This window comes from Perca flavescens, chromosome 7, assembly GCF_004354835.1.
Source record: "Perca flavescens isolate YP-PL-M2 chromosome 7, PFLA_1.0, whole genome shotgun sequence".
Lineage (NCBI taxonomy): Eukaryota > Metazoa > Chordata > Actinopteri > Perciformes > Percidae > Perca > Perca flavescens.
The window spans coordinates 6,950,518-7,094,696 of record NC_041337.1 but is presented as its reverse complement, the minus strand read 5'-3'; the positions used below and the strand labels follow the sequence as shown (position 1 = coordinate 7,094,696).

The window sequence follows — 144,179 nt, the reverse complement described above, 5'->3', positions numbered from 1 at the left end:
TGGACAACTTTTGTGTGTCCTCATCGGTCCAGAAATGGGTCTTCTTGGGTGAAGTTCTCCGTGGGTTTAAAGGTTTAAAGCTTGTGTTGTTGTTGTTGTTTTTGCTGCTGTTGCTTTCAATGGCTCTCTTCTATTTCCGCGTCAAAAACCACTACGGAGCATGCGCAGACGTGTAACCTGAGCTTACCCTGGTCGTGATATTACGAATCCCACTATGACCACGCCAAGACCCGCGCTTCAATAGCATTTATTGGCCAGGCGTCCATGCTTACGCAAGGTAACGTAACCCCATTTGTTGAGGTCCTATGCCCTGACCAGTCGGCTATCCTAACCTTAACTACTCGAGGTCAAATGCCTGACCCCAACCAATCGAGCTGCTTCGTAGGGCGGTTCTTGGCATGCCATAGTGGGATTTGTAATTTTGCACCCCGGTTAAGGTGTATAGTTACTAAGGAAGTTAGCCGGGAAATGAAAACTCCCATTTTACCCGGGGAAAGGTGTTTCATGGCATTTGAATAAACCGGGGTATTGCCTGAACCCTAATATAATCATTTTGTTAAACTGCAAACGCACCGAGTGAAATGTCTGCATAACTATTGGTTGGATTGCCATGAAACATCATGTTCCCTTGCTACGGCATGAATTGTATACATTTTGTGATTTCCTAACTTTGTTTCCAGTACCATCATCAATAAAATTTTTGATTCCTCCAATATTTGCTATACAAATGACATTCCCATCCGCCTCAGCCTTACTTTGTGGGCCTAAATGTTAGCTTGCTAACATGCTAGACCAGGGGTCAACAACCTTAGCTCAACCAAAGGCACTGCCTCAGGGGGCTGGGTAGATGATGTCAGGCTTAAAGCTGATATGGCACACTAATTTTAAAATGGCACTTCATAATAAAAAGGTTGCTGACCCCACTAGACTAACAAAGTGAACATGGTAAGCATTATATCCATAGATTGAATATAAAGATATATTATACCTGCTAACATCAACATCTTAGCATTATCATTGTCAACATGTTAGCATACTGATGTGAGCATGTAGCGCAACGTCCTCCTCACAGAGCTGCTATAGCATGGCTGTAGACTCTTAGTGTCGACCATCTGTGAGCCGTGCTGTTGTACCAACTGAAAGACAATGCCTTGGAAGGGAGGAGAGGGCCACAAAGGTTACAAAAGAATACTAAAAGAAACAATGGAGAACATGATCATCATGTCATCATTTTCAAACTTTAAAATTAACAATTTATGGCGAAACTACTCTTTGATGGTTTAGTGATCAACATTTGAACTCTTGCTCAGCAGCGATGAAACTCCAGAACAACCTTTCCCCCGTTAGTCAGTTTTGGAGCGCAGCCTTTCCACAAGCGCTGCTGGTAATATCACATCAATAATGAACTCTTTACATATGAGTTTGGATTCTGGCCAATAATGTTTGCCCCTGCTGGGAAAAGGTGGAGACTGTTTGGAGACCTTTGCCCCATATTTCTGGCTTCTTTTGCCTGAATAGACAGTCTGTCTCTTGGATTTCTCCAAGTCAACAATGTCTTGGTTTGTGCGTGTGTGTGTGTGTGTGTGTGTGTGTGTGTGTGTGTGTGTGTGTGTGTTTTAATGTTAAAGCTTAAAGAAAAAGAAGTGTACAAATCTAAAGGAATTCCACACGATAAATTCTGGGTATTGCTGTCATTTAAAAGCTGAATCTTAGAGTGATATAATCTGTATCCCCACCCCCACACACACATACACTTTTTAATTAGGTTTTGCAGGGACATACAATTGGCATTGAAAGTGATATATGATCAGTTTTTTTTTTATTTAATTTTATATTATTAAAATTTAGGCTCTGCCTGTTGTTTCCATGTTAGCAAATGCTGGTGACCCAAGGCCAGGGCTTACAGTAAACTGCAAGACAGGGAAAACTGAATATGACCTAATATGGCTATAAGGCAACCACATTTCAAAACATTGGTGAGGATTTCAGCTTCTGATCCAGATTCATATGTTGTGATTAAAGCTGAAACTTTCAGTTTGAACTGGGTTACATGACATGTTATGTATGTGCTGGCTGACTGTAATTTACATGAACTGGTAATCCTGGCTGAGCCATAAGGGTCGATATGCCATCTAATCTACTGAAGAAGTACAGCCTGGTAATTGGTTTGGAGGTCAGTTCAAAAAGGGACACAATGTTCACAAGGTCACAGAATCAGGAAAAGGTATTATTTTTTTAGCAAAAAGTTGTTGCAATAGCTGCAGGATAAAATAGATATATTAAAGATAATAAATAAAACAAATAAAATGATAACGAGCAGATGGATTAGTAATAATAATTGAATTGCTTCATGACTCAACATGAACATTAAACACATTACAGTTTTACTTTCTTTCTTAGAGGACATTTGTTTTTGTCTGTGCTTTCAGTATGTGCTGTTATTTCTTTCTACTTCACTCGCTTCTTTTAATTCAGAGCCAATGTGCAGCTACTATACTGTACATTTTCTTGCCGTAAGCAAAAGAATATTCAACAAATATGAAAATGTACAATATTCAATATACTTCCAACTCTGCAGTCTTGGGGATTCCTTTGCATGGCAAATCTCCAAAAATAGAGCTTACAAAAAGAAAAACCTCAGTCCAAAGGTTCATCAGCCAGGGACATGACCACGTTTTAGTGGGGATAAAAAAAAAAAAATTTTGATGATTTTTTCATTTATCTTTCAAAGTATTTGCATGCGTAATGATACATGTAAGTCCATGCACATTTGCAACTTTTTATAATTATTCCATTTTATGTATTAATTATATATTATTCAATGGTTTGTGTGGAGTCACAGGAAAGAGAGAATCAGGACAAATAAAATGGTGGAAAAATGCTTTATTAATGAGCATACAAGGATCCTATCATAACACATGGACTGGATCAACATCTGTTGAATGTATCAACTTTCTGCAACATACAGCTGGAGAGAAACAAACAGACTGCAGCATGAACCACTTACAGTAAGATCAGAAACATCGATTACAGTGAATATAAATGACAGTTTATATTCTAGCAACTTGATGGCATCTGAGAGCTAGGAGTTGGCAAGTTATGAATATACTTGTGACATTTACACTGGTAATGACTTATCAGTTTAAACATATACTATGTTGTTTTTTTTACTTATAGCTTTTTTTTATCATTATCATTTAATAAAAAAGAAGAAGAAAATACTTTAGAAAAAAATCCGAGCAACAAACAAACATATCAGAATAGATTATACCAGTATGGCTTATTTGAACCAGTAAGCATGCAGGTTTTCCATACATTTCATTGTGTTTATGGAGGTTTGCTAAAGAATAATATTATAATATAAATTATAAAGAATAACACATGAAGTACAATAATTTGCCTTATTGCATTGTGTGTATTTTCTTAAACATGTAACCACAGTCCTAATAAACCTGGACACTAAGTGTGCGCTGATGAATCAAACTCTCCCTGATAAAAAAAAAAAATTAAAAAAACTGGAAGCGTGATAATTATAAAAGCCTTGATGACATCAGAGGGCCGGGGGGGCTGCTTCTCACTGAACTAGCTGGACATTCAGCAGCAGCAATACTGGCTCATGTAGCCTGTTTCACTCAAGTCTACCCTGTGCATCTGAGTTAAAGTGAGTCTTGCATCTGAAAGTTGTGCATGCGTGTGTACGTGTGCGCTCGCGCTTCTGTGTGTGTGTGCTTCTGTGTGGTGGTCGGGAAGCTTTATAGGCACTCTTTCCAAAAAAAATAAAAATTAAAGTCCCACTGACTGTATGGACCTCGCAGACCATCTGGGCCCGTCAGAGGATCAACCACTTGTCATTCCCAGTACCGGGGGGGGAGGAGGTGGGAGTGTGGGGGAGGGCCTGCCGACACAAAACAGCTCCACGCTGAGTCAGCACAGCAACACTGACCTGCAGAGGGCAGAAATACACTCAGGGTGAGACACGAGCTGAAACTACACAGAACATGCACAGCACCTTTCCAGTCAAACATATACAGCATATGGACACCGTCAAACAGCATGTCATTAAATGGCCCTGCGCACGCACACACAAACTTATTTGGGACATATTTGACATCACCAAACGTGTCAGAGTACAAACAAGCAGAGGTGTAAATAATACAATTACGACTTAGAGCCCCTGGTGATACTTCGAGCAAAACTTCATGTAGTGTCGAGCCTTCTTAGTGTTTTAAAAATCGCTATTTTGAGGCTAGCATAAAAGCGCCCCTGGCACTCCCATTCAAAAGGCCATTTGACCGAAAAACGAGAATACGGTAAATCTTAAAAGTGACGCTTCCGTCCTAAATATGCTTTTAAACGAAAGTTTGACTCGGGTACATTCACAAAAACACCCTAGGTTGCATTTTGGCGAGAGTTACGCTTTAATTAATGTCTGTTTAGTAATTCATATTTTATCCTTTATTTTCTTTCCAGAAGCCATATTTGAGCACACATCTACATACATGTAGATTCCTCTAAATGTTAAGGGGAAGATTCAAAAAGAGAAAGTGGATCTGTGAAATTCTCACAGAAACACAATTAAATTCATATATTGCTACTCAGTCAGAATCTTATTAACCTGGAGTCCCAGTCTCTGTCACAATAATCATATATGTGATGTTTTAGGCCTATTGGCAGACACCCATTTAAAATAGGCAATGGCATAAAAAGAGCCTTTTTTCCATGCCCACTGAAGTTTCTCAGCTTGGACTCTAACATTTGTGTGGTCCAGGTAGCTTTGCATTAAAAAAATTGTCATTCGCAAGGCTACTTTTACTTTTATACTTAAAGTAAATTTCCAAGCCTGTACTTTGTTACTTTTACTTGAGTAAAGAAGTTAAATCAGTACTATAGAGTATTTTTTGACACAAGTCAGATATTTCTACTTGAGTACGAGAAGTGAGTACTTTTGCCATCTCTGGACTTATTTTCACAAAGACGAGTTCCAAGAAGCTCTCCAGTTCTTTGTTTGATTTAAAAAATTTATGTGGAGACACTTAAAATCCCCCATATTAGCATTTATTTAATAAATGGGTTATAACACACTGTAATGTAGTTGTGCACAGCTATAAGAGCTTATTCTAAGTGTTTATTAACATACAGTATTTATCAACAATTAAAGCTTCTCTATGAAGACGTATTTTATATTTTTACAACTGTAATTTTACTAGATTGTCCTTTGTTATCTGCTTATACAGCAGCCTCCATGTATGGGTGCCCACAGGAGGAGTTATAGTTGTTGATTATTACATTCATAAACACATATATCTGCTTAAAGATTCATTATAGTGTGTTATAAACCAATTATTAACTGTTTAAATAGTGCTTATACATGCTTCTAAACAGCTATAATGTAAACATTTGTCTCTGTATTTATTGTTTATTTCATATTAATGTTTAATAAATTTCTTGTTAGTGTTACTTCATTGGCAATAAATCATTTTTCTGATTCTACTAACTAGAGCTGGGTGATATGGAGAAAATCAAATATCACGCTATTTTTAAGCAAATACATTGATGCTGATATTGCGGCGATATTGTAGGGTTGACTATTGGTGCTTTCACAAAATATTAACACAAAGAGATTTGTTTTTATAAATAATCAACAATAATGTGACAAAAAACAGCTGGTAAGTCTGGTGAGTTCAGAACATTACATCACTTTACTGTAACGCAGCCTTTAAAACCAGGAAAAGACAACACATGTCATATCACGATATTACGATATCCATATCCAGCCCTACTAGCCTGATGTGGTCATACTCATATTCTAGTCAGAATCTGAGTCTGATGCTGCTCCATTGGGCAGTGATTATGGGGCGTGTTTCAACCGAACCAGGAAAGAAAATGCCTCTGCGCTCAATTGGATAGACCTACGACCAATCAGAGCGCCCCATCTTCTTAGCAACCATGGGGGCCAGCTGATAAATTAACCTTTTGCCAATTCCCATAGGAAGGACGGCAAAAACATCTTTCCGATCAACAAATGCCTCGATCGCGGTTCTCTGTTCGTCTTTTAGAATGAATGCACCGTCGATAGCTTCTATAACAGATGCAAAGGCGGAATCTACACATCTCAATTCTCCAGTGGCAGCCATCTTTGTTGTAAACAAATTCAACCCAAGCGCTCTTTGGTGACGTGGTTGATTACGTTATGGTTGATCATCTGTCCATCATCGTATAAAGCCCGCCCTGACAATTTGATTGGTCCGAACAGCTCTGGTTCGAGCATAGCTGCTCCACAACGGATCAAGTCCAGACCGAACTTCCCGACCTCAAAATGTTGTGGGGGCGGGGCTAAGTTCGGTTGGCATCCAGCCCTACTACTAACTAGGGGAACTTAAGGTGCTGTCATATCAAATTTCAAATGTGGATTATATTTTGGCAAAATTAAACTTTAATAGTGATGTCATTCAAATACAATTATAACATGTACTACAAGGTATTTGTATGACATGCTAATGTGTTACTTGAACCTACCAAGTAAAACGCTTCCACGTAAACTTCCTGAAGCCTTCACATGACTGAGCACACTCTGGTCTGTACAGCCTTGCTGTTACAGGTTTTACCAAACCTGAAAGAATAAGAGAAAAGGGTCAGCATGCCTCAGTCCTGCTGTGATATCCCAAAGTGAACATTCACACCATCACATGAAAGTGTTACCAACCCGTTGAGGTTGGCGGGCTCTGAGTGGTAGATGTTCTTGCCCTGCTCAGCCATAGAGGGGGCGTGATGCGGGACGGCCTGACTCTGAGTGGTCTTCAGTGTGTGATAATGGCTCTTTGCGTCCACGGGACTCGCGGGCAGGGACATGTGATGCGTCCCGTTTACTGTGCCGTTGATCCCCGGCAGCTTGGGGTCCAGTTTGTCGGGATCGAGACGTGTGTGGCTTTTCTTCGGGGAGGACAAGTCGACCACCTTGATGTCTGGGATACTGGGCTGCCTCGCGGCCAGCTGCAGCTTCTTCATGTGGCTGATGGCTACTGCAGCGTTATAGGCCTGCTGTGAAGAGAACAGAGAACCCAGACCAGAGGTTTTAAAAAGAGATCTGAGAGCCACACAGACTACACAAAGCTTCGCTTTACAGGGACTGCATGATGATGTGTGGAGGATGGAGACTGACGCTCTGCAATCCCAAATCCAGAGGTGGAATGTCATTAAGTACATTTACTCAAGTACTTTACTCAAGTACAAATTTAAGGTACTTGAGTCTTTTCTTTTGATGCCACTTTCTACTTCTAGTCTGCTAGATTTCAGAGAGAAATATTGTACTTTTTACTCCACTACATTCACCTGACAGCTTTAGTTACTAGTTGCTTAACAAATTGAAGTGCTCATATTATGCTTTTTGCCTTTTTCCCTTTCCTTTATTGTGTTATTTATCTTTTTTGTGCACGTTATAGGTTTACAAAGTGAAAAAGCCCAAAGTCCCCCCCAAAGGGACTTACCATCTCCAACAGAAAACACTGTTCCCACACTGCTCCAAACAGCTCTATTGTAGTCCAGCCTTTACTTCAGAGACAAACGAGGTCACTTTGTAACACACGTTATAATGCTCGCCTAGCTGCTAGCATGGCACGCCCTCATACTCTGCTTCTGACTGGCTAGTAGTCCTTACCTAGCTACTGTGCATGTGCGACTCCCAACAAAGATGGAACAGATGCCTCAATCTGTAGCTAAAACAGAGAGCTCAACACACAGGGTGAAAAGAAGAGCTGCAGCAATGTGCAGCACAACAAATATATGGTGTTGTCTGAAAATTAAACCATGTAAAGCTATTCTGATATAACCTCTAAATACAATTATGAATCTGAAAATGAGCATAATATGGGCACTTTAAGATTTTTGCATACAAAACACAGTTGATCAAATCTGATGTTTTATCATAAATTAAACTACCCAACAATATAACGGCCTAGAAGTGCAGCTGAAATGGTTAAACCATTAAACACATAACTGTTTGGATCCTTTACACTTTCTAAAATGTGAGGATTTTTCTGCATTGAGTACTTTTAAAACTTTAAGTACATTTTCCTGATGATACTGACATACTTTTACTTAAGTAAAGCAACCTGAGCATACACTAGATTTTCCGGACGTTAGACTCATATTTTAGAGCCTTTTTGGTCTGCTAAATAATCAAGTGCACTTTGGTTCCCCTGACAGTAAAAGCCCAACATCAGCCATCAGTGATTACAGAATAATATTTAATTAAACTGTCCTTAATCAGGAAGGATTTAGGTAGGCTCCTGCAGGTCCTCAATGAGCTTACCACATCAGAGCCAAGAAATCAGGACTGACCTTCCACTTGGACTTGGCAAAGTTCTTTTGGATCTGAACGCTGACGGAATAGTAGATGTCCTGACTCCGGGCCGTCTCTCCGATAATCCTGGAAAACAGATGATGTAACAGGACATTTAAATATATTTTGAGGTAGGCGTTAGTCCTGAAGCCCCCTGTGTGGCCTGACACACTCCTGCACATCGTACCTATTTCTTTAGTGTGTAGTGCCACTAAAATGTTCACACATTTTCTTTAACTGTTCCTTGTAGGAAAGATATAACTGCTGTCTGGGATTAGAGCTGCACAATAAAATACAATACGAACTCACTATGAAATATTTTAGGTTTCTATAACTTTCAAGAAATAAAAAGTATTGTTAAAAAATAAGTGTTACATGTTGTTTTAACTATGGTACAGTAGCCTACAGACACTTACTGTGAAAAGAACAGCCTGCCTTACTTTCCACCTCTGATCATAACCAATATTTATTCATATTTGTATCAGAACCCTCCCAGGCTGATGACTGACACTCACCAGGGATGTCTGAGCGCCAGGTCAGTGGAGTAGCGCATGCTGGGATTCTTCTGCATCATGTTACGGATGAAATCTTTAGCTGCAGATCAAAAGGATGGAAACACACACACAGAAATAATTTCCATCAACAATATTATTGTCTCTTTCAGTCAAATTTAAAAGAATGTATTTATTTATTACTTTTCCAAACAAATTTAAGTTTTGAATGAAGTCCAGGATACATCTTTTGGTTACATCACGTCATATATGTGACCCAGATATTGTAATACCAAAGGAAGTAAACCACGCCTCTTTATTATCATAAAACATTGTATTTTTTTTCTAAAATTAAAGATATGAAATTGACAATATTATAGTATTATATAGTTTTCCAGACCTTAGCTAATGTCAGCAATTAATTCCAGTTAAATAAACCAATTATGTAAAAAAATAAAATTGCAATAAGACAATTATGTTATACTGTAATTGTTACAGGCCTAGCTGAGGCTGTATGGAGGAATAAAGCAGCTGCAGCAGCAGGCTACACACGATGTCTGTGCTAAATGCTCAGTGTAATTACCAGATTCAGAAATGTCATCCCAGAAGGGCGAGTCAAACTCGTACTGCGCCTTCATGATCTTCGAGAACAGTCTTGTTTCACTTTCTTCGTAAAAAGGGGGATATCCACAGAGTCTGAAACACGAACATTAATTATTGTAGGAGAAAGAAATGTTCCACGCATGTTTATGTACAGAACTAATGTGTGCAGGCAAAAAAGCATGTATAGCAGATGCTCACTAGGTGGTGCTATGGCTCGATCACTGCAGCGTTATTCTGCATTTAGGTATCTGTGTCATGCTTAACATGCATGACCAGCAGTGGCTTTTAATCTGAAAATCTTGCCACTTAAGAAAAAAGCCTTGGGCCGATTTACAATCTTAGTTGTCTAATTTTTGCTTTCCTCAGTAACTCAGTCTACTAATGTGTGCATGGCTTTATTCTTACAAGATGTAGGTGATAACTCCAATAGACCAACAGTCCACTGCCTTGCTGTAGGGCTTCTGTGCCAAAACCTCAGGGGCTGAAAGTGAGAAGACAAAAAAAGGTCAAAGCTATGGCAATGATTTCTCTAATCAAGCCTGTATGTGGCTATACATATTGCATATTGTCTGTGCTGTGTGTCTTATATTTCTCATAAGCGTCCATACATCATTTTATTACAGAGACACAGATGGTCCCCTTACCTACGTATCCCGGGGTGCCACAGGCGGTCGACATGATGTCGCTCTCCACTATCTTGGAGAGCCCAAAATCACTGATCATGATCTTGGAGTTCTCATCCTGGCTGAAGTACAGGATGTTCTCTGGCTGCACAGACAGACAGGAGAGCTGTACACACACTGATGTTCCCCATGAGCAACTTCTCAAAGTGTAGTATTTCACTTTCTGTAAAAATAGCACTGCTATAAATGAAGCTTTACCACTAAAAGTCTTGCAGTCTTATGTTTTTTTGGGAAATACGCGCATTCATATTTAATAACCCCTGCGCCACTGGAAAGGACAATCGGGTATAGATGATTGATGGATGGATTTGGTGCTTTGTAGTCTGGATTAACGCAAGTACATTTCCAGGATAATTGCCTGACATCAGATGTCCCTCACCTCGTCAACTACACGCTGAAAACGGCAAGTTTTGAAGAAAATGTGGACGGTGCAACAGGGCAGGCCTGCTTGGTTCTTTCGGTGAATGATTGTAAAGATTTACAAAGAATATGTTTACGGCATTTCCTCTCTAACTGAGAGGTTTTTGGACCGATTGGTGGGATTGCTGTGGACGAAGTACATACGACAATACAATGTATGAACAAATGAGGTTTAACCACATATCCAGCTAATTTAAATAACTAATGTTACTGTGTTGTGTGAACAGTTAACTTCATTTAACATTGTATGTGGCATTTTCTTTTGCGGGGTGCAAATGTTCCACCGAAACAAGTTCCTTCCCGAGGCTATTTAGCAGAGCCAAGATAATTGTGATTGGTTTAAAGAAATGCACACAACCCACAGCGTTTTTTTACTCCGATCCCAGAATGAATCTTTGGTGTAGCCAGACCTTACTCCATAGCGCAGTGGAGATAGGTCTGGCAATGCGGGACTAGGTGGTTTGTAGGTGGTAAAGCTATGAAGTAGCTTATTAGAAGGTTATTAAAACCTTGCATAAGAATGCATAAACCCTTTCTATATTTAGTACAATATTCTTACAAAGCAGCAACGTAAGCATACTATTTCAGATAGATACAAAGTAATAAAATGACATGTAATAGAGATAATAAATACATGGTCCTAATGTGTTTTTGTCCCAAAAGTGTACAAGGAGTAAAAACACTTTCAATCTTCTTACTATGATTCATACCTTGAGGTCACGGTGCACTATGCCGTTTTCATGCAGATAGCTAACGGCCTGAAGCACCTGCTGGATCACGCTGCTGGCATCCTTCTCCGAGTACACCCCCCGGTCCAATATACGGTCAAAGAGCTCACCGCCGGCAACTCTGGGAAGAAGACACCACCACCATCACAATGTGATCTTACATCCCAGTTCAATTAGCTCATCTGCTCATTTAAAGCTATAGGGCCTTATTTTAACGATCTGAAACGCAAGTATGAAACGCAAAACGCAAGTGGCTTTGTGGGCGGATCTCGGGCGCTGTTGCTATTATACCGGCGGGATAAATGAGTCTTGCGCCCGACGCAAATCTAAAATGGGTTGGTCTCAAGTAGCTAGGTGTGGTTTGGGCGTAACGTGCAATAAACCAATCAGAGCGTCAGCTCACATTCCCTTCAAGAGCAGGCGCAAAGTAATAAATGCCCGTCTTGGCCGGGTGCCGATGTTGCTGCGGCCTCTCGGGCACATCTCCTCAAATCAGGAGAGGATTACTGCAGCCATGGAGGCTCCAAACGCACCACCTGCTCCTGTTGTGCCCCTTCCTCTTCCCCCCACACCATCTCCGTCCACCCGCTCAGCAGCACATCGCGCATTACATCGCGCATTAATCCCGGACCAGATCCCGCCGTAGTTCAACATCACGTCTCCTTAAATCCTCTAAAATTGTACTCATTTATGTCATCAACACATCCATGATTCATGGAAATGTTGTGTAAATCACAACAAGCCACAAAGAATGCTGCGACTTTTTGAGGACTGTACTGTAAAGTGCCTCCTGACCTGATCTAAACACCTGAAGAATTTTCAGTAATATTTTTCCTTGTAATTATGTATGGTTTGCAAAAATGGGAATTGCTGCGTCCGTTTAGATGAGAGAAGTGTATGCGCATTGTGCACACGCTACATTATGGCCAAGCATGCGCCCCTAAAATAGCATCTGAATAATGCCTACGGACTTTAGACTAGCGCCACTGACTTTAGACTAGCGCCACTGACTTTAGACCAGGTTTTTCTTGGTCAGTGGCGGAATTGTTTTCTGAAACTGCAAAATAGCACCAATAACGTTTGCGCCAGAACACACCTCCTGTTTTCGCTGAACCGCCCCCGGGAGCGCAAATACATTCCCTAATTTACCGACGTGCGTCCGCTGTGCGTCTGGTGCAAAATAGGAATGATACATGCGTCGGTGTACAAAGGCAATTGCGCTGGGTGCAAGATAGGGCCCATAGTGTGCAGTTTCCCCATGATGAGGAATCAAGGACAAAAACACTGTCCGTGCATCCACACGACTCAAGCCTTCCGTCATCGCACATGGCAATGGCTTGAATGTAACGGACGTTCATTCATATTAAATAGTTGCACACTATAGCTTTAAATTCTAATGTAAAAATGTAAAAGAAAACTCACAGCTCCATGAGGAGATAGTAATGGGTCGAACTTTCATATAAATCCTCCAGCCCCACCACATTGTCGTGTTTGATTCTGTTCAGAAAAACAAGGTGCTTTCATTATGACATGTCATAATCCCACAGCAGAGTTCACACATTTGCAACATAAACAACAGTGAAAAGAGAAAGCTGATCAACGTGGTCCCTTCCCGCACTTGACTATTGAGAGAATATGAAATGAAAGCTGAAGGCTCAGAATGCTAATTACCGTCTCAACACGGCGATCTCATTCTCCAGATTGAGGTCTCGTTTCTGTTTCTTCTTCACGCACTTCATGGCAAACATCTTTCCCGTCTTCTTCTCCTTCACCATGTACACCTCGGAGAACGCCCCCCTGTTCATTAACACAGCAACACAGTGAGCACGAGTTATTGACGATGCAGTCACTGATTGTATTCCAACATCACAGAAAGAGTCTTCCCTTTTATTAGAATCAAGGAATTGTTAATAAAATATGGGGACCTGAACCGCACAGAGTATTGGTGCCAGGGTGGTGCACATTTGGACCCAAAGTGCAGAGAGGAAACGAGGAGGCGGCAGAGAGTGGGAATGATTTTAATTAACAAAACTAACTTACAATCCAAGTTGCATGCCAGGCCAAAAAAATCTGAGGAAACCAGAAAACACTAAGAAAGCAGAGCACAAGGCACCGGCAGAACGACATAAAATGAAACGATGGCAGACTAAGTGAGCACACAGACTGCATACGCAAGGCAACAAGGGTGTAACGAGACAGGAGACATGAGGGCAGAGGAACAGGCGAAACACATCAGGGATCTGATCTGACTCACCAGGCAACAAAGCTAGACAGGAGCTGTGTTCGAAACCGTTCCCTATCACAGAAATAGTGTACTATATAGTGTGTTCGCCATTTTGAAGTGGCGTTCGAATTCCATTCACTGTATAGTTCACTATTAAATAGACACAATGCGCAGCTAATTTGAGTGTGCATATGATGTACCCTACATTTTACCCCCGTATACAACAATGCAGCGCGGTTGTATTTTCCCAGAGGAGAAAAAGGAGCGGAAAGCCTGAAATGGAAAAATGGAGCGGGCTTTCGTTTCTAAACAGTTAAATGTAACATGCAACATATACTGTATAACCTCCTTTGTTTCAGGAACGTATTAGAAGTATTTTTTAATTCGGTTTGTTTACATGATACTGGGCGCGCCCTCCTTCGTCCCACCGCCGGGCTTTAAATACACAGTTTTTTTGATTTATAATGTGGTAGTGTCAGTCCCATTTGTCTGTACATGGGTAATAGTTAAACTAATAATTTGACATCTTAGGAAATACACTTGTTGCTGACAGGTAGATGAAAATGTCGAGACATTAGCTTAGCTTAGCATAAAGACTGGAAAAAGCTAGCCTAGATCTGTACAAAAACCAAAAGTGTCATCCGAGAATTAATGCGAGACTTGTCATCTTCAGACAGAACCAAGCTAGCAACATTTAATCCACTCTTAAAAAGTGTGAACAAAATGCCACCTGTTTTGTTTTTATGCATTTTATAGTTGCATCATGTTATTTTTCTTTGCCTACTTAGAAACAACCTCAATTTCTGACACACGTCAGAAATAGCGATATCAAGGGGTTCAATTGAGAATATCTCCGTGGCTTAACTATTCACATGTCAGCAGCTTATTTTTGTGCTCTGTGTCCATGCTATCTTCAGCGTTGTCTGGGACTAGGTGTTCTACCCAGTGGATTAGACGCTTTATCCCTGACGTAATAGAACCACAGGCTGAGAGCTCTAGGTGCTAAGGTCAGAAACTGAGCATGTCTTGCAGGGATCCTTGGGAACAACAAGCTCCTACTGTTCTGCCTAGAAGGTGATGGCACTGACCCTGAAGGATTGCACTAACGAGGATTGGAGCTGCACAATGTATCGTTTTTTTTTTTTTTTATCATCATCATTATATAAACTGGCACAATAAACACATTGCGAAAGCCTGCGACATATAAAGATACTTTGAGTTTTTTTTTGTGTTAGTTGAACGCCTTTTACTGGATCTGAGTATTCATTCAACAGCACAGTGTGAGTCATAACTGTTGTCAGTTTCATTTCCCATTTTGGGTGTTTTCTAATAAGTGTATTGCATCAAATGTTACCACACACACACACACATTCATACATGCTGCCCTACGGTGGCTCAGGAAGGCAGACCGGAACAAGCTGCCCCCACAGCATCATCACAGCACTTCACATCCCATCGCCCAACTGATTTCTCCTTGGTTACCACAGCTCATTTACATCCTCGGATCTCCTCGACACTCATTGGGACTCTCAAGAGAAATCATCAATCAAGCCCTGAACACGAACGCCAGATAGCATCTTTATTTTTTTAACAAAAAGACAAAAGGGCAATCAGAAATCTCTGGCGTGCTAACTCGAGTTTGTACATTTGGGAGCGACAACTTCAAAAAATGTTGAAGAGAATGAAATTGCTCTGTGCCTTTTGAGAGTTGCAATTTAGCCGTGGAGAGACTGCGTCCTGATTGCCAGGAAACAACGAGGATGTTGTTTACACTACTAGTGTGATGAGGCCCAATGGGAAAGGCTGTATTTAGTGTTGGATGCAATCTCCTGTCTCTTCTGGATTCTCTTCCTTTTATTGTGACGGGGGGACAGGAAGACGAATAACCGTATAACTGAGAACGGGCTAAAACAGCAAGGAGAGTTCACTCTGTCACACCTCCAACAGAGACGAAAACAGTCCGGCCAAATCCTCCGGCAGCTCAGACAGTAACAGTAATCTGCTTCTAGTTGTAGTGCACCTGACTCGTGGAAAAATATACACTTTCTTAAAATCAACTCACTTGTTCCTTTTGGACATTACATTGTTGTATCTTCCTTATCTGTTTATCAAATAATTTTTCCAATTGGGGAAAACTAGTGGCTTTTTACATTCTTATGATGGCGTTGCTTTCTCTCCTGTGTTGTTTTTCCTTTCGGTGTCTTTGTAACTGTCTCGATGCAATGCCATTGTAAACGAGGGCCGCCCCCGTAATGATCTCTCGAGTATATAAATAAAGGTTGAATGAATGAATGAAAAATAAAGCATCATTCTCTCTTGAAATTGATTGTATTTTTTGATTATCACAAGTAAGAACTGTTTACACATCTTTGCCCACCTTTTCCATAAAACCCTTGCAGTTGTTTAACAAAGTGTTTGGTGAACTACAAGTAATTATATATTATTATATCCTGTAATGCACTCAAGAGGCCCCCAGTACAGATCCCCTCTGTTTTCCAGAAACACGCAGACGTCACACAGGCAGCCTTTATTTACTGTTGGCCTGTGATCTGCTTTTCAGCCAGATTGCCAGAAGACCAGCTGCTGATTATCAGTCTTGATACTATTAAAAATGTCTTTGTCGGGGTCTGCTTTTAAAAAGAGACTAAGGCCACACGTACCAAAACAATCTCCTCCCCCGTCTTCCCTGGCATCGTTTCAAGAATATTTGCGTCCAAACAGATCCATTTGTTAATGACTCAACACGCTACTTCATATTCCAAGCCTATAGGTGGCGCTGTTTCTGCTACAGAAATTCACCAAAAACGTAGAGAAGAAGGGGTGGAGCATGCGCATAAAGCTTGCGCTGTATACAATGTATACCAAAGGAGATGCTATCAAATATCTTTGTTTTTGGCGACCAGCTGTCAAAAAAAACAACCAAAGATTGTTTAGTTCATCATCACATTGGGATCGCAATGAAAGGGGGAGAGAGAGGGAGAAGACACGCAGGAGATCGTCCCAGGTCGGACTCGAACCCTGGACCTTCTGCATCGAGGAATGAACCTCTGTATATGTGCACCTGCGCTACCGATTGAGCTATCCTGGCCACGATGTTTGGCATTTTGACCTAAATGATTATTAGGTTACCAAAATAGGTGTTGATTATTTTTCTGTCAATCAACTATTTGATTAAATAATCTGTTCACAGCTCTTTTTTTATTTTTTACATTTTCTTCCCTTTTTTGTGAGCAGAGTATCACAATTCAACGTGAACATAACTGAAAGTGGACCAAATACTTGTTAGTTATGTGTTTTTGTGTGAAGGAACTGCTTATGCTGAGTAACAGCCAGGCACCATCAGGCTGACTAACCCGCGCTGAGCGTCTTGTTGTCTAAGACCTCAGTTAAAGTAAGCCTCCTCATGTCCAATCCAATCAAACCAGGGATCCCACTCAAACAGCACATGGAGGGTCAAAAACCAGTTTACTGTAGTGTCCCTTAATATCACTCAAATAAAACCTCCAGCAACGCTTCATATTCCCAGAGGTACCAAGAACTACAGGAAGAAATTCTACAGTATGAAACTGAACAAGAACTCTTAAATGAATAGGACTGCTCCAATATGTCAAAAAATGATTTGGGTCAATATTGAAACCGCGATTATTTGATTACTCATTGACTTTTGGAAAGATGTTGCATTTATTGAACCAAAAAAACAAAACAAATCAACAGCAAAACACCTTGAACGGTGAAATTTCCCTTTACACTTTTCCCGTTGAAGAGATCACTTGCAAAACATAATGTGCAAAATAATCGTTTTTCTCGATTACATTGTCATTGTTAGGAGCCAAAATGGAAATCGCCCACTTTTCGCCCAAATTGCCCAGCGCTACTTTGGGTTACACTTTACTTGAAGGTAGCTACAGAAGAGTGACATGACACTGTCATGAACGTGTCATAAACATTATAAACAAGTCATAAACGTTTAGGACTTAACGCTTCTTTTAGTAAGTGTCATTTGGTTTTTGTCATGACAAGTTATGGTTAGAGTTAGGGTTCATGTGTCATGACTGTTTCATGACTATGTCATGTGTTCATGACAGTGTCACGTCACTCTTATGTAGATACCTTCAAGTAAAGTGTTACCCTACTTTGTATGTAAATAAATGAAGCTGATTTACATTGAATAGAATGTACTTACGATCCCAACTCCTCCATGAAGTCGAAAACCTCGTGGATGTTTTCAGTGACCTTCTTCCACACGTGGTCGCCCTCTTGACGACCCATGTCTGCAGGCGCTTCCACAGGGATGTCTTTCACAATTAGGGAGAAAGAAAAGAATCGACGTCAACACTGAGGTCTTATTACATTCTTATAAGGCTCATTGTCAGTGTTGGAAGAAGTTTTCAGATCCTTTACTTAAGTAAAAGTACTAATACCACTCTGGAAAAATACTCTTCTTCCAAGATAAAGTCCTGCATTGAAAATGTAACTTAAGTAAAAGTATGTATGCATTGTCAGTAAAATGTACTTAAAGTATTAAAAGTATTCAATGCAGAAAAATCCTCGCATTTTAGAAAGTGTAAAGGATCCAAACAGTTGTGTGTTTAATGGTCTAATCATTTCAGCTGCACTTGTAGGCCCTTATATTGTTGGCTAGTTTATTTATAATAAAACATCAGATATCATAATCTACATGTGTTTTATATGCAAAAATCTTAATGTGTAAAGTAACTAAAAGCTGTCAGATGAATGTAGTGGAGTAAAAAGTACAATATTTATTTCTGAAATGTAGCGGAGTAGAAGTACAAAGTGGCATGAAAAGAAAAGACTAAAGAAAAGTACCCCAACATGTGTACTTAAGTACAGTACTTGAGTAAATGTACTTAGTTAGTGCAGGCTCCTTCTAATCATAATCATAAGAAGAGGTCCTTTGGAGACATCCGGCCCACCAAAAGGTCCAATCTGGCCCACTGGATGACTTTGCAAAGTGTGAAAATTGCAGAGAAGTAATGAATTCCAAATCCAAATTGACCACTTTAATCTCAGCGAATATCCGAGTTCTTTTTCTGTAAATTTACTTTAATCTTAGAAATTCCGATTTCTTTTTCTCTAAATATTACCCAGCTCTCCCGGGTCTGTAACATTATTATTTATTTTTTTCTATAATGGCCTTAGAACCCTGTTGTGGAAGAAGCAACTTGAGTTTGCCAACATCAAGCTGACAAGACACTGTGGCAGATCAAGTTTCGGATCTTTCTGGAGAGGTTATGACTAAGTGGGTAAAGGCAAATAATAGAGCAGCTAGTTAAGTCTGGTAAGTTTAAAACATTACATCACTTCACTGTAATGCAGCCTTTAAAACCAGAAAAATCACGATATTACGAAATACAAAATTGAAGACGATATCTAGCCTCATAATATTTCGATGTCAATATAATATCGATATGGTGCTGCCCAGCCCTAACCAGGGCCAAATGATGCTGTACTGCAGTGTGTGGATAAATAATCTGTCAGAGATGTCAAACAAGGAGAAAAGTAAGAGACATCTGTTGCCTCGATTCTTTTTCTGCAGGTGAAAAATGTGTATTTGAGAATAAAATAATGCTCAAAAGCTGTTGCCAAATGATGACACAACTCTGATGAACATTTTCAGCTTTTATGTTGAGCAAAAATATTTGTCTTGGCTCAAATAATGAACTTTTTCTCAGGATTAAGAGGAATGACTTATCCAATCAAACTGTATGTACTGAGAAGGATTAGCAGCAGTTTAAATGAGCAGGTTACCCAGTTTGCTTTCCTGTCCTACTTTCTCTTATATAAGGGATTAGTACCTCTTGATCTGAAGAAGGGACATTGTCACAGGTATAGGCTATAAATACCGGATAGCCTTGAACAAATAACTTCAAATGCAGAATAAATGTCTCGACAACCACAGGAAATATGCACGTTGAACATAAACTATGGCCATATGTGAAAAAATGTATTTGAGTTCTGAGTTTTAAGTCAGAATTTGGAATTTATAGTCAGAATTCTGAGTTTAAAGCATAGGATTAAAGTCAGATTTTGAGGGGAAAACAACAACTCAGAACTCAAATACATTTTTCACATGTGGCCCTAATCCTGTTGTCCAGTCCATACACATCTACATTAACCGAAATGTTTTAATATGTTGCAGCCTAATGCATTTAAGACGTGACATTTGCACTCTAATGTAACTCTGAAAGTGTCCCCCCACATTGATTCAAACAATACACACACACACACACACACACACACACACACACACACACACACACACACACACACACACACACACACACACACACACACACACACACACACAGTTAGCTCTGGGGGTCTGGGCTCTTGCACTTCTCCTCCCCCTGTTGTTTAGTGTGGCTTCCTCCGAAGGAAGGGTTCCTTTCACCGCGGCGTTGGGTTGTTATTTAGCAAAGAGAGCCGAACACTCAGCTGTATCTGACAAAACACACACACACACACACACACACACACACACACACTGTAACGCAGAGAAACACGCACTGCATGCTGGAGAATTTGCTCAAAACCAGAAGCAGCGATGCAAAACTCATTTGCAGTCAAACCCTGCAGCATGTGATCCACATCACATGCGGTTACTGTGTTGTTGTTGTTGGTGGTGGTGGTGGTTTTTAAATTGTGCAAAAATATTTCCACATTATCTTTATTCTGCAGATGAGTTTTTTTTTTACCCTGACGCGTCAATGCCAGCAGGATAATAATAACGCACAAAGCAAAGAGACTGTCTTTCTGATGTAGCAGCGGGCAGTGGATGGTGTTCTGCAGCCCCCTCGTCTCTACTCTACCGACAACAACCAAGTTGGCTGCGGTATCCGCGGAAAGATCACTCTGCGGCAAAAAATAAAAAAATAAAAAAAAGGCGACTGATCAGATATTCACATCAGGCTTGAACCAAACAGCTCTCACGTCTGAGCGATAGTGAAACATAGGCAAGTTTGGACTCATCCAAATGACACATGATGTTCAATGTTAACGCAGAAGACTCCAAATTACGCACGGAATACAAATGACTATAACCCTAAACCCTTAACACCAGCTGGCCCTCTACCTGATTCTGGGCTGAAAAACTGCAGCTGTCTACATGAAACAACAGATGCGAGAGATGGACTGATAAAAGTAGAGAAGGGGTTGAGACTTACCCAGAGACTCTGCGCTGTGGGAGCTCCGCTCTGACTCTCCTGCCAAAGGCTCACCCAGGTCTGGAGAGATTACTTTGTCTGAGATCTCACAAGTACCTGTTGGCAAATCAGAGATTACATCCATGGGGAGAGGCGAGGGGAGGGCCTGTTGCCAGTGTCACAGGCGCTCATTGAGACAGGAGTTCAGGCTGCTGCTGCTGCAGTACTCATTGCTGCACGCAGCTACAGGTTCACATAGAAAACGACGCGTCTTTTGCGCAGCTTTTCCCAAAAAACCGCACGATTCATTCAAAACATGTGCACGCGCGTGCGCACGTACGCACAGTTACGGTCAGTTTGGAAGGCTTGACAGAAGTGACTGCCATTTTGAAATGCATGGTGATCAGTAGTATTGATTATTATTTGACAGCAGGATGCCGCTTTGTAATAAGGCCCCCCCTTTATAAAGGCTTTGGAGATCACTAATGGCTTATTAGTCTCGCATCGCCAGACCTCTCTCCGCAGCGTTGTGAAGTAAGGTCTGGCTACAACTCACATGCATTCTGGGATAGGAGAAAAAAAACGCTCTGGGTTGTTTGCATTTCTTTAAACCAATCACAATCGTCTTGGGCGGAGCTAAGCTCCAGACACAGCAACGGTGCCTCTGCAAAATAGACTCGGGAAGGAACTTGTTTTGGTGGAACGTGTGCGTTCAAAAGTTGTTTTAGTCGTGCAACAGAAAACTCAGATTGGACAGATAGTCTAGCTAGCTGTCTGGATTTACCCTGCAGAGATCTGAGGGGCAGTTAACCATAGTCCTCAGAAATCCACCGGGGCGCCAACACAAAGGAAGAGGAAGGTGCCGGACATCCGGCCGAAATGAGGGACAGTCACCTGAACAATCCCGGAAGTGGAACGTCGTCGATATAGACTAGCACACAAGTGACACCACACAAGCCTGTTCGTGCCATGCAGAATCAGTGTTTCCCACACATAGACTAATGTGTGGCGGTGCGCCGCACTATCTACACCGGCCGCCGCACGTTGCATTTCTTTATTATTTATTTTTTTAAACGCTATTTAAAACCCGTTCATTCAGCAGCATTTCCTTTCTCTACTCTCTGTCACTTGTGTCTCGCTCACGCTCACACACACACACACACACACACACACACACACACACACACACACACACACACACACACAATTTATTGTTAATGGTAATGTTACAGTTAATAGCTAACGAGTCAGGAGCCGACATTTGAATTTACAGTGAGTGCAGTGATGATAACGTTACGTTCGTACGAGGCAAAACTCCGCAACATCTCAAACATGTCACTGACGTTACCACTTAACGTTACTTACTTACTCCTCTTCATCCTCCTGTGGGACATAAGGCTGCAAAGAGATGTCTCCATCACATTTATTCCTTATGCTGTGCATCTATCTGTGACAGGTGCATCTTGTCTAGCAGCTCCTCCAACTTTTAGAAACACCAGCTAGCAGGGCCGTTTGTAGCCCAAAAACTTCTTTTTAGGAAGGACAACACTGTTGTTGCCAATTTGGCCTTTGTTTGTGGTGTGACTGATTCACCTCTTTTCAGATGAATTTAAATAAAAAGTTAGATGATTGATCATATAATCATTTTCAAAACACTTAAAACTGTTACTGTTAATTCAGTTTTAAAAGGCAGCAATACATAACACATACAAATCTAGTGTTCATGTGATTTCATACAGTAGTAAAATTAATTAATACATTATAATCCTGATAATCGTGAAACTGTGATTATCTTTCAGACTACTTTGCATCCCTACTAACAAGTTGAAGCCTATTTTAATGAAAACTTTCACATTGCTTTCCAGTTTTTGGACATTGCATAAATGAAATAGTCAAAATGTGCTTATTAGTACTTTGTCTGGCTTTCAAAAAAAATACAAAACTACGATTTAAAATTATTTATTACTGAACCTTTTTTAAACATTCCAGCAAACATACAAAAAAGCACTATATAACTTAAAGTGCTCATATTATATTTGGCTTTTTCCCCTTTCCTTTATCATGTCATATATCTTTTATGTGCATGTTATAGGTTGACAAAGTGAAATAGTCCAAAGTCCACCCCAAAGGGACTTACCGTCTCCAACAGAAAATACTGTTCACAAACTGCTCCAAACAGCGCTTGGCACGCCCTCATACTGTGCTTCTGCCTGGGTTGTTTTCCTTACCTACAGTGCCTCGCAAAAGTATTCACCCCCCTTGGCTTTTTACCTATTTTGTTACATTACAGCCTTTAGTTCAATGTTTTTTTTTTAAAAGATTATTTTTTGGGGGCTTTTCCCTTTATTTGATAGTGACAGTAGATAGACAGGAAAGGGGGGAGAGAAAGAGAGAGGATGACACGCAGCAAAGGGCCGCAGGTCAGATTCGAACCCGGGCTGCCTCAAAACAACTCTCAATTTACCGGAAAACAATGATTTTTCAGCTTTTCAAGAAAACTATGACACATCAAGAGCTGTGGTTCATCTTAACTTCCTTTATTTGGAAGACTTAGCATATAGTTATCACATCATGAAACCTAGATCACAGCACAGATATACAGCAAAACTATTAGGCAAAGAAAGCAACTCATAAGAAAATGACTGATTACATTGTAATCAATGAGAGGTGTGAATCTTCACTGATCTCCTGATTCGATTATGATTATCATATCAGCGATTTGATTCCTCGATGCATCACGATGTGTCAAATACATTTTTACTATTAAAGCCATATAAGATATTTAATTCATAGATTTTCAAGCTTCAAAAACAAAACATTCTGCAGTAAATAAATTGGATACATAAAACTACAGCACTGAGAACATGGCACTTCCTGAATGTGCAAAACATAATATGTAAACAGAAATGTTATTATTATTAAATTGTAAACAGAAATTATTGATTATGGCCCGGCCGATTATCGATTCAGCATCGTCCATGTCCACGATTCGATGCATCGATTATTTGATTAATTTCAACACTTCTATAATCAATTCACATTACTAGTTGTGATGATAGCTATAGATTTATTACTATAACAGTTCATGTTAAAATCCTAACTCTTGTTGAACTTCATCTGCAGTTTGAGCCACAGGCACAGAGCTGGAGTTTGACAGAAACAACCGGCTGGACATCCGACGAGCTTGCTGGAGCAGCTGTCTGAGCTGAGCAGGAATATCTTCATTTCCATGGAGGTAAACCAGAGGGTTGAGAGCACTGTTCAGACACACAAGGCCACGACTTATCTGATGAGCAATGTAGACTCCATTAGACCATTCAGGGCATATCTTCTGTTTTTGCAGAACTCTGGACCAGAGGTTGAGGTTCTTCAGTACATGATAGGGGATGTAACAAACAGAGAAGAGAAGAATCACGATGAACAACAACTTCAAGCTTCTCTGCTTCAGTACCATGTGAGTGGTATTTGTGCGGCAGAGAACGACAATCACATGTGCATAGCAGCCCAGTGTGATGAGCAATGGGATACAAAACCCAGTGAATGTCCATCCAAGACTGTATTTAATGTAATCATCCACATATATCTTATGGGTAGTATCATAACATTTCCCAGGCTTGTTTCCAAATGTTTTGCTGTAGAACATGTCTGGAAGACTTTGAACGCTCACCAAGAACCAAACCATGACTGAGATCCCCACAGAGTGAGTGACAGTTATTCTTCCCATCACTCTCACTGGATGGACAATAACCAGGTACCTGTACATGCTTATACATGTAAGGAACCCAATGCTGCCATATAAATTCAGGTTGAAGCAGAATCGTGTTATCTTGCAGAATGTGTCTCCAAAGATCCACTTGCTCTTCATAAAGTAGTACACCACCAAAAAGGGGAGTGTGAGCAGGTAAAGAATATCAGCAAGTCCGAGGTTGAGAACAAACACATTAACGATACCCAGTTTCTTCCAATTCTGCAGCAAAGACTTCAATCCCCATCCATTAGCTAGCAGACCGATGATGAAGACTAAGATGAAGACAGGAGGCAAGAATCTGTGTTCAAAGTCAAAGCTGACGCGAGTACAGGAGGATTTATTCATTCTGTCTTCTGAAAAGAAATGAGTTCCTCTGTGGGTGATCTGGCTTATGAGATGTGAAAGATAATGGGAACTACTATTTGTTCAAAAAAAGACTTCCGCTTTCAAGCCTTGTGGTGAGATCACAGAGCTGCAGACGATGGCAGCTGGTGATACATATACAAAACAACCAGCACTACTTTATTTAAACAATTATGTATTTAAGAAGAGCGAGACAATACGATCCAAGATTCAAGTTACAAACATAAGAAGATAGTGACTCTGACTGAGTTCTTTTTAACTCTATCCTCCCAGCCACTACCAAAAAGCACGTTAACTACTTGAACATACATTTTGCTCTCCTTTCCTTCTGGCCAGCAAATTTCTCAGTAACAAGTCTCTTTTCCATGGACAGCATGGCCAGTGCATTCAGCTTCTCCTGGGTCATGGTGTTGCTGAGAAAAGTTTTTATTCTTTTCAAGGTTGAGAAGGACCTCTCAGCTTTAGCCGTGGTCATGGGTGTGGTTATGACAACTTTCATGAGAGTGACAGTTTTGGAAAAGACCTTCAAGATTATTTTCCATAAACAGCTGGAATAGCTCCACAGCACCACGGAGGGCTTTGAACTCTTCCTTGCTGTAGATGAGACTGAGCTCTGTCTTCACTTCACTTGTCTGGACTTGGTTGATTATTATACAGACAACATACAGGCCAGAAGCTCGTTCTGTATAGTTTTTAACATTCCCTTACATACAGTGGCACTGTCAAGGTGCATCAAGAGAGGGAACAAAATCCACCAACCCGCGGGTTATCTGAGCTCTATCTATCTATCTTTCGCATAACAAGAGCGGTGAAGCCCATGGTGAAGCCCCGGGTGTAGCTTCGTCCTCGGTCATTGGCCTGCTGCTGGATTTGTAAATCGGGTTGGTCCGGTCCTGTATCCTCTTAACGTCTTGTAAAAGTTAGTTTTTTTTGTAAATCAGTGACAAAATTTGGTTTAACTGCTGCCATTATTTCTACGAAAGTGATTTGTGTGATTGTCTCTGGTTTAGATCAGGGAGGCCGTTCCTCCCAATCACGCCTCTCCATGTGTCTCCATCATTGCCCACGTGCGTGTTGAAGTCCCCCAGCAGAACTATGGAGTCCCCCACTGGAGCCCCATGCAGGACTCCACTCAAGGTCTCCAAGAAGGCTGAATACTCCAAACTCTTGTTTGGTGCATATGCACAAACAACAGTCAGTCAGTTTAAAATAAAATTCAGCTCCTCTGGCACCACCTACAGCCTGTAGTGCGATTTGCAAAGATCCACAGCTCCCTGTTCAGAGGCACCAATCAGGGCCAGGGGGAGATGTCTAACGAGCCTACGGGCGCGTCACGTAGTGGTCCAGCACCTTGCATGGCCCGCAGGCTCACCGCTGCTCCTCAGTCAGAAGTGACTGTGGCGGCCGCAAGAGAGAAAGACCTCACGCTCCAGAGTTTTATACATAAAGGCTCTATAACTGTTGTTAGTGCTTTTTTGAAGGAAAAAAAAAGTTGCTAAGGGGTCTGAAAAGTTTCGAAATCTAGTGCCAAAGTGGCTGCCCCGCCCCCGCTGCTGTACAGGCTCGTACAAAAAAGTGTGACATCTTTTGCGAATGCGGGATCTTTGAAAGACACACACATGCACAGAGGTTCCTTGATATACAGTATACTGTAGTTCGATTTTTTGACCTAAACTTATTTTTAAAAGGGTTAAGGGTTACACTTATATGTAAACCTAATTCTTTAACATTTATATTACTTTATTCATACTCCCTATCGACGAATGTTTGGGTACGGGATAGTTCCGGCACTGCCAGAAGTTCCCCCGATGTCCCTCACTTTCTGCTTTCTTTGTGTTAATTTTAAACTCTGGTTGCATCGAAAAACATTAACCGGAACCTCTGAGCAACGTTACAGACTGAAAATGGAAAGTTTTAATGAAAATATATACTAATATATATTGTGAGCTGAACTGGGTAACGTTATCACTGTCATTGTGTCATGAAAAGAAACTGCTGTATTCTCTCTCTCTCTCTCTCTCTCTCTCTCTCTCTCTCTCTCCCAACAGACCCGACTGAATAACTTCTCCGTGCAGATTAATTAATGCAATTTTATTCGACACACTCCAATACAGTAATGTAGGTGGCAGTATGAGCCTTAAACTTGGTTTGTGATCTGCTAATTAACACAGAGAAGAAGAAGTTGCTTTTTCCCACATATATCTTTTTCCCCACGGAGAAGACGGCTGGAGTCCATCTGGAGTGCAGGCGCTAATGGATCCACGTTTGTATCTCGTAAAGTACCCCACTAATAATGCCCGGAATGATACCAAACGTCTACAGTAGTACTGTTGAACGAGAGTATGTGAAAATCCAAAAAACAAAACAATTAAAACTTATTTTCTTGCTTTTTGAAATGTATTTGTATTAATCCAAAAGACAGCTAAAACTATACTTCTGCTTTTGAAATGTATCAGCTCAAGAACAGTGGAGACTGTGCTTCTGCTTTTGACATGAGTTAACCCAAAAACAGCTAAAATATATTTCTGCTCTTGAGACTATAATATTGCCTTTGATTTTGGTTTATGAGTGCTAATGTGCCTTTAGAAATATAATCGTGCTAAGTTTTTGTGTTACTGATATTACTATAAACATGCTTAGAGAATTTTTAGTGTGAGTTGCGGTGTGAAGCTGCCCATTTGACCCTGCAGTCGGAAAGAGGAAGTGTCTGCAAGAGGCTTCAGATGCATAAGTTGCTTTGCGTAACTGTCTGTCTGAACCTGCACAGCTGGAAAGAGGAAGTGCTGTTGGGGCCCTGTGTACAGGGGTTAGGCTCTGGGTGCACATAAGAGGTGAAAAGGTTACGGCTCTGACCTATTGATCAATGCAGTCGAACTGAGCCGTTAGATTCTATGTTAGATAGCAAAATGCATATGTATAAAGGAAATATCGTCATATGAGATGGTTTTTACGTATATCCAACCTGATGCTTGCTTTAAGACTGTATTACCATGTAAGGTGAAACAAATGCGATAAAACACACCTTGCTGTGATGGGGGGTTGAACCCCAAGAAATGTACATATAAAATTGGGTGCTTTGCTGAAAAGCACCCCGGGCTCTCTCTCTCGCTCTCGCTCTCTCCCTTGGGCTCGTTTTCGTGTCTTAGAGCATTTTTTGAGTGATTGAACTCTGTTCATTTTTCCATTTATTTTGTTTGCTTGTTAACTTTTTGCTTTTTAAAAAAAAAATAATAATAAAACCACCTGTGTTCGTCTTGAGCAAGGTGACCCAAAAACCCTTGTGAGTCTTTTTTCGCTTTTTTAGAAGACTTTCTTTCCTTTTTTCTTCTTTTTTGCCACTTGCCTGCGTGAGCGGGGAACCCCCCAAAGGAGAAGTGGTGGCCTCCTCTTTAACCGTGCGGTTTGCAGCAACCCCGGGGACCGACCTGACCAGCAGACCTTTGATTCTCCCGCTGAGCGGAAACCTCTGTGACCACGGCAGAGGCAGCTGTCCGAGTGTGAGTAATCAATTGTAATTGTGTGGTTATAAAGATCTTCTGTGTGCTGTGTATTTCACATACGGGAGACATCTAGGTTGTCAATCAAAAGCCTCTTGTCTCGTCATCGGGTTTCCACTGTAGCGAGAACCCGCCAGTGCGGGGGTGTGTGTGTCTCTTTAAAAATAATCTAAGAACCATAGGGAAGTATCTCAATTAATTCATCTGAACCTATTAATAGTTATAATACAATATTTATTATATTTGAACCGTAATATTTTAATACCTACAGTATTAAATATAGGGAAGTATCCAAAACAACTCCTCTAATATAGACTTAACCATCCGCCCCGCTGACAGTATCTGTAATGGCTGTACGGCAAAAGCGGGCTTAGAGGGCGAGGGTTATCGGGGGGAAAAAGGGGGGTTGGCTTTAAAAGAAAAAGCGATACTATGCCTCGATAACTGTCACATCGTTCCACAGTACAAATAGTTTCTGTACTTATAAAACGAGGAATTAGAAAAATGTTAACTACACCAGAAGTATATTTAAATAACACTTGCCTGATGGATACTCCTCTTGGTTGCTACCGCGCGAGATCACACACAGAGCACAACATCTATTGCCGGAAAAGACTACTGAAGAAGAAGATCCAAGAAGCGAGTGAACAGCAGAAGCAGCTACTGCAGCGTGAGGTGATAGGACAAGATGCCAAACAGTTGGATATATCCCGGCTGCAGTTTAAAAGCAATAGATGATGTGCTCTGTGCAGGATCTTGCGCAGTAGCAGCCAAGAGGAGTATCCATCAGGCAAGTGTTATTTAAATAAACTTCTGGTGTGGTTACAAACTTTTTAATGCCTCGTTTTATAAGTACAGAAACTATTTGTACTACTGTAGACGTTTGGTATCATTCCGGGCATTATTAGTGGGGTACTTTAGCGTCGTGCTGAACCCTGCTGCTTCCTGCAACGTCCATCCCTGTTCTGCTGGGCCGCGCTACATCCTGTAACGCCCTGCAGCACCCTGATATGACATGAACTACTACGACTACCATTTGAAGTCACTGTTCCATTATTAATGTGACTATTATCGCCACTGTTCATCACATCCCCAACCGTCCCGTCAGACACCGCCTACCAAGAGCCTGGGTCTGTCCCAGGTTTCTTCCTAATAGGGAGTTTTTCCTCGCCACTGTCGCACTGCTTGCTCTTGGGGGAATTATTAGAATTGTTGGGGCTTTGTAAATTATAGAGTGTGGTCTAGACCTACTCTATCTGTAAAGTGTCTCGAGATAACTCTTGTTATGATTTGATACTATAAATAAAATTGAACTGAATTGAACTTTACGAGATACAAACGTGGATCCATTAGCGGCTGCATCAAGCTAACCATCTGATAACGCTAACTCGACCTATGTTAAAACACGGGAAAAAAAGCTTATGCGGGGTTGTTTGGCTCGAGGTCAAGGTGCAAAGCAGCCTAGGGTGAAATTACTCTGAACCATCACTTTAACCAGGGCTGGGCACCGAACGTTGATACTTTTATGGCACGCAAAAATACCTGGAGCCTATGAGTATCGAAAAATTATTTATCTTTCGGTGCCAAATTTCGGTTCCAAAAGCATCTGAGCGCGTAAGCACAAGTTTATCTGTCCTCTCTGCATATTGATACAGAGCGGCGCTCCGACCGACACGCACGCACACGCGTGCAAAAGTGCGGACCGAGTAAACTACGTCGGCTCTTCAGTTCTGTTGAAGTCACAGTGAGTCACGGCAATGCCGATAAAGTGGTTTCAAGAGTGGTTACAGTTTTTCAAAACTTCACTCAGACAGCGTTTGCTGCGATATTATATTATTGGCGAGCCGAAAGTGGTCGCGTGCTGTTGTTTTACACTTCCTCTGAGACAAGCAGGCTCAACAGTGGTTTCTGTGCCCTGATGAGGCAAGGCAACTTTACTTCTACACCACCTTTCAGCAACAAGGCAATTCAATGACAATCCTTTGCACTTACGTTAGTTCTCCATTAGTTAAATGTTGACAACAGGGCAGTCACCAAGTTTATTGTTAAAGGTTTGTGTCATTATGCAGTTGTGTCATTTGTTTTTTTTACATTCCTTAGCATTTTAGTTAGTTCAATATTAGCCTGTACACAATGTAATTTGTTTATTTATTTATTATTTATAATATGTTCATGTTGTGGCAAAAAGGTTTCTCTTTTTTTGTTAATTTTTAAAGTTTGGATTGATACCAATCCTGAGTATCTGACTGAACGATGCCCAGCCCTAACGTTAACATTACCTGCTAGTCAATATCGACTAGGGTAATTGGGTGAGTTGCAAACATTTTATTTTCAATTTAGTTCAATTTAGTTCAAGTGTTCAACAAGTTAACAACATATACAGGAACATTTACGTTTATTTTTTTGTTTGTTGAAAGATTACATTGTGTGCTGTAACTGGCCCTGCACCCTTATAGCCTTGATGATGGGACTGTGGGCAGATTGTCCATTTCAGCTGTTATACAAAGTTGCCAAAAATATTTGCAATACAATTAATATAAGAATTCTGCACCTCTTTCCACATGTGGACCCCCCGAACCCCCGGGTCAGCTACCACCGCAAATCTAATTCTGAATCTAATTCTGTGGGAAACACTGAGAATACATTATCCTGGCATATTTCTAATTAAAAGGAGCATACAGCGACACAGGCATTTTTACAAATAAAACTGTGCTGTGATCATGTTTTTTTTTCTCCCATCATCATCACGGTTGATCCAGTGTGATGAGTTTTAAAGCTTAAAATGCAGCCTACCTGAGTTTTAGGTAAGTGCTGAAAATAGAGAGACAGATTACTGAGAGCTGGACCGGCTCGTCATGGTACCATGGATACCGCATGGTGAATAGTCAGCAACATGCACACCAATTGCTTGGCCTCCTCTGTGGTGAGGGGAAGTAAATCCCCCGATGATCAGTTTAAAAAAGCACACTTTTCACCTCTGCTTTTGATTTTACTTGTTGACGTCCCTGGGGCCGAAAAGTCCACCAATTAAACCAAATGCAGTGGTTAAAAGTGTGTATGCATGGGCCAGGATGAATATTAACGTGCACAAAAGCAGAGCAGTCGCTGGGTCACATGTTTCACACAGGCTGCAATTAGAGAGCGTTTGAGCAGCACTAAAGGACAGTTACAAAGACCAGGGATTAGCTGCTCAGAGAAATGCACTTAGTTTGCATGATAGCACAGATCATCAAAACTATTCCAAAATATGAAATCCAAATACATTAAATTTTCCCTGAGATCAAAAATATAAAATCATATTCATGTATGATGTAGTAATATAATGAACACAAGACTGACTACTGTACCGTATATACTAACATGTCGTTGTCTACTTCTCTGGAGTCCCTCATGTCCATCTAACTCACTGTTTTTACTTTAAATTGACAAACTTAAACAGATTTGACGTACAACTACTTAATTTGAACTTTTTAAAATCTGCATTGTTCTACATTAGCAGGATTTTAACACCTGAAAGGTAAAATGTTTTGTAGAATTATAGCAGGCTTAATTTAAAATCACATTTGGTGCTTTAAAAGCTCCAAAGAGCGGACATGTGGATAACATCTTCTGTGACTTTAAATCCAGACAGCAGTAAATATTGTGTTATTGTACAATTTCTGGATACTCAATTATGAGACTGCTTGTGGATAAAATAACCAGATATAAATATCTATTTTTGGCTAATCCAGCAAATTAAACACCCAAATAATTAAAGTCCTGCATCCTATTGATGCAAAAAATGATATTAAAACGCCAATATCTCCATGAAGCTGTCAAAAGATTAACATCATTGCCCACAATGTCCTCACACCCCCAGAGATGCTACACTCAGTAATTCAGTACGGAGGTGTTTTCAGAAGTGGATCCAAAATGTCAGTGTGATTAAAATATATTACAGCGGAGTCACAGTCCTGCTGCCAGATGATTACGGCATAATTACAGGATATTACGTCCTCTGGTTGACAAGCACTGTAGACTTCCCTAATAGAGTCAAATACTTACTGTATGAGGTGTACTTGTACTTGAGTATTTCCATTTTCTACTCTTTGTGCCTCCGATCCATTGCATTTCAGAGAGCAATTTTACTCCACTTTTCTGACAGCTATTAGATTCTACATACAAAAACAGAATGGCCTTTAAAAATATGATACAATTTAAAACAATAATTTTAGTCAGTAACTGATTCTTTAAAAGACTTATTTTCTTAAAAACAAAAAAATATGCTAACGCTTTAAAGGTCCAGTGTGTAATGTGTTTAGTTGTTCATTATCAAAATCTGTGTTGCCCGTTCACAAACTTGTCCTTTTTCATGAATATTTACCACCACCATCAATTCCAAGTACTCCTATTGGCTTGAAATGTTAAATTTGCATTTGCATGAACTGGGGTAGACGCTCCATATTCATGCGCCATCTTGAAATACGTTAGCCGGTAAGGGACATACAGGACAAACTGCTCCGCCTTGTATCGTAGCTTCCCGGGCCCGGCAAGTTTGAAGAAGGAAACATGGAGGACCACGCGTATTCATAATCCAAATTTCAGTAACAGGAGTCTTCTTCTTGGCCCAGAAAACAAAAAAGGATATTGAAAAGAGCAAGAGACCGGCTTTTTGAAGCGTGAAGGCTACCGTAGCTGTAATACGTACTTTGAACTGCGTGGCATGAGACAATCGATTGCGATATATGATCTCAACGCTAGATGGGAGAAGAGAGGTGGGGGGAAGAGATAATGCAGAAGAGCTAAATAAAGTTGTTAGCAGTGCCTGAAATGGGCCAGAACTCACCAACACTGAGTACCGGCACTTCTGATTTTTATCCACATGAGTACCCTTACTTCTAATTGTTATTAAAAGTATTATTAATAGGTTTTTACTGAATATTTATACCAAAGTAGGCAATATATCATGATTCATAGGGAAAAAAAGCAAGCAATTCAATAAAAAAAATTAGACAGACATTCAGAGCACTGCAGCGACTATACTGTGATTGGTAGTTGAATCAGGCTCTTTAGATTGAATTGTTGAATAGTCGACTATTCAGGGTCACCCCTACAAGATACTGTACATCGATAGATATATGAACAAATACAAAGATATTTAGGACACATGCAATATTCATGTCATGAAACTGCTGAATTTGGGTACCGGCACCTTTTTTGGTCCAATTCAGGCACTGGTTGTTAGGACTCATGTTTGGAGAGGAATGCCTATAAGATTGCTGATAAAGCTGCTAAACAGTATATAAAGCAATAACAATGATCCACCTCAACCAACTAGAACAGTACAATTCTACTTTGACATTAATGCATCAGTAATAATGCATGAGTACTTACTTTTGATAATTTGAAACCATTTTGCTAATACTACTTGAGTCAACGTTTGAATGCAGGACTTTTACACTATTTTTCCACTGTAGTACTGAAGCTTTTACTGGACCTGCTACTTCTTCTGTGTAATGTCTGTACAGTGACAACAGGCTTTACTTAGTTTTAGCATCACCAACAAGCTTAAAAGAGAACAGGATCTTTTTAAACTCCGTGCTGGGGAGATTAACCACCACTCCAACCGGGCAGCGGGAGCTCCAACCGTGGGGGACTGGGCTTGCCAGGGTCACGTCCAGCTCAGACCAAGAAACAGTGTGGACTGGCAGCTAGAGAGGTGCCAGTTCCCCTCCTGGGCACTGCAGAGGTGCCGCTGAGCAAGGCACTGAACACCTAACTGCTCAGGGGGAACCCTGTCTAAGGCTGAGTTCCAAACCGCATACTTTTCTATTTACTTTCAGTATGTACTGCAGCTGCCCTTACAAAGTACTGTATGTACTGTTGCATGCATACAATTGGGACATCCTACTTCTTGATAACTTGAACTTTGACTCTCTTGCTCATATACCGTATGCTGCGCAAAGGATTGTGGGTCAGAATAGCTAGAAAAACATGTTGGCTTGCATTCTGCAAGAACAGACATTGTCGGACATCCTGGTATTTTTTTGGCATACTGCATTTGAGATACGATGTACTGGGAAATACTTAATCTTTTACTTGCATACTAAATAGTATTTCTCCAAATGATTTGTAAATGCGACCAAACCAATAACAACTTTTCTATATGGCTGCTTTGATAGTGTCCACACTCAACTCTTACATTTTTTTCCCCTCAAATTTAAGTGATTCACTTGTTTGTTATAGACACATCTGCAAAATAATTCAAAGTAACTAGTTATTTAGCATGTTATTCATAAAATAATTATGTGCTATTGAAAATAAGGATTTCTTCCGTAAATGTACATCTTGGACTCCGACTCTTGATTTATTATTCCGCGTCAAGAGACCATTTTCACAGCAGACATGTTGACATGTCATAGTAGGAAAAGCACAGGTGTATTCAAAACCTTTAATGATGGGTGCATTCCACTTAGAAGAGGCCCTGGTATTGTGCATGCTGACTCACTGAAATAGCTTACTGGGACACTTGATGGAATTGAGCAGTCATTAAGGTTATCAATGTCAGCTGTGCTTTTCCTACTATGACAAGTCAAAATGTCTGCTGTGAAAAAGGTCCATTGTGGATTGAGAACAATGTGCGATAAAGAGCAGACTGAGAAGTTGCTTGACAGGCTGACATCAGTATGTTAGCTCCTCTGAACAGTCAAGTAGCATCTTGTACCGGTTATCTTTTTGAAAGATACTTTTTTTTTTATTACAGCATTTATTGTTTCATAAAATATATTTATTTTCAATATTATTGACTGTATGAAAAACATCAATCAAATTTGTCGGGTATAAGTATTAGTGGTGGAATGTAACTTCATTCAAGTATTTCCATTTTATGCTACTTGTACTGCACTTTATTTCAGATGGAAATATTGTACTTCTTACTCCACTGCATCTGACAGTAATTTTGCAGGTTAAGATTTCCCATTAAAACATATCTTATTAAATATAAGATGTTTTAATAGATTAAACTACCAAACAGTATGTAAAAATAGTCAAAATTAGCTCCACCTCAACAACATTAAAATGCTGCTTGCACATTCATGCAATATACGACATAACACTGAACGGGGTCGTTCTGCTTTTGATACTAGACTACAGTTTCTAAAGTACATTTTGCTGACAATACTTCTGTACTTTGACATTTTGAAAGTGGGACTTTCAGTGGAGTATTTCGACATTGTGGTGTTGCAATTGGTAAGTTTTAATTAAAGAATCTGAAAACCCCTTCCATCTCTGATGAGCTTGCTGTCTTATTAAGTTTACCGGCAATGTAGAGGGACAAGTGCGCACCCTAGAGGTAAGAAGTTTGAACAGCACAGCAGGCAAACCCTCTATAGCCTCTTTCTGACCAAGTAGTTACAGGAACGTAGCTATAGGAACAGTCCACTTCTAAACAGCTCTACTATCTACTCTCCCCCAAAACCATTTGCATTCGCACTGGCCAAGTGGCCATAGGAACTGGTAGGAGGGGTAAGGGAGTGACGCAAGCACGGCAACGGTCTTTATAGCGTCGTCACTTGACTTTAGTGCCACATACAACAACAAACCAGCATGGAGGAGGCCATGGGAATGTTCCTGTTGTGCCATCCTCATAACGGAGTTCGAACGGCGGCGTATAAAAGACTAGGTTGAACACAGAAGACGAAGGCTCCAGCGTAAAATGATCCTAATTAATATGATGGAAGAAGATAGAAGAGCAGAGCGCAACAGGCAAACGAAACGACGGGTAAGTTTAACTAGCATTAACATTTTGCTGGTTGAATGCGTGACTTTTGTCTTATGATTTAGCATACATAGGCGAATTGCAACAGACAGTGAAGAATATGTACTGTTTGTGTTTCAAACGTTGCTAGGTCACTAAGGGTTCCTATGCGGAAAAGGAAAAAGACCCTGCCCTGAAGTAGTAGCTGAAAGAGTTACAGGAACTGCGGTCAGAGGAACTTAATAATCCCCAAATTGGTCCAGTCGGAACATGAGAAAAAATGGGTTCTAGGAACGTTATGTTCTAGGAACTGCAAAAATTCCTCCGGCTCCTCCGGCCGGAAAGGGACTTCTATTACTACAGTATTAAAGTACTGTAGTTATTTAAAGAGCCAAGGTTATGGCAATATGTCAGTAACAAACAAAACACCTGACAGGACTGGACATGAATTACACCACCGAAAAACCTGCAGTATATTCTCAAAAACACGGAAACTAAAACCTCAAAGTGCATGATCTTTATTTGATATACTGTGAAGTGCCGTCCACGCGGCATAAAATGGCAGCAGAACAATGACTGTGTAAGGCTCCTTTTCACAACAACAAACTGGTCTTTGTCTCGATTTTGGCTATTCTGGCAGCACATGAATAGGAACACCTGCAAATGATAAAAGATAGCATTTATAAATAGATTAACCAGTCCTTTAAGTCTATTTTTCAGTCAACCCCAAATCCCTGTGTTCATATAATACACCTCCACTTAAAGAGCAGCCGACCATCGAAGGCCATCGGTGAAAACCCAAACTCTGAACCACCAACCCCTGAGATGAACTATCAAACGTGCTATCGGGAAACGGACATGGTAAACAGCAGGGAGTGCTACTAAATCCATAAATAAAAAGGAAACTAGATAATAAAAAATGAATCATGAATAATTACAGAATTTAATAATACTAATATTGTAACTACCTCTTTTTTCATCATATTTCTATAATTTATTCAGTATACAAATACTAAACAGAATTATATGTATATTATGTCATTGTGAGCACTTTGATGTTATAAGTAAAATCAACATCAAAGTACGTTTAAAAACCCATCCATCCTGTGCTTTCAACCTCCATCTATCTCTAAGTTACTGCAGGTTCCATACCGCTGTAATTTAATGCTACTTAGTCTCTACACCAAAACCAGGCCAAGTCCCAGGCTGGGTTATGATTATTCGCTGTGTGGTGGTTGCTCAAAAGTGCAGCAAACATTACGGGTCCTTTTTAATATGTTTTCCATTGCTGTGACCTCACGATCGTGGCAGGCAGGGCTTAGGTGGGGAGTTATTGGAAGCATCAACTCAAAGCCTCAGATCCCCAGGCTTAGGTGTCCCTCTAGGGGGCGGATTGAAACTGATTTTCACTCTGGCCCATAAGCCTCGACTCCTAGTTGTATAAAGAGGCACAGTTTGTGGTGCGTTACCCTCCGCAACAATTCCGTATCATCTTTGGCTTTGCAAAAGTTAAGTCTCAAGTCCAAAAGTCTCACATACAGTAGATGTGGGGGCATCTGCTGCACATTACATACAGATTGTTCATGCTGAGGATGTGTGTGTGTTAAAGCCTTAGGCCCAGTGAACCTGAGATCCTGCCTTGGAGTGGCGTTTAGCCTCCATGATGGAGAAGGCCTCTTGCTCCTCGCTTATCTCCTTCAGCCTCTTCTCCTCCAGAAACGACACCAGCGAGTCCCTCATGTCCACCACTTCGATCATCTGTTGAAGGACCCGGTCTTCTTCGGTCTGCTGCTCTGCTGTCTTGTCTGTCAGACAAACACACATGCACACTTTAAAACGGCTATAATCAATAATTTTTTTATAATAATGTGTCAACAGCAATGTGAAAACCATGTGAAAGGGGTCGCTCCTAGTGATCCTGATCCTACAGAGAATTAACCTGCAGCTCTTCCTTAGCTTTGTGGAGCTTTATAGTGAGTTTAAGCTCATGGTTTAGCGGTTTGGCACAAACTTTACTGTTTTGGTTCTTTGGTTGTCCTTTTATAGTCAGCTGCAAATATGGCTTGACCCAAAAATAAAAAAAATAAAAAGATCTTTCAGTGGTTTACAGTAGTATCAGATGTACTTAAAAACATAGTAAAAGTTTACCAAAGTTTGACTTCAAGAAAGGCCCCATTTTCAAAATGGCGGCCGCCAGGTCCTTAAAAAGACCATTACTCCTTTGTATTCCTATTTCACCATGAATACTGGTAGCTTATACATGTTTTAGCCATGTAATATTCTAATTAGCATATTTGTATGATAAATAAGTGATTACAAGCACAATTATATATATTAAAGCAATTGGTTACAAGCATATTAATGCAAAAAATAAGGGCAAATACAATTACAATTTAATAATAAAATTTCCCTTAAGTAATTGCATATTTCTCATATTGTTTTGCCTAGTGTTGGTGGTTTCTGTCCATCAGCTCCCTTCTGATGAACCTCTACCACATCAGAGCCATCTCTTAAGTTTTTACAGCAAATGGGGCAAGTTTCTCGGTTTACAACAATATGACTCATGGTCAAAATTGCATTTGGAGTGTACTTTTTCCTCAAGCTAATCCAACAATATCATCTTCTCTTAATACACTCACATCGCCTTTGTCATGTGTTAGACATCTTTCTAATGTTCTTTTGATACCCCCATAAAATGACACTGAGCATGTGTCTGAGAATAAGACATTTGTTCTGTAATATACACCACCGGTCAAAGGTTTTAGAACACCCCAATCGAACTGTTGAACTGCCTGAGGTTAAAAAAAAGTAAGGTTACCCAAAACTGAAAAATAATGTACATTTCAGAATTTTACAAAAAGGCCTTTTTCAGGGAACAAGAAATGGGTAAACAATGTAAAGCTGTTCTGCAGCAATGGAGGTTGATCAAGCTTTGAAATGCTTGATTGGTGCTACCAATTCCCACAAGTGTTCCAACTGGTCTGGGTTACTTACAAACCCCCTCTGTTTGCATAAAAGTATTGTTGGAACACACTATGGTACCGTACCCTCGTGAGCATTATTTGAACAGTATTGTACTGCAGAAAGTAGTGTGTTGCTATAAAAATGGCGGGAAAAAGGCAATTAACAATGGAAGAGAGACAGACCATCATAACACTTAAGAATGTTGGTCTTTCCTACAGAGAAATTGGTGTCAGTGTCAACAGGTGTCAGTGAGTACAGTATTCTTCACCATCAAAAGGCACTTAGAAACTGGAGTTCACTCTGACACGAAGAGGTCTGGCAGACCCAAAGCCACAACAGAATCAGAAGACAAGTTTCTGAGAGTCAACAGCTTGCATGATAGGCGGCTCACAGGACAACAGCTTCAAGCACAGCTTAATAGTGGTCGTAATAAGCAAGTCTCAGTTTCATCTGGAAAGAGAAGACTTGGAGCTGCAGGTTTGATAGGTCGGGTTGCAGCAAGAAAGCCATTGCTAAAACGTCAGAATAAGAAAAAGAGGCTTGCCTGGGCCAAGAAACATTGTCAATGGACTATTGAAGACTGGAAGAAGGTGTTATGGACTGATGAATCAAAATTTGAAATCTTCGGTTCATCACACAGGATTTTTGTACGCTGTCGAGTAGGCGAAAGGATGGTTCCTCAGTGTGTGACATCAATTGTCAAACATGGAGGAGGAAGAGTGATGGTCTAGGGCTGTTTTGCTGGATCCAGGGTCAGTGATTTGTACAGAGTGAAAGGCACCCTGAACCAAAATGGCTACCACAGCATTTTGCAGCACCATGCAGTACCCTCTGGTATGGGTCTAGTTGGTCAGCGGTTCATCCTACAGCAAGATAATGACCCAAAACATAAGTCCAAGCTATGCCAGAACTACCTTAGGAAAAAAGAACAAGATGGTAAGCTTAAAAACAGTGGCCAGCACAGTCACCAGACTTAAACCCCATTGAGCTGGTTTGGGATGAACTGGACAGAAAAGTGCCACACATTTATGGGAACTTCTGCAACAGAGTTGGGAAGAACTTTCTGAAGAACATTGGATTTCCACTGTAGAAAGAATGCCATGAGTTTGTTCAGCGGTTATATCGGCCAAAGGGGGCTACTTTGATGAGTCAAAAATGTAGAATACATTTTGGTTTATAAATTGATTCCATGATTTCTCTTTTAACTAAAATTGTTCATTTTTTCTATTCTTTCATTTCAAAGTACAATAAGACATTGAACTGCATGAATTTCAATAAAAACCTGGAAAAATTGGAGTGTTCTAAAACTTTTGACCGGTAGTGTATATTCTTTTCTTCTTCTTTTTTTTGTTTTTAAAAACAAGGAGTTCTTAAGGTTCAGTTACCATGGAGAAAGGGGGCTGCACCTGTTGCCAGACTGAGGGAAAATAACTGTTCCCAGTGAGGAGGGGTGTGGTTAGGGCTGGGCAATATATCTATTATATTGATATCATGATATGATACTAGGGCTGGGAAAAAAATCGATTCGATTTAAAAATCGAGTTGGTAGGTCAAATCGATTCATATTTTCAAAAAAATCGATTTTTTCGATTTTTTTTAATCCAAATACATTCTAAATAATTTGGATGTTTAACAATCTTTGTTGCACACTGCACAGGTGACTTTTCACTTAGAGAAAGGGTTTGCCTTTGCAATTTTGTTTATGTTGATGCACTTTAAATACAATAAATATATATTTTTAAAATATATTTACAGTTCGCAGTTATTTTGTTTTAAATGGAAGGGGGAATCAAATCAAATCAGAATCGAAGTTTTTTTAAAAAAAAATCACAGATTTTTTTAGGGAAACAAATCGCCCAGCTCTATATGAGACTGGATATTGTCTTAGATTTTGGATATCGTAATATGGCATAAGTGTTGTCTTTTCCTGGTTAGGCTGCATTACGGTAAAGTGATGTCATTTTCTGAACTTACCAGACTGTTGTAGCTGTTCTATTATTTGCCTTTTCCCCACTTAGACATTATGTCTAATTACTAATGATATTTATCTAAAATCTAAGTGTGAAGATATTTTGTTAAAGCACCAATTGTCGACCCTAGAATATCGCCTCAATATCGATATCGAGGTATTTGGTCAAGAATATCATGATAGCTGATTTTCTTCATATTGCCCAGCCCTAGGTGTGGTGGTGATAAAAGAAATTTAAGTTACTTTTGGGTGGAATAACTTTTACGTTGAATGTTAAGTCTGTGTTTTAGCAAAGAAAGGGTATGTGTTCAAAAACGCGTACTGAATAGGAGTTACATGACATGGTTCACCCCAAAAAAGATAAAACCTTACAGTAATCTCACAAAATGTATTCCATAAGTATGTCATCATGTCAGTTCAATTTAGACAAGTCCAATGGATTCATAGACCCAGAAAACATGTGGTTTGACACCAAGATTACTTGGCTAGGTCAAGTAGTCGTTAGGATATTTTGAGGGCTTCCTGCATGGCTTCCTGCCAATCTTGGACGCCATAGTGGTCAAACTTTGGTAAACTTTTGGTATATTATTAAGGACACCTTTTTTTTTCATATATGCAGCCGCCTATTAAGCCACAGCACAACCCACTGCAGACTACTGCTCAGCACCAAACAAAAAAGACACAGAGACTAGCTGGTGAACATAGTGAAGCATTTAGCAGCTAAAGATAATATTTATATATTATATTGATATTTTTCTTAGGAGTTAGAATGGACCACAACCAAGAGCTAAGAGAGTGAATATTGGACTAAGCAGCTGTTTGCTTACTCATATAGCCATATCAATTTACAGGTGATAATATGTCAGTGTTGTGTTCAAATCTTGTTTCTGCTGCCCCAAGTGGCCCAAACAATATGTTATTGCAAGTTTGAATTAATACATTTTCACCCAGTAATCTCTATGAACAGATATCTGCATATAAATCTTGGCCTGGTTATCCGCTGGCTACACCGGAATCTCCAACATTTCAGCCATCGCCCCCAGAGGCTAGACCGTCGCCAGACTGATAGTCGATGGATTCTGAGATTGATCACCCACTAAGACAACACAAATGTACATTAAACACAGACACACCCGTATTTAGTCAAAATTTCATCTGTGAGCCAATTCTGATCTGCCTCTCCTTAAAGAGGGAAGAGGTCTAACATGAGGAAGGATGTGTAATATCGTATTGGTCAGAATATAAGAGAATATATTATAAGATGACCCCACCTTTTTTGTTGTTGTTGCCAGAAGTCTTTTTGAAAATACAAAGCATCTTCAGACTACTCCTGTCGGGAAAGTTTCCTAGAGCTTTTTTTTTTTTTACCTCTTAGGAATTTATTCTTTCTGTGGCAGCAATACTCAGCCAAAAGCTAATAATAGCTTAAAATAACAAAGCCAATATGAGTCTGCATCAGCAGTCTGAGTTAATCAAATCAACTCACCCCCAAAGTTACAGTTTATAAAAAAACATAATTTGTTCTTGGAAAATCTCCAATTGATGTCACTAACTCAGACTGCTGGGCCTCACATTAGCTTTAGTTTAGTCTATATGCTAGAGTGCTGTTACATTTCGTAGACAATTGTGATTGGTTTAAAGAAATGCCAATAAACCAGAGCATGTATTTCTTCCATCCCAGAATGCAGTGTGGTGTAGCCAGACCTTCCTGGAGGAAGATCTGGCAATGCGAGACTACACAAAATGCAACCAGCAGATCTGCCGTGCTGGCCTTCAGATGGCTGTAAAGTGACCAGTGCAAAAGAAAGGCCTTCAATATAAGAGTGAGACTAGCTTCAGCTGAACTTTAAAGTGTATGTTTGCACAGGACAGGGACTGTGTGTTTTGTCGCCCATCTCTTTCAATTAATTAGCTTTAGAGAGGGATCTCTTTTACAATGATACTTTCAATGTACTTATGGGCATGTGAGTATTGTTTTCAGACGGATTTAACAAAAGTCTGTACCTGACTACAATAACCCTAAGAGACACAAAATAAACGGACTTGAAGAAACTTGCTAGCCTAGCACCATGAAGGGTAAAGGCCTTTTTATAGTTGTGCGTCAAATCGACGGCGCAGGGTCCGGCGTAGACGCAGACCCCTCTGCGTCTACGCCGGACCCTACGTGCCTGACGTGCACCTCTCGAAAAATGTAACTACACGTTGCGGCGACGCACGTAGCTCGGCCGTGGCTTGGTAGCGTTCCATTTCTCCCGTCTCATTTCCTGGTTCTGCTTCTCCATAAACAACATGAAATCAAGGAGAGGGTTAACTTTTCCTGCTACATATTTCCCACTGTGGTCAGAAAACACAGAGGAGACACTTTGTTTCTCTACTATGACTATAGTAATCTCACTCTCTCACTTCTCTCTACCACACACTCCCCACACACACGCGGCTCGACGCACACACCAGCGCACAAGTATAAACATCAGGCCACTTTTTAAGGCTACGGCGAGAGCTCTGCATGGAGCAGACTATAAAAAGGCCTTAAGACAAACCCATAATGCAACTGGTATTATCTGCCTTCCAATCAGGCTCCCAGGAAGTGTGCTGGGCTTTGAAGCAAATTGAACAAAGCGGTCAAGAGGAAATTGCAACTCCTGGGGCGTCACGTGATGCCCTCTTGGCCAACAACACTTTTCCCCACAGACCTACATGGTTAAAAAGATGTCAGTAAATCAGTGGATACATTATTTTGAACATCTCAAACACCCGCAAGATGGCTCGTTTCACAATCAGAATTTGATCCATTCAGTCTGATGACACTTGGAAAGCAAGAGCCGCACGATTAAATCATTTAATCCTGATTCAAATTAGCGGGGTGCTTTACCGGAAGTAGCCTGCTCAGCCAGTACCGGTCTCTAGTGCACCTGATCTATGGGCCGCACAGTGCACAGTGCACAGTAATGCCGATCATCCGGGTAATTTTTGTCTCCCATGAAAGCTTCATGCACCACTGAGCAACTCTCATAGGAATGAACGGGCCACTGTCTTATTATACATCCATGCTTCCAATAGAATATCTGATGTTGGGAATACATAAATGTCTAGTCTTCGAATATAATACACTGTTTCTAATTTAATTTCCATAAACAAATATCGTCTTCTATTTGGGCCAATATATTACAAAATGCACTGATTGTTTGCAGGATTGGGTGAACAGGACCGTGGTGCCAAAGCACTGATGTTCTAATTAGAATAGGAAACATGCAATGACTATCTCAACAGACTTGGCTTAACACAACTGGCGCTTGTTCCTAAATTGGCTTGCTCTCTTCCAACTGCTGTAAAATCAATAGGCCTATTTAAGAAGCTTCGGTTACAAATGTGTTTATGTGTGCACACCAAAGTACACACCTTCCAGCTCCATGTATTTCCTGAGCTCCAACTCCAACATGCTCTGCTTGTCTTCGAGCTCCAGCTGCCGAGACCTGAGAGAAAAACAAACATCAGCTGAGTCGTGCTTTGGCTGCAGGTCATCATAGGGCCACATGACACATAGAGTCTGACTATAAAGAAGATTGGTTGCTACCAAACAGCAACCACAGTGTTTTGATGTGGATGCCTGCGGTTATGTGGCTACTGTGTCACTTGTATTCTGCACAAAAGCTGTGTTGTGTTCACAGCATGACTACACAGGCGTTTACTGTGCAGCACTGTTTGAATTTACAAAGTGTGCACTCACGCCACCATGAGGTCAGATTCCTCAGACACCAGCGCGTTCTTCTCGTGGACAAGTTGGATCCAATCCTCAATCATTTCAGGCGGGCCGCTGCTGTCTGGAGGTGAAAAAAACAGTGTTTTGGGTAGGAGGAAGACAGGTTTTCATGTAAATACTAGATACAGCGGTGTGCGGTGTGTGAGACACAAGATCCATGTGAGTGAGTTTGTTTACAGAGAAACTAGGAGCCCTTAGGCTAACATGCATCTCTTGTTTCTGTAAGCTGTTCCAAGTGAATTCAGCTGACTTATACAATTTAAAGTTAAACTGTTTTCATTGTCGGTTAATATGTCCATTATTTTCTGGATTAATCGATAAATAGTTTGGTCTCTAAAATGTCAGAAAATGAAAAAAATTTAATAAAAAGTGGATCAGCGTTTCCCAAAGCCCAAGATGACATCCTCATATTGAGCGTGCTGTCACAGAGGAGTGAAGAAACTAGAAAATATTCATTTAAGAAGCTGGAATCAGAGAATTTGTACTTCAAAACATTACTCTAAACGACTAATCAATTATCAAAATAGTTGGCGATTAATTGAAACTAATAATAAACTAATTGATTAATCAATTAATCTTTACAGCTCTAATTTTAACACTATCAATATGTATACATACATGTATCTTTAGCACAGTATGTTTATTGCTCATTATACTCACCCCTGGTGATAATTTTAAGTGTATTTACCATTTTCCTAGCAGCCACTCTAGTTTTGTTTTGCACTCTTTTAACAGCTCATTTGTGTTTTCTCTCCACTTTCTGTTACTAGACGAGACATAAACTTAATTGACTGCAGACTACAAAAGTCAGCAACTTCTTCCAGCTTAAAACAACACCTTTTTGTTACATGGGAATACATACAATCTGTAAAATCATTTTGAACAGTCTTCAAAACATGAAGCCTGCTGTTAACATCTGGATCTTACCAGCCTCTCCCCGCAGAGTTCTCTCCAGCAGTACACCCTTATCCTCCAACTCCTTGAAGGTTACCTCAATCTCCTCCAGTCTCCTCTGGATGGACTGTGAACCGCAGAAACAGGAAAGAGTAAGAAGGATGCTTGAGCAAATTTAGACGTTACAGCTGTGGTGCGTATTTTCTGTCTTCCCCATGAGGAATTCTAAGTAATGACAACAACACTGTCGGCGCATCATCCACATGACGCAAGCATTCGGTGATCGCAAAAAAAGAGTCGGGCAACCTGGGCTGTTGGTAGCAAAAAAACATTTTTGTTGCACATTGCTGCGGCTCCTCTTTCCCCCTGTGTGTTGAGCACTCCGTTTTAGCTACCGAGTGAGGCCCATCTTTGTTGGGAGTCGCACATGCCTAGTCGCACAGTACCTAGTAAAGGACCACTAGCAGTAGTCAGAAGCAGCCGGTAACCTATGGCTCGAAACAGAGTCTGATCCCAAAAACACAGGCAGAACAACCCGAACCAGCTTCACAACCTAGACTGGAGCAAAAATGTTAACAAACCTAACGTCTTTCAAACGTAACGTTTAATTCGGTCTCCTGGACATGGCAATACAAATATCTGAACTCCTCGGCCCTCCGCTCAAACTAGCTTGGTTTGAGAACGTGCCACGCTAGCAGCTATGCGAGCATTATAACGTGTGTTACAAAGTGACACACGTTTGTCACGGAAATAAAGGCTGGACTACAACAGAGCTGTTTGGAGCAGTTTGTGAACAGTGTTTTTTTGTGGGAGATGCTAACTCCCTTAGGGTTGGACTTTCATTTTGTAAACCTATTATATGCACATAAAAAGATATATAACAAAATAAAAGGAAAGGAAAAAAGCAAAAAAGCAGCATATGAACACTTTATAGAAGTGCAACACTTAATTTCCTGCATTCTGGTGAATTTTCATGCACATATTTCTACCTTTTTCTGCATCAATTTATGCTGGAAATGTCTATGTAAAGGAAAGCACAGGGGACAATTGGAAATCTAAAAACATAACGGAAGGCTCTCAGGCATTCCGTATTTCTTTTCAAATATTTATTCTCCTGTAGATCAACTTTTGTCATTTAATGTTATCTTTGCTGAGTCAACACACATGTAGGCCTAAGTCTGATTTACTCCTCCCTGCTCTTTTGCGTCTTTTGTTTGGGGAAGTAACCTATTTAAATGTGCATGTGGCACTTATTAATGTGAATGATAGGCTACATGAATTCATTTCAATTAATAAACCCCTGGATTTAATAGCGCAGATGTGTTTTGGCAAGATTTCTGCTCATGTTCAAAATTTTGTGCACATTCAAAATGTAATTTATCCCATCTTGTTTTGAGAAAAAAAAAAAGTCATAATATTAAGAGAATAAAGTCACAATATTTAAATAAAAAAATCCACCTGCCCTATGCTGTGCATTACGTTGTTGCTCTGCTTATATGGCAGAGACAACGACACCTTTTTATAAACATAGCCATACTGAGAAATAAAGAGAGAGTTGATAGGCCTAATTAGCTTTGTATCAACTCATTTGGCAATGGCTTGAACTTATTTGTCACAGTGAACAACAAATCTGAGTCTGTGTCTACCAAACAAGACCTGATCATTGTCAGCGTTTATCAGTTTTAAATATTTGTAGGGAGTAATGTAATGAGAAGGAGTAGACACAGAGAGCTTTTAGATAAAGAGTTGCAGCCGACAAAGGAACCAACTGCTTTTACTGTGCCCTGCTGTTGTGTGGAAAACTACTTGCAGAGTGTGCAGCATTAAATCAAATCATGGTTGCTAATGACATGATGGAAAAACACAGATTATTCTGAGTTTGTTTGTTTGCGCCGTAGACATTAACAGCTGGGGCCGTGTGTCCAAATCCACTTCTGCTAGTTTGATGGCGGAAAAAAGGGTCTGTGCGCCATGCGCACGGTTCAAAAAGGTTGTACTTAGTGTCTTAACTAATCATAGGTGTGTACTTTGTACTTTGGCGCCTTGCTATTATGATTATGATGGCAGATTTGTTAAGCAGGAAGGAGAGATTTTCAGGAGAAGAAACCGATCTGCTCGTGCGTTTAAGTGAAAGCACGCAAGCAGATCATATCATAATACTATTTCACATTGTAATATTTTTGTTTTTAATCTTTTGCGTGTTTGTGTGCTGCTGCGCGTCCCTGTGTGTGCGCCTAGGCTCGCCCTATTCACAAGTCTTGGTGCATTTTAATAATGTGCTGTTAAAATAACAATGAAATGCTGCGTTATTGACTTTAGACCAGTTAGTTTTTGTTGGTCAATGGCGCGATCACTTCCCGCTGCCTCAAGATAGCAATACGCCCCAGGGGTTCTTCTGTTGCATTTCTGACAGAGTAGCTGCTTATGGAGAGTTTGCTGCACCCAGAATGCCGAGGCCTGTCGTATTAAACCACACTTGCTGTTACCAGCAGTAACCACAGGTGTCATCAAATCAACCAGGAATGAAATATTGAGGATTACAACTTAAACATATAACAAATATTCTGAAAACAGAAAAAATTGTGGACACATTTATGAGCTATAAAAACTGTATATTCATATATAAGCTGATTGCTTCATTGAGTGAAGTTGGAGAAGCCAGTGACCAATAAAACATAGATGAGCTAGGAGTATTGTAAACACTGTGAGAGACACTGACCTGGGCTTTGCGCAATCGCTGTAATTCACTCATCTTGGCTCGCCGCTCCAGTGTCCTCATCTTCATCAGCTCCATCTTCTCGGCCTCAACAGGGTCTGACGGCATTGTCTGAAACTAGAGGCAAAGTGTGTCAGTATTGGAAGTGTACTGCTGGTTAAAATGTAGCAGCTCACTATCATGTAAAATGAAAACATCAGCTCCGTTCCTCTCCTTACTTTCTCATCAAATAAGTCAATATCATCTCGTTGAAACATCTCATCCTCGTCGTCATCGTCATCCTCGTCATCATCTCCGTCGACACCCTCTTCTGAGGTGCTGTTAGCATGTCTCAATGTTGTTTCTGTGGCAGGAAAGATGTTTTAACAAGTGTTACACGGCAATGTTTTTTTCCCCCCTGCAAACATTTCTCTCCGCCAAAGATCAAAGAGTAGAAGAGTCCTTACTCACCCACTCTCTCTGGATGATTAATGAGGACACTGAGCCGGGTGTCTCTGCTGATCCTCGGGGAAGACAGATTCCACGGGGAAAACTTGGATCGTACCCTGACCTGCCCGCCTGGCAACTCTTTTCTCTTGAAGCAGCGTCGATTCCTCCTCTCCCGCATGTGACTCGCCGTGCTCCCGCTCCAGTAGCCCTCCTCTTCTTGCCCGTCCAGGCCCTCTGGTTTAGCGGTGCTTGGGCCTCCTGCAGTTGCAGAGGAAGAGGAGCAGGAGGAGGATCCACCAGGGGTCTCGGAGTCAGAGTCCGCGCTGAGGCTCTGAAGATTCACTAGTTGGCTTTTCTCCTCATCGGTCAGCTGAAGCTTTCGGAGTAATTGCTTCGGACGGGAGTCTGGCGCTGCCTGGGAGATCTCTTTTGTAGGGGCTGGAGATGGATGTCCTTCTGGAGTCGAGGGGTTAAGAATGTGGACCGTGCGAGGTTTGGCTATTGGCGGAGAGGGCTGAGGGCTGGCCGTGGTCTGCCGAGAGTGGCGGGGCTTGGGGACAGGATAGGGCACTGTCTCCTCCTCAGTGGGTGCTGCTTCCTCAGTTTTAGATAGAGGATCGGTGGGAGTTTTTGATGTATGTGGTTTTTCGGACTCTTTGAATTCGCATATATGGTGGTCCTGTCCTTCAGGTTTATGCAACTGCGAGTGAGCAGAGGGACCGCAGTCCAGACTGTGCTCATACTCCTCATCGGATGGAGATGGTGTATAATCATCACTGGAAAGCCTTTCCCTTTCATTTGTTCCTTTGGGATTTCCTTCGTTATCCTGAACACAGAAATTGAATTGAAAAAAAGCCCAAGAGTGAGCACATATCCCTGTTAAATATGTTTTGGTCCTTAAGACTACGTATGCTTTAACACAAACATTAGTCGTGCGTAACTGCTGCGAGCCCTGCAGGCTGAGGACATTGGACCAGACAGCAGAAGGAGGATATATCATGCAGCAGAAGATTGTGCAACACGGGCATAATGAACACGAGGATTCACGGTTTACATCTGCTCTGTTCAGTGACCCACCTTACAAGATGTTTCAGCCCCATTTTCCAGCTCCAGTTCTTCTGAGTGCAGCTCGCAGGAAAATCTCCCTGAGGGGACATCACACACAAAAACAATGAACGGAGTCGAAAAGTCAGAGACTAGTGTATGTTGATTTGCTAAAAAAGAAAAAAACTGCTGTTTTTATAAATGATTAATGTCCTTTCAGTCTAAAAGTCCTTCAAAAAAAAGGGCCCCAGTGCAAATTATTAATTACATAAATAAATTAATAAGTAGGGCTTCACTTATTGTAGCAAAACCTTATCCTGGCTTTGAAAGAACAAATTATACCACAGGTGCGATAGCTGTTGAAATGAGAAATACAAGTGCTTTATACTCAACAAACAGCATAAAGTGCTGAAAAGGACTAAGTTAACAAGAGGCTGCTAAAAAGGGATAGAAAAGAGCAGAGATTACACCAAACATGGCCAGATACGTTGGAAACCAAGAATAACATAAATATTTTTGAATGGGTGTTTGTGTCCGACTATTAACTAGGGCTGGGTGCCAAATTCAATACTATTTAGGCACCAAACAAATCGCCTCCTTAGTATCGAGTATCGAAAAATCATTCAATACCAAACTTCAACACCTTAGGAGTAAATCTCATCAGCGTCAGTGAGCCAATCAGCATGCAGCATGCTTCTACCAAGATCTAATGTTTGTGATTGGGTGTCTAACATTACACGTCGTAGAGATACGCAGGACGTTACACAGAGAAGGGGCTCAGGTAGCAGGAGCTGAAACATAAATAAAAAGATCTGTGCCGTAATGTGTAATGTTGTAATTTGTTTTTTCTTAAAACGGATTTTATAAAAGGTGATATAGAAAAAAGTATCGATCCGGAACAGGTATCGAAGTCATGGTATTGGTACATTTTTTTGGTCTTCCTTTTCTTCTTTTGACAAAGGGGGACAGTAAGTACTCACCTGTAGTCTGGTCAAAGGTGTATCCTCCTAGTCGGAGTGTGATGCTGCACCGATGGCAGGTGAAGCAGCTCCGATGGAAGAACTTGCCCTCAGCACTGATGCGCTCCAGCACATAGACCATCCGACCGCAGAAGTAACACTCCTCGCTGTTTGTCATCGGCACACCAGTACCAGGTTCAAGCTCAGGCTCAAGAGCAGCGTAGAGCGGTGTAGGACTTGGCTCAGGGGACAGAGGAGGCGCCATCGTCTGCGGGAAAAAGGCATTGAGTTAAATTCAGTAAAGCAATATTGGCAGAAATACTCAGAACAGAGAGCTTCCAACACAACTCACACTGTCCTCATCTCCCGTCATTGTTTCCCTTTCTCTTTTCTCACTTGCCAGCTTTTCCTGCAGAGAAAATAAGACAAACTATTAACTATCATATGACCCGATTATGAGAACATTCAAACTATTTCATTGACTAACTGGAAACCACTTCCCTTGAAATAGCATCTAACAATTTGTCTCAAAATAACAGACAGAGATAACAGTCATAGACAGCACAAGAACACAGACTGAAGGCCCAGACGTGAACTCCAGCCAACAAGCCAGCGTGTTCTATCCTTATCAAACATTTCTCTGTGCTGTGTAAACAGTGAACTCGCAGTCACAGTGGGCGTACCTTGCGTCTTTGCAGAGAGTTGTGCTTCAGCCTGTTCAGGAAAAAGACGGCTGACTGTGTCTGGGAGAGAGTCAGAGGCTTGGACGACGGCAGGAAGGCTGCAGAGTCTGTGGCCAACAGAAAATGAGAAAGAAAAAATGTCAGACAGGGACACACACCAAATTCAGTTCGTCCTATTATTACACTAGGCTGCAAACCTGAAGACACCTGGGCGTTATTGTAAGCCTACTTGCAGCTCTGCATACATCTGCTTAAAATATTCTGATTGTGCCTTTTTTAATGTCTTCAAGGTCCATCCTGTTATGTTGGATACTCTATCAGAAATACAGATAATCTCTTACTTGTATTTTCTGTAGCGCCACAGCAGCAGCTGAATTTAACTTGTCATGAATCCACATAAAAACTCTTCAGCTGCTGCTCCGTCTACCACTCCCATCATTTCAACATTCAGATAAGGTTACCGGAGAATGACAGCTCCCTCCTGTCGGCACATCAGTCGGGGGATCCCAAGCGGAGCAGCAGAGCATCACACACACTGAGAGCGTATATCACACCCACTTCGGCTCTTTCAGTGCCTCGAAACGTTGGGCTCACAAACTCCACATGCTACAAAGAACGTAAAAATACCTCTGCTACAAATAGCTGGAAGAAAATCCTCCCTTCAGCGCAGGAATCGTAGAACCCCCGTCAAGAGACCCTAGTCCCATCAGACCCCGATAAGCCAGGTCCACACGGTGACTGTTTGCTCTGTCTGCTGCTGCTGCTGCAGCAGCTGCTGCTGGGGTGGCTTAGTGCAGGAGAGCAGCACAACCAGTAGAGGCTGGCTCTGAGCACAGCACTAGCCACTTAAGCCAAATGAATTCTGGGTAACAGGCTCTTAAAGAGACAGCAGTGATTTGATCACTTCGCAACACCAAACACATTTCAGTGGGAAGGCACCTGATCCTTTTAGGGTGATGCTAATGCCTGTGCAGTGTCTAAGCAACCGAGTTATGTAAGATTAATGCTGCTGCCACTAATAGCTATCTTCAGAAATATATCAGAACATAAATAACATTAAATCCAACATAAAGAATGAAACATAAATAATTGCAACGGTTTTTTTCTGGCTTTTCAATTATGCCTTGACATTCTTGTTACCTTTGCAAATAACACACACTCAAAACGTTTACCTTTTGCTGGCACCGTAAAGGCACTTTGGACCTGGGTGAGGTAGAGGACCATGGACAAATTGTCAATCTGACCACTGTTGGCTAAGTCACTGGCAGACATGACAGGTGGGATACCCAGCTCCTTCTCCAAGATGCCGAAGGCCAGTTGGTTGTTGTGAACAGCACTGGACTCATCCATGGAGGACATGTCACTGTGGAGGAATTAGAAGGAAGGGATTACTCTGCAGCATAGTTACTCAAAGTGCAGGCTGCTGCGGGCCAATGGCGGCCATTAGAAACATTTTGCACAGCCCCTGCCCAAACGTGACATGAAATACATGCATTATATTTGAATCATCCGCGGTTCATCTCAATACTTTCACTTTCAATAGCCTTCGTTTAATATACTACTGCGTCAAACTGTGCCCCCCCAAACAAGCGTCTGTCAGGTTAGGAATGATGACATAACTAGTGGCAACATGTGAGTGTTGCATGAATTGTTTCGTCATCAATGCCAGTGTTTTTAGCTAAACTTAGCTATTCTGGTGGACATCTTGGCAGTTTAATGTGGATGTGAGATATGTGCATTTTCCCCTTCAATCATATGCTGCCTCCACTCAGTCATCACAACTTTGATTACTACAGTAATAACGATAGAGGGTCTTTTCACAGGAAAAGATGAATTTGACATATGTGTTCAATGTAAATACCTGATGCAAATTTCTTTAAAAAAAACAACTGTCAAATTAACACAATTAAAACAAATACATAATAAGTTGGTCAATGTCTGCAGCACAATACTGGCACTGTAAAGGAAACTCTGCATGATCTCTTTATAACAGTTATATAAGAAAACAGAATTCATCTGATTGTTACTATTTTTTTTACATTAGCTGTTTCTCTTTCTGCCATCTGGTACTCTCCTCAGACATCCACTAGCCAAAACCAGTACATTCAAACACTCCCTTATACCCTCTGCCATCTCCCTCATAAACTATTGGAGGAATAGGTACTTAAGTGCATAATGTTTGTTATAATTGTTTTTCCCCCCTGTGTATTTATTGTATTTTGGTCTTAGTATAGTATTTATGTGCCCTGTGTTTTATGTGTGCTAAATGTATGCATCCCACTGCTGCATAACCAATTGCCCCACTGGGGACAAATAAAGTTATGGTTTGATTGATAAATAAATATACAACATCTTACAAATCAGATGAAAACCAAGCTAATGCCAGGAGAGCGACTCACATGAGCTGAGGTCTGAAGTGGTGGATCAGAGCACACAGAGCCAGCCCGGACCTCCAGGATTGGGAAAAATCTTCTACATTCACATTCTCATAACCCGAAGTGTGTTTCTGGCACCATTTCAACAACTCTTCAAAACCACTGACTGAATCTGAGGGCAACAAACAAACACAATTCATCAGACAATGCTCCACAGCGGTGTGGTTTCACAGCCATACAAAAACCATTCCTCTGGGATATGTTAATATGGTGTGAGTGAATGGTTAGTATTTTTAATGATGTGTCAATGTTGATCACAAAGTGCTCTTCCCATTGATTCCATATAGCTGAATATAACCGTCACGCAGGCCTTTAGTGCCTGCACGACGGGGAGAAGCTGACCTTGACGCATGTGAGACAACCGGTTCTTCTGTTTCTTGTTTGATGGGGTTGATTTATCAACATCATACAGGTGCTGCACCTGAATAAAGTGACAGGTAGATTAGTCAAAACACTGACTAAAGTAACCAGTTTTAATACAAATCCATAAATCACCTAATCCTGAAGACAACCGTTTATAATTAGAGCAGTTTCACATTAAACTCAGGTCAATACTTAGAATACCATTGCTTTCTTGAGACTGTGTGTACTAGACCGTAATCTGCAACCTTGATTAACCTCCATGATGATCACAGTGACCTCGGATTCAAATCTCTGTTGAGTAAATAAAGGATAACAGTCCTGACCTGGTTGGGCTGGATGGAAGAGAAGTCGACTCTCTTGTAGCGCGTTTTGGGGTCGATGCTGTAACCAGCATAGTTTTTGCTGGTGTTTTCTGGTGTGGTCTGGGACAGGAGCTGGTAGATACTCTCTCTGTACATTTGGGAAGAAAGAAAAAAAACAAAACATTTAGGAGTCATTTAGAGCCAAGCACAGCCTCCAAATCAACTAACGGATGGGAACACAGAGATGCATTGAGATTGTAACAGGAACAAGGAACTACTGTTAACACTGATAAAGGGAAGAGTGTGATGATGTAACTGGCTGAGTTCAGAGATCACTTAACCGTACACGTTTGACTATGCGCTAGATGACCAGAAACAAAACTCTTCAAAAAATAACCATAAGTGAAAAATGACCATTGTTTGTAGTTGAAAATAACCAGGGTTGTTCTCGACACTTTATTCTGTATTCTCATCATCACAACCGATTGCGTTTTCAGATTTCGTAACTTTAAAGTCTTAGAATTGGCACATGTAATGGGCAAACAAGCCTTCTGTCAAACACAGGAAGGCTTATTGTTTTATTCTTGTCACATCAAGGAACCATGCTAAAATCATTTTTATACCTCTGCAATAAAAAAAAAAATCCTTAATATCGTACTAATAGTAGATTTAAATTAAATTTGCAAACAGAAAAATATGGCATGTAGTGAAGAAACAGGAAGTAGCAGCATCATTACTAAGGAAGTAAAGATCAAATGTGATTGTCTGTATTGTGTGCTGCTTAGCAGTTTTATGAAATCGGCTCACCGCTCAGCCAGGACCTTGAGATGTGGGACCCCCATGCCCCAGCTTCTTACCATCCACGCCGTGTCAAAAGAAGCTAGAAAACCACGGGCAATACCTGTACCCAGAGGCCAGAAAGGCTGCAGAGAACAGAGCACAACAACTCATTGTAGCACATTAACGTCATCTTTCTATTGAGGGCATGTCACTTATTAAAACTTATGGGACTGAAAAAGAAACAGTCGCCAGCTTTTTTAATGCAAACTTTACAGAAGAGCTTATTAAACTTCCAAACATTCATCATCTTTATGTAAACAATACCAAGGGTCACAGCCAGTAGTTAGATGCAGTGGTGCTTTAAGGAAAACGCTAAGATCAGAATACAGACATGTTTACAATGACTTACATGCTGATGTTCAGCAAATATAATGTTTACCATGTTCACCATCTTAGTTTAGGATAACAGCATGCTAACATCTGCTAATTAGCACTAAAAGTACAGCTGAGGCTGATGGGAATGGCATTAGATTTGCAGGTCATAAACCAAAGTATTGGACAAATTAAAATCTTCGCGTAATAATAGCGGCAATCAAAAACGCTATTACAATGTATCCTGAGGGGGACATGAATGGCTGTTACAATTACCAAATTTCATGGCAATCTACTAAAAAGCTGTCAAGATATTTGACTCAAAACCTCAAATGTGAACCTCATGGTCGTGCAAGAAAAGTTAGTGAATCACCCAATTTAATACATTGCCATCATGAATGTTTTTGCAACATTTTCTGCCAGTTTATCATGTAGATGTTGAGATATTTCACTGGATGAAAAGTCAGGGATTCATCCTCTGGGGACCATGAATGTACAGTATATGTATTCAAAGTGATGGACTGATCAACCAATATCACCATCCCTTTAGCCATGACGCTAGGGTGGCCTAAAAATGTGAACTAGGGGACATTTGCTCCAGATTACAGAAAACATTGCCCCCTACCTCCACAAGGCAATCTCCAACCAGACACATCAACAATTTCTTCCCTCTCCTCTCCCTGACCAGAGAGGCATGCTCAGCGCGTTGCATGCAGGTGAAGTCGAACATGGCCACGTCTGGCCGGCCCGCATGGTTCTGAGCAAACTGCAGGTCAGGCAGTTTGCCACCGGTTGAGAAGTAGGCAGCATCGTGGGCATAGCGGTACAACGCCTCGTGATCAACATTTGCAGGAGCCAGCAGCTCCTCTGCATCGCTGTAGTCCTGCAAAAGAGAGGGATGAGTCATGGCACCTTTTTTTCTGATTCTGAGTGACATCTCTCTTATACTTGGTTTACTGCTTTAGCTAATGGGGAAGGGCTGCAGAGAAAGAGTAGATAATTGGCAGTTTATCTCTTCACACTGAAGCACCTGCATGGCCGTTTCATCCATCTGGTTTGTTTCTTTTTCTTTACTGGCCAGAGATGCAGCCGGTGCCAATACAAGTCACACTTTTTCTTGGTAATGGATGCGTTGTTCTCACCTGTTTAATGACCCCCTTCTTCAGCAAGCTCTTCTTCTTGGCAGTCATGACAAAGTAGTGGGTGTCGTCTTTGTAGTAGACAATGTTCTCCAGATCAATATCTGGAATGGAAAATGGAGAGAGAGAGCATTGTGGGCTTCGAGAGAAAGAGAGACCGGTGTAAGAGAACAAGAGAATCCGGAGGGTTGACTTAACAAACATTTGTTCACATCATTAGCTGGCTAACTTGTGTTTTTCTGCTGGTTTTACTAGAATGCGGGGGAGCAAATGGAGACACAGGGAGGTCAGAGTGAATAAAAAAAAAAGCAATACAACTGGGTGCAATCAGGGTTTTAAAGGTGACGCACATAATTCCTGCAAGGTTTGCTCAAAATCGAGGTGCAGAGTAGTTCAGAAAGGAAGGGTGGATTTCATCACGGTTTACGCTGTCACAGCAAATTAACTGAAGATTGGAACGCAGATCAACAGCCTCACAACCTTTTTCACACTTCACATTGAACCCGACCTGACAGTGTGAACGTTCATTTCATGCCTGAGGGTTGTGGACAGGAAAACAAAATGAAAATAAAAGGGCTGATATGCGTATTAGAAAGGTTATGGGTTAGTGACTATGTTCTCACTTGGTGCATGCCGTGGTATAAAATAAAATTAACCCAAAGCATCTGATTTCCTCCTTTCTTGCCAAAATATTTTAAACAGTTAGTTAAAATAGAGCACACGGTTGTTTCATTGAGAGATGTCCTCTTCCATTTAGCCGAATAGGATTGTATGGATTCCTACCCGTCTCAGTAAGCAGCTCTTGGAAGAACTTCTGGTTGTAGATGCGGGCCACGCCGCTGATCTCTGCTACTTGGGCCTCCGCAGCCGTGTGTCTGTTGATGAAGTTGGTCGTGATGCCGATAGCCAGCTTGCCTCTTAGTTCCTTATGTTTAAAACCTAAAAGTTTGGAAAAGAGGAAACCCTGAACGGCTGATGAAAGCTCACTTGTTGAATGTGGCTGCCAGAGGAAGGAATGTCTAACTACAGTTGTTCAATCCCGAATGCAACAGTAGGAACAGAAGGGGTTCAAGAGTGGGTACATGTGTGTTTGTCTCACCATCAGGGACAAACCTGCCTCCTCCAGCAGAGATGAAGACGTCAAACTGGAAGGTTGTAGCAGGATGAGACCCAGGATGCAGCTTGGCCATCCAACCTGTCACAAACACATCAAACTTTGATAATAACTGCACTGCTTTACATACTGCTGGTTCATTTAACAATGGATGATGGCGTACTGGGCAAAACTAGCAGGGAAGAGTGGTAGCTGATTGGCAAATGTTAAGTACCGTTATCTCCTGTGGGCTCAATCAAGCCCTGAAACTCCACTCCGGTGTGCACCTCCACCCCGAGGAGAAGTGACACTTTCAATAGAATCAACTGCAGCTGACGGATGCCTGAAAACACACATGTATATTTAATTGGAAATGTGTGTGTGAGATATTCAAGATATTTAACATATAGTCATGCAAACAGAAAGTGAATGAGAGCTAAGGCTGCCAAACTAATGATTATTTTCAATACTGATTTATTAAATAAACAACCAACAATTGAATTATCAGTGTCAGAAAACAACAAAAGTGAATCTCAGATTTGAGAAGCCATTTTAGTTGACGATCGACAAAGTATTAATCAATTATCACAAATAATGTTGATTTTGGCAAAGTTAATAGATTTGATACAAATCCAAAAGAGTACTACTACTCCTACTACTAATAATGCATCTCCCTCAGGAGCTACAAAAGGCTTTATACGACTTTTTTCACATGCAGTAGTCTTGTGTTGATGTGTAAAACTGGTGAAGTTCCCCTTCAAGTGTGTCACAATTAATACAATTAATAAAAACTATTGATTCAAAAAGTACAGGAACTTTATGAGATGTAGTAGATCACATAGATCCCTGTAATTACCCTGTTAATGCCATAAGGTTATTCAGCACATTTCATACTATTTACTTACATGCTAAATATTATTTCATTACCGTTCTACTTTCCAATAACACTGCTTTGTCACACCCTTCAGCATCTGATACAGATGCACAAGACACCTATAGGAGACCTCTGCTGTGTGCTGGTGGTCGTGTGTCTGTTTAACTGACAAGTGTGGGTTTGTTCATTTGTGCTTTTGAACGTAATCATACCTAACGTACCCTTTCATAAGATAATCATTTCAGCACTAATGGGAGCATTGCAAAACAGCAGCAGACCTGGGCCACAGTACAGGACAGTCCATTCGGTCATTAGTCACTCACAGATGTGATCCAGAGACCCAGTGCAGAATCTGCCGTAGAACTTCTTGGCTCCGAGCCCGCAGAGGTCACAAATGGTGAAGGGCCACAGGTGGAGTACATTGTTCCTGGAGAAAGAATCTCTCTTCTCCAACACCACCACCTGAGCCCCCAGCAGGGACAGTTCGATGGCCGTTCTCAGCCCGCATGGCCCAGCTCCCAACACAAGACACTTAGGGAGAGACAGACAGCCAGCATGGATGATATAATGCCAATCTTAGAATGAGGAAGTACTGTTTGTATGCCTCTGCAGGGCAGTCCGTGCAAAGTTAAAAATGATGATCGGGTTTCATTAAAGGTCCCATGACATGGTGCTTTTTGGATGCTTTTATATAGACCTTAGTGGTCCCCTAATACTGTATGTGAAGTCGCTTTCCCGAAATTCAGCCTGGGTGCAGAATTACAGCCACTATAGCCAGTTCTACAATGAGTTTTCCTTAGTATGTGCCATTCTGTGTCTGTAGCTTTAAATGCTATTGAGGAGGTGGAGGGTGGTGGTGTGGCTTGACCAACTGCCATGCTTTGCTTGTTTGCAAGCCATGACGTCTCTCTCTCTCTTTCTTATCGGCGGGCCAAATTCTCTAGGCGGGCAAAGCAGAGAAAGGTGAGGTAACCTTTAACCTTAAGATTCCAGATCGGCCCATCTGAGCTTTCATTTTCTTAAAGGCAGAGCAGGATACCCAGGGTTTGGTTTACACCTATCGCCATTTCTAGCCACTGGGGGACCATAGGAGGGCTGGGGGAACGCATATTAATGTTAAAAATCCTCATAAAGTGAAATGTTCATGCCATGGGACCTTTAAAGTCCCCTGTTTTGATTGGTTTTAAACTTCACGCTAAAACACTGTGTGTATCACAGCACACAAATGATGTAGCCCCCTTGATGAGCCAATCTGTATGATTTTAAAATAGCTTGAAAGGACCATTGACAAGGTTGGTCAAGTCTTGCATTGCCAGACCTTCCTCCATATTTAAATCAGATAATTATCTAATATACAGTAAGAGGTTTTCAGTGTTTCACCAGAATTCAGAAAGCATTAAAAAAAGAGCACTCAGATCATGAGTCAAAAGTCACCATTTTAGTGGTGGGTGAAATTCCATGTAGGCTATGTAGTACATTCAAGAAATGAATTCATTTACACAACGGCACAATACAAAATACAACACTGAACCTAATTCAAAGCCAGTGTAGTGTATGTCTAATAAAACAAATTCTCAAAGTAAAATATGCATATACAAGAAAAAAAAAAAAGCCAGCTACATCCACATCCAAAATACAGCAAAAAAAAAAAAAGAGTCACTGGTTGCCACTACCTTGTTTTTAATGCAGGCTTTTCCTTGCTTGTAATCTGGGTGAGATGCCCTTTTGTCCAGCTTCGTCCACAGGGCTTTGGCCTTCCAGTAGTTCAGTCTTTCCTTTAATGTGACGTAGAAGCTCCTGAAATCCTTAGGATTGATGTCCAGTTGCCTGCAGAGCGCAGCAAAGTGGTGCTTCACATCCTTACAAGTCTGGGCTTGGACGAAGAGATTGAATGTAGCATGTGAAGGATTGACAGGCTCCTGGCTCGCCATGGTGGCGGATGATGGCTGACCCGGTCCTTTGGTCACTGGGTTTCTGGTCAACTGTGAAAGAGTGGGGTTGTACAATGGTTTTAGAACTTCCTACCAGGAAATAACTGTGCCATAAGGGGATAGGTTTACTGTTAATGATCAAAGGGGTTACAAAGTCTTGTTGTTAACATTAGGTGGTCCAGTCTTCTTGCTTCTGTGCTAGGGGAAGTCTCCTCTTAATACTCTGCTAATTATAGTCCAGATGTCAATGCGTAGGACTTCTTTATCGCCTTGTTTGCTTAGTCATTACTAACTTCCTCATTGTGGTTTCTGTGGCTTAATTTATCTTTACGAGTGATGTGAACAGAACCCAGAGCAGATGCGTCATTCTCACACACTGCCTCAAGATGCGTTTAGTGCGTTAGTTTCAGTACACAGTTTAAATGAAGCCTATGGCTAAAACACATAGTGAGAATGTAACTTTTTCCATATGTCTGGACTGGAATAACTGTTTCACATCAACCAAACAAGAGGTTACCTCGGGCTGGGTGATACGGTTGAAATGAATATTGCACGATGGCAAGTGTCTGCAGTTCAGAGTAATGAAGCGTCATGTATTATTTAGACAAAGCTAACACAAGTAGGGCAGCCGGCAACTGAGGATTATTTTCAGAGATTCGGTTTGGCCTATAAAACTAGGGCTGCTGGATTATGGAAGAAAAAAAAAAAAAAAAAAAAAAATCACAATTATTTTGGTCAATGTTCAAATTGCGATTAGTTAACACGGTGACTCATTGACTTTTGGAATGATGTTGCATTTATTAAAACTTAAAAAAACAGTCAAACAAATCAGTGAAAACACCTTGAACTGTGAAAATTCCCTTAATACGTTTCCAGTTGAACCTTGTGAATTTCCATTTAAATAAATAACGTGAAAAATATATTCAGATGTTGGTTAGTGAGTTTAGCCGCCGGGAGAGGCGAACGTGTGCGTGTCATTCAGCACGCAAGACAAAATAAGAGTTTACTTGCCAAACGGATGTGCAAAATATTCTGGAGCAACAGAATTTTGTAAACCCTAATGCTACATGCAGTTATGTTGTTAGTACAGTAGAATTCTAGACACAACCTTAGAAAGACATAAAGCATGAATGTTCTCAAGGTATTACATTTGAACTTTCTCATTATTAGAAACATTTGGTGTGCAACATTTACTTTAGGTGGGTTATTTTCAGGAACTAGTGGCACCTCAGGCAGCATGCTAATCTTTTTACGTAAATATCATACTAAAACAATAAAAGCACGGTTTATCCCTTGTGTTGACTTTGGGTCACATTGACCCGTTTTCAATTTTTGTTTTATGTCAGAAAATATGGGACGTAGAAATAAGTGCTGAAAATGTGTAGAAGAAAAATTGAACAATTTAAAACGTTGGAAAAAGCAAAAACAAACTGTGAAAAAAAGGCGTCAAAAACGTTGAGAAAAAAAGGTTGACGGGAAGACAACACAAGGGTCCTACAGCACACATCCACCGAATCTTAACACTTTTCTAGCAGCAGCATGAAATGCTGAAACATGCACGCAGTACAGTGTGTGTTAAGTTTGTTGTGGCTGACATTTCCTGTAACTAACAGTCACACACACATCACTTCCTGGTGATAACATCCACCTCACATCATTACCCTCTGCTGCTACAGTAAATCTGCAGCCTCTGCCCTCCACCTGAGAAACAGTCTATAATTACAGACACAGGCCACTGTAACATGTGTGTGCATGACTGTGCTTGTAAAACAAGATGGTACCTGCATTTAAGATGCTATTAAGACCAACATTCCTCCCCCACATAGTTTTAAACTGCTGAGTGTCTGTAGTAGACATATTCACTGTAAAAGAACACCATGATGAAACAGCTTTTGAACAAACCTCACACAAAGATTAAAATAGTCTGTCTTCCTGATTGCATTACCGCCTTTCACTTTGCTGCGTATGGTTCCAATTACTCAAACAAGTTATTATCTACAATAAATCGAAGACAAGCAATGCTTTGTGGAGACCCAAATGATACTATGCCAACACAGAGGCTTCAACATGAAACTATAGCTCAGGTAAACATAATCCAGCATCCAGAGGCATTTAAAATGTTAAGTTTTTTGGGGGGGCATTTCTAAGGCCTTTATTTTTATAGGACAGCTGAAGACATGAAAGGGGAGAGAGAGATGGAATGCAGCAAAGGGTCGCAGGTCGGAGTCGAACCCACGGCTGCTGCGTCGAGGAGTAAACTAGAGATATAGTAAATAATATATATATATATATATATATATATATATATATATATATATATATATATATATATATATATATATATATGCACATGCTCTACCAGGTGAGCTACCCAGGTCCCCAAATGTTAATCATCAAACATCCGATCTTCGGTTTCTCTTTTCATTCATTGTAATGTGGGCACTCTAAGTAAATAATCTTCCTGTCGTGTACAGTGTATTACCTTTGGTCTGAAATGATTAATCAATGTTGAATCAAGGTGAAAGTCTACTAGCAGGCTGCTTATAGAGCCTGTGTTCTGCCAGAGCAAGAACATTTTAAAGCAAGAATTAAATGGCCTGTGAAGACAAGACAACCTGTCAAAACTAAAAATAACTCGGAAAATCATCTTTTATCTAATTCTCAAGGAGGCTGCTGCTGTATTTATAATCTGTTCTGATGCTAGTGCACACTTTTCAAGCTGGTTAGAAACAGAAGATATAGCACAAACACAGAAGCACAAATTAGCGTGGTTAAAGTCACCTTTTGTGACACTGCTAAATATAGTGGATGTGGATGGTGGTCATGCTGAGTGAAGTGTCATCTGTGGCAAAGCTAGACACACACACATGCGCACACACATACACACAGTCATCATCATCATCTGACTTGTGTTAAGCAATTCCTACGAAAGAGACAAGTTTTAGCAGGAATGCTGTAGACAAGATGAGACAGAATAAACCAGGATTTAAAAGGTGAACTGACCTATTTGTCCTCGTAGCCATGGAATTGGATTATATTGGATTGACCCACCTTATTAGGCTACATGTGTAAGCTCTGCACACTGTGTCTGGCAACGCTGTGTGTTATCAGGATGTTGGATCAAACACAGATCTCCATCCTGCCAGGATTGGGAAAGGAAAAAACAAAACAGAAGGGAGGATGAGAGGAATGGATAGAGATAGAGAGACAGAGAGAGAGAGAGAGAGAGAGAGAAAGAAAGGAAACAAAATAAAAAAAAACATATAATTTCCTGCATTTATCTGGTTACAACAGACGTCCACGGTTTGTAGAGTGACATTGAAACATAACCTTTCAAATGTAAGACCTCACAATGATAGGAAGCTCATAAATGAACAGCAAGGTATGGCACTGAATGTGACTTGCTATGCAAGAGCAGGTTCCAGTCACAGCACGTTACCAAGTGGCTAGCAGCCAGATTTAAAGCTACGAGAGCGTTGACACAGAACATATGGTTTACATAGAGCTATATCAACACCATTCATTCATTCGTGTATTTTGTAGTGGGAGTGAGCCACAAAAGTTACACTAAATATCACCAAAAAGCATCAGCACATCGTTAGGTTTACCGAAACCCGACGGTAAACTTTTTGAAATTACAAGACAACTTAAGTATTACAAGTAACACAAAAAAAGTCACCCCATACAATGAAAGAAAATGAACGATACAAAAAAATATATATATTCCAAGTCAAATGAGCAGCGTCGAATCATAAAAAGCGTCGCAAAAAAGTTACATTACCAGCTTTAAAGTCGCGTCCGTGGAACTGCGTCGCCTGGGTAGTTACCATGTTTGTTTTCTTTGTTTACAGGTAGCTCGCTCACCTGCGACTCGCGCTCATGCTGCACGAGTGGAGCCTCTTCCGGGACCTTCTGGTACGGCTCCAGACCAAACTGCCACGGCGCGAGCACCAGCGCACGTCACGACTAGGTGGGGTGTATATAATAAAAATGATGTGGCGGTCCTGAGGGCATTATAACGTATGAGTCAGTGATACACATGAATGATATCTATTCTTCAATTATATAATAATAACAATAATAATAATTTTTTTTTCTTTTTTACACAATTGTAAAAAGTATTTCAGTACACCCTTTTGTTTGGTTGACTGTGGCATAATTACTGCACACAGATCACAACTGCTTTATGTGGAAAAGACAATAATAATATATAATAATAACAATACATTGTACATCGCATACTCTTTTTATTGATTACTGTGAACCTTTGCACATCCCTTGGAATATATCCCTGCACATCCTGCCTATATGTACTGTACATATTTTCATTTTATACATTTTTAAAATTTATATTGTATTTTTTTCCTTCTTCTAGTCTATAATGATGTTTCTTGTCTATGCACCTATGCACCAATACACCAAAGTGAATTTATTGTATATGTAAACCTACTTGGAAATAAACAACAACAATAATAATATCAATACGAAAACCCATTGTATTCAACCATGTTTAACAGATGAGGTCTCGGAGACCCCAAACTAAACTAATGCGTAATTTATTGTATCTGACTTCCGAAACATTTCATCAGCTCAAAATCATATCTATGAGCAATTCTCATGGGAAAAGTCCTGAGGTAAAGATGGGATGAAACCCAAACAGCAATAGGATTAAACAGTTCTGAGGTACTTGTACATTACCTGACTATTCCCGTTTTATGCTACTTTGTACTTCTACTCCACATTTCAGAGGTACATATTGTATTTTTTACTTTATGTGACAGCTATGCTTAGAGTTTACTCTGCAGATGGAGATTTTACATACAAAACATGTAATCAGAGAAAAACAGAAAACCAACGAAAAGCCTACAGATTAAACTACCCAAATTATACAAAGTAGTTGAAATTAGCTCCATGAAAAAGCTGTTAACGCATAATGTTAATGCATCAATAATAATAATCAATTCATATAATGTAATAATATAACACAGACATGTGTCTGCCTCACAAGTAGTTGTACATTTTGCTGATATACTTTGTGGTATTGCTACTTCTACTTGGGTAAAAATATTTGAGTACTTCCAGGACAGTGTTACAATCTGATTTGCAAACATGAGTACATATAAATACAATATTTCATGTAATGTATGTAAAATAAGAATGTTCTATGAGCTGTGGACACAATCACGGGCAGTGTCTCAATACTACACAGTTGATAAAAAATGACTACAATTTTTTCATGGATTTTTTTCCGATGTTCATATCACTATAAACACATTGACTTTCTGCATTTAAAAACAACATAGTATTCCTACTTAAATGGAGTTATGCTGTAATAATTGCAAAGCCACTTTCAACAAATTGTGTTCACAATATTCACGATCACAATCACCTTTATTGAGGCAACGGACAACTGAAAGTAAAAAGCAGGTCAATTATTGGTTATGACCTTTGATCACAGACTTCTGATTCACTTCAAATACAAACTCAGTCAGCTGTTCCTGATTATGGAGACCAAATTGATTCAAACACCATAGGATACGGTCTGAAATATACAAATTTTATTCAAACGTTCATACTTTCAAATTTGAACAAGATTCAGTAGGATTTAACAAAGAGCTATGAATCTGAAAATCCCCATTGGAAACAGTAGAAAAGAGTATATATATATATATATATATATATATATATATATATATATAGGAATATCACAGATTTAAAAAAATATCTGCATAGCCAGAAAGAATACCCACAGAACCCGAAAGGAAATGTCCTTGGCTTGTGAGCAAGGCTGCATCCAATATGATCTTTTTCGTGCACTTTTTGCTCATGGAGGATCCAATGAGACAAAGAAGGGGACAATGCCAGACAGCCCGACTACACCCATGCAGGTTAAATGCATTAATTGTGACATAACCCATGTCCACAGGACACAGTGGATTTTACACGGAGATCAAACGTGGTGGCACGCACACCCCTCTTCTGTATGGAGTTATGTAATCATAATGAGTAGTGCTTCATGAACAACAAGCTGGAGACATCAATCAAACCAACACACACACACACACACACACACACACACACACACACACACACACACACACACACACACACACACACACACACACACACACACACACACACACACACACACACACACAGTTTCACTATCTATGTGGGAACCAGTCATTGACATAATGCATTCCCTAGCCCCTTACCCTAACCTTAACCCTTACTCTCATCCTAAAAATAACCTAATTCTATCCCTAATCCTAAAACCAAGTCTTAAACCTCAAACAGCCCTTTAAAGTTGTGGGGTCCAGCATTTTGGCCCCACAAAGCTGTCGGGACCCCACAAGTATACTGTATTCCTGGTTTTTGGACCCCACAAATATAGTTAAACGAGAACACACACACACGTATACTGTATTCCTGGTTTTTGGACCCCACAAATATAGTTAAACGAGAAAAAAAACACACACACACACAAGTATACTGTATTCCTGGTTTTTGGACCCCACAAATATAGCTAAACGAGAACACACACACACACACACACACACACACACACACACACACACACACACACACACACACACACACACACACACACACACACACACACACACACACACACACACACACACACACACACAGATTGTATTATGGGAAGGAGTAATGCTGCTAGATGATCAGTCAGGGGATACGGAGCAGTTCTCCACACCAATTCAAGTCATACTGAAAATGTACAAAAATACGTGAACAGAAACAACATACTTGTAATGTGAAAGCGTTTCTTTAACATATATTGTTATTGTCAGAGGTTATTCAACCCATAAAAGTACCATAAACGTTAACGTTTGAACAATGGGCAAACTAAACAATTGGGTTATTTTAAAAGGAATAAATTATAAAAGGTGATATATACAATAAGGATATTTACAATTACGATTCAAGATGCCAATTGATTTGCTATGCATGATGTATGCATATGGGAATGGCGTTCTGGTCTGCCTCCTGCAGGCTGAAGGAAGGCATAGCCATACTCTGCACAGGGTCGCTTTGTTGCTCATTTGAGCAGCACAGAAAACGGAATATCTCCAGTGTGCGATTGTGCACAAAGATGCACTAATTGGGGACATACTGAGGTTGATAAAAGATAGAAATTTGCATATTAATGAAGGTTAGAACTGAAAGGAGACAAGAAGATTCCCCCGATTTTAATTTGAATGCTTGAAAACAAATTGGCACCTTGAAACCGGTCTCTGGTGAGCCGGTTGGTACAGTACACAGGCGCGGGATCCCAAAAAACAGTGGATTATCTTTTAAGAAGAAGAACTGCTTACACAACTCAAACTTCATTGTAAGAAAAGTAGAGTAGTAAAATACACGTTTACACAGTAGAAGAGAGTACAAAAGGGACTTTCATTGGCATGAAAATTCCTTGCAGCAGAATTCTAGTCTTCTCCATCTCCATCCTGAGATGACTGTTACTGATCAGTAGCCATTTGTTTGTAAGAAAAGTCAACAATTAGAAAATAGAGACAGACTCTGCATCTTCTCCTCTTTGAGTTGAGCTGTATATATATATTGGTCACAGCAATAAACCAATTTGTCCTATTGGCACGTGAGACTACACACTCCGATGACAATCACGGGCGTTAGTCTCGTACTAAAATCTCACAGTGGTGAAACGCTAGCCGAAATGTTGTACAGGGGAAGCATGACTGTAAAATAAAAATCTTTTTAACTGAACACATTCCAGTTGATCCTGGTCTAATAACGAAAATAAAGCCCGAAATATCCTGGCAAATTATTGTATGTCCCAAATAGTTACTTGTCGAGTGGCAAAATGGAAGACGGGCTCCGAGCATGTGCGCTTCCCAAAGAAAATGTAGTAAAAATAGACATCCTGAAGTGGTGCTTTCAGCAGGGCAACACTTCTATTCTCTGGACTCCCATGTTGGACCCATCTGCAGTAATTTACATAGTCATAGTCTGGGGTCAATTGCAGTGTTGAAAAGTGCATGGGAAATGTGTATCATTAGGGCCCCCTTTACAAACACTACAAAGGTAGAAAACCCGGCTTGGGTGTGTAGGGGGTTGATTTCACTGACAAGACAAAATAACACAGTACTGTATGATAAACCCTAAAATAATACCACAGTTTAGTCTTTTACTTTGACAAATATTGCCTCAGAGCTGCTGACACGTTGGAGAGCATGACAATGACTTTGGAAAGAGGCAGGAACTGAAATTTTGCAGATTGGTCGGATCAGATGTCCCACTGATACTCCTCAGAGTTACTGACTGTACCCAGAATGCAGTCGGCTTTCTGCCCCGTTATACTGTACACACGTAACCCTCACACATACCATGTCCATGCACTCCGTATTAGATGCGCATGCTCAGTTTTGCACATGCATGACGCATGCACATTTCCACGTGCAGCCCAGTTACAGGTTCTCTCCCGGCTGGTACTGAGGCTCCGTGGAGGTGAAGTAATCCTCCAGGAAGCCCTGCAGGTACTCAAAGGTGGGCCTCTCCTCTGGCTCTTTCCTCCAGCAGGTCAGCATCAGCTCATGCATGGATTCAGGGCACTCTGCTGGGCACGGCATCCTGTAGCCCCGCTCCACCTGGTCCAACACCTCCCGGTTCACCATACCTGGGAGAGCAAAGGTATGATGTTAGTCACACATAATCACACTTTCAATCATACGCTTGCGTATGACCACCAGACCCAAATGGAATCTTTTGAATTTTTCAAATCTTTTGAATTTTAAAAAGATTATTAAGATTATTTTTGGGCATTTGTTTTACAGCGCCGCTGTGGTAAGGACTGAGCCTTGGTACATGGGGCGCACACTTAACGAGGTGAGCTACCAGGGCGCCCCAAAATCAGCAGAATTCAGTTTTTCTGCTTGGGTAAAAGATATTTTAACATTCTCGTGGAATATTATGCTAAATTCCGCGTCTGTAGATTCCATAAGGCACTGCTTATGACTAATAGGCCTATGTCATGCAACAATTGAAGACCGGAAGAACGTCTCTGAGTGAGGATACAGCTCTTCCGGTTAGCTTTTTACAATGGCGGAGCCCGATAGATACTGCTGGACCAAGTCTCTTCGCTCGGACATTTTGAAAACGGCAAAAAAAATTGGCAAAAGGTACAAGACCGTGTACAGTTTGCAGTTTTGCGGGCACGGTAAACGTTTCGCTGGCAACAGCGAGTTGGACCAATCAGAGACGTTGCTGTCATGCTAAGGATTGTGGGTAGTGTAGTTTTTCTCCAGAAGATCGCAGATAAAATATGTTTTTCTTAAAACAAGGTTGATTTCATACAGACTTCTGGCTTCTACAGGAGCAGAAACTTTCGTTACACAACCATGTAGCTCGTGGTCAGTCTACCTCGGATGGTTTAGAGATTATGGCTGATAATCTAAAGCCTTATGGAGAAAGGGACTGTTGACCGGAAGTTCTGATTCCCTACTCCGCGTTCCGGAAGCAGGAAGTGTGACATAGGCCTATAGACTCCGAGTCATGAATCTTGATGCTGTTGGACTGGTGGAACATGTAGGTAAAAGCACTATGCACTCGACCTAAAATACACAGGTTGATCTCTCAGACTGAAAAATGTCCAAAACAAACAGGTCCTTGCCTGGATAGGGCACTCGGCCTTTGGTGGCCAGTTCAGTCAGCAGGACCCCGAATGACCAGACGTCTGATTTAATGGTGAAGCGGCCGTACAGAGCAGCCTCAGGAGCCGTCCACTTGATGGGAAACTTAGCTCCTGCAAGAGGACAGGTTCATCAGCAAGTTAATATGAGCTCATGGTAGCACAGACAGACACGTCACATCAGCTGCCTAAATCATAAAGCTTCCTTAAACACTTTTATACTTCCCAACTTGGGTGATGGGACTCAAATCTGAGGGGTCATGAGATGATGGAAGGGACGAGGAAGAAAACCTTATTTTCATTATTGTCTTTGAAATAGTGGATGCTTTAACTTCCTTAGATCTAAACAAAAAAATCTTCAAATAAGACATTCTGAGGGAATAGTCCTTTTTGGTTGGACTGCTCATAACCCACATACACAGCATGATACCCTGTGATCTGGGGTCACAAATAGATATGACTTAGATAAAAAAATAAAAAAAATAATAATAATAATGTTTGGCCTTTATTTGACAGGACAGTTGAAGAGAGGAAAGGGGAGGGAGAGAGCGAGAGAGGGAGGGAGGAAGAGAGGGAATGACATGCAACAAAGGGGGAACGAGAGGGGGAATGACATGCAGCACAGGGCCGCAGGTCGGAACCGAACCCGGGCCACTGCAATAAGGACTGAGCCTCTGGACACGGTGGTACGCTCAACCAGTTGAGCTACCAGGGGCGCCCCGTGACTTCATTTTCAGAGGCAACAATACAGACAGGTGGGGAGCCAATACGCTACTTAAAGAAACAAAGTGTACGAGAAAAGAAAATGCTAAAAGCTAGCAACACCTTCCTGTGGTCTTACCCTGCCTGGCAGTGTATTCATTATCCTCAATGAGGCGAGCCAGACCAAAGTCGGCCACTTTGCAAACCAGGTTATCTCCCACCAGGATGTTGGCGGCTCGCAGGTCTCTGTGCACGTAGTTCATCCTCTCCACGTAAGCCATCCCCGAAGCAATCTGAGAACGACACGTGGCTTTGTAGTTGTCTACACTTAACCCTTGTGTTGTCTTCGGCTCAAATTTGACCGGCTTACTATGTTTTTTTTTTACATCAGAAATGTGGGTTTCTTACAAATAAATTGCCCCCAAAATTACATGGAGGCATGGTACGTTGTACGGAAGCCGGAAAAATTCATGTAAAACTCATTATTCAATGTCATCGCATTTGAACAACAAAATGTTTTTTTTAATGGTTTTAAAAACAGTATCCTGAAACTAAACTTTGACATAAATTAACTTCTTAACTATTAGTCAAAATACTTCATAATTTCCGTTTTCTTTCAATTCAAAAATTTGGTATAATGTCATATACAATTAGTTTTATTGACCATGAAAAAAAAAAAAAAAAAAGCGTGGAACAAAATATTTAAAATGGCGGTAAAAGCATTTTAAAAAATGTCAAAAAACGACAGAAAAGCGCAAAACATTTTGACTCAGAAAGACGAGAAGTCGACAACACAAGGGTTAAGAACAACGCTGGCGAGAGTATTATGAAGTGATTTCAATGACGCAGCAGCAAAATGATTTGTGCTGACCTGTGAGGCCATGTCCACCAGCTGGGGGAGGCGGAGCATCTTGCCCATGTCACCTTTCAGGAAATCCAGTAAGCTACCTGTTGGCAAGGAGACATACCGACGGTTAGTGTAACACTGTTGGAGCTGTTGTGGTCATTTCAGCCTTTATTTAGCATCAAATTCCTCCTGTTATTGCTGTTATAACGCTTCTATCCTTCTATTTTTGTACATACTGTACATAATGAATGAAGCATATTTAATAAAATAACGTTCCATTTTTGTCACAATGCAGTCTGCATGGAGAGAGCTGCTTGGGTGTGTAGAAAGTGTCCCTCTGGTCCCGTTTTATTTATTTTCTCTTTTTATTTTTCAAAACAAAATGGAAGTTTAAAAAGGTTGAAGGAATCTGAGGCACTCGAGAGGGTAACGTTTTAAAAGCCTTTAATATCTTTTTGGGTGAGGCTATTTGCACACCTGGTACAATTAGCAGTGTATGCTATTTGTACCCTGGTGCAATTAGAAGGGCTATTCGTACTGGTGCAATTAGAAGTGCTATTCGTATGCTGGTGCAATTAGAAGTGCTATTCGTACCCTGGTGCAATTAGAAATGATTGCTATTAGTACCCCGCCGGTGCACACAGCAATGTGTTCTATTAATACCCCGTCTGGTACAAATATCAATGTATGCTATTTGCACCCCTGTGCATTTACAGTACCTTGGCATATATTTACACACAGTTATCCATACTACTCATGTATTACACCTTTTTGGAATAGTATCGCCCTGACATTCTTACCCCAACCATAACCAATCCCACTCCTCTTGCCTAAACCTAACCAACCCAACCAGAGCAGGCATATTCATGAGTCTTCCCCTACCACCCTGCAAAAAAAAAGAAAAGAAAAATTCGCGTTCGCAGGTCCTGACTTGCGCAATTGCATGCAAATTATCCAATCCAAATTTAAAAAAATAAGATCACCATACAGGGGAATCGGGGGTTGGGGGGCATGTTTTAACGACTTTAGAGCCAAGAAAATGCTGAAGGCTTTTTAAACTTTAGCCTCCCGAGTGCCTCATAGCTTGTCTTGATTTAGTTTAGGTACATTCACTCAAACGAGGCTACAATTATTTGAAAAACCACAATGAAAGAGCATCATTTGTTTCCCAGAGTTCTACGGTAGAAATGTGTGTTTATGTCGATATAAGTCGATGCTGACCTTGTCCCATGTACTCCGTGACGATGTAGATGGGCTCCTCGGACACCACAGCATAGAGCTGAACCAGCTTTTCATGTCTCAGCTTCTTCATGACCTGAGCTTCCTGGAGGAAGGCCTCAGGGGACATGGTGCCCGTCTTCAGAGTCTTTATCGCCACCCGTGTTGTACCGTTCCATGTTCCTGATGAGCGATGAAGGTCACAGCAGTATTGCTTGTTACAAGGCAATCAATTCTAAGATCCCAGCATAGAGTCACGTTAAAAGAAATGACCAATACCACTGCTAAGGACACAACAATGCCTTTAGCAGTGGTTTACAACCAGTAGGACCTGTACACCATGGGGTAGCCAAAGATTGGGAGTAGCTGTAACACCAGAACACCAAATGTTGCAAATATGAGTATGTGAAAATTAACAGTCATGTGATGGATAAATGGTTGAAATAGCTAAAAACATTGGATAAATGGTTAAAGCATTTAGCTTCTCTAATTTCAAAGTGGTACATGTACGGATGCAAACACCCTTAACATTGAGGGCCCTATTTTAACGACCTGAGCGCACGGCATGAAACGCATGGCGGAGGTGCGTTTAGGGCGTGTCCAAATCCACTTTTGGTAGTTTGACGGCAGAAAAAAGGGTCCGTGCGCCGGGCGCATGGTTCAAGGGTTGTACTTAGTGTCTTCATTAATCCATAGGTGTGTTTCGTGCGTAACATGCAATAAACCAACCAGAGATCATCTCCCATTCCTTTTAAAAGCCAGGCATGTTTGGACCTTGGCGCATTGCTATTATGATGGTGGATTTGCACATTAATCTTATTATTTGTAATCTTTTGCATGTTTGTGTGCTGCTGCGTGACTCCCTTTGTGTATAACAAGCAGAGTGTGCGCGTACTGTGCATGAGCCTAAGCGCATTTTACTAATGCGCTGTTATAATAACAATGAAATTCTGCGTTACTGACTTTAGACCAGGTTTTTGTTGGTCAATGGAACGATCACTTCCCGTTGCTTCAAGATAACAATACGACCAGAATGCACCTGAACACACCTCCCTGTAAGACCAGCACGCCCGTGGGCGCACAGATGGGCGCAGGTGCATTTGCTTTTCAAACGACGCGAGGCTGGACGGAAAATTGACAACTGCGTCGGTCTTAAACTAGCAAAGACACTTTCGTCTGGCTTTGCGCTTCGCCAGGTGCAAGACAGGGCCCATAGAGTTTAATTGTATGAAACTACATTTTGTAAATATCCACTTTCATATCATTAACAGACCCAAACAGAATCTGAAAATCTGCCGAATTTAGCAGACATTTTTTTTTCTGCTTGGAGTGGAGATGTGTTAACATTCTGAGTTCTATTATTATTTTTTTAATTTGTCCCAGATTCCGGGAGGCCCCGATCATTAATAGTCCAATAATATCCAGTTGATTATATTCTAATGAACATTTGGAACGTGGCGGGTGGTGTTAAGCTGATAAGGCTGCGGGGGGTAGAGTATATCTAACAAAAAGGTTGGTACCCACAGGCCTATACAATCTACAGTGTAATGCACATCTAATTACAAGCCTTCATTTATTAAAACATGCTAACAGTGGTATTTATCAATCAAATCCCATATCACAAAAGACAACTGCCAGCTGTACATCTGCTGAGGAACAATATTGATGGACACTTAATCCCTTTGATCATCTGTTAAACTGTCCACAGTATTTCCTTACTGAGCGGGGGAATGGCAGTTATATGCTACAGCAACGACAAAAGCATTAGAGAAGAAAGAAGGAGATCCAATGCGCTTTTTGGGTAAAGATTTGAAATGTAAGTACGGCAGAATTTTACTCTTGGTCTTCACATAGTTTTTTTTTTTTTTTATATTTCACTGGAAGTGTGTAGTGTGCCTTGAAACGTTCCTTTTCAGTGATCAATTAAAAACGCAAAATGCCTCCAAAGAAAGAGCAGCAAACCAGCAGCAGCTTTTGGAGATTTGTTGGAGAAAGCTCGGCTTACCCATCCAGACCTCTCCGAAGCAGCCCTGTCCGAGCTTGAGGTCAAGGCGGAGGGAGTCTCTCGGGATCTCCCAGGCATCCTTGGATAAGCCCTGAGTCTGAGGCTTCAGCACCGGACAGACGTCTGATAGACTGTGACACAGCCCATCAGCATGCTCTGGGGGGGGGAGGGACATATGACACAAGACACGTAATGTGGGAAAAGAAAATCCATCCTAATCACAGAATATTCTTCTCGGTGTGTGACTTAAAAGGGTAATTTCGTTTTTTTTTTTGTTGTTTGGGGCTGCAATGTAACCCTATAGGACAAATGTGTATAGTCCGTTTCTGTCCACTAAAAGTGCTGTTTTTGTCATGGACAGGCTCAGATTATTATTATATCTAAGTGTCTGACAACATTATGGAAAGGATCCCTACAGATATAGACCTTTTTGTTAAAACCAGAAACAGCTCAGAAATCACTATCACCAAACCCACCACACTCCATTTAAATAGAGCCAGCATATTTCCACATCTAAATTAGTAAATGATGTCTTCATTTCATGTATTTGATAGTTTTATTTGGTTTCTGTCGACTGAGTGTATTTTACGATGATAAAATTACGGTTTATTTCCATGGAGTCTGGTGGGTTCGGCGATAGCAATTTCGGGGATGTTTTTATGTTAAAAAAAAAAAGGATCCCACTCTTTAACAGAAAGGTCTATTTCTGTGGCAAAAAACGCACTTTTAGTGGACGTAAATTGAAGGTGCGCAATTGCCCAAAAACATGTAACTTGTTTTGCAGCTGCAGGCTGCAGGGATGTAGCTTAATACTGGACCAATTTCAAAGATTGTTTGTTCCCATCAGTCACTTACACACAAAAACATGGGAAAATAAGGTCCAGGTTGGAAAAAAAAAAGAAAAAAACGAAGTTACCCCTCTAATAAACAAATATGACAACATGAACTGACTGCGATAGTGGTTGACAAGCTGCTGCAGGTTGCTGAACTGCGTGCGGGATGTGATGTAGAAGCCTCCGCTGTCCAGCTTCCTGATCTTGTAGTGCTTGACATTCAGCCCTTTCGTGTTGTCATAGTCCAACACTGACAGACAGTAGGCACCTGGCAAGAAGAAGAGCAAAATGTGATCATGCATGTTGTACTGCAAGGACAAATTATTCTAATAATCTGGACAAAAATATAAAAGCAAAAAAAAAAAAAAAAAATGGGGCTAATTAGGCTGTGAGGTTTTGGTGACAATGTGCTCACTACGCCACCAGAGGGCAGCGTCAGTCGGTGGAAAACAAAACAGAACATTACATTACTGAGCAGCTCAAGGCGATGCCCCCCCCTTCTCTGAATGTTTGAACTGGGTGATCTGGCCTGTGGCTGAACAGTCCTCATCCTCCGCTCCACACTGACCTAATTCTGTCGGGCTCACCCATCCAGTACCTCCCCACTTACTCCTGTTCACTCACTCTACTCATCTCCCCTCCATCCCTCCCCACCTTGTCCCTTTTCTCATTATATGCAGAGCTATATAGCAGGGCTGGGACGATATGCTTTTGTCCCCCCCCCCCCCCCCCCCGATACATGGGTGGTGATTCAATTTGTATTGCGATTCTAGAAGTATTGCGAGTGTTGCAATTTTCTTTTCTTTCTTCCTTTTACAAAAAAACTAAAGTTGTAAAGTATATCATGAGAAATTTCTAAAAACTAATTGTTTTCTAAAAATAAATGCACATGACAGTTAGTCAGTCAGTCAGTCATTTAGTTAATTTGTAAAGCAGTACATTATTTTACACGGATTTTCTGCACTTTCTGCTTTCGGTCTGTTTTGCTGGAAACGGATATGCAGTCGCTGTTGGTGGTACCGTAGTCTCGCATTGCCAGACCTTCCTCCACAGCGCTGCGGAGGAAGGTCTGACTAGTCCACACAGCACTCCGGGATAGGAGAAAAACGTGCTCTGGTTTATTGGCATTTCTTTAAACCAATCGCAATCGTCCTTGGCGGCGCTAAGCTCCGCACGGAGCCACCGTGCCGCTACTAAATAGCCTCGGGAAGGAACTTGTTTTGGTGGAACGTGTGTACGTTCAAAAGTAGTCTGGATTTACCCTGCAGAGATCTGAGGGGCAGTTAACCATAGTCCTCAGAAATCCACCGGAGTTTAGAACGCCAACACAAAGAAAGAGGAAGGAAACGGACATCAGCTGAAAAGACATGCATCTAGCGGAATATTTAGGTGAATCATCAAAAAAAATATCGATCTAGGGAAATTAATTAATTTTAAAAATTGTCCCCAAAAAATAAAATAAAAAAATCAATCACGATACATATGGTTTTTGATTCCCCCCCCACCACCCCTAGGACATAGAAATCCAATAATTACAAACTACAGGATTCCTGTAATGTACATGTGTACACAAATCACACACACAAATCACACACAAATCACACACACACACACACACACACAAATCACACACACACACACACACAAATCACACACACACACGGCTAGTTTAACCCGTGGGGACTGCGTTGCTGCTGCAGCAGCAGCAGCAGAGCAGCTGCCTATCAGAACTCTCTCCGGTCCCACAGGCGTCACATCCAACCGTTCCCCCATCTGCCTGATTGGTCTCTCTTCTGCACCCACACCGCCCCACGACGCAGCGGGGCGCACGCTGAACAGCGGGGTGTCATGTCTTAATCCTAGGCAGAATTTGCTTTCATCTCCTTGGTGCATTTTGGTAAAACAGATCTTAGATGGAGCTAAAGTTCATAAAAAAAAAAAATAAAAAAAAGATCCTACAAAAACACGGCTACATTTGAAAAAAACGGCAGTAATCAATGGTATTAGTCAAAATCCTATTTCCTGGACAAAAATGTTCCCTGGGTAGAATTGTATATCATTAACTAAATAATTAGGTCTACTGCCCAAGGTCCCTAGGTCCCCTTTAGTAAAGTTCTACTGTTTAATAGAGCTGGGTATGTTCAGCGTTTCAGTAAAATATCAAAATTACACAAAAATTATAATCAGAAATAAATGCGGACTTTAACTCAGAATCCTGGCCCACCTATCTACAGCCAGGGTAGACTGTGATAAGCCCTATTTCAACAAACAGTGGCGTATTCCTTTAAACTTTAAACTCCATACTCAAATCAAAATTTCATGTTGCCCCAATCCTCCTTCGTACATCTTAGTTTGGGGAATATTAACACGGTTTTCTACAAAACCCCTTTCTTCATTTCTTTATTTTTAATGCAGGTGATGTCGAGAAGACATTTTGGTCGAGACTTGAGACGTACTGAGGTTTGGTACCCAGCCCTACGGTCTATAGAGGCAGCATTAATGAGGATTCTTTGTGCCGTTTTTTTGGGCTCCCCACACTTACCTTTGGTGGTCTCACTCTCTCGAACCAGGAAAGTCCCTCTCCTGTTCTCTAAACTTAGCAGCAGCCTCTCGGAGTCGCGGCGAGTGATTCTGCCAAAGTACCACCTGGCGAGGTTGAGATAAAAAGAAGATGGGACACACAGGGAACAGGTTGGTGAGGGGTAGAAGATGTATGTGGGTGGAAGGAAGAGAAGGAATGACGAAGCGAGGGTGAGTGGATGCTCATGTTTGTTTAGTTTTTTTTTTTTTAAGAAAGTGCAGTGAAACTCTGTCTTAGCATTCCAGATGCAATGCATACTAATGCCTACAGTGCAACAGCTGCTTACCTGGACTCTAGAGTCAGTCTGAGATGACTGCAGGGGTAGGAGGAAAAGTGAGAAATTGAGTTGTTATAAAAGTATAAAAAAGTAGTTTGTGTGGCTTGACTGTGTAAGCAAGCAGGTTAGCAGGTAAAAGATCCACAGAGCAGGTCTCTCCCAAGAGCAGAAAACAGTAAACGTACCACAGTCATTCAAAGGAATACTTCCGCATTCTGGGAAATACGCTGATCTGCTTTCTTGCTGAGACTTAGATGCGAAGATTGACATCACTCAAATGCCTGTACGATAAATACAACACTACAGCCGGAAGTTAGTTAGTTAGCTTAGCTTAGCTTAGCATAAAGACTGGAAACCGAGGGAAATGGCTAGCCTGGCTCTGTCAAAAGAAATTCGCATACCAGGGGGTAATGAGCTGAAGGGCGCAGTGACTTCCAGGAGTCTTGTCCTAACAAGCTGAGACTCCAGGAAGTTGTCTGTGCCCAGCCAAGAAATAGTCCTACACATACCACCCCACCCCATAAAAAAAAAACAAACACAAAATGACATTTTTACACTTCTGTTTTTTTTTGTACGGAAGGGATAATAGTGCATCAATAGTTTTAAGTAGGCAGATGTCAGTACCTTGGAAAGAGGCCAGGCAAGCAGTGGCCCCCCGTTTTCACTCTCTATGCTAAGCTAAGCTAACTGGCTGCTGGCTGTACCTTCCTATTTACAGAGAGTGGCATCTTGTGTTCACAACTAACTCTTAGAAAGCAATTATGTGTCGAAATATTCCTTTGAATTCATCATTTCAAATTCACATTGAAGATAAAAAGCAATGAAAAGTCTTGAGAATCAAACATGCGAGTGGTATTTCTTTCATGTGCTTGATGAAAGACAGATACAAAGAGAGAGAAAAAAAAAAAAAAAAAAAAAGGTTTACTCTTCTGCCTGGATAGAGTCAGATGGAGCCACATAATTGCTGGGGATATAACCGCTCTCTCCGGTGGTGAGGGAGCGCGCCAGCCACCAGTCGCCTTCTCTGCACAGATGAAAGGATAACACACAGCTTCACCGAGGCTCATCGCACATCCACCACGCAAATAAAACACTCCGTCTGACTTACAGGGCTGGAGTTTATCAAGCATCTCAGAGTATAAATAAATTGTTGCTGATCTCCACCCCCCCCAACAGTAATTGAGCTCTTTGCTCCCGGAGATGCTTGATAAATGCAAGCCCAGGCATCTCTACTGTTAAAATATACATTTTGAGGTTATATAAGTATAAAAAAAAAGAAAAAAACATGCATTCGTGTGGATATGACAACAGGGAGGGATGGTGCTTGTATGCTACTTCATCAGAGAGTGAGTAGCTTTGCAGCACGACATTCACTTCGAGAATCCAAATTAGGGCTGCTCGATTATGGAAGACAAATCACAATTTGCTTTGGAAAGATGTTGCATTTATTGAACTTAAAAAACTGTTAAAATTTCCCTAAATACTTTTGCCGTTGATCTTTTTGAATACCCCTTAAAATACATTTTATAAAAACGTATATTCGAATGTTAAAACAGTATTGAATAATAAAACACATAATAAGATCAACTGTTGCAGTGCCCGTTCACAATCTTTTGAAAACAATAAATAAATAAAATGCAAATAAAAATAAAAACCAAAATGTTTTTCTCTCGATTACATTGTTTTTGTGATCGCCTGGAGCCAAAAATCGCGATTGAAAGTCAATTGATTGCACAGCCCTAATCCAAATTACAGTTTGATTACCTTAATTGCCTCCATTTAACCTGAATTGATTGCAGTGCTGCAAGGCTTTGCACCAACTTCCCGTGACTACAGTGCTGGGGGTGAGGGGGGGGGGCGCTCATGGGGCATTGGGCAGAGTTACGTGGTCGGTCGGTGCCTTCCTAGTGAGGTGGTATTAAAGTGCAAAAGTGCCGCATATGCTTCAGGTGATACAAACACACAGGCAGACAAACGGCACATTCAAATGCAATTCCAGAGAAGCTTCACAAACCTGCAGTTCACCTTCCTCCTGTAAACAATTGTGATGTTTTTTTTTTTTTTTTTTTTTAAAGGAGAAATGGAAGGGAAATGGTGGAGAAGAAAGGGGTTAAAGAAAATACAGAGAGCATGTTATGAGCAGTGGAAGAATAGCAGAGTACACAGAACAGACTTATTACACAACCAATACAGTGCATAAAGCAATGAATGTAAAATATATTGAAACCATTACATAACTTGCAGACGAAAGAGGCACAATGATGAGGCAAAAGGGTGAAAAACATGCACGGGTCGCATTACGCGCTGCATGCAACAGCCCGCACTTCCTGTCTCCTAAACGGGCGTGGCCTCGTTTGAAAGTGTAAACTTCATGGGGATGGATGAAAAGTTAGTGTATAATTAATTCACATTTTCTTTTGCTAAAATTACATATTTACACAGCTAAAAGACATATTTAGCATCACGAAAATTGTTACAGCGTTCACGGGCGTTAGCAGACGTTAGCGTCTCCGTGTTGTCAGATCTTGCTGAGACAGAAACAGGTCCGGAACAAAAGGTAATTTACTCCTGATTCGTCTGAAAAAGAACATTTTAGTGTCAGAATGTTCCGGAGATATGCGACTTGTGAAAAAGAGATCCAATATTTACTTTGGTGACTGCGGGGCAAAAGAATCACTCATAATCTGTGTTCACGTTCGCTTCTCCTATTGGGATCAATACACTCTGGACCTGCCGCCAGTCTCCTAAAGAGGCGTGGCAGTGGAGCAACTAGCGCCCTTTATATAGAGAGTGTGGCCAACTAGGGAATCGAATGTTCTGAGCTATCCGCTATGAGATTGGTTCTGAGGTGGTCACATGTTTCGTGGACTCCATGTTTGATACCAACATTCATCTGATTCCCATTAACATAGTGCAGGGAATAGTGGAAAAATGTAATAATTTCTTTTTTTTTAAATTACATAAATCACTGAAAAAATGCCCAACTGTTGCGCGTTTGGCTGCAATGAAAGACAGGGAAGCGACAAAAGATTTCCCCCGTGAACCAAAAAGGTAAAACGTATGTGGGTGGTTCATTATTGTGTGAGGTAAATGTCAATTTCTCTCTTCGATAAGATAATAAATTACATAGGACAAATATAGTAATACCATCGTTAATGTGTACCATGCTGTCAAAAAAGTTGCTTTAGAACCCTGCTTTAGATATGAATGAAGTAGTTAGCCTTATGCTAGCGTTAGCTTTTTCGTTAACACTCCATGTACCTAAATGCTATGATCTTGCCATAGTCATATGGAGTCCAGGTGTCTTTATTATGTTCATAATAATATTGGAGGGAAAGTGAAACACAGCTTGGATGGGGATGTTGTTTGGCTTTTCACAAGTTTAGACAGCTAGCTAACGCTACGCCAACGTTTGCTAACGTTAGCGCAACAGCGTTAGCCTAGCCTGCTAGGTAAATTTTACGACTGCCTTTGGAGTTTCCTATATCTGCGTCCACATTGTCAACATAAGACCTGTGGCGTTAGTGCTCCTTTTTGTACCATAATTGTATTGAATGAAATATTAAGCTTTGCTCCTCTGAGATGGGTGGGTTTTTGTTACGTTACACACAAAGCTAGCTATAGGTAGCCTGTATGCTAGCGGATATTAGAAAGGTAAACACTGCTCAGAGACTTATTAGGTGACGTGGTCACTCACTACAATGGGCATTTTTTAGAGGCCCATTTACGATATAGAAGGTAAATATACACTGGAATATTTCCATAAGGGCCTTTTACATATTGACAAACGTTGATAATAACATGTATATGCCTGTTAGGTGAAAATAAGCGATTTATTTCAAGATAGCATATTCGCCCCATAGGGTTACACTGTAGAGTCATCGGACGTTGGTATCCAATATGGCACCCATGATTTGAGTTGGCCACACTATCTATATAAAAGGGCGCTAGGAGCAACCTAAGTGACACAGATACAGGAATGTACTCTGAGTTGGGGCGTCTCGGTTCTAAACCGTCTCGGATATTATCATGACAAAAGCCTATCGGGTCACTGTACATGGCTATATCATTTAACTGGACCAATCAGACAGCTAAGACGAACCTGACTGACACCTTATTTGACTGTGATAACCCATTAACTAGTCTTGGAGATTGTTAATGGATTCTGGGTGTACTTGACCCAATAATGACCCAGGTCTTTGGCTTAAGGGGCCAGATGCAGCGATAATCCTCTATTGTCCTCAGCTGCTGCCTTCTAGGTCAGTAGTTTGTTAGCGGGCAAGCAGCACTGAGGGTGCAGCACTATAGTATATGGTTCACTGCACCTATTGATTCATAGAGCAGGCCCATATTTTAGAAAAACAAGCATGACTCCTCTTAAACAGGTTAGATTTGCGTTTGATAACTGGGTCTCACCCTGTGTCTACTTCTCAGAAAAAAACCCAATACAAATAGCCACATCCTTACTGAGGTGGGCTGAGCAGCGAGATGTAGGCAGTTCTTTGTGAATTAAGCAAAAAAATTGTGCAGAAATGTGCCAGTTGACACGTTTCTGCGAGCTCTTTGTGAGGGAAGCCCGTTCCTATGGTTACAGTGGGTCTCAGAGAGACGATAAGTGACATGCATTTCGGGGTGCAAAGCAGCCAGTCAGACAACTGAGCAATAAGTCAGACAGACAATCTGTGGACGTGTCTATATGCAGTTATTCCTCATCATTTACACGGTGTATGTGTATGAAATACGTGTTTTTGGATAAAACTTTTTTGTTTTTTGTGTTTGTGTGTGCATGTGGCAGAGATTGATTAAAATAAATAAATAAATAAATGGGCATGTGGTTGTTTTCTGTATTTTCCTTACGTGTTGTTGACTATCTGGAGGCGTTCACCCTTCCTGAATGACAGGTCTGAGGCCGTTCTAGACTCATAGTCATACAAGGCCACGAAGGTTGTAACACCTCCTAAAAAAAGGAGAGAAAGTTTGGCTTTTACCATAGACATACGGTATAGGGCATACAGTACAGTTTAAACAACCCAATACAACAAACCACTACATCTAAAAGCCGAGGTCCTCACCTGCTAGTGTGATTCGGTTGGGAGAAGTGACAGTATTACTGTCCACACCTCCAAACAGGGCCAGCTCTGGGGTATTGGTCATGGGCTGATTGCCACCCAGACCTCCATCTATATTAGGACTACGATTGGGTGTTAAGGACTGTTGATTGGAGCTGAGGTAATGGCCGCCAGCTCCTCCTCCAGAGCTGAGGTTGCCTTCGAGGCTGCGGGTTCGTTGGCCAACATCCTTGGGTTTACTCTTGGATCCCCCCATGGCCAAGGCCTGTGGTGCATTCAAGAACAGAGATAAAATGTCTATGAGACTGCAGGTTAAAAATAAAAATAAAATGGATTTTCAAGGCACAGTAAAAAGATAAATTACATAATTTTTTGCATCACATAGACTTCCTGTCTTACGTAATTTTGTCAGAATACATTCTCAGGAAAAAAAATCCTCTGACTGCAATAACAGCTGCAGAAATCTTTAATTTTACAACCGACCAGTGCATAGTTTATCTTCAATTTGACAGTCTTCCGATACGTCATTTCGAAATGCTTGTTTGGATTAACGCTAACCAGAGACGGAATGGAGACCGCGGCTCTAAACCCGCTGAGACACAGTGTCATGTAGACCACATGAACCACAACCTCCCAACAGACGGTGGAGCAGCTGCCACTCCTCGGTTTCAACACAGACATGAGATCCACTTCACCCGAGTGCCACCAGCTGAGCCCATACACACGGCAGACATGTCGCGCATGCCTGCATGCACATGTGTCAGACACACATACCCATACAGAGACACCAGCATTTTGGAGACTCATCATAGTCCAGAGTCATCATAGTCCATAGATCAATTCAAATTGATCATTTCCAAGATGAAGTCAGTTTAATTATTAAGTTACATCTCCCACCAAACCCTATTTACATTCACACCACTTTAGTCATTAACAGGAAACTAAAAAGTAGCTACTTTGCTCTTCATCTATGTAGAAGGGTTGTATTAATCAAATGACCAACAAAGAATTGATCACCAGGCCCAAACGGAAGCTGTGGATTTAAAAAAAAATTGGCAAACATTCCATAGCTCTAGCCTCTCAAATGGGAAGATTTGCGGTTTTGCACAGTAAATTGAATAGCTTTGGATATTGGACTGTTGGTCAAATTGGAGACGGCCTCATGAACTCTGACAAACAATTGCCTATTTACACATTCAGCAGACACAAATTAACATCATCATTCATTTGGAGACACATCTCTGGCCACCTGACAAACATAAGTTCAATATTCAACCAAATCCGGCAATATCTGGCTCCTCAGCTGCTACATGCTTAACTATGTTCACCTGCTAGTTGATAACTGTGTTTGGTGTTGGGGAGGTAGCGGACATTGGGTTCATCAGAACTCGTTTGCTGATTGCTACTGCGACTGGAAACAAGTTTACCGGGAGACTTGAGTTGAGAGTGAACCAAAACAGTGACTTTGTGGGCCGTAGAAACCAAAACAATTGCCCGAAAAATGCTAAAAAGCTCTGTAACTTGGAGAAATGTGAGTTGGTAACTGCGGTTTCATCACCACAAGTGAGGGGACATGCTCACATTACGCATAGCTCATTTGATCCATTGTTAATTTAAAATCATTGATTAGTGCAGCTTTAATGGAAACACATAATCAACACATGAATTCATAATGAGTTGCAGCTCCACTGTGCAGCCACCGATCCATTTATAGGTTCTATGTGGATCACAACACTTAAGAGCACTTGAACGTGGCTTTTATTTTTATCATGTTGCTGACCGTTAATCCTGTGAAGTAGTTCCAGATCGATTTAAATCAGTGTGAGCATTAGTGAGTCATCATCAGATGGCAGTGTGGAACATCAGTAATTGACAGAATTTGAGATACTCTACCAAGAGACCAAATGAGAACAAACCAAAAAAGGTCTTTTGGATTTGGATTTGGACTCTGTCTCTTCATTACTAAAGCTTCGCCGTCTACTCGGGCTGATGAAGTGGCACTAATAAAACAGCTTAGTGGTGGGAAATCATTACACTAAGCCAAGGATAATTTAGAGACTCAAGCCTTTGCTATCATGGATAGATATAGCCACGGGGGTCCACTAGGAAATGCTAATTTACAGAAAACACTAAAAAAAGGTGGGGTGGCTTGGGAGCCCTTCTGATAAGCAGAGGAGGGTCAGAGTGCACATGGGTAGTGTCGGGCTGCTCAGCCTTCTGCTGACATCCCCCAACCTGACTGTTGCTATTTAGGAAGCCAAGCATCTGTTGGATCTGACATTGGAGTCAGCTAATGCATGAGCCCACTCTCATTCACAGGCAAACAGTCTAATCCTAAACAAGAGACAAGCTGCAGTACACAGGCTGGCAGGCATGCTCGCAGTCAGAGCAATGCAGTGACATATGGTGGGAAATGTGTGGCACAAAGAAGAGCACAGTTATCTAACCACGCAAGGGATATTAGTGAAGCTGTCACAGGTTCCTGTCGGCCATTTTTGATGCTTCCTCATTGACCCCCCCCCCCCTCCCCCTTTATTTCAGACTTGCAATCTGCTGGGAGAGGTTGCGTCGTTTAGGAGGTTCCTGGATGGATGTACAGTATGACCAAGTGCACATGTGAGCAGTAGTTGGAATCACAGGGTACCTCACGGTACGATAAGCAATACATGCTTCACGAAACTGATAATATCTCTATACAGCAATTCTGCGATAAAAACATATTGCTAGACAATCCTATAATGACACATCACTATACACGCTATGATATAACTATAATTACAAAAATGCCAGTTAAAAAGGTTAAGTGCAGTTTTTTTCCAATTCTGCAGCACAGGTTTTTCAGTCTGTACATTAAAATTACACAGCTATAGAGCAACTACGGGTCCAGAATTTTGACTTATAGGACAACGATGTGTCGCCGTTTTTGATGTTTTGTCCCACCCCTAGTTAGCGGTGACGCACCTCAGAGATAAACATTAAAACACGAAAGCGGCAGGAGAAATGAAAAGGACGAGAAGAGCAAGGAACGGCAAGGGGAACATAACACGGGGGTTCATTTCGGGTTGGCATCATGCGGGGACGAAGTGAAGAGGGGTCAATAGGGCCGGACAGTCGATATCTCCCCCCCTCGGGGCATGTCTGCGTAAAGGGGGTCGCATCACAGCAAGTGTAACATAGCGTGCTGTCACACACACACACACACACACACACACACACACACACACACACACACACACACACACACACACGAAGAGCAGAGCAGCTCAGGGAGCTGCTCTTTGTCTGATGTGTGTTCTCCGCGAGCAGACTGGTTGCGTAGTTAAAAGGTGCTCTAAGTAATGCGACGCATTTTTTAGGCTACAACATTTTTATCATCACCTCCACTATCTGCTAGCTGCCTGTCCCCTGAACACACTGTAAAAAAACGCAGTCTCTGTAGACAGCCCAGACTCCACAAACGCCAACAAAAACAAACCGCGCCAACCTGCACCCACGAACCATAACAAACAGTGTTCCAGCCAATAACCGACAAGAAGGAGCTGGTTGAGCCATCACTGCAGCAGCGTTAGCACGTAGGCTACTTCCACAATGCATATTCATGACTCAACCAGCTCTTTCTTGTCGGTTATTGGCTGGAACACTGTTTGTTATGGTTCGTGGTGCAGGTTGGCGCGGTTTGTTTCTTTTGCCGTTTGTGTCTTGTCTTTAGAGACCGCGTTTTTTGTTAGTTTTTTCTTTTACAGTGTGTCCAGGGGACATGCAGCTAGCGGATAGTGAGGAAATGTTTGCTATATGTGAAGTGTGTAGCCTAAAAAAAACGCGTCACAATCACTTAGAGCACCTTTAATAAGCCATCGGAGGCAGAGCACAGCCGAGACGCCGCCTCTCTCGTCTCCAGTTGTTAGCCATTCCACACAGATGACACTTTCACTTAAGGGATGTCGCCTTAATGGTATAACTCAGATGGGGCTTAAATGGCACTTGCTGACACGCTGAATTTGCTTGTAACGACAGCAGCTGTGCACGTAACATGGCATCTGATGTGGTGAACAAGTGGAGAAAATTTTTTTTTTAAAATAAAGACTCATTTGAGCCACTCACAAATTTCAGGGTTAAATAAAATTTGGTTCCTTTGGCCAACAGCGTCCTGATACTGGGGCCTAGGGCTGGGCGATATGGAGAAAATCAAATATCACGACATTTTTGACCAAATACCTCTATATCGATACCACAACGATACTGTAGTGTAGACTATTGGTGCTTTCACAACATATTTACACAATGAGATTTTTGATAAATAATCATCAGTAATGTGGATATAATGACTAAGTGGGTAAAGGCAAATAAAATATATATATATATATATATAAATATATAATATAACCGTTACAACAGTCTGGTAAGTTCAGAAAATGGCATCACTTTATTGTAATGCAGCCTTTTAAACCAGGAAAAGACAACCCTTAAGCCATACTACAATATTACGATATCCAAAATCTAAGACAATATCTAGTGTCATATAACGACATTGATATAATATCGATATTGTGCCACGCTCTACTGGGACCCAGACAAAAGACAACGAAAAATCACAGAAAGGGAATACCACACTAAGTAAACGCCAAACGGAGCACTAAGAGAGTCCCGGACCTTTACTTCACACTCAGTTTGCAACAGAGCCAACTTTTGTCGGCTCACAGCAGGCGCCACAAACAAGACACAGAAGTGGCCTGCGGCTCGCGGGCTGCCAAGATCTTAGCGTGTTTTAGCTCTCAACAGCCGGCAGGAAATATGGAAATGAAGGAAGTCACGAAGCCAAACAACGCCATGTCTTGCAGGAATCATGTTTGCGTGAGTATCATCAGTAGCTAATGGTAACGAGAGCCTGATTCTGGCCTAATAGAGCTGAGGTACTGTAACAAGCACCCACTGTCTGGGGTAGTGGTGGTGGTGGGGGGCTGGGATTTGCTTAATTATGCATAAGATCTGACAATGAATTCCAAATCCTTCAAGTCTCCTGGGCTTTTGGTAAATGGGAATAGTCTTTAAATATTGCTGCGGGGGTGGTTTTCCCTCTACAGGATGTTGCGTATCCCTCTTTTGCTTGCTTTTTCCATTCGATATGAAAAGAAAACAATTACAAATCTCTCGCCGGTATCCTCTTATTGAAATAAAAGAAAGGAGGTGGTGTCATTCATCTATAAAACAGGCTTCACTGATGGAGTCTTTGTCAGTGAAGGACCATGACACTGGCCCATTTCCCCCACCACCACCACCAACAACACAGGCTTTGTAATGAAGTCTACTGTGCTCTGACTGGCTCGTTACACACACAAAAAAAATCTTTTCATCTTTTGGTAAGGATCAAAAAAGTCATGCACATCAGAACTGAACAAATCTTGCTTCAGATGCTCTGTATGCAGACTTAATGAGAGATTTCCACTACAAAGCTGAAGCAAACAAAGAAATACTGAGAAAGATGGTGAAACTCTGCTATGCGAAGTGGCATGTCACGACTTGTACGTTGCGATGACAGCTACAGTAGACCCCTCGCTTCCAACTAACAGTGCTGATATACGGACTGGGCATGTACTGACAATCTACCTTCACTAAAAAAGACCAGTCTTTGACGCCTCAGGCAGCAGGTTAAAAGGTCACAATTAAGCCTTTTCTGTAGCACTAGAATTACAACAATGAAACTGTTGTCTTAACACTTAACACTTTGTAGGAAAAACAAGTGCTCCTGTATAACGACATTCTTTCACGTGTCCCCGTTCACATATGATGATGGATCGCTCAGGTCAGGCCCAATGGGATTAGTCTAAAACCCTCCGCATTTTTTCCTCTGACGCCACCCGACTAAGATGAAATACATACAGAACAGCCATGAGTTTAAAAAGAAGAAAAAAAAATGTGTTCTAGGTTTAATAATGTCCTTAGAATTATGGTTATTCACATGACATTAACATGTTGTGTATGTCTATTTTTTTACCTTTATGCATTGATGGTCATTTGAAAATAAGGAGTCTAATTCCAGAGTCAGTCGGTTACTCGGCTCTACAAGATTTCAAGGTTATTAGCAAATCAAGTTACTGTGACTAGTTTAACCTTCTGCAGTAGAAATGCCCCGCCAGGGTCTACATTTGTTACACTTTGCTTAACGTGATGTCATTTCTTGGAGTATCTTCAAATGCTTCATATTCCTACAATCAGTACAACCTAAGCTGAAAAGGTTATGCAAGTAAACAAACAATGATTAAAAAAAAAAAGAATTCAAAAATTCTAAAAAAATGTAACATTGGGGGCAGGTCTGTCCGAACAACAACAACAAAAAACAACAAAAGTTTAACTGACACACCTAGGCGCCGATTTATGTGAGCGGCAGCCAATGGGGGGGTGCATTGTGTCGGCAGGATCATTTAAAAAGGAAACCGCAACTACATTGTGCGTTATTTCTGATATTGTGGTGGCAGAAATTTTAAGTTTTTTACCCTCATAGTAGGCCTGCATGATTAATTGTTATAAAAGCAATCTCAATTCACATGCAATTTAACTTTTAAATGACTTAGATTTTTGAAATTATTTTTTTGGGGCATTTTCGGCCTTTATTTTGATTGGACAGCTGAAGACATGAAAGGCAAGCAGTTAAAGTGTGTGCCAAGAAATGATTCTGTTTTTGATAGTGTACTTAAATTGGCAATTGACAAACTCCATTTCTCTAGAGACTGAAGCTGTAGCTGCAGCATGTTGATTGACATGTTTTAATTATGTAAAGACAGGTTCTAGGAGTTCAGGTAGAGCCTGTATCAGGACTGTATTTAGTTCAATATGTTATGTCACTATGTTTGGTAGCCTACTGTACTTAAATGGCCAGTATGTACTTTATTTTCTTTATTTATTGAAGCCTCTATGTTTACAGGCTTGTGGTGATGCACAATGTGCAAAAATAAAATCTATGTTTGGTACTGCCAATTTGTTTTGTTTTGTCATAGTTCATGTGTGCAATAAACTTTACACTTCTTAAAATAAAAAAATAAAAAATCCTGGCAGAGAATCGTGATATCAATTCTAAGCTAAAAAAACTCTACCATGCTCCAGTTTAGAAGTCGCGTACTTCAGCAGACAAAAACAGTGATGATAGTGATTATTACGTTGCAGGCTCAGACGCTGACAGTGATGACCCAAGGTTGATAAAAAAAAAAGAAAAAAAAGAAGCACATTTTGAATTAGAAGATAGATGATAGATGATATGATCCTGAATGAAGCCATTGTGCAGAACATGTACAAATTAACATGTCGTCTCCACAGGCTGAGTGAACAACAGGTGCCGGACTACATGGAGATATCATCCTGTTTTTATTGCATTTGCATAAGGTGAGATCAAACGTTTGTGTGTGTGTGTGTGTGTGTGTGTGTGTGTGTGTGTGTGTGTGTGTGTGTGTGTGTGTGTGTACTATTCATGTGTGCTGGAAACCGTGACCATGAACAAGGATGGACAGTCTGTACTCTATTTGAAAGTGGTACAGTAGGAAAAAAAAATGCATACATGAGTCTTCTTGTTATTTAAAAACGGGAGAGTTCATCCCAAATTCAAAAATACATATTTTTCCTCTTAACGGTGGTGCTATCAGCTTCAGAGAGGTCTGCCTTCTGTCAAATGAATTGGAACTTGATGGTGCTCAAAGCGCCAAATAAATACATTTGAATAAGTCCACATCAAGGTCTCTTTCCAGAAATCACGCCCAGGTTACTCAATATAATTCCCAAACCTGGTATTGAGCGGTTTCACGTAGGAACCATTTTCTTTCTACCGAACTACACCCGCCAACCGTATCACCGCGCAGAAGGAAGCGTACTCATGAATGGGAGGTTCATGTTCGTGACGTGAAGGCTAATTGCATCTTCCTCTGCTGAGCTGTAGCGTCAGCTCAGGTGAGCCAGCAGTATCGGTTGGCTGCAGATCCAGCTCAGCAGAGGAGGTTGGTTGATACGACTGGCGGGTGTAGTTCGGTAGAAAGAACCAGGCCTGTTGATTATCTTGAGTAACCAGGTCATGATTTATGTAAAGAGACATTGATGTTGAGTTGTTCGAGAGGACTTTTTGCCGCTTTGAGCACTACAAGTTGAGAGCAGTCTAGTTTCCTTAAATCGGAGAGAAAGCAGACATCACTTCAGCCAATATCTCCAACACTGGGAAACTCCCACCAAAACCATCTTGATTGATAAATAAAATTGGGCATTGACTTCCAACTTGGAATCGTTTTAATTATTACGATTCCAATGATATAGTTTTATTTTTAAATTGGAATAGTTTCAAAAATTTGGTTTTGAGTCTGATCATCAGTTCCAAATTTAACACGCACAGGTTTTGGTTCGCCTAGTGGCCGCCGTACTCCTACACACTTGTTGTGTTGCAGCCATGGAGCACAGTAAAAAAAAGCCCGGGATAACTCTAAATCACTATTGAATCAAAATACAATTTTCCCCTTATCGTCTTATCTGTGAAATAAGCATGTGACCCGTTTTAACTTCACCCATCAAAGAATCCGAATCGAGAAGAAATGGAATCGAAAGGAAGAATCAGAATTGGAATCAGAATTGTTAAAATCAAAACGATGTCCAACCCTACTGAAAAAAAAAAATGTTTTTATTTTTTATTTTGCCTTGAACTGTGCCTTAAAGTTGGAGTAAAGAGGGGACAACTGATGTAGTTTAGGGTAAAGGAAGTAAGTGTGTGTCTACAGGTAATGTCCACAGTCTGTGCCTGTGTAGGCGATGTGATCCTGATGTCAGCCTGGTGGATGGATTCCTTCATCTCAATGCTCTCTACACTATATGTAATTACTACAGCGGGGCTTTGGCTCCTGCGTCACCAGCCACCAATCGTAGCATAATCCAGCCCTGCTTGTTCTCTCCAGATTAACAACATCTATTCCCTAATCGTATTCGCCAAAACGCTGTGATGACATTCCATCTGGGGGCCTGCAAACAGCGCGGCCGCTGCAATGACAAGACAGGATAGACAGGTCAAACCCCTACTACTACTACTGCTGCTGCTGCTAGGCCTCAACGCACTTCTCTGATCCTGTCTCAACAAATCCATCTGCTGTGGGAAAACTGCAAAAAAAAAAATCTCCACCTACGGTTTACAAGCCCCAGTCGCACAATTTGATGAAGTAACTCATTCTGTACCAAAACAGTTCCTGGTTCTGAACACAATTGGTAACGGTTAAAATGTCCCCTTGTTTCTCTTCTCCTTCAACAAACACAAATAGAGGAAATGGCTGCTGAAATCGGTGCTTCCCCTGCACAGGTTTAAGGTTTATGTACAGTATTTGCACAAGAAAATCAAGGCAACAAGAAAATCTAAATAAAAAGAAAGATTGTGCAGGTGAGATAAAAAAAAAAAGTAGCTTCATAGAAGCAATCTCGCTTAAGGAAGAGAACAAATATGTATATTATGAGCAATTACAAAAGTCCTAAAATCTACAAATTAAAACACAAGTAAGCATCGAATTAGAAAACATGAAAGCACAAGGTTGGCAACATGAAAGAACAAAAAGGCATAACATAAATTACAAGAATCTAGATACAATGAGGATGTGTGGACGTATGTGTGAGTGGTTAGGAGAGACAGGAAGGCCAAACTAAATTAGATACAGATAAGTGTTTCAAAGACTGAAACCTGTGTAGGGAAACCACACTACCGTTGACCTAACTTCCCCGTTAGGTCGATCATTAAAAAAAAAATGAAGTAGTATGTCCCAAATATCTCCTGGCATTGCAGCCCTTTTGTATTGTAAGTACACACTGAATCAAACTGAGCCACTCGGAGCCAGGATGCTCCTCCGTGTTTGGAGGTCTGAAGGTAAACACACGCCCCCGTCGGCAGGACTTTGCTGATTCCTGGATAAAGTGTGTGTACCGATCCCCCCGCCCACCCCTGTGCTCCTGTCACGGACCGACACTGGGATGGGGAGGTGGTGAAGTCAATATTTACCGCTCCGCACACACACACACAGACACACAGACACACACACACAGCCTGTTGCCATGGAGGTGATTCCAAGCATTCCACAAAGCAACAAACGGCACAGATGTACGATAGTTGCACACAGACTTTTCTGGGCCAGAACGCTGCATGCCTATCTGATGAAGAAAAAAAAAGTCAAGATTAGCGGAGGCTCCGTCTCTGTAAATTATGACATGTCTGGCACTTCCTGGAAGAATTTGGGAGATAAAGACAATTGGGGGGGTTGACAGAGAGAGAAAGGGACACAGAGAGATCACCTCATTTCTTTCCATTGTGATATTTCCGGGTTTACCGCAGGAAGATTCCCATAAAAACATCATGTTTACCCGTTTTCCCCAGCTTCTCAGGAGGCTGCAGTGCTTTAGGGTCTATAATAGGATCAGAGGCTGGGAGCCCTTATCCCTTTCACTGGGTGCCTATGTGTGTGTGCCACTGGTATTTGTGCTAAAAAAGCGACCTACAGTGTGCTCAGTCAGATCACCTTTTGTTTGCCAAACGCCACGGCTTATCGAACCTTTAAAATCATATGACTATCTCTGGGCTTGCAGAGCTGAGCAGCTGGCCGCTCTATCTTAAACCCCGTGCTTATACAGGAATTTCCCCCCCCGTCCACTTCCAAACAACAAACACTGCTGGCACCAACTCTAGGTTCATGGATTTTCTGTTATCCCTTGTTCCTAATCTGAGTATGACATACGTGAAATTATTTTCGGGATTGAGGCTCAGTAAGAAAATATCTGGGCCATTTGAGATGAGGTGATGTCTTGGCTTTTGGACTGTAGGGAGAGACCTACTGACACATGTTGGTAAAAAAAAAAAAGGAACAGTTGAGCATTTTGGGAAATAGGGTCATTCGCTTTCTTGACGCCAGGTTAGATGTGATTCATGTCTGTATGCTAACTATGAAGCTGGAGCCAGCAGGCAGTTAGCATAGCTTAGCATAACGACTGGAAACCGGGGGAAACAGCTAGCCTGGCTCTCTGTAAAGAAAACAAAATGTCTTCCAGCACCTTTAAAACATGTCATACCTTCTTTAGTTAAGTGTGAAAACGACAACTAGTGGTTTTACAGAGGGGGGGGGGTGGGTGGGGGGGTGACTTCGACAGACCTTTTATTTTACGCTTTGGTTTTTCTACAGATTAAACAAATAGAATGAAAAGAATGAACAAAATACGGAATAAAATCAACGTTAATTAGCTTTAGAGGTGCCGACAGGCTGATTTTGTTACCTTGAGACTAGTCTCGCATTGCCAGACCTTCCTCCACAGCGCTGCGGAGGAGGGTCTGGCTAGTCCACACAGCATTCTGGGATGGGAGAAAAACGTGCTCTGGTTTATTGGTATTTCTTTAAACTAATCACAATGGTCTAGGGTTGGGTAACGTTTGAATTGTTTCCCGATACCGGTTGTACTAAAGATCCCTATTTTTTTTTTTTATATCTTACTTTCTCACAAACTGGACCCTCCTCCTTAACACCGGTGCTAAAGTGATACATTTAAAAACGGTGCCAGTGTCTAAACTGATACTTTTAAAAATAAAAAGAGCACAAAACAACAGTTAAAGAACAGCTTGTTTATTGCTAAGGCCATTTGGTCAAAATTAAATGATTTATTAATAATTTAACCAGTATTTCACCAGTAAATTGCTGTTAAACGACAAACAACCACTAGATGGGGAAAAGGGTATTTTACAATAACTTTGAATGCACAACAAGGCTTAAGGCTACCGGTTTCAAGTGAACGTACCGTCTGTAATTTTCCGGCAACGGCAGCTGCACACCGTTACGTCCCGGTGTTGGAATCCTCTACAGTGAAAAACAGTCACTTTACACAGTTTAGCTGTCAGCATTTTAACAGTGTTTAATCCAGCTACTAGCTAACGGTAGGCTAACGTTACCTGCTGCCAAGTGTAGTGTTAACTAGCGTCACGTGCAGCCATGTTTCGGTTGCCTGTAACGGCCGTTTTGGAGCATCAGAGAGAAGCGCAGGCATTTAAGCGGCACCAAAATGAGGCACAGAAATCTACGTTGATATTTGGTCCGGTAGATATCGACCGTTTTGGCAAATGTGCAATATTAGCACTCCGTTTCGGTACCCAACCCTATTCGTCTTGGGTGGTGATAAGTGCCGGACGGAGCCACAGTGCCTCTGCAAAATAGGTAAGGAACTTGTTTTGGTGGAACATGTGTACGTTCAAAAGTTGTTTTAGTCTGACTTTAATCTGACTTTTCTATTGCAATAGAAAAGTCAGATTAAGACAGTCCAGCTAGCTGTCTGGATTTACCCTGCAGAGATCTGAGGAGCAGTTAACCACAGTCCTCACAAATCCACTGGAGTTTAGAACGGCAACACAAAGAAAGAGGAAGGTGACAGACATCCGGGTGAATGAGGGACAACCAGCGGAATATCCTGGCGGCACCGGAACAATCCCAGAAGTGAAACCTCGTCGATCTAAACTACCTTCAGACAGACCCAGGGTGGCTGTTTCCCACTGTTTCCAGTATTTATGCTAAGCTAAAACATGCTGTAGCCTTTTGTTATATGGACAGATATGGGAATGATATTTTCATTTAACTATCAAAAAGAGAGAGCATAGGCATTTCGCAAAATGCTTCTTTGGCAGTACAGGAAGATCATCATCTCCAGTAATTTCCTATCTTTCCATCTTCCGCCTTCTCCTTCAACTCATCTGGAACCAGCGCCACCCACTCCATCCCCAACGTTATGTCAAATCCCACATAGCAACACTTGAGCCCAAGGGGCGCCTGGGTAGCTCACCTGGTAGAGTGTGCGCCAATATGTACAGAGGCAAAGTCCTCACCGCAGGTTCAGTTCCTAACTGGGGCCCTTTGCTGCATGTCATTCCGCCCCTCTCTCCCCTTTAATGTCTAAGCTGTCCTATGAAATATCAATATATCAAATAAAGGACTAAAATGCCAAAATCTGTAAACGCAGACGGGGGGGTGTATAGCAGCCAACCACAGCGAAATTAGAGACATTTAGAAAAAAAAAATTTTAAATTTAAAAAATAACTTGAGCCCAACACTGGCCAGTTTCACAGGCAGAACTGTGATTAAATATGGCGAAGAAGCCACGTGACGTCACCGTGGGACACATCTAGACATGTCATCCAACATTTTCCCCGCCTTAGTGGTGACGTGACCAGACCAGTCGTATGACAAATATATCTGTAAAGAGTAAGTCTAGTTGCACATGGTTGGCAGTGTGTGAGTTTACACACACACACACACACACACACACACACACACACACACACACACACAATGTGGTTGTCTATGTCCTCACCACACAATACATTTCACACGTTTCCTTGTCAATCATGTCCAGCTTTGAAACCTTCATACTACGTTCCCTTGGAATGTTGCCTTCCTGGCGTAGAGAAGAAAACAGGGCCTTACTTACACAAAAAGTAGTCCCTGATTTAACGGAGACTTTCGACTAACCTTCCTAGACTGGGTGCGACAGGCGTGGCTTAGACAAGACAGACGGAGGACAGACTGTAATGTCCTCCTCTTAGCTCTTCAAGTTTGTTGCAAAACAGCACATTAACCAATAGTTACCATTGCATAATTCAATATTTTACAGTAGAGCTGCAAAGATTAATTAATCAATTAGTTACTACTACTACTACTACTACTACTACTACTACTACTACTACTACTACATGAATCGCCAACTTTTGATAACCGATTAATCTGTTTTGAGTAGAAACTCTCTGATTCCAGCTTGTTAAATGTGAATATTTTCTAGTTTCTATACTCCTCTGGTACAGTAAACTCAATATCTTTGAGTTGTGGACAAAAGAAGACATTTGAGGACGTCATCTTGGGCTTTGGGAAACACTGACCAACACTTTTCACTTTCGGACATTTTAGAGACCAAACAAACTAATCCATTCATCCAGAAAATAATCAACAGATGAATAGATTATGAAAATAATTGAGGTCATACTCGGCCCTGGTGTACAGTTCCGTGTTTAGAAAGGGGGAGAAAGCATGATGTCAAATGGAACATTACCCAACCTCATGCCCTGTTTTACAGCCCAAGGTCTCTCAGCTGTTCCCTTATCACTTGTAAAGAATACAGACAAACATCCAATAGCAGCAGCAGCAGCAGCAATCTCTCCTCCTGGAACACTAAGAGAGCTGAGGCATCTGTGGCAGGCACAGTGTACCGTGACTGTGCTGCAGGCCCCCCCCGGGTGTTCACGGTGTTGTGTTGATTGATTGAGAAGCTGCATATTGTTCCTCTGTGGCGCACTGAACACCAAGAATAGGCAGAACTGCTTCACTCCGACATCAGCTTTCCGCCTCTCTCTGCAGCGCTGCTCTGCTCTTTGGAAATATGGCCATTAAGTGAACGGAGACTGATGAGCTGTGGTCACGTGTTCAAACAAGAAGCCGGGAAGAGAAAGAGAGAGAGAGGGGAGTGAGATGGAGGAGAGGAAAAAGATAATCCTCCATGGCTTTGGTTACCCCGACTCAGTCTACCCGCCCCCCCTCTCTTGCACTCTTGCCGCAGATATTCTCCAATCCTTTCAGGAGATTTCCAAAAGGAAAAAGAAAAAAGGTGGAAATGAAGGATTTCAATTCAATTTGATGTATAAGGCTTCATCTACACACTACTATTTGCTATTTTGGCGTCCACACTACTCCAGCGTTTCCGAGCCTCTAAAACGGAGACATTTGGAAACTCGGCAGCCCAAGTTTTGGTTTGAAAACTCCAGCGTTGCTTTGTAGTCTGGACGGGCACAATCGGAGACCTTCGGACACGACGACGCACGTCAGTCAGTTGTATCGGTTAGGTAGGATTACAGTACATACCTTTCACTAACAGTTCCACCTCGCCGTTGCTCCAAGCTGATAAATCCATGATCTTACTTTTCACCGTTGGAGTTCTTTCTCCAAAGTATGTTCTGCGTTTTCAACTTATACTGCACATCCATGATTTCCAACTGCAGAGTAATGTCTGACAATCTGCTTCATGTTTACACCAAAACGCACATGCCCAGTGCATGCGAGACGTGTTAATATGGACGGAGATTAGTTCTGCTATCGGAGCTAAAACTCTTGTTGTGGAGTGAGAATGTTTTTGTTTCAAAACGTAGTGGTGTAGATCTATAATGGAGATATATGTATGTATTGTGTAAATATACTGTAGACTGTAGCCTAAGTCACATTACTTTGCTTCCCAAGTATAAGTGACCTGCTAGTCATCTCAAAAGGTGGGGAGCCAGAAACTCTACAGCTGGCAACGCAACATGACCAACCTACTAGAGATGCAGCATCAAAATGCACAATATCGTGTGGGCCTACCTTGTAATGCTTCAGATATGTCGCCTACAGTGAACTCAAGCCCGGTGATGGTGAACCCTTAAATCCACCCCCTCTCATCACATTTCAAAAGAAGCAGCATTTGATGTGCTCAAGTCCGCAGAGGCTCCCAAGTGCCTCCTGCTTCAGTAGCCCTAGGACTTCCACCGTTTAACTCCTCATCTGCAGCGCAGCCAGGCAGGAAGAGAAAATCCCTTCAGCACAGAAATCTAAGGCCTGACCCAGGGGGAATATATGGAATACATAGGAGAGAAGTTCTGCTAATCAAAGAAAAAAAAAAAAGAAAAGAAAAATCGCTGGATCAAAGTATATTTACTAGAAATGTTCCAAAACCGATATCCAGTATCGGGAAGGCCTCCGATACTGCCTAAAATGTTGCTATGGTATTGGCCAGTACTGGAGTTTGTGCACCGATCTGATGCCACGTAATTTAGCCCTGAGGAAATCAACTTTAAAAATTGTTTATTTACATTATTTTTCCATAACGACGGACTGTCAAACTGTATAATAAAAGACAGTTGTATATGGCATTCGTTCTCTGTATTTGTTCTTCAAAGAGTTTAACCTGAACCAGGCCATACAGCAATGACTGCAATCATATCTCATCTATACAGGGTTAGTAGTAGAGCTGGGCGATATAGAGAAAATCAAATATCACAATATTTTTGACCAAATACGTCAATGTCGATATTGTGGCGATATTGAAGGGTTAACTATTGGTGCTTTCACAAATATTTACACAATGAGGGTTTTGATAAATTATCACCAATAATGTGGATACCATGGAAAATAATAAAACAATAACTAAGTCCGGTAAGTCCAGAAAATGACATCACTTCACTGTAATGCAGCCTATAAAACCAGGAAAAGACGTGACACGTGTGTCATATCACAATATTACGATATCCAAAATGTAAGACGATATCTAGCCTCATACATCAATGTCGATATATTACCGGCCAATTCGCAAGTTCAGGTCTCACAATCGCTATCGGCTGCTCGATTATGAAAAAAATAAATAAAAATCATAATCACAATTATTTTGTAAGATACTGAAATTACGATGATTTAACACGATTAGTCATTGACTTTTGGAAAGATAAACAGTTAAACTGTATAACTGTTAAAAAACAGTGAAACCCCTTGAACTGTGAAATTTCCCAAACAACTTTTCCCGTTCAACTTTATTTTCTCATTCAGAACACAAGACAAAACAAGAGTTTACGGGAAAAACATGGTATGGCAACATCTCGAATATTTAGCGACATAACCATGTTAAACGTGTTCAAATAGGAGAAATTGAGCCAGGTGCACGTACTGTACAGTCCACGTGCGTGTGCGCTGAAACATTCCCAGGTTTGTTGCAGCAGTGCGACCGAGCCCAGTCATGGTTGAGGAATGCACAGTGGAGGGAAAAAAAAAACAAAAAACAAAAAAAAACGGGCGAGTCGCAACTCCTCTCTCTGCTCACACAGCCTAAAGCAGGAATGTACTAGGAGCAGGTAGAGACAGTGGCAGATGCCCGGGCTGCCCCCGAGCCACTCGCGCGCCACCCACCCCAGCACATTCCCCGTAGCGTCAGTCAGGGGAAAGCAGCAACGAGCAGCCACGCTGGAAGAAGAACAAGAATGTGAGTCAAGGAGGTTGCAACACACTGTGGATGTTCAGCCTGCCATAAAGGGCTCGGAGCTCGGCTTAACCCTAACCCTAACGATAACCAGGGCCTCCCAACGTTGCCTTCAGGGGCAAAAAACACAGCTAAATGAACGGAGTACACTTTAAGATCGGTTGATTTATCGCAAGTCATATTGATATTAAACAATATTTCCGCGTATTGCATATTTTCCTCATATCATGTAGCCCTACTCTAGACCAGATTGAGCTTATTGTCAAAGATGAAATGCAGAGGGTGTCATACTGACTGATCATCGGCTGAAGCTGGCATTTCTGTGTCTCCGAGAGCATCTCTATTATTAATATTTAAAGATATACAGTACAGGCCAAAAGTTTGGACACACCTTCTCATTCAATGGGTTTCTTTATTTTCATGACTATTTACATTGTATATTCTCACTGAAGGCATCAAAACTATGAATGAACACATATGGAATTATGAACTTAACAAAAAAGTGTGAAATAACTGAAAACATGTCTTATATTTTAGATTCTTCAAAGTAGCCACCCTTTGCTTTTTTGATAACTCTGCAAACCCTTGGTGTTCTCTCAATGAGCTTCATGAGGTAGTCACCTGAAATGGTTTTCACTTCACAGGTGTGCTTTGTCAGGGTTAATTAGTGTAATTTTTTCCCTTATTAATAAAAAAGCAAAGGGTGGCTACTTTGAAGAATCTAAAATATAAGACATGTTTTCAGTTATTTCACACTTTTTTTGTTAAGTACATAATTCCATATGTGTTCATTCATAGTTTTGATGCCTTCAGTGAGAATCTACAATGTAAATAGTCATGAAAATAAAAAGGAAACGCATTGAATGAGAAAGTGTGTCCAAACTTTTGGCCTGTACTGTATATAGTGTATTATTTTTAAACATTGACATGTTTCACTGACAAAACAGAAAGCGTCGTGGTGGGGGGGGGGGGGAAACAAGAGTTTGTACACATCCTACAAAACATGTTAGGAGCAAGAGAACAAAGCACGCCGTCCCAACATTTATTTAGCCGCTTAGGCTGAATTCAAACTGAGAACAAGACGCTAAAAGATGCCGGCCCTGCTTCCTTGGAGATAGACAAATAAGAGCAGCAGCAAAAAAAAGAAGAAAAAAAAACACCGGGGGTTTCGGCATTAAAATTTTAAAATGTGCCCGTGTCACGCTTCATCATCAAAAACATAACCGCTCCCAGCCACGACATTTCCATAACAGATTGGAGGGCGAGGCCCCCCCACAACACTGGAGTCATTTCCTCCATGGCTTTTAAACCACCTCTTTGTTCAGAAGAGTTCTTTGTTCTCATTTCAATATTCAAATGCGCCTCGGCGGGGTGGCGAAGCGGTGAACAAGACGCCGACTGCCAGGCAATCAGTAGAGAGCAGAGAGTTGGTGGCATGGCTGGAGCTTAGAAGATACAGCAGGGTGCGTTCACTAAACCCCCCCCACCCCACCCACCCCTCCCCCCTGCTGAGAAAGAGGAAGACGGCCCCGCTCTGTATCTGATCCAGACTCACAGCAGACGTGAGAGCAGAGAGGAAACAGATCCTGTACCTGTCACATTTAATAGAGATCAGCGTCCAGCACACACACACACACAAAAAAGGCACAGCAAAGAGGTGGTTATGAAATATATAATTATACAGCTTTTGGTTTGACTTTACACGTCGAGAACGAGCATGTGTTGCTGCTTGTTGTCCGGCGATTAACAGCTACAGATGAGGTGTAAGGGCGCGCTGGTTTGCTCACCTGGTTGAGCGTGCGCTAGGGCTGGGAAAAAAATCAATTTGATTTAAAAAAAGTTGGTAGGTCAAATCGATTCATATTTTCGAAAAAATAGATTTTTTTAAAAAAAGAATTCAATCCAAATACAGTATAAATAATTTGGATGTTTAACAATCTTTGTTGCACACTGCACAGTGACTTTTCACTTAGAGAAAGGGTTTGCCTTTGCAATTTTGTTTATGCACTTTAATTAAATACAATAAATATATATTTTTAAAATATATTTACAGTTCGCAGTACGTTTTTTTTTTTTTTCTCACATTTTTTTAGGGAAACAAATTGCCCAGCTGTAGCGTTCGCCCCCATGTACAAAAGGTTCGGTCCTTACTAGGCAACGGGCCGGTTAGCGGTTTCAATGCACTGCATTCCGCGTTTTTAAAACGTCACGGTTTCAAATCCACTAAAAAGGTTTCCTGCGGAGTCTTCATGGACAGAAAGCGGAGTTTAGAAACCCCTCTCCCTGCCAGTGGGTTTAAAAATTAAAATCCATTGTGTTCACTGGGAAAAAATACATGTCAAAATAAAGCTGTAATTGGAATACCGCAATACCGTGAGACTGTGATATTTTTGCTGAAGGTTATCATACCGGCCCCTGCTCTAGTCCTTGCCGCAGCAGCCCAGATTAGATTCCAACCCGTGGCTTTTTGCTGCATGTCACCCCCCCCCCCACCCCCTCCCTCCTGTCTACAGCTGTCCTATCAATTGAAGCTTTAATGCGTAACGTTTTGATATTAATGAACGTCTGTTACATTCAAGCTGTTGCCAAATGAGTTGCTACAAAGCTATCAGCTCCACGCAACTCTCTCTGGATTTCTCAGCATGGCTTCGTTCAGAAGACTGTGGTGTCGGGCAACTTTCGTGCGTAAAACATCGAGTAAGGATAATGACCTCTTCTAAAGAGTCCATGTTTTTTAATCCTCCGTCGTCCTCCTTGGCTACTAGCAACCGTGTGTGTGTGGGGGGCACGTCTTGCGAGACCACGGAAGGCTTGTATCATATGGACGTGCTGACAGCTTTGTTGTCATTACTTAGAATTCCTCATGGGGCCTACAGCAACTACTCACTATAGCTTTAAAAAAAAAAAAAAAAAGCCAAAACATAATCTTAAAAATGGAACACGCCGACTTATTGGGACTTTAGCTTATTCACCGTAACCCCCGGAGTTAGATAAGTCCATACATACCCTTCTCATCTCCGTGCGTGTCCTAACTCTGACGGACGGCTCCACCGCTAGCTTAACCTAGCACGGATCCTGAAGGTAATCTGTTCCAACTAGCCTACTGCTACCAATAAGTGACAAAATAACACCGACATGTTCCTATTTACATGTTGTGATTTATATAGTCACAGCGTGTACAAATAACAAGGTCACATGAGACACAGCCATCTTCTAACCGTATATAAACTGGGAACTATATTCTCAGAAAGGCGAAGCAACACCGCTTCGCCTTTCTGAGAATATAGTTACTCCAGGATCCTTGCTAGGCTAAGCTAGCGGTGTAGCCATCGGACAAAGTTACGACACGCACGGAGATGAGAAGGGTATGTATGGACTTATCTAACTCTGGGGGTTACGGTGAATAAGCTAAAGTCCCAATAAGTCGGCGTGTTCCTTTTAAAAAATAAAATAAAATCAGATGTAGGTGGAGAGTGCACGTATTTTTGAAACACCAACAAATGCAGGATTTTTGCTCAAAAACAGGCTACGGGCTAGAACGATGAATTTGAAAGTGAGAAATCATAGCTCTTGGCAAAGTAATCACTGAGTCATTGGTATTGTTCAGCACCCTCCCACAGATATCATTCTGTGATATGAGAGAGTAACAAACATGACTTATTGCACCTTTAATATTGAAGCCAGATCATGAATCCCAACTACAGTACATATGACAAGCATATTCCTTATGGAGTATTCTTTTCTTGTTTCTTGTATAAAAACATAAGAAAATAGTGAAAAATGCCAAATTTACGTCTCTTCAAATAGCTCATTTGTCCTAACAACAGTCCGAAACCCAAAATATTTTCAGTTTACTACCACATAAGACAGATAAAAAGGAGAAAATCGTTACAGTTAACAGTCAATTATATGAATTTTTGGTTGATCATCAAATCAATTTAACAAATAATAATTTCAGTTCTAAATCAGGTTAATTGCGTAGTGAGACATCCAGGGAAAGTACAGTAATAATAAAATCCAGGCACCGATTCTGCTTTTCAATGCGTCATGGGAATCCCATTGTGTACCCATATCCCTTAAAACGTTGGCTAAATTTTGAATGGGAAATTCCACACAAATATGTTCCGGTTATCTGATTTTGGTCAGATGATAAGACCGGGGCAGAGGTTGAGTCTGACAGGGTTGATCCTCTCCGCAAGAACACGATCTGCATAAAAAAATTAAATAAAAAAAACTCCCGTGTCAACATATACTGCAGTGATTCTCAGAGGATAGAGAGCCTCACGTTTTTAAAGAGGGAGAGGGGGGCGCAGCATGTGCTCTTCTTCCCAGCATCTCATCATCCTGACCAGGCTCGCACAGCTGCGCCTACACAAAGCCACACATAGAGGCATCTTTCTAAATGCCAGAGACGCTTTTCCTGTCACCAGAAACGTGCACAGAGCGCTGGGAACGAGGGTGTGAGAGCGATCGCTTTTCCACAGAGGCAACAGTGGGTGGATTGAGTGGAGATGCGTGGCCTTGTGTCACGGTGGCCCGTTCCCAGAGCAGAGGGGGGGACAGGAAGTGGCAAGGGATCCTGGGAGCGTACAAGCCCTCCTCTGTTTGTCTGTATCAAACCACTGTCACATACTTTATTCAAATGGCCGGCGAGCACAGGCCCCTCTGACAGCCAGCTCCGAGGAGGGATAGGTCAGAGCGCTTCAGTTCTGCGTCCTCCATCATTCAACTGCCTTTACTGGGTGCAATGGACCGGCTTTGTGGCTACATGTTTTCATTGTTATACATCGATAATTCAGGCAGTAATACAAGACGGCATGGGCTACAAAGTAGAATTGACACGGAAGTGAAACCTTTAGGTAAATGGCCGACAGGGCATACACTATTTTGATAATCGATTAATCGGTTTGAGTCATTTTTTTATGAAAAGAAAAGTAACAAAATTCTCTGATTGCAGCTTGTTAAATGGGAATATTTTCTAGTTTCTTGACTCCTCTGGGACGGTAGACTGAATATCTCTTCAGTTGCGGACAAAATAAGACATTTGAGGATGTCGTCTCTGCCTTTGGGAAGAAAAAAACAAACAAACACTGAATTCGATTTTTTTTTTTTTTCTTTTGCATTTCGGAACCATTTAAAAAGACCAAACAACCAATCAATCAATTGAGAAGACAAAATCAACAGATCAAATTGACAATGAAAATAATGGTTACTTGCAGCCCTAGTGTACACCGTAAAGAAGACAACAGTGACGGACACAAAAGTAGGCCACTAACACATAAAGCTTAAAAACACAGAGACCGAGAGAGACAGAGAGACAGACAGATAAAGCCTGATAGTATGGGAGAGATGTGAGACAGGGAGGGAGAAAGAGTGAGAGAACAGGTGGCACTAGCATTCCCATGCTCAAGCGCATGCCCTTCAAAATGGCTGGGCACTAATTAGCACCAAATCTGGGCCAGAGCAACAGAAGTTTAGTATCTGCCACATGAAAAATTAAAAAGGCTCTTGTCAGCAGGAAGTCATCCTAAATCTCATGCCCCCCTTTCGTGTATACAATCCCTCTCTCTCTCTCTCCCTTCGGAGTCTATCGCACATCTCATTGGCAAGCTGAAGTGTGGTTGATGCTGGCATTAGATAAGTGTTTTGTTTGTTAAGTACTCCAAAGCCAAAAGGGGAATAATGGGTCGTTTCAACAAAGAAGAGGCACACTGCTACGACTGCTATTAGAGCCCCAACTCATGTGCAGCCCTGCAATTTGTTTTTTGGTTTTATATTCCTCTGGCCAATAAGCTAGATCCTCTTTATAGTATCACAAACAATTCCAATATGTCCTCAGTGCTCTATGCCAATTCATCCTCATCCGACCTAAAAGGAAAGTGGGCCACTTACTAGATCAAATGATGAAACTCTGCAAACCGTGCAATGCGACTGCTCAGTTCACTTCAGTGCCGAGACAAATACACACATCACTATCAAAATGCTTGGCCGGGACGCTGGAGAAACAGCCTCTCTTAGCACCCCTAAATGCTTCCCTTAAATCCTTCTGAATAGGTGCACAAAAGGCAATTTTGAAAAAGTGGAAGCGACATGTCTTTAAGCCGCCGATTCTCCCGGCCGGGTAGCAGCGGAAACAAGCAGTTCATTGATGCCAGGCCCAGTGTATCACCCTGACAGACAGACCGCTCCAGTATTAGGGGGGGAACAAAGGAGCCAGTCCACAGCCATGTTGCCAATTAGCAGGAATTTCAACCTCAAGAGCCACTTTCCACCAATCACATCGCAGCTGACATAAACATCCATGGCTTTCACTGGAGAGCATTCATGGGATTCCAAGGAGCATTAGGTCCCCTCTGTGGAGCCCGAAATCTGGCAGTTAGAAAAGTACAATGGAGCGCCTCGTACCACTTTTTGAAACACTTCTCACTCACTGGTTGAATGGAATAGAATATGAATGGAATGCATGCTAATAACCTGGTGAAACTGGCAACATTTCTTCATTTGTGAACACGTTAGATGTGTGAATTTAGCAGAATGTGTGATGGAAACAAACCGCAAGCAAATAAGGGCATCGTGCATGCCCTGGGCTGTTTATACGCAACAGGGCTCCATCCCCAGAATCAGCTTGCATGTCACTGGCCCGATACACAATTTAAGGATATTGAATCCTTGGGATATAAAATGATTTTGCCTGCCTGCTGCCAAACATCCTAATTCCTTCAGGAAAATACAAACACAAGGGGAATCTGTGGAGGATTAGTCTAATGCACTACTGATAATCAAATAAATAATGGCAATTTTATTTTCATGAAAAAAAAAAAAATATATATATATATATATATATATATATATATATATATATATATATATATATATATATATATATATATATATATATATATATATATATATATATATATATAGGCCATGGCCGATATATTGGGCCAATATTTGCATTTTTACGTGTATCTGCCAATACGCGGCTGCTGCGTTCGCCCCCGTTTTTTCCCGGCATTATTTATAGACGGTACAGCGTTCACAGGCAGCTCTGTGTTGCTGGAGACGCTGCACCCATCCATATGATGCACACTGCACACATAATTTGGGTGATATGAATGTAAGACGACTGCAGAAGTGACACTGATCTGTGTTTTTGTTTATTATTTTTAAAGAAATGGCAGAGCAGCTTCCGAAAACAAACCCAGTGTGGCAGGGTTTACATTTTTATGGTGTAAATTGAGGGAGCAAAAGCAGTATCGGCTCAAGAAAATCTGCAGCCTGTATGGCTCATCAGCTAAGACCAAAAACAAAATCTGTATCGCCATCGGCACTAAAAAAATCCATATCGGTCAATCCCATATATATATATATATATATATATATATACACACACACACACATATATATACACACACACATATATATATACACACACACACACACACACACACACACACATACATACATACATACATACATACATACATACATACATACATACATACATACATACATATATATATATATATATATAAATAATTGATGCCTCTCTGAAATATGCCTCAGGTGAAAAGTTTTAGATTTCACAAAGGATTACAGAGACAGTACAAACAAGCTGGAATCCACTGCAGGTTTATACACAATATTTAGGTTTTAGGCAGATCACAAAGCTGCGACAACACACTGCAATAGTGGCACAGCAGGCTCAAGTGTGTGTGTGTGTGTGTGTGTGTGTGTGTGTGTGTGTGCGCTTAAGAGCTCTACAAAGTGTGCACTGTCATGATGGCAAATGTGTCATATAGTAACACCTCGCAGACACGTCTGAGAGGTCTAGACACTAAGCCAGGTTTCATTTTCATAGATAGATGACAACAGACTAAGTTGGCAGATCTGCGCGGTAAGGCTGGGTTTAAACAACCCGTTCTCCAATTAAAAAAAAAAATCAATCTTTGTTTGAGTGATCGGAGATTGATTCATAAAATCCTGAAATCATTCTTTTAATATATGCCTTTTCAATGACTGTCATGTTAGTCCATTTAAGTCAAAAGTACTTTAAACAAACTTTTCATGCTGCAATTTAAAATTCTACATATATTTATTTGAGGGTTGCTTCTTGCTTATACAATTCTCTGAGAATCTCTTTTATATCCAACTAAACTGGTATTGTAACAGAAATGTCCCAATGTTTAATCGATTTGGCAAATGTGATCTAATCGGGACATTGTGAATCGGAATCAAATCGATTTGGGAAATCATTGGCCATACCCAGCCCTACTGTGCGGTGATCCTGGATCAGAGGGACGGACGTGTACAGTATACACAGGCCCATGTCACAAGGTTAGGACACAAACAATATGGAAGGATACAGACTGTATCTATATGTTCAAGGGCATCAATTACAGACTATACGAGTACTATGCGTAACTAGTCTTTTCTATTATTAGTTGCCACCACATGAGAGTCAATATTTGGGCCTTTGAGTCATGTTGAGTGGGAGAGACTAATCCTAAGCATATGACAGCCGTGTCTTCAAAGTGCGTGGGATCCTGAGGAAGGGAAATCGGTGGCATTCTGGGTGAACAAGCAGAGGCAAAGTATTGCGAGCAAGTCCTGTTCAAAAGATACACAGCTAGATCTTATTCATCCGCTCTGGTCTTCTCACTCACACATAAAAGTACAGCAGGTAGCCCATAAAAACTCTCGCTGCAGAGCTACAGCTGCCAGGTTTCAGATTGTCTTGTGAAAAGGCTTCCACCCAGGGAGCAATTTCTCTTAAAATGGGAGCACATGCACAGCGTGATTAAGTTCTATAGGTTCCCAAAAGTGCTGCAGAACGAACAGTGACTGTATAGCACAGCATGTGGCCTAAAGCAAAGGCTGCAGCGTGTATCTTATTAAAAAAAAATACAATAAAAAAAATAATTTAAAAATAAAAAGCTCTGATGAGTCACTGTAACTCCCAGGCTGCTGGTATAACACTGAATCATAAAGTGAGAAAATGACAGTCTACTGATTTACTATAGCAAAGCAAAGCAAGATTAGATTAGATCGAAAGTAGGCCGATCTTAAATACAGAGCAACATTTTAGTAACAATTTAGGTCATAGTGGGGTGTCACATTTTGAGTAAGGTTCCCATCTCCAAACAACAGTAATCAGCAGCACTGCTGAGATCAAACCTCTCATTCATGTCTATTGTAATTAACCCCTTTCTCTGCGTGTGCGTGTGTGTGCGTGTGTCCTGCCTGTCATTACTGAAGTCAGCTGCACCGAAACAACAAGTTTGGAGCTACTTACCCCTGACGCGCAGGCTACCGGAGATTTTGGCGTCGTCGCTCTTCTGCCGATCAGACACGCTGGTTGCGCATTAAACCATTAACGAACTGAATAGAGAACCCAAAAGCTCGCGGATCCTAACAACCGGGGGGGCTGTTGCGGCGGCGGCGGCGGCGGCAGAGACAGTCGGTGCCCAAACAAGCAACAGCTAGGGAGGCGATGAGGAATCCCATTCAACTGGAGGGGCGGTCCGGTGAGGTCATGACGGGGAATGACTCCGAGGCTGAAGAAAACATCTTTCATTCACATCAAAAAATCAATTACATTCAAGTTAAAAGCAGAATGCCTAGTTTGCCCCTTTAATAACACAAGTTAAGCTAGTTTTTCCCCCCGACAGACATCCTGTGGAGGAGGAAGCAACACCAAATCCTGACAAAAAAACCACTGGGAGGTGATATTAGAGGCAGCCAGGGGGGCGGGGACTACGGCCTATTGGCCCGCTCTCTGATTGGTGGGATTCTTTTATGCACAATCGAGCCCTGATTTAGGTGAATGGCGTTTCACGTGAATGCCCCTGCTCACTTGAGGGCTGCAGGTTCAGACGTGGCTCAGGTTTATTTTCTTGATGCCTAGGATTTCAGTCTACTTCACATCCTACAAGCCTTCTCGATGTCTAGGATTGAAAGTCAAAGCTTATGTTTTGATGGCTGTAGCATGTCAAAAGTGTTGACTTCAGTACCAACTGCGGCTGCAGCCATGCCGTAGGCCAATTAAGATCATTTGAACTAGAGCGCGAGACAGTAGCCTACAACATAAACATGTTTTCTATCCTTTGGTGGTTAAAAATCCCAAATCATATACGATAAGCTTCCTTGTACTTTTGTGACACAATGCTGCCACCTTCTGTTCAAATGTCTGTAAGCATGAGATGCAGGATTAAGGGCCAACACATTTGTTTTTTTTTTCATATAAAGTACTCATAGTGCTGCATAGTAGAAGTATTAGTAGTAGTATTGTGCCTGCTGTTTTCTGCAGTGTTGCTTTTTGCAATGATGCAAACACATCTGTTTCTTACATGGGATTCTTGTACTTGCATGAGCCTTGCATGAGGCAAGGTGGAGGGTGGGGGTGTGGCCTTGACCAACTGACACTTTGCTTGTTTGAAAGCCATGATGTCTCTCTCTCATGGGTGGGCAAAATTCTCTGGGCGGGCAAACCAGAGAAAGGGGAGGTAACCTTGCTCCTTATGACCTCATAAGGAGAAGATTCCAGATCGGCCCATCTGAGCTTTCATTTTCTCAAAGGCAGAGCAGGATACCCAGGGCTCGGTTTACACCTATCACCATTTCTAGCCACGGGGGGACCATACGCAGGCTGGGGGAACGCATATTAATGTAAAAAAAAACTCATAAAGTGAAATTTTCATGCCATGGGACCTTTAATTTAAAGTTAAGAGCTGGTACCTTTCAGAGCTCAGCAGATGCAAAGGCATTCCTGATATGTGTTTTTGTGATTTCGATGTTGTCGAGGATGGATTTCACTGCCCTATCTCCATCAATCAATCGAGTATGCAGTATTCTCCATAATAGGACACTTATGTAAAGTGAATACTTTAGAATGCATGTACCTGTATTCTATGACATGATTATGATTTGTGTCTGGTAAGGCTACATGCACTTTTTCACTGTGTTTACTGTGAGGTAGTCCTTAACAATCTGTCTAAAAAAATCTCTTAAAAAGTACTATGTTTGCCTCTGAAATCTAGCAGAGTTGAAGTAAATAGTAGAAGAAAATGGACATGATTACAAGTACAACTATCACATTGTAGTTACTTTCCACCACTCTTTGCAATATTGTCTTCTTTCTGCGTTGTATGAAACCATACAGTATGCTGTCACTAGTATTGGATGCCAAGTGTGAACTATGTCTTTGACTGGTATTGTTATTGCTGCAAATCCATTTCCCCTCTGGGACTGTAAAATTGAAAAAGAGTAGCGAGAATGAAAACAGACAGATTTTCATTTAAATCCACTTTAAGGAGAGAAATAATTATAAACAGCTATGGACAGCAACTGCAGTAATTACAAGCACAATAATCTTCAGTGTCCAAAAGTATTACAAAAAAAATAAATAATTGCATATGGAACCTCAAGGAGTAGAGAAAGCACAATTAATACACCATAATTAATATGTGGATGTGGGCAGTGCCAGATGGGGGAGATATGCACAGTTTGCACAGTCATTCAGAAAATAATCAGTGGATTAAGGGTCACGTTTTACCATTTAACCTTTGGGACTCAACAAAAGCAGAGAACTTTTGTCAGTAAGTGACACTGGCTAACTCCCAGGAGCACATCACATCAACAAATCCATTGAAACGTCTGGAGATGAGACACATCACCGCCGTGCTCTACAGTTATTTCTTTTGTCACATAACACATTTCACGTCTGAATTACAATATATTTCAAAGTATGACTGTTGTAATGCAATAGATCGTTGTTATGCTCGAATGCTTGGCGAGGTTCATTCTGCTTTTTCTTCTTCTGTAAATTGGACTTCTATTTGATATTCCGCGACCCCTTGATAATGCATTTTATCCAGAGATAATTCATTTTTTGATGGAAAAATGTCTTTAATACTTATGATCCCCTTCTCCTCTCATCTCTGTGCGTTTGTCATGTTTATCCAAAAGTACACTGCTACAGAGCACGTCTGCAATTCTGGGAAGAACAAAATCCCCTTTTCTCCTCTGTATCCTGTTTATACAGACTTCTCTCCATACCCTTCCATCTATCTATATTCTACGGAAGAGGATTAGGGCTACATATGAAAAATGTGGAAGTGGAAAAATTAGCTTTGAATTCAGAAAATTCTTTAAAGTCATAACTCTGAGTTTAAAGTCAGAATTCAGAGAAAATAGTCAGACGTTTACTCAGAATTCTGACTTTAAACTTAGATCTCAAATATTTTTCACATGTGGCCCTTCCGTAATCCTCTCTCTCTCTCTCTCTCTCTCTCTCTCTCTCTCTCTCTCTCTCTCTCTCTCTCTCTCTCTCTCTCCTCCCAGTTTTCGTGCCCTTCTGTCAGTACCCAATCCGTGCTGCCTGCACGATCAGTTCTGCGCATGCGCAAAGTGTTCGCGCGTGCGCTGTTGTACGAGGATTTACGACACTGCCCGATCTGTTCCACGCTTCCGGTCGACCGCCTCCACAAGGAGCTGTAGCCTGCTTTTCCCATTAAGTTTGACTTAACGTTATTTTATGGTGCGTTCTTTTATGGTGCGTTCTTTTATGGTGCGTTCTTTTATGGTGCGTTCTTTTATGGTGCGTTCTTTTAGTCCACCGAAGTCGATTTACGAGTCGTTTTCCGGAGTTACGAACTGGAAGTTACAAAAAGAACGCCACCGAGGTCGTATATATGACTCGTTAAGTCGTCTGAACTCAGAGGACCCCGAGATCACTTTCAAAGATGGCTACGTCGTGCATCACACGTAGTAAACATTGTGGTTTTCTACAATTTTTTTGTAGTGGTTTTCTAACCCTAACCAGATGAAGAAGTCGTACACATGGCGCTGTATACTGCTACCTATAGGTATGTCTCTACAGTCTTATTAGGAGTTAAATACTGCCTGATTAGTTATTTTGTAGCTTGTGCAGCTGAAACTGGCTAGAGACGCTCGGTTGCTATATGACAACAACGGCTTTAAGCCGAGCCTTGAGCAGAAAGCAGAGCAGTAGCCCAACGTTAACGTTAATCAAAACGTAATTTTCATGTATCAAACTGTGAAATATATTTGTGTAATAGGTCAATAACTGGGTGAATAGAATCCTAAATGTTACTAAAAATGTTACAAAAACCCATCTTTTCTCCGACTCGTAGTATTGTGTGACAAAAAGAACGCAACAACCAGCGGGTTTTTCGACATGGATGTGACGTCACACTCGAGCTAGTCGCGATTACAAGACAAAAGAACGCACCATTAGACTGAATCTAGCTGTCAGCTAGATTCTGTATACTGTAAAACAGTATTATCATCTGCGCATGCGTGATCATCTTGCGCATGCACAGAACGGATCGTGCAGGCAGCACGGATCGGGTCCTGACACCTTCCCTGTCCAGTGGTCTCACTTGTCCTTGCCTCTGACGTCAGACGCCCCTATAGGGAAGAGCACGTCACTCTCTAAGGACAGGCTGCTGCCCAGGCCGGCCATGCGGCTGCGCAGCAGGAAGTGTGTCCTCCTCTGCAGCAGCCGCTGCTGCTCCTGCTTCAGCTCCACGTAGCTCCGCGAGAAGGTGTGGAAGATGGAGGTGACGGGGAAGGCCATGAGGAGGATCCCGCTCAGGATGCTGCTCAGAGCCACCACCTGACCTGGGATGCTCCTCGGCACCATGTCCCCGTAGCCCACAGTTGTCATGGTGATCACGGCCCACCAGTAGGTGGCGGGGATGCTGGTGAACTCTTGCGTGGCGGCCATTTCGTTCTCAATCAAGTACAGCAAGGGGGAATAGAGGGCGATGGCCACGCACAGGAAGAGGAGGAGCAGTCCGAACTCCCGTGTGCAGCGGCGGGCGGTCAGGCCCAGAGTCTGCAGGCCCAGAGAGTGGCGAGCCAGCCGCATCACGTAGAGGATGCGCAGGGCTCTCAGGACGCGCAGCACCAAGCCCACTTTGTCCAGGTAGCTGTTGCCGGAGCCCAGGCGCTTCTCCCCGTGGGAGGTGCTGTCCACCACCAGGGTGATGTAGTACGGAAGGATGGCCACCACGTCGATCAGGTTCAGGGGCTGCCGGAGGAAGGCCAGCTTGCTGCGGTCCTGAATGAAGCGCAGCGTGAACTCCAGGGAGAACCAGGCCACGCACACCGTCTCCACTATGAAGATGTTGTAGCACATCTGGGAACATGTGCCCTGGGGAAGAAAGACACTGGAGTGAGCAGGGGCATCATCAGCACACCCTTTTCCTTAAAAACTCTTTCATAGGAAAGAGTTTGTTTATTATTTAATATGTTGTTGGGTTTATCATCCCTCCTTGCCTTGACCATTTAATGTATGTCTTTGTGTGTGTGTGTGTTCTTGTTTAACTATATTTGTGGGGTCCAGTATATTTGTGGGGTCCCGACAGCTTTGTGGGGCCAAAATGCTGGACCCCACAACTTTAAAGGGCTGTTTAAGGGACTTAGACTTAGTTTTAGGATTAGGGATATAATTAGGTTAGGGTTAGGGTAAGGTTTAAGGTTAGACATTTAGTTGTGATGGTTAAGGTAAGGGGTTAGGGAATGCATTATGTCAATGACAGGTCCCCACAAAGATAGTGCCATAAACCTGTGTGTGTGTGTGTGTGTGTGTGTGTGTGTGTGTGTGTGTGTGTGTGTGTGTGTGTGTGTGTGTGTGTGTGTGTGTGTGTGTGTGTGTGTGTGTGTGTGTGCATGTTTTCCCCCCCAGTTGTTTTATATTTTATGATACCTCTGGTTGATAATTCACTTCATTGTTGTTGGTTGTGTTGTTCTTGGTTGAAATCTGCTGGTTTTTTTCTGGAAAGCTCTTTGTAACCTTGTTAAGGAAAGTGCTATAGAAATAACTATTATTATTATTATTATTATTATTATTATTATTATTATTATTATTATTATTATTATTATTATTAGTGAGTGGTAGCTGTCTGTAGTCACTAGAGGGAACCACTTCTATGTGAAATCCAGGAGCTAAGCACTTTGAGATGATGCAGCATTGAACACAACAAAGACAAAATATCTTTACAATACACAAAATAAGAATAGGAAAGACATTTGCTCATCATATGTTAAGCTCAATTATTTGGGCAGAAGTTTTAGTAATGTCAGTTTTCGTTAGGGCTGCAACTAACGATTATTGTCACAGTTTATCAATCTGTCAATTATTTTCTGGATTAATGGATTAGTTGTTTGGTCTCTAAAATGCCAGAAAGTGAATGTTGATGTTGATCGGTGTTTCTCAAAGCCCAAGATGACGTCCTCAAATGTCTCGTTTTGTCAACTACTCAAAGATATTCAGTTTACTGTCCCAGAGGAGTGAAGAGACTAGAACATATTCACATTTAACAAGCTGCAATCAGAGAATATTTACTTTTCATAAAAAATGACTCAAACCGATTAATCAATTATCAAAATAGTTGCGGATTAATTTAATAGTTGACAACTAATCCAATAATCGATTAATCATTGTAGCTCTAATTTTGATTTAATGTATGATGTTTGCCATAAAACCATAGCAACTGTTACCTCAAAACAAAAAATGTATGATGCATGTAAAACAGTAATGATGCTGATTCAATGCGTGGCTGTGAAGGTTCAAAGCATTGGGAACATGGCACGGAGCCTTTGAATGCAGTCCATATCAGGGCAAAAATATCATTATGAAACATACTCCCACAGAAGAGGAGCTTGTTGGAGTAGACCCAAGCACCTGAAAACTCCAGTGAACCTTTCTCGCTCAGAGAGAGGATCACTTTAAAACACTTTCAATGCAACACTTTGTTGTCTGGCTGCAAGAAATTAGAGGCGGTGGAGTTGTTAAGAGTTACTGGCACTTCTATTTTAAAAGCTTATTTGAAACATACCGAGAATACTGAAGTGTGAAGACAAAGCAAGTTTGCCAGGTTGAATATAATACTGTAACTTCATCAGTGCAGTCGTATTTCTTTCATTTTGTTTTCAATGCCCCGTTTAGATTTTCCCGGTACACTAATTCTTGTTAAAAAACACACCTGAAGGGCGCCCGGATAGCTCAGTTGGTAGAGTGGGTGCCCATATATAGAGATTTACACCAACTCTGACCTGCGGCCTTTTGCTGCATGGCATTCTCCCCTTTCATGTATTCAGCTGTCCTGTCAAATAAAGGCCTAAAAGTGCCCCATGAAAAACTAGTTATTTTTTAACATTAGTATATAATCAACTTTAATTATATAGGGACTATGTACTGTTTATAGCTTAATCTTTTATCTTTTTAGGGTGACCTCACCACCAGTCCAGGGACAGCAGATATAAAATAGCCTCCAGGCTAATTCTGGCACATTTTTACATGTATTTATGTATCAGTGATAAATAAACCTGAAATAAATAATAAATAAATAAAAAATTGTGATTGCTGACTGGTTTGGCTGAGTGACTTGATGTTTAACTCATCCCACATTTAATTGCTCCATGCACCGGAGCTCTAAGAAGCTACATGACTGAAACAGAAACACACAGAGTCACAGTGTAAGGTTACAGTAGGCCTGCTGGATCGGAAAGTTGAGTCAGCGGAATCATATGCGGTTTGCAGTTACTCTCAAATAAAAACCGTTGAGATTTTTGGTTTCGCCTTCCACCCACTGGCCATACCACACATCCAGTATCTGTACTTGATTTCCTGGGTATATACAAGCAGTGAAAACCACTAAAACATTTCTTTGAAATGCAAAGTAAAGTGGTGGCAGTTACTTGTCACTTCCATTCAAAGTAGTCCTTCCTACAAAAGTTAAGCCTGTTTATACTCTGCAAGAAAATAATGTGTTGTTCAATTATTTCATTTTCCTTTGATTTGACTACAGAGGCCAGTGTGCTAATTAGGGTTCTGATTGAAGTCAGACATAATAATTAGGCAGGCCGAGACGTCTTCAAATATTTCCTTCCTAATCTGGCAAAACAACCTGCTCGGTCTCCCTTTTCTCCCTGCGTGAACGTTTTTTTTTTTAAATGACATGACAGATGAGATGAACCATCATAAGAATTTTCTATTAACTACTATTCAAAGTAACACGTCACTTTAACTTGGTTTAACTTCTGAATACAGCTCAGTCAAAGCCAATGTCACCACAGTGTTGGGTTCAAATGTTCATTGCCAGTTCTTTCACTTTACTCTCTCCGTGTGTTACCGTTCTCAAACTCTGTTCTCTTCGGGGAACAACTACAAACTTCGAGCTAACAAGCTACGCGCTGAAAATATCAAGTTTTGAAGAAACTTTGGGTCGTGCAATAAGGCAGGCCTGCTTGTTTTTTCCAGTTTTGGGACTGATTGGTGGGATCGCTGAGGACGAAGTACACATGGCGATACACTGGTAAGAGCAAATTATGTTTAACCATGTATCCAGGTGATTGAAATAGCTCAGCTTACTGTATTGTGTGAAAAGTTAACTTCATTAAAAAAAAAAGCAGGAAGCAACATCAAAAGTTTCTTTACATGTTGAATCTTAGTAGCTAGCAAACTACTCACCAGTGTATTAAAGGAACACTGTGTAGGAATTTCTCCCATCTAGCGGTGAAATTGTATTTTGCATTCAAACGAATAGTGCTCTCTAGCGCCTCGCTTTTTGAAATGCGTGTTGCAACTACGGTAGCAGTTATGTACCAAGAAGCTATGACAACATGTCTTCCAATTTTCACTTTTTTGGCGATGAGGATTCCTTCTCTTGTGGCTCGCCATAAGTCTGATCCTCCATTATGAACTAAAGTGCAGCGCAGGCTTTCAAATTTGACAAGCGCCTCTCACTGATCTCCTCCTCCGTTTCAGCTGGTTTCAGTCACGTGACGCTGGCGCTGAACAAAAACGCGTTGTGGATTAGCTAGACAGGTAGGCTAGTGCTCTATGTCCCTCTCGGCGATTATAGTTTTTCAAAATGGTGGAACGACATGGAAGCCTCCTTGGACTTGCCCGTCCAATTTAAATACAGATAAGGAATTCTTCGCTTACGAAGATAAGTCAGATCATTGGCAGAGGTCATTTTACACCAATGAGGACATATTTATGAATGAAGACATTGATTTAAGCTAATGAAATACTTAAAACACTACACAGTGTACCTTTAATATTGTATGTGGCGTTTTCTTTTGCGGGGTGCAAATGTTTCACCAAAACAAGTTCCTTCCCGAGACTATTTTGCAGAGCCACCGTTGCTCCGTCCATAGCTTAGCGTCCCTGAACGTATGATGTAGCCAGACGTTACTCCACAGCGCTGTGGAGATAGGTCTGGCGAGTATGGGGTTCCATTTGTGCCAAAATTAAGTCGACATGCTATCTATCTATGCTTTGTGTCTTCTTCCATGTCTATGTGTCTATTAACTGTCTATGTCAAGACGACACAAAGCATAGACAGATAGCATGTCGACTTCATTTTGGCACAAATGGAACCCCATTGTCGAGACTATATTTGGTGTGACATATTCCCAACAGACTATGGAATTGTATTCGGTCATGTCTTCATTTTTACTTTTCCTCAATGAAAACACTTCTGCTCTGGCGTAAAATGTTTTTTGTACGCGGTAACTTTCTGTGATATAGATGTCATCACCACTCACCGCCTCCTCCTCTTCCCTCATGGCGGGCATGGTGCTGATGGACAGGTTGACGGCGGTGATGGTGACAAACAGTACTGACAAACAAGCGAAGATCTTCCCCGGCAGGCCCGAGTGAGGCCTCTCCACCATATCCCGGAGTTTGCCCATGCACCGATTGAGCCTGGACTCGGCCGCGTGCTCCCTGCGTCCACTGTCTGAATCCAACAGATCCTCCAACAGGTCCTCCTCCTCCTCCGCTCTCTCCATCGCTTCAAACTCCTCCACGCGCTGCAGCAGCCGCCGGCGGCAGCACCACTCCAGGCTCTCCTCGGGGACCCCCCAGTAGAGCAGCTCCTCCCTGAAGGAGAGGGCGCACATCTCCCTGAGGGAGCGCAACTTCCCCGCCCGCAGGAAGGTCAGGATGGTGCGGAAGGCACAGGGGCTGCGGTCGAAGAAGAACTCATTGTGCGCGACGTCATAGTCATCGCAGATGCGCATGATCTCGTCGAAGCTGCTGCAGAGGTGCAGCTGGCCCAGACGGGACAGGGGGAAGTCCTCCAAGGTGGTCCAGGGCAGCTGGTAGCGCAGACCGCCCACATTGATGATGGCGTGGAGTTTACGGGCGCCGGACAGGGTGTCCTCATGGATGGAGCTGAGCTCCGGGGCCCGCTGCGCCCTCTTGTAGAAGGCCCCCTTCTGAGCCTCCTCCTCTTGTAGGGGGGGTCCGTTGAGGGAGGAATCCGAGGCACAGCTCAGGGCACTGTAGTCGTAGTCGGAGCCATCGCCCGCCAACAGGGTCATCTTTACTGGTCCACTTACATCCCTGTGCTCACTCTGCCACCGTCAACACCGTCACCTTCAGAAGGGAAACAGAGAGTGAACAGATGAAGCCTTGTTGTTTGTAATAATTCAGTCAAATTAGATTCATCATAATATTGTAGGAAAGTGTATGGCTTTGCTTTACTTTAAAAAGATTACACGCCCGCCCGGTTAATTAAATTAAGCTTCTATCTTCTACCTACAACCGTTGCTCACAAATTGCATGACATAAACATGTCTGTGCCATTATCTAATCAGTATAAATATGTCAGTTATGCATCATTAAGCATGATCACTGATCTAGATACATCAGGCAAAGAGGCATAACAATTTCCCTCCCAACTGTGTGCATGAACATCTGCTACCCACTGCAGCCTGGGAATTATAAATAACGGCCTGATGTTATACTGGCTGTTAGATCATTTACTAATGTCACTGCTTATTGCAGCTAAACACTAAGATATATGTCTGTGTGTGTTCTCTACTGTACATCTCAACAGCTAGATTGGGTGGCTTTCAAACACACTAATGTCACTTATAACATTAACAGGTGATGGCCAAGGTGTGTGTGTGTTCTGACTTGCAATCCTGCCAATATTTCCACACTCTGTTCTCGGGAATTAGACGTTTTTTTTCAAGCAGAACTAGATAGATAGATCAACAGAGAGAGAAAGAGAAAGAACAATATATAAAAACAGGAGAGGGAAAGGAAAGAGAAGATGTTTACTGCATGTCACTGGTGAGGACCTCGTGGCCTGTGTCCAAACTAATTTAATCAATTACAGTAATTTAGGGGGAGGCAGGTTAGCCAGTCAGGAATTAAAATGCCAGTGCCTGGGTTCGCCGCACCACTAATTCTGGGTCAGGAAGGAGGCCTCGGTTTCTAAAACGGGGATGCGAGTGTGTCACTGGATGGTTATTAGGCACCTGCACTGTCAGCCTCTGTGAGCCGCTGATTACAGTCAGCACCATCTTCCAGCATGAAATTAGAGCAAAGCCACCCTGAGCTCTGCTTTTCAACACTCTGCTGGGTTGGATTACGTTTCATTTTGGGCATTATCCGATAGTTCACATACTGTATGGAAAAAGGTCAACACATCAAGACAAATCCTGGATCTTCAACAGAGTTAGTGCAAGGGGGCTATCAAATTATATAAAATAAATTTATATATAAGATTTATATAAGATAGATAAGATTTTTTTGAAAGTTTTTCAAAAATGAATAAAAGTCGATATGAATTGCCAGACCGTCTTTCACAGCGCTGCGGAGGAGGTTCTGGCTAGTCCACACAGCATTCTGGGATGGGAGAAAAACGTGCTCTTGTTTATTGGCGTTTCTTTAAACCAATCACAATTGTCTTGGGCGGCGCAAAGCGCCGGACGGAGCCGCGGTGCCTCTGCAAAATAGCCTCGGGAAGGAACTTGTTTTGGTGGAACATGTGTACGTTCAAAAGTTGTTTTAGTCGTGCGACAGGAAACTCAGATTGGACAGATAGTCTAGCTAGCTGTCTGGATTTACCCTGCAGAGATCTGAGGAGCAGTTAACCATAGTCCTCAGAAATCCACCGGAGTTTAGAACACCAACACAAAGAAATAGGAAGGGGACGGACATCCAGCCGTAAAGAAGGACATCCGGCAGAATTTACGGCGGCACCTGAACAATCCCGGAAGTGGAACGTCATGGCCATAGACTAATATGAATGCAACATATTTATAGCAAAGATAAATTGGCCCATTTGTGACATTGAAGATAAGCTTATAAGTAGCCATATAGTTAACCTTAAGGATTTCCACATGTGTAAATTATATCCATATAGTATACAAAATATGCAACTCAAGTAGTAGGGGGTTTTTCTTTCTGATAAGGGGTCACTGGCCTAAAAAACGTTGAAGACCCCTGCTCTAATGGATCTTGACATCTACATTTTACAAATATCGAGTACAAATATTGTCTATCAAAGCAACACTACTGGTGTTTGACAAAACCAAAACACAAGAATAAAAAAAAATAAATCATTTCTCAAAACAGTGTAAAAATCCTTTTTGGTGCTACAAGTCTAAATTCTCACATTCTCCCTCCATGCGGCGGAGGTTATCGATACGCCCACAGTACATCACCAGTGTGGATGTGCACACTCTCCTACGAGATTAAATCACACTTAACCCCTCGAGGCTGTTTGATTTCTCACTTTGCCTTTAAACCCGACTGTGCTTTTGCCTCTCCACAGTCACAGGAGCGTTTGTTTTTTTTTTACTTTTTTTTTTTTCCTTCTTCTCTCTGTTGTGCCTCAGATGTCTCCTCTGGGGGGGCCGACTCGATCTCAGAAGGAGAGATGAAACACTGCAAAGACAGCGGAGGCTGTTCTCCCCCAGCAGATCGGCTGAGGTCTGGCCTCTCTCGGTGCCAGCGTTATCACAGCCAAGCCACAGGGCATGTTCTCCAGATTGCCTGGTGACTCACTGGGTTTGTGAGGCTCTGTTGCCTGACTGCATTGAGCACGCATTTCCCACAGTGCCCTTCCTCAAGAGTCTTTGGAGAGCTTCACGACCGCCAATACTAATTGGGATGATTTTAATGAGCATATTAATGATAATGATCAGTGCGAGGTCAAAGCAGAGCAACTCTTCAAAAGGATTCTAAAGCCTTTAAGAAGTTTGAAATCAGTCTGCAGAGAAATGGGTGCAACATTCCTGTTTAATAACGATGGGTCAGATTGATAGAAAATGTGCAGAGATTGTATCCTACAAAGAGACATTAACAGGTACATTACTATTTATGGCTGCATATCTGCATATTGGTGGAGGTGCTGTGTAATTTGCCATGAGTCCGAATTGGACAGATTTTTCTGTCTCTGAATCGAGGATTTTGCAATTCAACCCGACTCAGTCTGTGAAACACAAACACATGGTAATTAAATGGGCGATCAGTATTTCTGATGAAAATCTGAGCCTCCGAGACTTACAATTGAAGTGAAACATATTTAACAGCTGTTAGCCTTCCGGTAACAGCTGTTCAGAGTGCAGAGTGCTGTCTTATTTTCTTTCACGTAACCTAACAACCATATTCATTCTTATTGGCGTAGCAATAATGTATCAATGTAAAAGAATGCTCTTTGTCAAGATATTTCAGAACAATAGATGTCATCCTGTGCTCCGTCTTTCAGGCTAAATGACCATTCAGATCTTACGATGTCCTGTTGTTCTCTCCAACCACCAATTCTCCTCTTATTCCCTTAACAGCTCACTGTTCTCTAATGGACGATAAGAGCGTGGTTTATCCAGAAATGGACTTAAAACCTCTCTCTCTCTCTCTCTCTCTCTCTCTCTCTCTCTCTCTCTCTCTCTCTCTCTCTCTCTCTCTCTCTCTCTCTCTCTCTCTCTCTCTGAAACAGTCATGCCAGTTCTACCCCAGAAGCCCTTTCCTTACAGTAATTCCAATGTGTAATTGTTGTACACATAAATGTCTTTTTTGTTATAAGTGGGCGGCATTAATGCATACTGAAAACCCTGGAAGAAGCTATAGCTCCAGGGCAATAGATGTCTCCCTAACTCTAGATGTGGTCCACCACAATGTGCTGCTCTCTGTTCCTGAGGTACAGAGAAGCATGCTGTGGAAATAATACACTTGAATAATGACCTATGTTGGCATTAACCGTTGTTTATTTTGTCTTCTGTTAACCATTTGATTTCAGCGCATACACGTGTTTAAAAAGCGCACAATCTATCCTTCTATTTTGCATAAAATAGCTTCATGACCATATTTTAAATGCTAAAGAGACAGTAACCTTTTGAAATGGCATTCAAGTATTCTTTTTCATCTGACCCTCTGAGGGTAAAATGTCTCCGTAACAAAGAGCAAATGAGAAGCATCACACCTCAGCACCACACCTGTCATTTTATGTCTGGGCTTTATTTCCCAGCCCGTCCCATCTGTCCTTGACCCCCCCCAGAGAGCCGACCCACCAAATCCCCACATTTCTGCACCGCTGCTCCACATCATGCCTCAGTGCTCCTCATCCTCTAAGCCCGAGCAAACTGTGACGTACACTATTTAATCAGCCCACAAGATATCTCACCGTTACCTCGACTTTACACCTATACGCTCACATTCACTGTGCTGTATATCTAGAGTATGTCTTTTTTTTTCATCCAGGCATTTTTCTGCCTGAGTGGATGATTGTACACTCACCATAAGATAGTACTCAACTAACTTGATTATATAAACATTGCATAACATTAGGGTTCTCTGCATTGTCTGCATGCATTACCAATTCTGACTTTTCATCTTCTGATGCCCTTTTCCCGCTGAGCAGGAATCATCCGACCACCTAATCGCTCTGGGCTATGTCAACTGTTTATTTTTCCACTGGCAGCTGATAAAAGTGGCGCTGAGGCAGGTCACGTGCACAGGCCAGGCAGGCACAAACTCATACCGGTGAAGACCTGACGGTGTTTCAAACGGATCTCTACACCGGGACTCAGTTCAGGTCCCTGCGGGATGTGGTGATAGACGGTTCAAGCAATGACAGATCCCAGATAGGTGATGGAAAACTCTTAACACTATTACACTGGGATTGAAGAAGTACTTTAGTTGATGAGATGGAACAAATGGAGCAGACAATCAACCACACAGGGCTTTCTTTCTGGCTGGGTGGATGGATGGGACGTGAGGCTACAAATAGGAAATAAGTAATCAATACATCACGTGATGGCTGGGCAGTACTTCAAATGTTTGGTGGTGAGTGCAAAATATTGCAGCTTTCCGGTCACGGGATATGACAAAGGTGTAAGTGACAATTGGAATTTGTTTTGCATTGGTAAACATAGTTTAGACAGAGTATGAAAGAAGTAGTCTATATTGACGATGTTTCATTTCCAGAATTGTTCAGGTGCTGCTGGAAATTCCGCCGGATGTCCGTCACCTTCCTATTCCTTTGTGTTGGCGTTCTAAACTCCAGTGGATTTCTGAGGACTATGGTTAACCTTTTCTCAGATCTCTTCTCAAATCCAGACAGCTAGCTAGACTATCTGTCCAATCTGAGTTTTCTGTCGCACAACTAAAACAACTTTTCAACGTACACATGTTCCACCATAACAAGTGCCTTCCCGAGGGCTATTTTGTAGCGGCTCCGTCTAGCGCTTAGCGCCGCCCATGACGATTGTGGTTGGGTTACAAAAAATGCCAATACACCAGAGTTTTTCTCCCATCCCAGAATGCTGTGTGGTGTAGCCAGATCTTCCTCCGCAGCGCTATGGAGGATGGTCTGGCAATGTGAGACTATGAAAATAGCAATCAGGGCGGCCGTGGCTCAGCTGGTATAGCCATGATGTTTAATGTTTGATCTTTGCACTCATGTCAAGTCCGTTCAGTTTCTGTGGTTCAATGCCACCAAAAGTGATGGAAATTCTTTTTCTTCTTTTATTTCAGAAGTGAACTATTATAGCTAAAACGAAAGCGAAAGCTGAAATGATTTACATTCATTTGTTAACCTGGCAATATAGTTTCAGTTTAGTTTACGTTTTTCTTGAAGGTTTTAGTTTTTATTTAGTTTACTACATAATATTTTTCACTACTTATTTTCCTTTTAGTTTTAGTTCACTATTATAACCCGGGTTATTCTTGGCGGTTCGATCCCTGACCCCTGCTCTACATGTCAAAGTGTCCTTGGGCAAGACATCGAACACCGAATTCCCAAATTTACAAATTCGCAGCCTCCAATGTCTATGTGGATTGCGGAAAGAGAGAAAATAACAAAATCCTACTTACAACTTTAAAGCACATCCATCACTTGATTTGTGTTAAGTCTGAGCCTTGACTGAATATCTCTGTCCACTGGTGCTCCTGGGAAATAGTGTTGCTGGCGACTCTTCGATCCGCTCTAATGACACTTCAGGGTGTGTATTTTAGATACCTTCCACAGAAAGACACCTGCGAATTAACAGACTATAATGAGTTTGCGGGCCCTTCTTTGTGGGGGCAGAATCAGACTATTAGCCGTTCGAACAGGGGAAAAAAAGTCATTAGCTCATCTCGTTACAGTCACAATTATCTGGAGGAGGGAGAGAAGATGATCTATTACGTATCATATATCACTGATCCACAGTGGGACATTTGCATTGTGGGCCCATAATCACATTATGGGGGCATAATCTAACATCATCTTCAAAGGGAAGACCATCGGAAATGATCTCTGATGCGTTCGCTGGAACTGAAACATAACATCCAGCTATGATTCACTGTTTGAGGACTTGAAGTGGCTCTCGGATGTAAAAGTTTCTCTTGCATTGGTTTTTCATTTTAAAATTAGTTTTTATATATATATATATATATATATATATATATATATATATATATATATATATATATATATATATATATATATATATATATATAGGGGTGGGGAAAAAAAAAATCGATACAGCATAGTATCGCGATATTTCTCGTGGCAATACTGTATCGATACACAGGCGCCAAGTATCGATCTTTTATTATTTAAATTGCACATCAGAATTTAACTTTTTGGTAGTATAATAATAAAATCAATTGCTTATTCAGTCCACCAGATGGCGCTGTTTGTTTTCTGGTGAGGTCAGCGGGGTGACTGTCAGCGTGCAGGCGGATGTAGATAAAATAAACATGGCAGCGTCAGAGAAAGAAATCAGAAATGCACCATCTGCGTTTAAATCAAGTGTTTGGACTTTTTTTCGGATTTTTTAACAAGGAGGGGACAACTGAGATGGACATGAGACATGGGATTTGCAAGGAGTGTCGTATGCAAATAAAATACTCAGGGAATACCACAAACATGAGGGCTCATCTCACACGCCACCATCCAGAGTTAGCGTTAGCCGAGGACGGAAAAGCTAATGCTAAACCAGCTCCGCCCGAAAAACCAACCAACACTGGACACACTTAGCTTGACAAAGCTACCTCCCAATTCAGAGCGAGCTAAGAAAATAACTCAAGCCATCGCCTACTTCATGTGCAAAGACCTCGTCCATACAACGTTGTGGAAAATGAAGGATTTTGTCACTTGCTAAAAACACCGGAACCAAGGTACGTGACTCCGTCGCTACCGTTTTTGTACTCATTTTAATTGTAAAAATACCTGTAGTAGCACAGCAGTGCATACCTGTTGGTATTACAGTCTAGTCCACCTTAATTAAAAATGCAAACAGGTCAGTTTGCCAGGTGTATACAACATTTATAACATATTCATTAAAGTGCTGGTTAGTTAGTCAGCTTGACAGTCACATTTTACAGCAATAAAATTCATGTGAGATGAACAAACAGATGTTGACAAAGTTTTCCTTTGGGGACATAATAATGAAGTTGGAAAAAAAGGTAATAAATTGCAATATATTGCAGAATATCGCAATATGTTTAAAATCGCAATAATATCGTATCGTGACCTAAGTATCGTGATAATATCGTATCGTGGTACCTCTGGTGATTCCCACCCCTAATATATATATATATATATATATAATTGGTTGCACTTTCAAATCCCCCTGCAAACAGAGCAAGGTAGAGAGGTGTCTCTCTACAACTGTGAACCTTGTCTCTGTTGAGATATCAGTAAATGTTGACAAATCATAACATGCTGTAATGTAGCTGCAGCCTTGTTACCATGGTGTAGTCCAGGGTATCCAGTATGCAAATCACTGTCAGCTGTTAAAGACATATTATAAATGGGTCAAAAGATCCAAAATAAAATAACAATCTTAATGTATTAAGGCATTAAACAATATACTATATATTATGATATCAAATTTAGAAAGGAGTGCACTGCATACTTCTGATGCACAATTTCATTTGCGTTTGTGTAGTGGGAACAAAACCATAGGATGAGATCTACAATAACACACACTAAGTAAACACATAATCGAAACCTCTGGGTAATCAGCTGCAAAAATATCAGTCAGTCCTGCCATTTTCAACTTTTTACTGTGAAAAACAAACTGCGACAAACTCTCTTCTAAGTGTGACTTGCAACTAAGAAATTGTGTCTTAATGTACAACCAATGCGAGTTTGAATACATGAATGTTGTATACGTGAATATGAAAAAATAACTCACTGCGCTCCCGAATCAGTTCCTCAGCAGCTGTTAGTTTGCTGAAGGCGCCGAGAAGAATGCACATGAAGGAACATATGAACCATGCTTCCAGCTTCTGCTGCTCCCTCTGCTCCGTCTACGCACAGGCAATAGGCTGGTGGAGTACGAGGATGTTATTTGATGATGAGCAACAGGCTGCCTCGCCTCCCTCCCTCCTTCCCTTTCCCTTTGCCCTCGTCTCTCCCTCGCCCGCTCTCTCTCTACTCCTTCCTCCCCCCTTCCTCGAGCGCTGACATCAGAAGAGGGTGTGCCATTAGACCAAAAGCTTTTAAAAGAGAAATCCATGGCAACCATCATCTAGAAAGACGTGCTTCCCCTCCACCTTTTTAAAATGACAATGAGCCCCGTCTTTTGATTATAGATTCACACAAAAAGGTTTACGTTTGTCCGGCGGGTTACCCGGCTGGGAAGGGAGGGAGGGAGGGAGGGAGGGGGAGGAGAGGAGGGCCGCTGTAGGATGGCTCAGACTCACCAGGGTGTCCAATTTTAGACAAGTGGTGGGAAATGCTATCATGAGGTACGATGATGAGGAGGAAGGGATGGCTCATACAGAGAATGTTTAGCACCACCACAGCAAATGCTGCATTTTTGTTGTTTTCTTATGAGTTTTTTTAATATTTTTTTTATCATTTGTTCCCAATGACAGATGACATTTTTGATGATCTAGATTGAAAACCCACCTCTACTCATTATACTATAGCCAGCCATAACACACCGTCCTTTTGGTGTCCTTCACAAACACACCTTTTCACTCATTCTCTTATGTTGCTGGTTTTGATATGTGTGCATAATAAAAACATAGGCTACACGTTTCAGTATGCGTGGCACCTTTGCATTCTGTCCACTGAGCATTACCTCAAAACTGTGTTAGGGTCTATTATCCCTTTATTGATCTAACTGTCTTGAACTGAATGGAAACTGCAAGAGTAAACACAGATGACAAGTCAATCTCAGTGTATTATTTTCACTCCAGTGGCGTTACCACATTAAACCTAAATGTGCATCATTTTTGTTTTAGTGCCAGTCCAATTTTCTTCCCAAGTCTGCTGTGTGTGTTTAAAGTGATTATTATTTTTACGACTGTGGACTGAGCACTGAGTATGTGTGTTCATAAAGAGTTATATTGTAAAGGAAAGGACGCATGTAATTCCAGTGAGCCATTATGGCTCCCGAGCAGAGCTAATTTCAAGCTGGGTGACCAAAGACAACTGAGGATGATGATACAGATCAAGATCAACAACATTTTCTTGGAAGAAAGAGAGAAAGAAATCTGTAGGCTACTGTGCTGCATGGGGAGTTTGAATTCTTAAACGCTGGTTTTATATCGAGCGATATGAGAGAGGCAGTCTTGGTCACAACAAACAAAGTTAAATGATTATCATCTACATGCACTGTTGCATCCACCAGGCCGCATATTGATTTTCATTTGACTGAGCTTGCAGCACACAGCCAGGCCACTGTGGCAAACTAGAGTGCTGTGTGATATATGGTCATGTCCCATGATATCAAGACAACCCTATATTCAAGACATCTTTGACAAAAGTGCTGTAACGTAAAGGTGAATTACAGTACAAAGATTGAGAAAGGTAGGATTCTGCAGTCATGCTAGCACCACTGTGAAGCAGTGTTGCCAACTCTTTTCCAATAAGAGTAGCTAGCACTAGCTCCAAAAGCAGCTAAAAGTCGCTAGATGACGGCATATGCTCATATGCATATTTGTGACATCATCACGTATCATTTGCATAAAGCTTAATGAGACAAGAGAGAGAAAGAGAGATCCGTGCTGTTGGCAGAAGAGCGGTGGACTGTGATTACTCTGAGCAGCATGCATGGAAAACAATTACAATATAATGTATCTCGCTTCTCCCCAGGTATTCTGAAGTCGCTGAATTTGTTACTAGTTGGCCTTTTCAAAATTAAAAAGATGCTAAGAGGGTCTAATAAAACTCTAGCAAAAAGTCACCAAGTTGGCAACACTGCTGTGAAGGTGTACAGTGGTACAGTGGTAGATAAATGCTAATTAATGCTAATGCCAGCACGCTAATATGCCCACAATGATGTGCCAAGATGCCAACGTTTAGCAGGTGTAAGGTTTATCATGTTGCCCCTTGTAGTTAACAGTGTTAGCATGCTAACATTAGCTCATTAGCAATAAAAACAAAGTAAGCCTACAGCTGAGAGTGATGGGAATGTCGTTAGATTAACAGATTAACAGGTATTTGGTCATGAACCAAAGTATTGGACAAATTTCAATTCTAGATGAAAAGTTAAGACCTCATTAACATTATTAGGGTTCATCCATCCTGTGGGGGATATTTGTCTGAATGATGACAATCCCCCAATCAACCTGATATCACAAATACATTAAACGACCACAACCTCTTATCGCTGCATAGTTGTGGAGACATTTCACCAAATGCAACTGAATGAGTGAACCAGGCCAAGGCGGGGCTGATGGACTTGGGCATGGGTAAAAGGGATGAATAAAATAACCTTGTCTGCTCTGCCAAGAATATGTAGCTTACTATCTTCCCTTGAGCAAAAATAGCCATCCCCCTTTTTCTGAAAACAAATCCACCCCGGTTAATTTACGCACTAACCCTTTATGGCGCCAGAGGAAAAGTCGGGATATCATCAGAGACATAGGGTTGATCCTCTGGGGACAAAATTCCATCAATCCATCCAATAGTTGTGGAGATGTTTCTGTCTGGATAGTCTGAATCAACGTCCTTTCATTTCCAGGATAATCGCCGGACGTTCCTCACCTTCCGCTCTGCCCTTCCTAAACTCTGTTCACTTTGGGAAACAACAACAAACTTCGAGCTAGCAAGCTACATGCTGAAAATGACAAGTTTTGAAGAAAATTTGGATCTTGCAACAAAGCAGGCCTACTTGGTTCTTTCAGGGAATGATTGTAAAAATGTACAAAGAATATGTTTATCGCATTTACTATGAACAAAATGGACAGTGATACACCAGTAAGAGCAACTGTTACTGTATTGTGTGAACAGTTAACTTACTTTACTAATGTATGTGCCGTTTTCTTTTACAAGGTGCAAAATGTTCAAAACAAAACAAGTTCTTTCTCGAGACTATTTTGCAGAGCCACCGTCGCTGCGTCTGGAGCTTAGCACCACCAAAGAAGATTGTGATTGGTTTAAAGAAATTCAAACAACCCAGAGAGTTTTTTTTTTCTTCTATCCCAATGAATGTATGGCACTTTCACCTATTTATAAGGTGTTGAAAATTGCCCCCCTAACTGTCCTCACTCCTGAGCCAAAGACACCATACTGAAAACACTTGTTCTCAGGATTGGCTTACACTATCTGTCCCTGCAGTAAAAAGTAATCTTGGAAAGACAGCCTTTAGATATTTTGCCCAATTTCTCTGGAATAATTGACAGAGTAATCTAAACTTGGCTGCACTAATACCAATGGGTTGATTTAATATTTTGCATAGACCTCATTCACTTTAACTGTGACTGATTTACATAGTATAGTCATAGGTTGTTGTATTTGCAATTATACTTGCATACGGCTGTCTTGATATTACTTTGTATAATCTCTTATTTTCATTTGATTATATTTTGGTTTGATATTTCACTTTGTACTCAGGTCTGACTTGTAAATTGAGATCTTGATCTCGATGTGATTTCCTGATTTTTTTTTATATATATATATATATATAGAGAGAGAGAGAGATAGATAGATAGATACACATATATATATAGTGTAGCCAGACGTAACTCCACAGCGCTGTAGAGATAGGTCTGACAATGCAATAATACAGTCTGGACCAATCCAAAGAATCCAAAGTGGTGGACCGACCAGAACCAGACTGACATTGCCACTTTTGGTGGTAAGATTGTGCATGTGTAATTTTAGATTAAAGATGACATGTTGTTCATGACTAATTATGACTTAATGTATGCCAATTGTGGCTTGACACTTGAGTGGGCCAGTTTATGGGTGATAACTGAGCTTTAGTAAGACTGCATGGCACAGACTACGGGTCTAAATATATAAGAAATCACATCAGTAACAAATCCACTTTTGCTGTATTACAATTCATAACCACAGTACATTAGTGTTTTATAGAAATACAAACGTACTACCTGGAATATTAAATCATCCAAAATGGCAAATATAATTTTAGGAAGAAAGAACAACTGGATGTTTATCAGCTACAGCAGTGATTGCACCTACAGGTGTTACAGGTACACCAGCTGACTGTTGATTGCTAATTACTGATATCATTTTAACATGTTTTGCTCTTAGGATTGATCTGACGTTAACTTTTTCTCTGACAGTTTTCTCAGTGGTGAAATTCTCAGTGGCTGTCTCTCTCTGCTGCTCTTCCTACAGTTTAAAGAGTCCAAATATTCAGCCTTCACATTTAATCCTCAGGCTTGTGGAGAATTGCAATGGCTTAATTATCAAATGCCCTTTTCAAAGTCACCTTTTATCTCCAAAACTTGATAAAAACAATCTTAAAGATAAAAAAAAAAAAAAAAAAAAAAAAAAAAGTCATTTGGGTGTCCCCATGGAGTTAAAACTACTTTATCCAGAGTTACAAATGAAGAACATCCTATTTCCAAAGCAGATGAAAACTCTGGTTTAGTTTCAAAGCATTCAGAAGTTAACCCTAATTACTTTTGCAATGTAGTTACGCTGCTTGCTGTGAAAAGGATCCGGTGAGTTTTTCTGGTAGTCAAGAATTGAGGTCTTGAGAGTGACTGTGTGTCTTTACAGTTTGGGAATTGGCTTGGCCACTGGGGTCTTCAGAGGCAGGATAAAGCTGTGGCATCAGAGTCACAATTTCACTTAGTGCTCTGAGTGAGGTCATGTTTTATCGATCGGAAAGTCTCCTATTGGTAGGATCAGACTTGAAACCACTGACTAAAATATCTTGCCCATACTTTCTAGAATTCAAAATTAACAAAAGCTTGTGGTCCCCATTAACAAAGCCTGCTAATAATCATTTACATGTGTCCAAATGTCTGTGTTTACCCAGTGACATATCGCCATTTAAATGACATATGAGAGTAATAAAAGCCATTCAGTGTGTCCTCTTCTACAGTTTCAACCATGAAAAGAGAATGATGTAAAGGCTCTGTGGGAGGCATTCTTTGAATAAAAATGGACTAGTTCTTTATTTCCGTGCAAACAGGCAAACTCTCTCACTCACATAATGGCATGGATTCAACAGCTGTTGTTCCCTACCATTGTCATCAGAGTAGCTGAAATGGCTTCCTTTGTTATTAGCAGCAATTGCTCAGTGCATGGTTGAATCCGGTTGCGCAGCAGTCCTGATGACATTAATTAACAGAAAAGTCGTCGACAGCAAAAGTTAGACAAAAGGTCTTGTTAATCAGTTAATCAGAAGCACGCTCATTGTCCCCTTTGTTTTTACTAAAGTCGGCAGTTCACTGAAATGGCAATATATTCTGGAATGGCTGCTTGGGGTTCTCAGAACAACGTTCAGCATGCCCTACATCCTGGCTCGGATGAATTAAAAAAACCAAATGAGTGTAGGAGGGAAAAATGAGATTGATCATCTACTTTTCTCATTAGCTGACCTGCTGTGGCAGGAAACATATGCTACTCTGCCCGGAGCAACCAAAGGTCGATACCACAGCAAAGAGCTAATGTGTAACTTGCAGCAAGGATAAATGAGGAGCAAAAGCACAGTGGCTTCGCTTCTATGATGTGTGATTTCCAGTGGTGGAAGAAGGGCTCAGATGCTTACTTTAGTAAAAGTAGCAATACAATATTGTAAAAAAAAAAATACTTCTTTACAAGTACTGCATTCAAAATCATCATTCAGTATCATCAGCAAAATTAAAAAAAAAAGTAGTCATTCTGCAGAAAAATGGCCCCTATGACTGAATTACAGTCCTTCCAGAAAAATGCGGAGTTTTGTTTATTTGTTAGATTGTTGCGGGCAAAAATCCTTGATTATGCGGCACGTTTTCTTAAAAAATGCGATGGAATATGCGGGATATTTATGCAATGTTATGCAATGAAATTGCAGGAACTTGCAAAAATTGCGGGAACTTGCAAAAATTGCGGGAACTTGCAAAAACCGCGGTTTGATGAAAAAGAGAAAAAAAAGTGATTCCCCCAACACACTGCTTTTCGATGATGTTCACGTCGCGTAATTACGTCACTTCATAACGTTCCCATGGCAACAGGGGAAAATGGCTGCTCTTGTGTGAAGTAAACGCAAAATGTTCTACTTTCTGCTAAGAGATATGGGACTTTTTTGCAACAAAAATGCGTATATATAGTTGTGTCATTTTTAATGTACAGACTGAAAAAGTTGTGCTGCATAGGTAGACCAATAGCATGATGTTTCATCATTGGATTGTCCAGCGATAGTGATTATCGCAGAATTGCTGTATGTTGATATGATTGTATGCATGATCTAAAATTTACTTTGCAAACTCAATTGCGTCTGAGATCTTGCGTTGCAAGTGTCAATATTGTAACTTCTCTGAGCGCGAGTAGAAGATAAAGATGACCTCAGAATGTATAATCAAATAAGAAGAGAATGAGTATACGATATAGCGAGAGCTGCTATCACGGAGCAGAAGAAATGTGGAAACGTGTGGGAGGTGTCTATGACCTCAGCCTATTTCTGACATCTGTCAGGTTGCAGTGTTTCTTCAAACAACACACTCTTCATGCTATTCACATGTGAAGAACATTGACTACTTCTACCACTGACGGCTTTATATTGAGTTTGGGTTTTTGGCCCCGTGCAAGCAGTTTCTGAGACAAAATATGCAAGACACATTGCATTTATTTTGTTCAAGGTCCAAATGAAATCTTCCTGATATGACATATCCAGGAAAACATGACATATCCAGGAAAACATGTAATACATCTTTACTCTTTGATTATGTGTGTGATGACACATTTTCACTCATGAAATGTTACGTCGTCCACCTGGATGCTTTAAAAATCCTCCAGAAGTAGCCCAGGGATCTATTTCAAACCCAGTTTTTGGCAGGTGAAGTGGTCCATCTGTCGGGTGAACCAGTTTGGATTGTTCCTAAAATATGAGCACATTTTGAACATTTTCCTCTTGAAGTAATGGCTTATTAAGCAGCATTATAAAGTGACCAGTGAGTACACAGTGGGCTCAAAAGGCTTAAAAGCAGCCAGATCACAGCGGCTGAAGAGGTCCATGGTAGAAATACCAACACTCATCTGATTCAAGTGCAGAGTTTTACATTAGCTTGTATAGCTGTGTGTTCTACTAAGAAGCATAGATCTGTAATGTTCAAAGACACACAGACACACACACAGACACACACAGACACACACACAGACACACACAGACACACACACAGACACACAGACACACAGACAGACACACACACACACACACAGACACACAGACACACAGACACACACACACACACACACACACACACACACACACACACACACCTATAAGAACCCACAGCTGTCACTTTCACACAATTTAAAATAACACTGGTAAAATCCAAGTTATCAGAGTGGAAAATTGCTCCTTTTAGATAGTATGCAGTTATTTCTCAGTCCATATTTCACGTTGAACACTTTGACAGACTTGTTCCCTTCAATTTGTTTACTTTTTTTTTTTTAAATCGAAAGAACCATCTCCATCTAAAAAGAAAGTGAGATTGATCACTTTGCTGAGTGCAGGCAAGAGTCATAATCTCAGTCTAAAATCACTCCACACAACCATACATACATACAGTCTCTCATTGATTCAGTCACATTTTGCCTTATTAATACATCAATTTTAAAAAGAAAAGTTTGGTGCATTGCAGCAGGTGAAGCTTTACTACTATTTATCATTTCAGGGCCACTTGCGATAGAAACTATTAAAAGACATACTAGAGAAACTAGAAAAATAAGTAAACAAATAAATCTTTGTTTCATCTTAAAAACTATTATAATCTACTGTGCATGACACAAGGCTGCCTTTACCATTGCATATTTAACAGGGCCTTAAAGCTCCCTTTTCCACACAGGTCGTTAGTAGCGTTTATCCCGTCAAATCAAGGACACTGAGGATTAAAAACAACACGATGGACTCTTCAGAAGAGGTAATTATCTGGTAATTTTTCTTGCAGTTTCCCGTCTTGCATATTTATTCTGCATATTTCTGTTCCGTTGTGTGGATTTATCCTGTTGGATATTTATGTTTCCTGTGTATATTTAAGTTTCCTGTGTATATTTATGTTTCCTGTGTATATTTATGTTTCCTGATTTATTTTGATAGACGTGTTTTCTGTCTCGTCTGGTTTTACTTCCTGTGTTTTCCCGCCTTTGTTGATTGCCTTGTCTCTCCTAATGTGTTTCACCTGCTGTGTCACCTGCCCCTCGTTACCTCATTACCCAGTGTATTTAGTCCTTGTGTTTCCCTTGTCTCTTGTCAGATTGTTTTGTGTCCATTTTGTGTTTGTTCATGTCCTGGTCCTGTCAGTTGTGTGTTTTTCAGTGTGTTTTATCCTGGTGTCTTTTCTTTGGATCCCTTTGTTCTTTGGATTCCTTTTTGTCTTGGTTTTTGTATAGTTTTTTTTACCTGTTGAAGCCTCAGGACTCCCTTGGTTTATTTTTGTGTTTTTGTTCAATAAACCCTCGTGTCCAACCTGCCTGTCTGCCTGCCTGCCCTCTCCTTGCGTTTGGGTCCTTTCAATCCCTGGGAACTACAACAATTTTTATGCGGGTGGTCCGTCAGTTGTTGATAAAATATTGATTATATCCAAAAAAATCATTCCTGATAATGTTACTGAAAACATCTCCTCACCGTCAGTAGTGAGCTAAGTTCAGAAGTCAAAAGAATAGCTGGAAGTACTTTCAGAACCTCCAAATGCAGAAAAAGTCTTCTTACGTCTGTTCTGCACTTCAAGCATAATAAGTCCCATCCTTCATCACTTTCATTTAGGGAGTTTTAATTAAGAATGAAAAAGATCATTGTCATATATTTATATTGTGTTTCCCTTTCTAGCGATATCCACCACATTCTGCCCCAAAAAAAGTCCTGTGCCAAAAAAAAACCCAATTCACTATAACCAATACAACCATACTCATGATGTCTAATGGATTATAGACGAATGAGGCATCATCAACATTATCAACCCATTCAAGTCACAATTTCAAGTTCTGCCGAGTGTAATTTTACACTCTCTCTCTAACTCTATCACCAGAACATGTTGAACATGTTTGCACCTGTGGTGTGAACAGGCGGCCTACTCTTGCATTAACCGAATACTGCATCATTAGTAGTCCAACGTACGATAACACACCGAGCCACTGGGTATGAAAGCTCAAGAGCTGCATTTCACTACACACTGACCATGAAAGAGAATATCTGGAGATTGATGTTTTGCAAAGAATTTACAAGAATACCCTCATTGTACAGAAACCTCGCACAGTTAGAAGCTGTGCCCCTGCCTGCCTTTTACTTTCGCAGTATGACTCAGCACATCTTCGTCTCATCTCACCAGAGCTGCAATGTTTTGTTCACCAGGTAAAACCCCTCTGAAGGTGAGAAGTGGATGTTTACCAGTTTCCTCTCTTTCTGAGACTCTCTGATCCAATCTTCACAAAAGAAATCAATGAAGGGATCAGGAGTCGGGACATCTCAGTCACAATACACAATTCAATCTACAGAAGAAGGGAAGCGGTAGAGAGCAGTGGCAAAGTCATGAGAAGCAGAAGGTGGAAATCCAGTGAAGAGGGGAAAAAAAAAAAAAAAAACGCTCTCTTTGTGTTGCCTTTGGCATGCAACTTGAATTTTGAAATATGAACCACACTGCTTCATGGCAGTCAAAAAAGTAAATGCAAGTCCTTTGTATTACTGTATCGGAGTTACTGTGTGGAGGTGTGGGGAAACATGTAGAAAAGGCACATTACACTCTTTATGCATACTACAAGAAAAGAGCCATAAGAATAAAAAATTTAGAATATCCTGAACGCACTAACACGCCGTGTTTAAAGTCACAGGTTTGGAAGTTCATGCACATGGGAAATTTAAGACGACACAAATAATGTATAAAGCAAAAAAAAAAAAAGAATTTACTTCCGAGTAACATACAAAAAAAAAAATCTGTCAGACAGAGAGGGGGGGGCTATAATTCAAGAGTAAAGTTTAATTTAAAAACACATTATGTTCCTACGATTATGAAGAGTGTGCATATTTCAGTTTGTGGGGAATATGGAATGGTTTCGATATTAAAGCAAAGTGAAAATATAAATCAATTCAAGAGGTATAGTCAAGTCAATTTATACTGCACATTTAAAACCAGCCTAGGCTGAACAAAGTGCTGTAGAAAGTTATATTATGTTATAAAAACAAAGGAAGGCAGTAAAAATATAGACACAATGAACATCATACAGACAACACACTTCTATACAAATGTCCCTAAACTAAATACGCCAAAGAAACAGTCTAGCTGCTGCATTCTGGACAAGCTTCAGGCGTATAGTGTATAGTATAATGATGAGGTAGGGTTTGTAGGATAAAGACAACAAGTCCTCCAAACCATACGATAATATAGGTTGTTAATTTCTACCCTCTAATACGACCCACAGGAGCCTTTCATAAATTAGCATCCCTACCGGTGGCAGGAAATACGCGGCACGCTTTATACTTTGTCACCTTACTTTCTGCTTTGCCCCCGTCAAATAAGTATGGCCAGTAGAGGGCGCTACCGTTAGAAACACGAATATAAGTCGGAATTGCTGCTTGAAAAAAACGACTTACTGTATGTGTATGTCTCAATGAAACTCAGGTAATTGTTTAATTTAGGCTATATCTGATTGACACTGGGTAGATATTTGGGTTGTCCATAATAGCATTGGGATAGTTTTTTTTGTGAGTCAATATAGTGAATATATGATAAATATAGAGTTAGATGTTTCAGTTATGGAGGGGCATGACCATGTGTAGTGTATAGCCTACTTCAGATAGATAATATTTGTTTTTTTATTTGTTACATGTTCGAAAACAAAAAAATATAAATATAAAAATCCAAATCGAAGGTGAAATTATCTTTAAAAGAGAAAAGCACTACTACCCAATTGTCCGATTAATTCGTACTGTACTCAACAAGCTGCGATGAGAGCATTACTGCACAGGTCTTTGTCTTTTTTGTGTTTCTGCCAAGCAGGATGGGAGTTGGGCTGTCATTCAGAGTGGACGGCAGAGTACAACCTGCTCGTGCAGCAGATTGCAGCTTGAGTGTGCTCTGGGCCATTACCTGCCACCTTCTGTATAAAACGTATAGGCTATTTTGAGCGCCACTGAAAAGGTGAACAAATTACAGATGTTAAATAAGAGAGCCTGAGTTGTGAAACGAGGAAGTTGTCAAAAGTGTGATGAAAATGTCCCTCCTGTTCGAGCACTTCACTTTTAGTGGGCATCACATCTTTTATCCAACTCTCTACAGTTACTTAAAATATTGTTCTATACTCATTTTTAATGTATAGTTTTAATTTGGGCCTTTTGTTTTCATAATATGACGTTTGACTACCATCATGTGAGTCTGTCAGGAGATGATATAATCTGATGTTTCAGACCATAGCTTTGTTAGTTAGGAAAAATCTATGATTTAGATTTTTTTTCTTTGTTATGGTTTTGGAAGGCACAGACAACCTGCTGACCAGATCAGAAAATGATATGTCGTTCTGGAAGGCAGTTATGCATTGGGAGGACTTGTCAAACAAATACTTCAGAACAACATATTTGAACACATTCACCTTGAATGCAGTCTCAAAATGGGCAAATTATGTCTGCAGTTAAAATGTTTACAGGTAAATGAAATATAAAATTAAAAAAAATTAAAAAATACTTTTCTGACCTCCAGTGATTGAAGTTCTTTGGTTGCTGTAGTAATGTAGATGTCAAGATAGGGTGTTAAATAAGGCTTTTCACACTGGTCTAAAGTCACTCTTGTCTGTCATCAACAAACGAGCATATTCATACTGTATATTGCAGCAGAAGAAAAGTGAGTTCTTAAAAAAAGAAAGAAAAGAAATTCCTTCTGGAGCCGAAACTGCTAAACCACTTAACATTCAGCAAGAACAGAACTAAAGCTTGCATGTTGGAAATAATTAGTTTCAGAGTTTAAAGGTGCCCTGCCACACATATGTCATTACTTTGTGATAATGTCTGAAGTTCTACCATGGACTCTGGAAAAAATGCCTTGGTTACCTTGTTTCAAGCCATTCTAGCGTGGTATAGAAAGCATGCAGGAAGACTCAGCTTGATTTGTGCCAGTTCTCATTAATATTCAACAAGCTAAGTTGCTTGACTTTGATTGGCTAACAGCTAGCCAATGAGAGCCTGGCTATCAGCATTCTTTACCCAGCACAACTGGGCGAGCTCATGAATAGTAATGAGCTCAGGCAACACCACGTCAAACAGACCAGCTTTTTTAATTTGCCTGATTTCTCTGCTTATTTCTTTTCAGTGGCTAGAGCTGACAGAGGAGGCAGCAGTTCATTTTCACAGTCACGACATAACATAAACACATATGGACCTAACATATTTTAAAAAATGCAAGTAAAAACAGTTGTGTGGCAGGGCACCTTTAAGAACGGAGACTGTCATCATACTATAATCCCTTTCTGTGTGTTTTGTGCTGTTCTCCACCAGAATAATAATACACAATTTAAATATATTGTTCAGCATTCATAATTCCTGTAAAGCCCCTTTGGCTGACATGACACAGTGAGAATATGAATAAATGTCTTGCAGCGCTTCAACTGTTGATGACAGAGCATAATAATATCAATGCTTCACATAAAACAAAGTAGAAAACACAGTTGGCATGGTAATCATATCCACATATCTGCCGCTTTAGTATGGACTCCACATGGCTTTAATCCAAAAATAGCACACCTAAACCTAGCTAAGTGTTTCAGTCAAGATGATGAAGATGCAGCTGAATAATAATGCTTTCTGTGTTAGGTTGTTGCCATGTACAAAATATCTCCTTTGCTCCCTGCCTCCTCTCCAGAGACTGTATCCAGCCTGACCTGCATGACTTCACCCTTAATTCCCTTAGCAGGCTAATCTTAGCGCTTAGATTGCTGTTAAAGCACACAATGCCATTAGCAGGCTGATACATAGAGTGAGATTTCAGATCCGCATATACTGTTTATGTCAATATTGTTTCCTTAGAGTTTCATGGTTGTCTCATGAGTAAATGTGACAGAGCTCTGTCAAAGACAATAACATTAATAAATGATAAGCAAGATTTATATGTTAGACCAGGGGTCTTCAATGTTTTTTAAGCCAAGGACTTCTTAAAGGGTAACTGCCGTTTTTTTTTCAACCTGGACACTTTTTCTTCATGTTTTTGTGACTACGTGACTGATGGGAACAACAATCTTTGACATTGGCTAAGTGTTAAGCAAGATGGCTGCAGTCGGCAGCGGCGAAACCGGCTACAATGTAAGTTAATAGGGCAGTTGTCCAGCTTGTATTTACCTTCACAAAAGTGCTCGTTTTGCCACTGACAGGCTCAGATTAATGTTCTAAGTGTCTGACAACTTTATGGAAATGATCCCTTCAGAGATAAACCTCTTTGCGACCTTTCTGTTTAACCAGAAACAGCTCTGAAGTAGCTAGCACTAAACCCACCAGACTCCATTTAAAAAAAACAATACTTCAGTGGTGACCTCTAGCTCACCCAGTGTGCGCCCCATGTAGGCTGAGGCCCTGCAGCAGCGCGGGTTCGAATCCAACCATCGGCCTTTTGCTGCATGTCATCTCCCATCTCTCTCCCACCTTTCCTGTCACTCTGAAATAAAGGGGAAAAAAAGTCCCCAAAAATAATCTTAAAAAAAAACAACACTTTTAGCATGTCTAGAGCCAAAATATTTTTTCATGTAAATCAATACACTATGTGTTTATTTCAGTTGTGATGGTTGGAAAAGTGGAAAGACGACCCATAATGGCTTTTCATAGTTTTATTTTGTTTCTGTCGACTTTGAGTGAAATGTATTTTATGATGCTAAAATTACTGTTTATTTACATGGAGTCTGGTGGGTTCAGCAACCACAATTTCACAGATGTTTTTATGTTTAAAAAAAAGATGTTACTCTTTAACAGAAAGGTTGACCTCTTAGAAATCATTTCCATAATGTTGTTGTCAGACACTTATATACACTAATAATCTGGGCCTGTCAGCGGCAAAACAAGCATTTTGGTGAAGGTAAATACAAGCTGGACAATTGCCCTATTAACTTATATTTGTAGCTTGTTTTGCCGCTCCCGTCTGCAGAATTCTCGCTCAATACGGGACCAATGTCAAAGATTGTTGTTACCATCAGTCATTTAGACACAAAAAGATAGGAAAATAGGGTTTCCAGGTTGAAAAAAACGGTAGTTACCCTTTAACTGAGAGGGACAGATCAGGGACCCCCTACTACAGAGATTGTATAAGATTAAGTTTCATATTAAACTGGGCCTACAATAACGTGTGGGTGTCCTAAAGCCTTCATAAATACCTTTTTAGTGCATAGAATACTAAGCTATTAAATAATAATTGTTGCCATGATTTCATAAATCATGTTTTAAAAGGTACACGGTGTAGTGTTTTAAGTATTTTATTAGCTAAAATGTCCTCATTCATAAATATGTCCTCATTGGTGTAAAATGACCTCTGTCAATGATCTGACGTATCCTCTTATCTGTATTTAAATTGGATGGGCAAGTCCAAGGAGGCTTCCGCCATTTTGAAAAACTATAATCGCTGAGAGGGACATAAAGCACTAGCCTACCTGTCTAGCTAATCCACAACGCATTTTCGTTCAGAGTCAGCGTCACGTGACTGAAACCAGCTGAAACGGAGAAGGAGATCATCACAAATATGCTGATTTACAGTATATTTGCTAATAATATGTTGGATTTATTTAAAAAAAAAACTTTCAAAATAATTAATAATTTGGTGGCCCCCCTGCATTAACTCTGAGGACCCCTTAAGGGGCCCGGACCTCCTGTTGAAGATCTCGGTGTTGGACAGCAGGCAAAACCGTTACATACGGTTGGCCGAGGCAGTCTTCCACCGTAAAAACGGCCACATAAGTCATTTGTTCAAGCAGCAATTATGACCTATATTTACGTTTATAATGGCGGCGCCCTCTAGTGGCTGTAGTAGTTATGACAGGAGCAAAGCAGGAAATAAGGTGACAAAGTATAAGACACCAAATTGGTTGGGGTGGTGGATGGGTCAAATACAGGAATTTCACAGTTGATGTCCGATTAAAAAAAATTAAAGTAGATGGCGAGGTTTTTTTTTTTACTTTATGAAACAAACAGAGCTGCGTCGCGTTCCGCGTCACGTGTGTAACCAGAAGTGAAGTAGCGTCTGATCTGAAACCAAACCACAATCTTTTTCTAAACTCAAGTAGCTTTGGTACCTAAACCTAACCAAACTGCGACTGTTTCACAACGTTAAAGATGTGAGGTCGGAAAATGCTCCTGTGGGTCATGTTAGAGAGTAGGAAAAAACAACCTATATCATGGTATGGAGTGGAGGACTTATTGTGTAGGCCTACTGTAATATTTCTTTCTACACAATCATAGCAAAACATCAAAACTCTGGGACATTTTTCACAGCAGATAGTTTGACTTATCTTACTGTAGCAGGGAAAGCACAGGTGGTAGGATTACATTAACGATGGCTCTGTTCCATTAAGTGTCCCTAGAGGCCTCTCCGGTGAGCCAGCATGTGCAATACCAAAACCTGGAAATG

General features: G+C 41.2%; 5 protein-coding genes across 11 annotated transcripts; all 5 read right to left on the bottom strand.

The window, feature by feature from the left end:
* Positions 1–2,868: 2,868 nt before the first annotated feature.
* camk1gb (calcium/calmodulin-dependent protein kinase IGb) lies at positions 2,869–20,914 on the bottom strand. The gene is made up of 13 exons (XM_028583455.1): positions 20,672–20,914; positions 17,671–17,782; positions 12,935–13,060; positions 12,686–12,760; positions 11,246–11,384; positions 10,077–10,200; positions 9,838–9,913; positions 9,413–9,525; positions 8,854–8,932; positions 8,338–8,425; positions 6,704–7,038; positions 6,517–6,610; positions 2,869–3,943 (listed from the first exon to the last, which is right to left on the bottom strand). Exons 1-12 carry the CDS (start codon positions 20,793–20,795, stop codon positions 6,553–6,555), a joined length of 1,449 nt encoding a protein of 482 aa, XP_028439256.1. The 5' UTR covers positions 20,796–20,914; the 3' UTR covers positions 2,869–3,943; positions 6,517–6,552.
* Positions 20,915–23,607: 2,693 nt separating this feature from the next.
* On the bottom strand, positions 23,608–24,778 carry LOC114559297 (P2Y purinoceptor 1-like). The gene is made up of 2 exons (XM_028583888.1): positions 24,318–24,778; positions 23,608–24,017 (listed from the first exon to the last, which is right to left on the bottom strand). The coding sequence occupies exons 1-2, from the start codon at positions 24,741–24,743 to the stop codon at positions 23,739–23,741; spliced, it is 705 nt and encodes a 234-aa protein (XP_028439689.1). The 5' UTR covers positions 24,744–24,778; the 3' UTR covers positions 23,608–23,738.
* Positions 24,779–36,495: 11,717 nt separating this feature from the next.
* mical1 (microtubule associated monooxygenase, calponin and LIM domain containing 1) lies at positions 36,496–64,646 on the bottom strand. 4 transcript variants are annotated; one of them, XM_028583299.1, is made up of 26 exons: positions 64,482–64,640; positions 63,704–63,839; positions 63,482–63,553; positions 60,443–60,751; positions 59,093–59,300; positions 58,131–58,238; positions 57,902–57,997; positions 57,586–57,741; positions 56,806–56,906; positions 56,289–56,546; positions 55,319–55,434; positions 54,533–54,659; positions 54,189–54,267; positions 53,811–53,958; positions 52,584–52,774; positions 51,412–51,518; positions 51,081–51,137; positions 50,750–50,996; positions 49,803–49,870; positions 48,747–49,551; positions 48,515–48,639; positions 48,300–48,413; positions 45,614–45,707; positions 44,654–44,747; positions 44,326–44,399; positions 36,496–37,798 (listed from the first exon to the last, which is right to left on the bottom strand). In XM_028583299.1, exons 4-26 carry the CDS (start codon positions 60,698–60,700, stop codon positions 37,605–37,607), a joined length of 3,825 nt encoding a protein of 1,274 aa, XP_028439100.1. In that variant the 5' UTR covers positions 60,701–60,751; positions 63,482–63,553; positions 63,704–63,839; positions 64,482–64,640; the 3' UTR covers positions 36,496–37,604. The 4 variants fall into 4 exon arrangements, with proteins under 4 accessions (XP_028439100.1, XP_028439101.1, XP_028439098.1 ...); XM_028583300.1 differs by lacking the exon at positions 63,482–63,553 and having other exon boundaries at positions 64,565–64,646; XM_028583297.1 differs by lacking the exon at positions 63,482–63,553.
* A 3,229-nt stretch (positions 64,647–67,875) lies between these two features.
* src (v-src avian sarcoma (Schmidt-Ruppin A-2) viral oncogene homolog) lies at positions 67,876–110,669 on the bottom strand. 4 transcript variants are annotated; one of them, XM_028582247.1, is made up of 13 exons: positions 110,214–110,669; positions 83,909–84,170; positions 83,694–83,793; positions 80,851–80,868; positions 79,762–79,860; positions 78,521–78,624; positions 76,097–76,246; positions 75,146–75,301; positions 73,144–73,323; positions 71,947–72,023; positions 71,215–71,368; positions 70,356–70,487; positions 67,876–69,362 (listed from the first exon to the last, which is right to left on the bottom strand). In XM_028582247.1, the coding sequence occupies exons 2-13, from the start codon at positions 84,159–84,161 to the stop codon at positions 69,154–69,156; spliced, it is 1,632 nt and encodes a 543-aa protein (XP_028438048.1). In that variant the 5' UTR covers positions 84,162–84,170; positions 110,214–110,669; the 3' UTR covers positions 67,876–69,153. The 4 variants fall into 4 exon arrangements, with proteins under 4 accessions (XP_028438048.1, XP_028438049.1, XP_028438050.1 ...); XM_028582248.1 differs by lacking the exon at positions 110,214–110,669 and adding an exon at positions 100,610–100,688; XM_028582249.1 differs by lacking the exon at positions 80,851–80,868.
* A 3,648-nt stretch (positions 110,670–114,317) lies between these two features.
* Positions 114,318–120,280, bottom strand: kcng1 (potassium voltage-gated channel, subfamily G, member 1). Its single transcript, XM_028584021.1, has 2 exons — positions 119,501–120,280; positions 114,318–115,097 (listed from the first exon to the last, which is right to left on the bottom strand). Exons 1-2 carry the CDS (start codon positions 120,278–120,280, stop codon positions 114,318–114,320), a joined length of 1,560 nt encoding a protein of 519 aa, XP_028439822.1.
* Between the last annotated feature and the right edge of the window lie 23,899 nt (positions 120,281–144,179).

Coding starts and splice junctions, on each gene's coding strand:
- camk1gb (XM_028583455.1), bottom strand. CDS start 20,795: ATGGATGTAATCTCTGATTTGCCAACAGGTACTTGTGAGATCTCAGAC. Junction 10,201..11,245: donor TAGTGCACCGTGACCTCAAG/GTATGAATCATA, acceptor CTGTCTGTGCAG/CCAGAGAACATCCTGTACTT. Junction 6,611..6,703: donor GAGCCCGCCAACCTCAACGG/GTTGGTAACACT, acceptor TTATTCTTTCAG/GTTTGGTAAAACCTGTAACA.
- LOC114559297 (XM_028583888.1), bottom strand. CDS start 24,743: ATGAATAAATCCTCCTGTACTCGCGTCAGCTTTGACTTTGAACACAGA. Junction 24,018..24,317: donor CAGTCATGGTTTGGTTCTTG/GTGAGCGTTCAA, acceptor CATGTACTGAAG/AACCTCAACCTCTGGTCCAG.
- mical1 (XM_028583300.1), bottom strand. CDS start 60,700: ATGGCGAGCCAGGAGCCTGTCAATCCTTCACATGCTACATTCAATCTC. Junction 56,547..56,805: donor AGAAGGGGGTCATTAAACAG/GTGAGAACAACG, acceptor TCTCTTTTGCAG/GACTACAGCGATGCAGAGGA. Junction 48,414..48,514: donor TTGACTTATTTGATGAGAAA/GTAAGGAGAGGA, acceptor CTTTGCCTCTAG/TTTCAGACAATGCCGTCAGA.
- src (XM_028582247.1), bottom strand. CDS start 84,161: ATGGGGGGATCCAAGAGTAAACCCAAGGATGTTGGCCAACGAACCCGC. Junction 73,324..75,145: donor CTTCGGAGAGGTCTGGATGG/GTAAGCCGAGCT, acceptor ATCGCTCATCAG/GAACATGGAACGGTACAACA. Junction 70,488..71,214: donor TGAATACACTGCCAGGCAGG/GTAAGACCACAG, acceptor GTCCTCTTGCAG/GAGCTAAGTTTCCCATCAAG.
- kcng1 (XM_028584021.1), bottom strand. CDS start 120,280: ATGACCCTGTTGGCGGGCGATGGCTCCGACTACGACTACAGTGCCCTG. Junction 115,098..119,500: donor TGAGGGAAGAGGAGGAGGCG/GTGAGTGGTGAT, acceptor TTTCTTCCCCAG/GGCACATGTTCCCAGATGTG.